The sequence below is a fragment of the Spermophilus citellus genome (genome assembly GCF_964194105.1).
Source record: "Spermophilus citellus genome assembly, chromosome: 2".
Classification (NCBI taxonomy): Eukaryota; Metazoa; Chordata; class Mammalia; order Rodentia; family Sciuridae; genus Spermophilus; species Spermophilus citellus.
The window spans coordinates 234583489-234727667 of NC_138183.1; the positions used below are offsets into that span (position 1 = coordinate 234583489).

Consider the following 144179-nt stretch of genomic DNA (forward strand, 5'->3'; position numbering starts at 1 on the left):
GTGGTAAAGTACTCCTGGATTCAATCCCCATTGGAAGGAAGGTAGGTAGGTAGGTAGGTAGGTAGTAGGTAGCTTAGTTCTGTAAAAGACTAGAAGAATGGTATTTGGCAGTCAGGACCTATGGTAGCAGAATTTAAGATAATCCCTATAATCTTTGCCCCTTAAAATCTTCTATACACTAAATATATACAATTTTTGTTTGTCAATTATACCTTAATAAAAGTAAAGTTTTAAAAATCTACCTTGAACGTGGGGAGAACACGTGATTATGTGTTATATGGCAAAAAGAATTTTTGCAGATGTTGTTAAAGTTATTAATCAGTTGACTTAGGGTTTATTCAAAAGGGAGGTTATCTAGGAGGATAATCTAGTCACATGAACCCTTTAAATCTGGGCCTAAAGATAGAGATAGTCAAAGATTCAAATAATGGAGACAGTCTACTATTTTCCTTAAAGAAGTCACTGCCTTGTTGAAAGGGCCACGTGATTAGAAATATTGGGTGGCCTTAATGTTAATGGTCATGGTCAGCAGCCAGCAAGAAAACAGAGACATCAGTCCTACAAAGGCAAAGAACTGAATTCTGCCAGGAACTTGAAGAATGATCTTGAAGATGACCCCCAAGCCTCAAATGAGAGTGCTGGCTTGATTTTAGCCATGTGAGATTCTAAGCAGAGGACGCAACAATACCAGGCCAGACTAGTGCCCCACAGAAATCTGAAATAATGTGTTAAACTGCTAAAATTTGTGGCAATTTGTTACATTGCAGTAGAAAACCAATCCAGGACAAGGATTATCATCTAGGGAAAAAAGAGGTAGGTAGTACATTAAAGTGGAACCTATAATCTTGTATCTTTAAAGGTTAGCTGGCAAGTGTCAAGAAATCAATAATAGTCAAGATGTATGATATTGCAGACACTCTCAAACTTCTCACATATTTGTTTACACTCAAGCTCTAAGGTCAGGTAGATCTGAGTCCAAATCTAGGCTCTACTACTTATGAGCAATATGGTCATGGCCAAGTTACTTAACTATCCTAAATCTGATAAGTTGTGAAGATGAATAGGAACTATGGCATGTGCAGCACCTAGGATGAGTTAAACACTCAAATGCTGAAGAGATGGACTGGGGACTGGGGTCGTATCTCAGTGCTTATAGCAATGTGCAAGGCCCTGGGTTTGATCCTCTTTTCCATGAAAAGAGGAAAGGCAAGAAAAGATAGATGACTGTCAATATTTAGTAAGAGTACTCTCTTACTTTATATCTAGGAACAAAGTGACTCCATCATTTGCCACTTCTCTATTTTAAAACTTTAGAATACTCTTTATTGTCTGTTTTAACCTAACATAACATTAAAAGAAACTCTTACAGCTTGCCACCAACTTAACCTTTACTTTATTCTGTTTGAATTATGAGGTTTGTGCCAAGCCTTTCCCCCCACTTGTGGGTTGCTCTCTCCTCTGCACATATGCCCTTTTACATTTCCATTATCCTATACTTTGTTAACTTGCCAATATTCCACTATATTGCACACTGCGCAATGATCAGATTCCAACACAGATTCTAAGTGCCAGGCAGAAAGTAGATATTTTCAGTGAAATGAATATTTATCACTTTAGTCCTTTAAGAAAAGGTGCTCTCGGAATAAAGCAAAACAATGCTGTGGTCATTGTTTGAAATATGAAATATTTCATAGTATGAAATGATGTTTAACCACTTCACAACTTTTGTTTTCCTGCAATATACCTATGTAGGGAAATGTTGAGGCAATAGTCTCATCTGCCTTTTCCCAAAGAGAAAACCAAAAGCATAACAAACCTAAATACAAAATGACACACAAATCTAGCAGGCAGCACTGAAATATCTAAAATGACCTTACCTAGCTAGAAGCTCGAATCCAATCTAGTTGCTTGCCTGCTTGTTGGTTCACAACAGAAAAGGAGGTCTCAAACTTTAATATGCAATATCAATCACCTAAGCGGGGCTTAGGTAAGAGATACTCTCATTCAGCAGGTTGGGGGAAGAGTAGGGCTTAGAATGTGCAATTTTAATTGGCTCCCAGGTGATGCTGCTTCCCCTTTCCAGCCAAGACCTGAAGACTCCATCAGTGCCGCCCACTACGGTAGCCCCTAGGCACGTGAGGCCGTTAAGCCCCTGAAATTCGGTTATCCTGAATTTACTGAGTGCAAAGAGTGTGCCGATTTCCAAGTCTTAAGAACAAATGTAAGTAAAATATCTCAACCACACGTACAGAACGGGTGAAGGAAAACGCGTTACCGGAGTTGGTTGCTGTTTCACATCCCGCACGCGGCCCACATTAGAGTGCTACTGGACAACACGGCCGGTTCTGAACCTCCCGCTACGGTGAGACCCTAAGAACCAAAGTAACGGCCCTCTGCCATTAGGGAGTTCAAAGGCATACTTTTCGTTTCCCAACCATCTTTCACTATTAAGAAAAAAAGCAATGATTTACTTTAAAACCCAAAACACTGAGTCTTCTCACTTCGGATTAAGCTCCACCCAAGTCTACTCGTTTTACCTCCCTCTGGTTCCCACGCTTGGAGATCATATCCCCTACACAAAACAATAAACAAATGCAGCGTCCAGCCCTGAGGCGCGGCTACTCATTTGCCCGAAACCCTGCTCCGTGGCCGCCCAAACAGTGGCTGTCGAAGCTAGTCGTCAGCTGTTAGCGCCCTCTCGGCTCCTCCTCCTCCAGCACCGACCTTCCCAAGATGGCGGGCGGCGGCGGCCCGCTTCCGCTTCCGGTGTGAGCGGCCGGGCCGGGGGGGGCAAGATGGCGGCGGCAGTAGGGGTCCGCGGCCGGTGCGAGCTGCCGCCTTGCTCCGGCCCAGGCTGGCTTCTCAGCCTTTCCGCCTTGCTGAGCGTGGCGGCTCGAGGGGCCTTCGCCACCACCCACTGGGTCGTCACAGAGGACGGGAAGATCCAGCAGCAGGTAGCGGCCAGAGCGACCCTCTGCGCCCGCCTTCGCCCCGGGGGGATTCCCCAGCCCGGCTCGGGCTCTCTAGCTCCGCGCGGCCCCGCCCCCAGCCCCCTAACCCGGGTCCTGGCCGCAGGGTCCCGGCGCTCTGGGCACTCGGACCTGGCGCCGCCCCCTCCCCACTTGTCTGTCGACCCTCGCTCAGCCACCTGGAAGTTCTCAGCTTTCCACCCTTGCGCGCCGCGTGGGGAGAGTCGCCAACCCTGGGAGACGGACCCTCGGGACCATTGCTTGTGCTGGGGCTTTAGAAGTCATACCTTCATTAGCCCTGACTCTGGTGCCTCTAGGGCCCACGCGTCACCAGCCCTCCGCCAGGAAGTAGAAAGCAGGTGGCGAAGCCGGGGTGTGCGCGAGTCCCAGGGCGCTGACAGCTAAGGTACCCCTAGTCAGTGGATCATTTAATGCTACTTCGCCCTAGTCACCTCTCCTCGTGGTGGAATTTGTTTCAGACTGTGGTGTTGCTAGTGCGGTTTCCGAGGTCAGCAGGGGCTCCTTAGAGACAGCACATACACATACACTCTCTCCCTCTCCTTGCAAAGGAATGCTTGAAGATGCCTCTGGTGGCGTTGCCTACATCTTTTCAGCTATAACTGCCCTCATTTCCCAGTGTACTTTGCATTGTTTCTTTACCTAGTTCCTGTGACCCAGCCCCCCTTGGTGGATATGCGATTCACAGGATTCTTGTATGCCTGAAATAATTCCTTAAAGGAGAGACCGCTTCTCCTTACATAACTTTATGATGCCTGCATTTTGTTTATGCTGCTGATGCCTGAAAGAGTATGTGTGTGTGTGTGTGTGTGTGTGTGTGTGTGTGTGTTCAATCACAGAATCTTGGTAAACTTAATGACTTCCAGCACTTGACAACAGTCTTGAAATGTCCAACAAATCTTCAGAAAGTGAAGTGCTTGCTCCCACTGATCCGAAAGATTTTAACCAGTGTCTGCAAAATTACTGGTTCTTTGAGTTGAACGTAGTAAATGGTAATAGAAACACACTGCAAGGTTTGCTTTAGTGGAAGATGATATTTAGATTTGGGTTTGCAATGTGATAACAAACTTTACAATGAGCATGGAACAAATATAATTTAAAAATCAGCCTTTGTGTTTTTATTAGACCCTTACATCATTACATCTATATCTCATTCACATTCAGAAAGTTTTCCCTTTCATGGCCATATCAACTGAAGCTTAAAATACATGTGTGGGTCTCAGAAGCCCTAGAAAAGTCCATCTTGTGATCTAAGATTGGAAATCTTCTATTAGGCCTGGTTGCTTCCACCTGTCTTTTGTTTCCTGATGGTGGTTTCCCTGGGCCTTCATGAAGGGAGACATGGAATTAAGTCACTTCTGCTGCAGTTTGGGGAGCCCTTCTCCTATTGGCTCTTTTGCAATATTGTTTTTGGCCACAGCTATTTATACTCTGTGACATTGACTCTCCTTCCCATTTTGGTGTCCTGCCACTCAGCTGACAGCCCATCCGAAAAGTGGAAACTGATAGAAATGTAGTACTTATATGCTGAACATTTCCGTGGGAAAGTGAAATCTAAGTTGGTTTTGTTCTTTAACAATTTCCTTCTTTTGCACATTGAATATATTTTAGATAGATAGATAGATAGATAGATAGATAGATAGGGTTTAGGGAAAATTAGGGTTTATTGGTAACTTGCCTGAAGGAAAGGGGGAAATCTGAAGTTTTTGTTTGGATCCTTGCCAAATTGCCCTGTAGTACATGTTTAGGCTTAAAGTTAAGAAAGCAAAGTTTCTTTCTTTCTTTTAATGATCCTTTTCCTTGAATTTTCCAAAATTTGCTCTGAATAACATTTATAGTGTTAAGTTCAGGCAGCCGTGAAATTTTATACCAGAAGAAATAAAGTGACTGTCTACAGTGTTACAAGAGGCTATGGAGGGAAGGTGGATTTAATATGAGGAAGCAGCAGCATACATAGTAAAATAAGACTTGGTCAGCTTTTCTGAGTTCCACTCTGAAAATTCAGTGAAACTTATACATCCCTTACTGACAATACTTTGAAAGCAGACAGAATCCTAACTCAGTTTAGATAGTGCTCAGTTATCACATTTGGATTTACTTAAGGAATTGGAAGATACCCTTAGTACTTGGGGTTGAGTATTCTGTAAATCTCTTTGTACTTTGAGAAACATAACTAAGTAAAAGCTTACTGCATATACTGGGTCCTAAGTGACATCAAATTCCTGCTGCTTTTTCTTGGTTATAATAGCTGATTGACAGCAGAAGTATGGTTTCAGTTTTTAAAATGGCCTAATATCTGGAAGGGGCCAAGGACAATCAGAAATAGCAAATCTTAGAAAGTGGCAAATGCAACTCTTATGGAAACTCTGTCTGATCCACAAACTTGTCCAAATTGAATAGGTCATTGTTTACCATAGTGAATGTAGAGAAGTATTTATGAATTAAAAATCATAATCTTTGAATTGCCCAGAATATACATTTTTCATCATTATAGTTTTAAGTTCAGCCAAGAGTCTTTGACAGGAAAAGTGAATAGTCATTTGAATCTTTATATCTCAGTTCTTAGCAGACACTAAAGATAGACACCCACTAGTCACTGCAGACTTGTGAACATGCTTGTATGTTAGAAACCTTACATCCTAAATTGGATTGAAATAGGGCTTCAGTAGATTTCTGTAAGAAGCCTCTTCACAGTCAGAGCATGTCCAGCACTTGATATGGCAGTTCAAGGAATTGTTTTTCTCCATAATTCCTGCCTCAGCTAGGAAACATACCTTCCCTAGTGTTTCCATTTCATGTTCCTGAGCTGCTACCCTCTTCCCAGGAGTCTGGTCTGGGGACTCTGGAGCTGGGATGTAAAGGAAAAACTCTAGTTGCTGAGTTCCTTTCCCACTGAGGACAGAGGAAAGTTAAGATGAGGCTTCTCTACAGTTCACTGTTTTTCCCTAGCTTTGGGCTTTGGCATGCCTCTGATCCCCCATTGTTATACCTGCAAACTAGTAAGAATACCTCACTTTATTTAACCCTTAACTTAGGGTCCACAGAATTGACAGATATGCTATTATAACGTAGTCCAGAGGAGTGTCTAGTGTCCTCCAGCCAGTGAATCTTTTGGTTGGTTTTTGTGAAGAATAAGTTTCAAGATAAATATTTTTATTGTTTAAATTTAATGGTCTTTTTGCTTAATCATTAATTTGGCAACATCTGTTTTCTATTTTCTTATCAAAAGTGTCCAGTATTTCACTTGCACAAACTTCTGTAAATTAGCCTAAGAACCTAACCATTATAAATCATGTCATTTCTGTGGCAAAAATGTGTGTTCCATGTTCTGAATTATCTGCTGATAGATAAACTCTTGAAATATCACCAGTTTGTTAGTTATAAGCTTATTGAATCAGGAAGTTGTACTCCTAGCCCTGGGTTCATTAGGTTATTTTTTTCTTCAGAAATGGAGGTCAGGGCTGGGGATGTGGCTCAAGCGGTAGCGCGCTCGCCTGGCATGCGTGCGGCCCGAGTTTGATCCTCAGCACCACATACAAACAAAGATGTTGTGTCCGCTGAAAACTAAAAAATAAATAAATATTAAAATTCTCTCTCTCTTTCTCTCTCTCTCTCTCTCTCTCTCTCTCTCTCTCTCTCTCTCAAAGAAAAAAAAAAGAAATGGAGGTCAAAAAATTTAAAGAATGTCATCATTATCAGCACTCTTATAAAAAATTCTTTATTGGACCCAGGTTTTCTTTCTTCCAGTGTTAGAACCATAGTTGTTTTAGATTTGGAAAAAAATTCTTAAAGAATACCGGGTACAAGTCATAGGAGAGAAAGTTGCCCAGACTGAATGGCATTTAGTGATAACAATAAGTAAAAATGTATTGATCTACAGTAGCTCACAAGTGTGTACTTTGTACTCAATAAGTTTAAGGTGTATATTTTTTCTTCTCATAACATCAACCAAGGAATAGGAAGAAACAAAAGCAAAAAAAAAAAAAAAAAAGGAAATAATGAAGTAAATGCCTTCTCTCTCAGTTTACTTTACCTCTGCCAAATATTTTGTGATAAGTTCAGATTGAGGATAAGTAGGAGGGGAAGGGTCCCAAATAAGTGTGACTTCATTTGGTGATTACTTATCATCATGTTGCCTTCATTCAGGCAAATGTCTCAGGGAGTACAGATCTTTTTAAGCACTCACAACAAATGAGGTTTCTGACAAAGCTAAAATGTCTGAAGCCTTACAGTCTTGGCAGAGATTTCTATTTGATAAGTGACTGTTTCAGGAACCATGACTCAAAGAAGAGCTATCAGATTTAGTTGGACAAAGAGGTTAAATCTCTATCAGACTTAATACATTGTAAGTGGAGAAGTGGTATATTTGGATCTGATGTTAAGTGATTTGATTAATCTGAAAGAGAGCATCCCTATGGTACTGTGAAGCTGATGGCTTTATTTCAGCACCTTTTAAAAAGGAAACCATCTGTTTGTCATAGAGCACTGCTTCTATGTTTATACACTTCAGGGATTTACTTAAACTAGAGAGGTCATCGTGATTATACACTAACTTTCTAGGTACTATTAAACCTTTGCAATTTACACTAGACCTTGGCATCAAAGTGATTCTTATTCAGCACCTTTTCTTTCAGATATTGAACACTATTGCAGATTATCTAGGTATTAACTTTGTTTATACTGTAGAGCAGTAAGAGGAGCTTGGAAATACACAGAGGTAAATTACAAATTTAAATAATTTTCCCAGTTATTTACTGAGCAAATATTTGTTGACTGCTGTCTTTTCGCCAGCCCACTGTGCTTTGATGCATGTGCTCTTTTCCACCACAGGAGATTATCATTTTTCTTTGGAGGCAAGTGAAGCTCGCTTGTTTTTAACCATCCTCCCTGACTTCTTCCTCCACTTTTCCTCTAGATCAGAGGTTCTCAAACTTCACTTTGCATAAAAATAATCCAAGGTGCTTGCTTAAAATGCAGATTCCCAGGGGACTCAGTGCCTGATTCACTAGACTCAGGGTGGAGTCAAGGAGTCTACATTTTTATCAAATTCCTCAGGAGGCCACAGGTCATTTTAAGAAATTCAGTTTTAGACATTGTTATTCCCCCAATTTCTGTTCTAACCTTCTCTTTCCTTCTCTACATATACCTGGGCAACACTATCCTGTCTTGGGAATTGAATTATCATTATATGTGCTAAAAATATATTCTTTCTACACTCCAATTTTTTTCTCCAGAGTTACAAATTTGAGACCTCTAATACCTCTAATACGAATTTAAAATTCCATGTGAACATCCCTAGGTACTTCATGCTTAATAAGACCAAATCAAAATGCATTTTGTTCCCAAACCTGTTATTCCTTCTTTTTCCTCAAAGACACCACCATGTGCCAACTACCCATTTGCGCATGGCAGAAATCTAGTCATCTTTTTTTCTTTCTTTTTTTTTTCTTTTTGCTGTACTAGGGATTGAATGCAGGGCCTTGCACATGCTATGCAAGAGTTCTACCACAGAACTACATACTCAACCCTTTTTATGTTGCATTTTGAGAGAGTATTGCTAAGTTGCCCAAGCTTTCCTCAAACTTAGGATCCTCCTTCCTCATCCTCTTGAGTAACTGAAATTACAGGTATATGCCATCATGCCTGGCTCTAGCGGTCATCTTTAATTTTTTCCTGCCCACTACCCCTTACCAAGGTCTTTCCGTCTACCTTATAATTTTATCTTTTTTCTTCCCAGAGCCGCTACCATCACTTTTCAAGCCCCTGATAATTGTCACAGCTTCCTAACTGTTGTCCCTCCTCTAGTCATGTGCTGCTTCGAGGCCATTCATAGTGCAATTAGAGTAATCCTTTTAAAATGCCTTTGCTTTAATTTATAACTTTGGATTACAAAACTAAAGCAAGACATTGGGAAAATATATTTAGCATCATGAGAGTATTTCACACAATAATAAAATAATAAAGTGAACTTCTCCCAACTCTGTCCACTCTCATTCCCCAGCCAGAACTACCTTTAGCAGTGTGGTGCATAGCCCAGAATGCAGTCCGAATCTTTACCATGTTTTATGACCTGGGCCCACCCTTCTCTCTAGCCTTGTATCTGGCCATCCTTAAGTGCCTCATCCTCACACCAGAATAAAACACACACACATACACACTCTTAGCAATACTTAGTTTTTGTAAGCATCCCCAAATATGCTGTGTTCTCCTTTGCTTCTGGGACTTTGCATGTGTTCTTTCTCCAACATCTCAATCTGGCTAACACTCACTCTTCATAATTAAATGTAACTTTCCCAGTAAAACCTCTATGATGCCCAAATTTGAATAAGCTGTTCTTTTTTGCTTTCATAGCATCCTGAACTACATTATGAAAACATTTACAGCACCAAGCTGATGTCTGTTTACTTATCTAAATGTCCACTTCATGCTCCCTGAAGGGAGTGGCTGTATCCATCTCCACAACTTCACTAATCTTTCACACTGCCAAAAACACAGGGTCTATGATACATGTCTGGCAGTTGATGATAAAGCAAGTTTAGTAAGCAGTTTTTGCCTTTTTAGGCATTTTCAATTTTCTGAATAAATACTTGCAGTATTCACTAGTGTAATAATTATTTGGAGACTTAGCCTAAAGGACAACTCAGACTTCCAGATCTTTAAAGTGCTGAGTAACCCATCAGTGAATCAGCCCTCAAATCCTCCAAAAGGTGTACAACAGGTAAAAGGAGCCACAGTTTCAGAGACCATTCTTGCCTTTCTGTGGTTGTGGTTGGTAGTGTTATACAAAGGAAATCATCCTGTTTGCCATTATTATATCTAAAAGGTCAGTTTATTACTCAGACTTTTAAAATGTGTGTAGAAGCAACAAGAGGAGAAAAATTATGAACAAGAAAAGCAGAATAAAGGGCAGAGGGGATGCAGATGAGAAATGGCAGCTGCACTGTAGAGGAGGGATTAGAGTCAGCTGTGGGGTTCGGCAGTTGTTGCCTTTTGGAAGCAGCACTGATGGAAGTGAACAGAGGGCACTCTGGCAGTGAGGAATAAAAGGGATTGCAGCCAGTCAAGTCAAAAATTAGCATAGCTTTGTACTCCCGAATGTTGGGAGCAAGGCATAAGCAGTCCCCACATCTCAACTATAGCCTGTCTTGGCAAAAACAGCAACAAGGGAAATTCCTCTCACATGTGGCTCTGATGCAGCCAGACACCTTGAAAGAGTTGTGTTCATGTTCTCTTTTAAACCCACTCCAGTCAGTCCTCCATCCATGCAGTTTTGGTCAGGATACCCAGCGCTTTCCACATTGCCCAATTCTGTACTTTGTAATTTTATTTAACCTCTCAGCAGCCCAGCATTTTCTTGGACTTTACCAACCAAATGATTTTCTTACATGGTTGCCAGGACATACACTCCTGAATTTTCTTCCAAATCTCTGCCCTGACTTCTCATGCTCTTCTGCTGAATCTTAAACATTGGTGTGCCTCTTTTCTCCCTCTGTACATGTGCTCTTCAGGTGATCTCTTGCATAAGGGGTTAAAAAAAAAAAAAAAACCCTGTATTCTGAGGACTCCCAAGTCTTATCTGTAATCTGGACCTTTCCCTTAACTCCAGATTCACAAACTGCCTGCTGGGCATCTCCATGTTGCTGTCTCATAGACACCACAGGTACAGTTGTCCTAAACTCTTCATTTTCATCCCACCAAACCTGTTCTTCTCCCATTCACCAAATTGCTCAGGCCCAACATATTGATGTCTTCCTTGAGTATTCTTTCTCCCTCCTTTTATACCCACACTAACACAAATATGTGGACTTTACTTCCTAAATGCATCCTGAATCCAGCCATGTCTGTCTACTTCTCTTCTAAACCCTAATTTGGATTAGCTCCATCTCTCTTGATCCTACACTGTAGCTTCATAACTGGCCTCCTTGCTTCTACTTTTTCCCATCTGTTTTCCCTAAAGCAGCCAAAGTGATTAAAAAAAAAAAAAAAAAAAAAAAAAAAACAGCTATACCCTGGTCATGACATTTCCTTTGAAGAAGAGGGAAGCAAAGGACATCAGAACACCTTTAGTGGTTTCCCATCACACTTGAAAATTAAAATCTAGAGTTTTCGCTATGGCCTACAGGCCCTAAAAGAACTGGCAGCTATCCCTGACCCCTGACCACCTCTCCAGCCTCAGATACCACGTTCCTTCTTGTTTTGTGTGCTGTGTTTCAGCCATCCCACCCTTCAGGAAATTCTTAAAACAACAAGCTCATTTTATCCTTTGGACCTTTGTTCTTGTTCCTCCTTCTTCTCTATAATGGAAGCAACTTTTATTTTCTTTGGGGAATAACCCTGATGCTTAAAACAGGCCTGAAACATGGTATATACTCAGGAAATATTGAATAAGTGAGAGAAAATATATGCATATTCAAGCAGTTATTTACACCTGTACTAACTCTTACATACACCAGCATACTGATGGGCCACCATCATTTTAGTAGTTTTGTGTTTGCTTTAAAGATGATAAGCTAACTCTTTATTCTCCAAGGTACAAATAAGAGGCCTGGTCAACCTAAATCTTCTCTAAGAACATGTTATCTCTTAACAAGAGTTGTAAAGCAGTTCCTAAACACAGTTACAGTGAATGTTTCTTTTTGGTTTTTCCTAAAAATCTCTATATATTTGTAAATACTTTTATAAACTCCCTTTTTTAAACACACATTGGGAACTGGGAATAGTTTGACAAATAGCCTTTAGTTGCTTCATAATAACACTATACATCTCTCCTTAATACAAATAAAAATTTGCCTCTTTAAGTCTGGTTGTATGCTGTCATATGGGGATTCTGTAATGTTTTTGACAACCCTCATAGTGACAGACATTTGGACGATTATATTCCAGATTTTGAATGTTATAAACAATGATGCCGTAAGTGAACATGTTCATGTATGTACTTTGTATGCATCTATGAATATGTAAGTAAGATGAATGCTTAGAAATGGAATTACCTTACTCAAAGAATGCATTATGTTAAATTTTCTTAGATATTTCAAAATTGTCCTCGTAAAGGACTGTATCAGTAGTATTTGAGATATGTAAGACCTTTGTTCTTAATCTGAATTTAGTTAAAAGCCAATTATTCCCTCTGTGTCCTTAGCTAGACAGTGCTGTGGCCATCAGTAGCAGTATGAACAAAAGGACCTTCATTTGGTTTTCTTTACTTCATAGAAAAATTAAACCTTAATCGTTAATGTTGACTTTATACTTCTTGGGATTGCAGTAAAAGATATTAGTCATACTGTCTCTTTTCCGCCGATAGTTGATACTATGACTGTTTTGATGAGTAATCAAGTTGAGCTGTATTCAATTGTCTGTTTTTTTACAGTAATGATTTCCAGCATGAAAGAGCAGAGTAATTCCCAGGCCATTGAGTTTGCCACCACCTGAGTAACAGGTCCAACTTCTGGCATTGGTTTTAGTACTCCTTTTCAAATATTTGACTAACCCATCTGACTAAGAATTCTCAAGCCCACACCTTGAGAATTTTTTTTTTTTTTATCACCATGATGTCTCTCATTGTGTCTAGTACTTATGGGTGCTTGTATTAGTGTATTGCTGCTGTAAGAAATTACCACAAACTTAGTGGCTTAAAACAACCCAAATTTATTATCTTACAGTTATGTAGGTTTGAAGTCCAACTCATGTCTCACTGGCTACAGTCAAGAGAACAGCCTTGCTGCACACCCTCTGGAGGCTCCAGGAGAGTCCATTCCCTTGCCTTTTCTAGTGGCTAGTGGCTGCCCATGTTCCTTGGCTCTTGGCTCTAATTTTGCATTTTGGGGGTATTCTTCCTGGGCCCAGGCTTGTGAGAGGTACCTTTTCTTTATGAATACATGATAGAATACACTTTTTCTGTATGAATACAGAATATATAACTCTTGTAGAACACGTATAGTCTTGTCCCTTGACTTCAACTTAGACTTGTCATTACAGTTCTTTTAACATGAGATTAAAAACTTAAAAAAGTTTCATGTGAACAAATGACACTTTAAAAAAAAGAAATTATAAATTATATATAATTTTTTTAAGTAATACATGTTCACTATTGAAAAGTCAGAGAACGGGCTGGGGATGTGGCTCAAGCGGTAGCGCGCTCGCCTGACATGCATGCTGCCCGGGTTCGATCCTCAGCACCACATACAAACAAAGATGTTGTGTCCACTGAAAACTAATAAAAATATATATATATATATATATATATATATATATATATATATATAAAAATTCTCTCTCTCAACTGGAAACCACATTTCTAAAATACAGCGTATAAACCCTCATTGGAGTTCAAAAGAGGAAGTGAGAAAGGTTGTTCTCATAAAGAACAGCACATGAGACCAACAAATAGATGGAAATATATTCCCCCTTATTCCTGGGTTCCTAAAGATGCAAAAAAACACGGTGACTATCATGGGAATTTAAGTTGATTCAAACAGCCTGGAGAAAAATATATAAATTTAAAGTGCAGTTACTTTTACCAGCAGTTCTCTTTCAAAGAATGAAGTAATCAGACAGATATCCAAGTATTTTATGTGAAAGAATATTTATTATAGTATTGTTTTTAAAAAGAGAATAACTGAAACACTATAATTTTTGCTAGCAGGAACCTGGCAAAAACTATAATATTAACACTAAAAATGATCACATCATTTTTGGGGAGAGAAGTATGATACAAAGTATGGAGAGGGGTGAGGGAGAGGATACAATATAATATAATACGTTCCCATTTTTGTAAAAATATCTACATAGCTCTATGTATATGTCTGTGTAGAAGTTATCCTGACATGATATTTATCTGATAGCAGATATATTTGAAGGTAATATTTCAATTAATTTTTATTTTTTCTTGATATCTATATTGTTTGTCTTCATAGTGATATATAGCTTATGTTCAGGAAAAAAAAATACTTTTTAAGTTGAATGTTGTTAGAATTGAGTGCCACAGGATAGAGCTAACTTTGCCTGTGATACAATGAACAACTTAACTGCTCAGAAATAGCCACTACTAATTGGAGCCTTGGCTTAATTTGACAAATTGACATTTTAAAAGAGGCTTTTAACTTCTGCTTTGGAAATCATCCCTGCCCAGAGCAAAGAAGAATTTATCATTTGAATTACTTCAGGGGTATAGGTCAGGCTAGTAAAGATTTGATACTTTAATGAGAATGTTAAATCTTTTATAAGATGTAAGACTTGAAAATTAAGGGAACTTTAGGAGTCATTTGATTGGGTCTCCTCAGCTTATAAATCAGGAAACAGAAATCCAGGCAAGAAAGGTGATTTGCTTCGACTAGTCATAGGCCATACAGTCAATGACATATTTTGTTTCTGACCCCTGATGGTTTAGCCACTTCACTTCCTTTCCAAGTAGTCATCAGTGAATGATAATGCATGCCTTAGGAATGGAATATCAAGCAAATGTGGCATCAGACACCGTCATCAGTCCATAATGTACTAAGTGCCTGACATTTACCCAAAGCACTTTATATATTGAGAGAAGGAAGAGGACTAGGTAAACTTTTTTTTTTTTTTTTTAGAGATAGACATAGTAATTAAACAGTATAATACATGCTGTTACACAAGTATATATAAAGTACTGTGGGAACTCAAAGAGAAGGGTGGCTTCACAAAGAAATGTCATTTGAGCCAAGTCATTTGGCCTTTTGCAGAAGCCTAAGAATAGAAGTGTGTTCCAGGTAAAGGAAGTAGCAGGCGCAAAAACAGAGATTCTTGAAAAGCCACCACGGGCCCTAGGCCTTAAAAAATTAAGCAGAGATTTAGAAACAGCATCAACCCTATGTGTTTGTGCACACATACTAGGAAGAGCCCAGTGCCTTCTGCATGCTTCTCCCACTGAGCTACCTCCAGCCCAGCATCAATGCTTTTTTAATGGTAAAGTTTTCACTGAAGTGTTTGGGCAGACTAAGTACTACAGATAACAGTTTGAACCAGGGCATTAACCATATAACAAGGATGTTTTTCAGTCCCTACTTCTTTCTTAGGCCCCTGTGAATTCAAGATGGCTGTCTCCAGCATCTCAAAAAAAAAAAAAACCTCTTGCTTGAGCATCCCTGACCAAGGGAAAGAAATCCACTGAGCAGGGCATCCTGTGTGAGGAAGCAAGCAAAATAGGTGCTTTTGCAGGGGGTTATGTATACTGGTTGACAGAAGCTGCAGCTATCTAACAAGCAGGATCATTTCAGATTTTATATAGAGCTAAAATCTTGGTGTCTTTGAAGATTTTAATTTGTTGGCCATAATACTGTTTTATATTTAAATAATCTAAAAATCCAAACATTTGATTTAAAATATTAAATGAGTAAAACATATTTCATTTGTCAGTTTCAAACTGCTATTGGGAGAAGAGTTTCCCATGTTGCTTTCATATCCTCAGATGAATACTATTTTTTAAAAAATAACATAAGAATGTTCAGTGTATATGAAGAACAAGTTGTGTAAGAGGGCTTGAATTAAAGTTACAGTAGAAATGTTCAATTTCCTTTCATAAAGGATCATTGAAAAGTGATTGACTCAAATTTGCTTTAATAGAATGTCAAAAATATTTATAGCCTTAGATTGGTTTAAGTTTAAAACATTCACCATTTATCTTACTAGGTAGGCAATGAAATAATCACCTTTATGTAGTAATATTTCCATCTATTACATGAATTTACTGAACACCAAGATAGGGCTCCAGATTGGAAGTGTACTTTTATCAGTACCTTTGTTAATAATTAAATGCATATATTTATATAATGTATTCAAAGGAAAAGAAATTTGAATTGACATGTATACTTTGTCATTTTCCTTACTAAAGTATTTCTATAGTAACAGTGAAATTTTGTTCACCTTTAAGTCTTAGAGAATCAATCTTATTTATTACCTTCTTAAGTAGAGAAGATGAAAATAATTCTACTTTTTTTTATGATCCAGGTCATTATAAGCAACATTTATTGTGCTATGCAGTAATAGGAAATTTGTAAGGTTGTTTGTCCTTTATGAACAAGCCATAAAGTGCTTTGAGATTTTGTGTTAGCCTTAAGACCCTTTGTAATTTGCCTTTTTCTAGTGCCTGTCACATTTTGCTCCTGAGCTTACAATAGCCACTACTAAAACAAAAAAATTTTAAAGGCATTGCCATTCCTTTACACATTGTATGTAATAGGAATACACAGACTCCAAATATTGACTCCCTGTGGACCTTGCGTATAGAGATTTAATAAACATTTATTGTGAATAGATGTTATTTACAAAACTGTCAAACATGCCCTTTTTTATAATCTTCAGAGAAGAGAGGTTCAAAAGGAGAGAAATTCAAGTTGACATTTGCCAAAGATAATTATGATAACATCTTAAAATTTAAGAACTTGAAGTTACCCCAATAAAAATATATGTCAGATTATAAATCTTCCTTTGCTAAGCCTTTATCTGGCAAAGGTCCATACCATTTGTTGTCACTTCAAAAAGAGAAACACAGCTGTCCCTTCCCTTCTAATAATTTTATCTTTATATCTCCTCTAGCTGCTATAAACACTATATAGCATGATGAACTAAAAACTTTAAGGGAATGAAAAGTACTTCCTCACAATTGCAAGTTGGCTAGACCCTTGCCTAGCACTGTGGTGCACACCTGTAATCCCAGCAGCCCAGGAGGTTGAGGCAGGAGAATCAAAGTTCAAAGCCAGCCTCAGCAATTTAGTGAGGCCCTGTCTCTAAATAAAATGTAAAGAAAGATCTGGGAATGTGGCTCAGTATTTGAGTACCCTGGGTTCAATCCCTGTACTAAAAAAAAAAAAAAAAAAAAAAGAATGAAAATTGGCTAGACCCATGATGTATGAACATGATAAAATGCTGATTACATAGTAACTTTTTTTTTTTTTTTTTTTTTTTTTGGTATTAGGGATTGAACCCAGGCTGAGCCACATCCCCAGCCCTTTTATTTTATCTTGAGACACTGTCTGGCTAAATTGCTTAGGGCCTTGCTAATTGGCTGAGGCTGGCCTCAAACTTGCTATCTTCCTGCCTCAGGCCCCAAAGTCTCTGGGATTACAGGCATGTGCCACCACACCTGGTAGCCTAGTAATTTTTTAACCTAAAACTGGAATTATTCTTTAAATATTTCTCTAAATCTTCATTTGTATTATTCTTTCATTCTTTTTGTCATTCTTCAAACATCAGATAAACAGAATGGTTAGGAATTTTGAAATGGAAATGACATACTTCCATATTCCTTTCTTCTCCCCTACTTACTCCCCCCATCCACCCACCCACGCCCCAAAACCTTGTTTTCAAATACCTATAGAACTGGAGATGAAGCTCCATAGTAGAGTGTTTACCTGGTATACGTGAGGCCCAGGGCACTGCCATGGAAGTGGGAGGGAATGAATACACAAGCATGCGTGCGTACACACATACAAGCAGTACCTATGGAATTATGTACTAAGTAGCTGTCTCTTGAGGTCTGGGCAATGTTGCAAAGTGAGTAGACTTTCTTTGACTTCCTTATATAAAGCTCTTTTATATTCTGGCTATGGGCTATATAATGTTTACATTTTCTCCTGAATTGCATTCCATTGGACCATGGGTCTCTTTATTCCTTTGGTGTTGGAATTAGGATTTTTTGTGTGTTGTTTTGGCAGCTAAATATGTTGTTGTGATATATTAATGGATATATCAATTAATAATAAAGATATGACCATTAATATATCTTTGTTTAAGAACATATTAGGGTAGTTTCTTAAGAGTTTGTTTTGTTAAATAAAGACTGCATTTTTATCATTTTGATATATGTTGTGAAACAATCCTCCAATCGAGAATAAATGTATAAGCCTTCTATCAGAATATGAGAATTCACTTTTTCTACATCTTCAGCAACATAATCTCTTGATCTGTTGATCCAGGAAACATGATTTGTAAGTAATAAATCTGAAGGTTATCTTAAATTTTCTTTGATTTATGACTTCTACAAATAGCCTTCAAAAATAGGTGCTTTTAATATTTTCATTTTATTGCTTCCAAACTGATTCCGTTATGGAATGTACTATCAAAACAAGATAGTCTCTTTTTTGTTATTACAGGCTTGAAACATCTTTTAAGGAAATTTTTTAATCATTCATTGCCAAATATTTCTTTTCTTGAATAATCCTTACATGACCTGTCAAGCTAGAATATTTACCTACTTTCATACTATTTCAAGTTCGAGTTCAAGGGACAACCTTTGCACGTCTTATTCCCTTTGCTAAAATTTGCATGTGATCCCTTTTTGTGGGAGGAGCTCTGATAATTGAACTCAGGGATTCGTTCATGCTAAACATGTGTTCTATCGCTAAGCTACATCCCCCACCTCTACAAATGATCACTTTCAAAATACTTTAATCGTAATGATGATTGAATAATGATTTAGGTCATATTAAAGGCAACTATTAATCTAGTCATTAGCAAAATGTGAATTTTATTTACTTATTTATTGCTTATTTACAGGTGGATTCACCAATGAACTTGAAGCATCCCCATGACTTAGTCATATTAATGAGACAAGAAACAACAGTTAACTACCTCAAAGAATTGGAGGTGAGGCAATTGCACATGTGATAAGCAGCTGAGACTTGTTGCATCTCACAGGAGCTATTACTGTATTCAAAGAAAAGCTAAAGGATATTGTTTTTTAAGCCTATTTTTCCTTCTGACTTTTGCAGGAATATACCACCTTTATATCACATTCATTTATTAATCATCTTGTAAAAGTGGCATTTGAGCAATAGTAAGAACAATAGTGTGGATATGTGCCTGATTCTTTTATCCCTTTTTTTCCTTCCAGTATTGGGGATTGAACCCAGAGGGACTTGACCCAGATGTAGGGGATATAGTTCAGTCCCCCTGGATTCAATTTTTTTTTTTTTTAAATAAGTTTGAGACAGGGTCTCTCTAAGTTGCCGTGACCATCCTTGAACTTGTGATTCTCCTGCCTCAGTCTCCTGAATCACTGAGATTATAGGCATGTGCCGGCCACTGTGCCCAGCTAACTCATTTATCCTTGAACATAATTTTTATGAAGAAGTTTTTCCATCAGATATGAAGAGGATATACTAATGATATCCTTTTTTTTTTTTTTTTTTTTTGGTACCAGGGATTATTGCCAGCTAGCTGGGCTGGTGGCCTGAGCTGGGTTCACAAGAGCTGGCTGCACCAATATTTTTTAAAAATAGAGAAATAAGCATGTAACAGAAATACGTTCTGCTTGCAAGAATCAGGGATGGTTCTCAACCTTAAGGGTCCGTTGGAAAGAGAGAGAGCTTGCACCTGGATTCTTTATTTTTCTAGGGGGAGCACACAAAGGGAGGTTTGATGAAATGTTCTTTCCAGATAAGGCAAGGGGTCAGGTTTCAGGGGGTTAAGTCTAGCTTCCTGATGTCTTGCTGTCAGCAGATTGACTGACATCTTGGAAAGCCACACCCATCTCAGGTGCTGTGTGGGATCAAAGGCAGAGCAAGTGAAAAGGACACATTTGTGCACAGCCCAAACAGAGCAGCCCAGTTCAGTCATGCACTCAAATGCTCACAGCTCACACACATAGCCCATGGCTGACTCCTGACAGGCAATTAAACTCAGGGACATTTAACCACTGAGCCACATCCCCAACCCTTTTTTATATTTTATTTAGAGACAGAGTCTCACTGAGTTGCTTAGGGCCTTGCTAATTTGCTAAGGCTGGGTTTAAACTCCCCGCCTCAGCCTCCCCAGCTGCTGGGATTACAGGTATATGCCACTGCACCTAGCTCTGATGATATTCTTACAAGAAGAGTTTGGGTAAAATATGAAAAGGGAACAAAAGATTTTAATAATCTAAAAGGTTTAATTTTTGTTAAAATTTAATTTTTGTTAAAATAAAAACTAGTCTTGCTGTGATGTGTTCTTAGGGTTAAGGTGAAAAGCCTTAATCACTGTGTACCCTGAAAGCTTAAAGCTTAATATATTCTATAAATTCTGATCTTTTTATTTAATAAACAAATCAAGCATGAGTTTTACCTTTCTCTTTGATTCCCATAAACTGATTTTGCTTCATAATACTTATTTGAAAAACTTTTTCCTATAAAAATCTCTGCTTTTTAAAAATTGCAGTATAAATTGAACCTAAATTTTAAGGAAACTATAAAGTATAGAAAAAGTAAAACAAATTTCCAAATGAGAGTTAGAAAAACTATTAGGAATAAATAGTAAGAAAAATAGAACCAGAGTACATGAGGAATCACAGGATCATCATGATTTTAGAGGGAAGGAAACTGTTAGTCCTAAAGGCAGTGAACTGCATGGGTTCACAAAGCAAGATATGACAGAAGCAGAGGCAAAGCTGTATATCTTGACAGATGCTGGCTTATCTGTTAAAAGAGGTCAATATTTTCATTCTAGTTACAGAAGTGTCCTGAGTTTCACTTACATGAATTTGGACTGGTTTATCTATCAACGTTTGTATTATTACGACTAGTTAGAAATATATTTTTTTAAATTTCTGTGAATGAAGAAGGAAGAACTTCTGGCTCATATTAACCAGCTCTATGTAGATAGTAGTATTTTAAGAACATTTGTAGAATTAGGGACTAGGGATATAGCTCACTGGTAGAGCACTTGCCTGGTGTGCATGAGGCCTTGGGTTTTATGCCCAGCACCACCAAAATATATATTTATAAAATTAGAACACTTCAACACACCTCAAAATTCTTAAAATAGTCTTTCATCTTGACCTAGTAGATTTATTACTTATAAATATGATTAAGTTGATTTTTTTTAATTCTAAGTATATTTCTAGGGCTTCATGCTTAGAAGCCTAATCTTATTTTTATTTAAACATAATGTCCAGAAAGATGTGATGGTTCAAAAAGTAGTTTTTATTTTGAAATACATAAACACTCTATAAATGTTCATTGCTCTCTTATGGTAGGCATTATGATATATTAGAAATAGAAATTTTTAATTAGGATATTTGGTGGAAGGGATACCATTCACTAAGTTAGTAAAAATGCACAGGAAAAATGCTTAAAATACAGCCAGGCTTTAAAATCAATATAAGCAATCTCCATGAAGCAAAAATGAATAAAAACACTAAATTGGAAATGTGGCTCACAGTACAGACAAGCCTGCTGGACTCCAAGGCTGGGAGTAGGCTATGGTGTCAGGTACCCGACTTCTGTGAAGTTGAAGAGGCCATATTGATGTAAGATGAAGAAACAGAACTATATTCACTGCTTGGAGATGAGTAGAGCCATTCTGCTTATAGAAATAGTCTGGAAGAAGTCACAGAAAGACAAAAGCAAACTCTGATGGCTGAAAAATCATTCACAACTGTGAGATCTGATCCTAGATTTTGGAACTGGATGGAACCTGGATGCAGTTACAAAACTTCTAGACACTGAGGGTAGTCATGGAGTAATTGGAAAGATGAGACAGATGGAAGGGCTGAAAGAATACTCAAGGGTTTTTGACCTGAGTGATTGCAAGAATGAAGTTGACCTTAACTGAGATAGAGATGTTGAGGGAGGTACAGGATTGGGGAGGAGTTTGGCTTTGATATGTTAAGTTCAAGAAATCTGTTAGTATCTAAGTATAGATACTGCTGGGAGTTGGTTCTTCAATTGTGGGCTCAAGGGGAAAGGACTAAGCTAAAGATATAAATCTGTTACTCACTGACAGATAAACCAAGAGACTACATAAAACAGATCATCCACAAAGTAATGCTGACTATGTGGACTTCTTAGATACCAAAAGACAGTGGAAGAATAGCCTTCAAGTTCTAAAAAAATCAGTCACACTAGAGAAAAAGAATGATGAGCAGAAATAATATGGTCAAGATAAATTCAAAGAGACCAGCAATTACAATATATGTAAACAGATTAAACCCACTAATTAAAACTCAGATTGTCTGATTGGATTTCTTATTCTGTCCAGCTATGTGGTATACATAATAGATATACTTAACACAAATCCAGCCTCAAAATGTCACAGCTGTTCTCATGAAGGAAAGTGGATTCTCAGGGAAGAACAACCAAACAGTGTAAGCCTTGATGATGTTCCTCCTGAGATGTCACATACAATTTCTCTACTCAAATTCCATTGGCCAAAGCAAATCAGATGGCCAAGCCTAAAGTCTGTGAGATAGGGTGTCACACCTCTAGGAAAAGGGTAGGGTGGGAGGAATAATTGGAAACAGACCATAGGTTCTGTTCTTTTTAGTAACAGCCCAAATAATTAATGACAAAAAATATTAATTAACAGTCCAAAAAATAAGGTCATGCTAAATGGTCATTCAGAGGCCTATCAGGGCCCTGTACCATGTGGCTCTGATCCATAAGCCAGGCCCCATGCTGACATTGCAGCGTCTGTTTTTTCCATTCTTAGTAGGTGGTGTGAAAACATAAAGAAACATACATTGACTTAAAAAGTTCCTCCATGAAAAGGCCACATGGAACTTCTTACATTACATTGGCCAAAGTAAGTCATAGAACCAATCCTCTGTCCAACAGAACAGTGATACATATGGAGAGGCATGATAGGCTGGGGATTTGACTCAGTGCAATGTCCTGGGTTTAATCCTTAGTACTACAAAAAGATAGGGGCAGGATATTAGTGTATAGCAATATAGTCTATCACAATACATTCTCCCACAATAATTATAACAAGATAATATTTCATGACAGAATAACATAAATTTTAAAGTATGAAAAAAACAGATTGTAGGGATATGGGCATTATCTGCTGGTAGAATTCTAATTATTATAACCATTCTGAAGAGAATATTTAACTAAATAAAACAGAAAACATATATCCCATATAACCACGTATTTCTACCCCTGCTAAAACTTACACATGTGTACGAGGAAATGTTTATAAGAATATTGGAACATTTTTAATAGCAGTTTTTTAAAATTTTAAAGAAGTAGGGCTGGTGATGTGGCTCAAGCGGTAACACGCTCACCTGGCATGCGTGGGGCGCTGGGTTCGATCCTCAGCACCACATAAAAAAGATGTTGTGTCCACCTAAAAATGACAAATAAATATTAAAAAATTCTCTCTCTCTCTCTTTAAAAAAAAATTTTAAAGAAGCAACCAAAATGTTTTCAGGAAATGAATAAATACATTTTAATACATCTATTAAAATGAAAAATTTAGAGCTATAATCACTGATGTAGACAACAAATCTACAACCTTTTTAAAAGGTTGTAGAGTAGTACATACAATATGATACCATTTATATAAAAATTTTAAAATTATTGGTTTTACATATGTATGTAATGAAAATAATGTTTTAAGGGAATAAGTGTAAAATGGTTATCTTTTATAAAATAAATATAGAAATGACACGTAAAATAAATTCAGGCTAGTGCTAACCTTGGGAAGGGAGAGAGGGATTTAAAAGAGGATTTTTAATTCTATTTTTTTCCATTTAAAAACAATCTGAAGCAAGTAAAGTAAAATGTTAATGTATGCTAGGTATGGGTGGTAAAAACGTACATGTTTATTCTGCTTTCTATGTTTGGAAAAAAATATATGTTATATGTGTCAGGGATTCACCTGGAGCACCCAGGTAGCAGCAGCAGCCTGCTCTATATCTTGAAGGACTTTAACAACATGATGGGTTTAGACAATTCAAAGAAGTTTTAGCTGAGTATTTAGGTTGAATAAGTTATGCTTTAAAGCTTCAAATTTGATGATTCTTATGTCTGCTACACTGTTAGATTGCTGAAATATATCCTCCTGTAACTTCTCAAATTGTACTTCATTGATATTTATTGAGTCTAACTCTGTTCTAACATATATCCATTTTAAATAAAATATGGTTTTAATTTTTTAAAAAAAGGTTTTTAATTTCAGAGCTACTCTATACCAGGGAAGATCAGTTGGCAGATATAGGTAGTCAGACTTTTTTCTTTATAGGTAGTCAGAAATCATATTGTAAAGGCACTTGTGTCTCAGTATATAAATGTCATGTTCTGTGACTTTCTGTATGAGGACACTTTTTTAGAGATGCTTTTGTGAACTAAGTTAACTCAGGCAGTTTTCAAATCCTCTTCCTTCTTAGAGGGTTCTCTAACTTCAAACTCATGAAATTCTCCTTTATTTTCAATGGTGTTTAGACTGGAATATCAAAAAAAATCTATTCTGTTTTACTTCCTTCCCAACAGAAACAATTAGTTGCTCAAAAAATTCACATAGAAGAGAATGAGGACAGAGACACAGGACTAGAACAGAGACATAATAAAGAAGATCCAGACTGCATCAAAGCCAAGGTGCCCTTAGGAGACCTGGATCTGTATGATGGCACATACATAACTCTGGAGAGCAAAGACATCAGGTAAAGAGATTTTCTTTCCAAAAATAAAATTGTTTATTCCTAAGAGACTTTTCTCGAATCAGTAAGAAATTGTTTTTGTAATGAGATTCAATTTCAATAACAGATGACTTTATTAAAATTAAAAAATTAAAAATACATATTATGTGTACAATTCTTATAAATCAATTAAAAAATATTTAATACTAAAGTAGAAAATTGAATATAGTTTAAAGAAGCAAATGGCCGGGCTGGGGATGTGGCTCAAGCGGTAGCGCGCTCGCCTGGCATGCGTGCAGCCTGGGTTCGATCCTCAGCACCACATACAAACAAAGATGTTATGTCCGCTGAGAACTAAAAAGTAAATATTAAAAAAAAAATTCTCTCTCTCAAAAAAAAAAAAAATTAAAAAAAGAAGCAAACGGCCAATACATTTGGGGAACAATGTTTCTTAGAAAAGATCAAACGATACAAATTAAAACATTTAGATAGATTTCATACCCCATTAAAAATTATTAAATGGTAAAAATGTAGAAAAACTGTCAATGAAATTGTAAAGTAATTTAACACTTCTAGAAAGTGTTTAGCCCTATTATTTTTTTAAATGTCAGGATCTTAACATTTCTATAACCTACATAGTTTTTTCTAATTCCTGACCCTTTAATTTGAACTACCAAAATATTCAGCTCCTCATTCTGCTATGTGAAAAACTACGAGTATTGATCAACATTGGTTTTAAGGTTGAGATGCCATGAGAACTTGGGGGAAATTTGACATTTCTTTAAAGTATTGTTTATTACAGCTTCCATTCACTTATTGCTTCTTGCTTTAGCCCTGAAGATTATATAGATACAGAATCTCCTGTCCCTCCAGACCCTGAGCAACCTGATTGCACTAAAATTCTAGAACTTCCATATAGTATACATGCTTTTCAGCACTTGCGAGTAAGTAAACAACTTTTGGATTTTTTTTTTTTTTTTTTTGCATTTTTTTCTTTCTTTTGGCCTCTTGCTTATAAAGACTATTTTTCTCCTCCCAAAAAGCTTTATAATTTTGCAAATATCTCTCATTTCTTAAAATTTCTTCAAAATAAATGCTGCTAGATATTGAATTACTTGTGAACTTTTATGTCATACACTCTTTCACTATGTTTCCCCCCTCTCCCCAATTTTTTTTTTTTTCTTTTCTGTAGGGTGTACAAGAGAGAATTAATCTTTCCGCACCTCTGTTACCTAAAGAAGATCCGGTCTTTACATATCTATCTAAACGATTAGGACGGAGTATAGATGACATTGGCCACCTCATTCATGAAGGCTTACAGAAGGTAAGTAATAGTGACTCAAGAGTCAGGAGACTCTGTGACAATAGAAAAAATTTTTCTCTCAGAAAATAGCTGTCTTCTTGGATTGTCTAGAGGATGATTTTAAATTATGATTGTATTGCTATAAACCATGTATTTCAACAATAGGATAGATTGATTAGTTTTCCTTACCAGAAAGAGATACTAAAAAGTTTTATTTAAAAAAGGACTTTTATTTTTTAAAACAGTCTTATTTATTTAATTCATGAAAAAGCAAATTTTAAGCTAATATAATTAATAGGGTTTATAGGCTAGATTATTTATATTGAGTGTAGAAAAAAAATAACATTGTTATATCTACACACAGTATATAGATTATTACTGTTCTCTGACACAGAAAATGAATCATGACCAGCAATAAAATTTTCTGTAATTTTCTTTTAAGGGAACATCTACTTTTAAAAAAATGAAATAGGGAATTATGTAACAGGACCTAGGAATTTGTAAATGTACCATTCAGGATAACATGTGAGAATTTAGATAGCAGTTTTTGCTCTTCTCTATGCCAAAGGAGTATCATAAATGCAGGTTAGTTTCTAAGCAGTATTAATTATAATGATATTAAATAAAATATATAATTGTAACATTTATATACAGCTTATTTAAATACACAGCACTGTGTATCAAGAAAAAGGGTGCATTTTTAATAGTGTGATTATGGGGAATTGAAGGGTAATCACATTTTTAAGGCTTTTTGTATACATGTCAGCTAGTCCCCCAGAAATGCTATAGTAATTTAACATTTCTATTGTTAACAGTGCTATGGAGTTAATATATAGAGTAACCAACAGTGAGTCCTGGCATTCTCTTTAATCTTTGCCAGCTTGTAAAAGGAAACTTTTACATGTCTTTCTCTTGTTGAAGTTATGTAGTTTACATACTTATTAGCAATTTCATATTTTTTCTTTTTTTTTTTTTTTTTAAAGAGAGAGGGAGAGAGAGAGAATTCTTAACATCTTTATTTTTTTTTTAGTTTTCAGTGGACACAACAGCTTTGTTGGTATGTGGTGCTGAAGATCGCACCCGGGCCGCACGCATGCCAGGCGAGCGCGCTACCGCTTGAGCCACATCCCCAGCCCCCATATTTTTTCTTTATCTGTTTATATTTTTCTTTATGTTTTATTTTAGATTTTTTGTGAGCTCTTTGTATATTAAAGGTATTAAACTTTGTTGTCATATGTATTGCAAATGTTTTTCATAGTTTATCTTAAATTTTGCTGATTTTTTTTTTCCACAGAAGAAACTTAAAACTTTCTTTACTTATAAACTTACACTGAGCTTTTGATATGATCCAGTTTATTTTTAATGTTTTTTTTTTGTTTGTAGATGGACACAATACTTTTACTTTATTCATTTTTATGTGGTGCTGAGGATCAAACCCAGTGCTTCACATGAGCAAGTCAAGCGCTGTACCACTGAGCTACAACCCAGCCCCATGATCCAGTTTTTGACATGATAATGTTTTGACCTTTTTGTGGCTAAAATTAAGAATGTGTTTGAGGATGAAAAATCCCAGCCACAAAAGGAAAAGCCTATCTGAACTTCAGTTTAACTTGACTAACTAATATATTTAATCATAGACAAAAGATTTAATTTTTAACAGCTTGAAGGTTTGAATTGGATTCTAAATACACATAAGAAAGTAAAAAAAGAGAATTCATCTTCATGAAAGCATAAGCCTATTTGCTGTAGTTTGTACTTCCACTCAGATATTACATCAATATAAAACTTTGTAACATGTTAATTTTAGACATTTCAAATTAAAGCAATTTCCAAGTTGCTTAGAAATTTCTAAACAAGTGAATTTCTAAACTCCTGAAGTAGGGCCAGACAAGTTGTGGCCACTCAGTGGATTTTCCAGTGTTATTTCTCCTCTAGGATGATGGCCTGGTGTTCGATGATCTCTGTATGAAGATCATACTTCTGTGCACTTGCAAGCTGATGATTAGAAGGCCCTTTGGACAGGAGTAGTTTTTTTTGTACCTGTCCTCTGCTTTGTTGTTACTATAACTAGTCTTGCTCTTCATCTTGAATTTCAGAAGAACCAAAGTGTCAATCGTGCTCATTCTGAACATTTGTAATTCAAGAAACTGTCTTGAGTTTTATGTGATTGTAGTTTTTATTTGTTATCTCTAGAATTCTTCCTCATGGGTACTCTATAACATGGCTTCATTTTACTGGAGAATAAAAAATGAACCATATCAGGTAGTGGAATGTGCCATGCGAGCACTTCACTTCTCTTCCAGGTAAGAGTGCTTTTTTTCTGGACTTCCTGATTCTCCACATAAATCAGGACTGTTAAAGAAATAATACATAAGATAACAAGAAGCAGCATCATATTATACTATGCCCACTTGTTCCTTGTTCAAAGAAATTAGACTCAACACAAAAAATCACAGATGTCAAAAAGTTCAAAGTGATAATTATGTAATACACTTTTCATGTCCATTAAGGAAAAAAAATATATAATGTAGAAGTCCAGTAGTTCATTTGAGACATGAATGCCAGGACTGTGACTAGAGGAATTTTAATAAATTAAACTTAACTTTTCTTAAAGCAAATATAAGCCCTAAAGATGCTTTAAAATCATAAAATGTCTGTCAACTTTTATTTTGGGGGCCTAATTTGTAGCTGTTAGATTAAATAAGCAAACCATCAAAAATTTTTAAATGAAGCATTATGATTATTTTCTCCATGTATTAGCATGCTTAAAGTGATATTTGGAGCCTAGTGACTTCAAGTGTCATTTTTCCTTGTCAAATAGTAATGCATAATCATGGAACACATGTTTCTTTCCTAACATCTAGCAACGTTTCTTCTCTTTTAGACAAAATAAAGACATTGCCCTGGTCAATTTGGCAAACGTTCTGCACAGAGCACACTTCTCTGCCGATGCTGCTGTGGTGGTCCATGCAGCTCTGGACGACAGTGACTTCTTCACCAGCTATTACACGTTGGGGAATATATATGCAGTAAATACTACTTTTGTTTCATGTGCCATACCTTTTGCTTTTTTTTCCCCCCCTCTCATAGTAGAATTTTTTCTCCCCTTCCACTTTCAGTCTAAACAATGGAAATGAAGACATTAGGGGGAAGGAAAAATCTTAATGCTGTATCAAGTACTAGCTTCTTGAAGGAAAAGAAATATAATTAAATTGATTAGAATTTTAAATTGTGCAGGTTGCACCTTTTACAGATAGCAATACCTTCCAACTACAGTATATACCTTCATACTGTGGGGATTTGATCATTGATCAAAACAGTGTTCATTGTAGAGTGAGATGTAGGTTTGATGTCATAAACAATTAGGACATTTGAACAGGTACAACCAGGCCATGGCTAACATTTCTTCCTCCTGTGTGTGTATATATGTGTATGTTTTTATTTTTGTCTCTTCAGATGCTTGGAGAATATAACCACTCGGTGCTGTGTTATGACCATGCTTTGCAGGCCAAACCTGGGTTTGAGCAAGCTATAAAGAGGAAGCATGCTGTTCTATGTCAGCAAAAACTTGAACAGAAATTGGAGGCTCAACATAGGTAATTGGGAGAAAAAATTTTACTGAAGTACTAGCACCATAGACCCTTAGGTTAGATTGTGTGGGGTAATATCACTATTAACTTGGTCATGAGAATTAAAAAATTACCTCTTCACTGAAAGTCTGCCCCTTGACTCCAAATCCAGTGATTTTACATAATTGATTCCAGAAACTAGAGAATGTTTTCAGTGAAGCTGTCATATAAATCTTTATAGTTTTGACCATGGTAGGATTACTGTTATGAATCTAGATGGGAGTGGGGAAGTTGGGGGATAGTCAGTAATGTCATTGTTATTTTTATGGAGTATACAATGTCAGTAAAATCACTTGTATGTGAAATATTTGATCTTTCTCCCCTTTGGCTCTAAGGGTTGGACTGTTGTTATGTTAGTTGAGAAACATTATTTGGCCCACATTTTAATAAGATTTGTGAGTTAAGTCATACAGCAATGGAATTGTTTTGTATTTGGTCTTTTCAGTATACTTATTAAAATATATGTTTGATTCCATAAATAACAAGACCAGTTGAGAAGCTTCATATAACCCAGAAGTAAATTGTTTATTTCTCAGATATATTAACCTTATGGCCTTTGAGTCTTACTTTGGTTATTAGAGAATTAAATGGAAACTTAGAACTTTTGTATTTGCTTATTTTCCAGTCTACTTAAAACATAATGTAGTGAAAAGGGAAGAATGATGGCTTGCTTATTTGTAACAGACTTCCATTACACCTGTTCAGAACTTGCCCTGGCTGTTTCTGCCAGTAATATGCTCTTAATTATTGTATTGACTCTCTTCCACAATCTTTAGAGCTCCTAAAATCTCCATATGTTGCAGCGTGATAGGTAATAATAAGGTTTGGATGACTAAATGTTACCAGGCAGTTGACTTAGTGAAATCAGGTAGTGAAGAATATTTCTAAGCAAAGTTTTCTTTGCCCACCCCCGATAAACTCTGTGAACCAAGGAGCTAGAGTGTGAGAGCAGGATAGTATGGCCCTGAATCTTACCTGACTTTAAGCAGAATGAAAAGAAAAAGGGAAGAGGAGAAGAGGACTCTGGAAAAGGCTTTGAATGTCAGTGGAATCAATGAAATTTTGTGGAGGGAAATATAGTTATTAAGTATGTAAAAAGATGTATGTCATATTAAATATGTGTATTTAATTTTGTATATTTTGATTTGTTTTATGGTGTTTGAATTTTATCTTTTTTGAACCATATACATTATTTAAATTATTTAGTTATTTTGTGGTGCTGGGAATCAAATCCAGGGCCTTGCACTTGCCAGGCAAGCATTATACCAATGAGCTGCATCCCCAGGCCTAAATTTTAGCCAGTATATAAAAATTATACATATTTATGGGTATGTGGTCCCCAAGTTCTAATATGAGAATAACATTATTTAGCCCTGTGAAGTTTTAATACATGTATGCATTCTGTAATGTTTTTAAATCAACATAAACATCTATATCTCTGCTGTAAAGACACAGTAAACATTTATGGAGATAATTGTTTCTTAGCTTAGACAGCTGGGTGGATGGCAGTGCTACTTTGCTACAGAAAAAGGGAACATCAGAGGAAGATGCAGGTTTTAGAGAAAGTTTGGTTTGGGAAGGATCTGCAGTGGGCTCACACCAGCTGTTCTCTAGCCTGGTCTCCCTGAGGATCTGTGTCCTTGGCCAGGCACCATGAACAAGACAGTGTGATTTTCTTTTATTGTATGGTGTTGGCGATCAAACACCGGGCCTCATGCATGCTAGACAAGCAGTCTTTCACTAATCCACATCCCCAGCCCATGTAATGTGTTCTTTATGGCATCTTCAAAGTCCAGCAAACCATTCAATGTTATGGTGGCTGTTTTTAAGGGAAAAATATTGCACTCATGTTTTTGTCCCAAAGTTCTAATAAAAGAATAGCATTTATTTCACCCTGTTATTCTTGAAATTGTGGTACAGGTTTAACATTAAATGCCAGGAAAAAACTAGCAATTATTGCTGAGAACCAGAAAATATATGCATTTAAGTAAGTTTTTGAAATTTATTTTTTAAATTTTTTAAAAATGATATTAAATGTTATTAAAAAATGTTAAGATCCCTCCAGCGAACACTTAATGAGTTAAAAGAGTATCAGAAGCAGCATGACCACTACTTGAGACAGCAGGAAATCCTAGAAAAACACAAGCTGATTCAAGAAGAGCAAATCTTAAGAAATATCATCCATGAGACTCAGATGGCAAAAGAGGCACAGTTAGGTAAGTAGAAGGCAGGTTGGGCAATTCTTTTTTTTTTTTTTTTTTTTTAATTGAACCCAGGGACACTTAACCACTGAGCCACATCCCTAGCCTTTTTTTTGAATTTTATTTGCAGACAGGATCTCTCTGAGTTGCTAAGGCTGGCTTTCACCTCAAGATCCTCCTGCTTCAGCTTCCCAAACTGCTGTGATTATAGGTGTGCAGCACTATGCCCAGCCAGGAAATTCATTTCTAGAAGACTACATTGTAGTTTCTGTGCAGCCTTAAAACAGTATAGAGCTGACTTTCCTAGATCTCCTCTGTGGCTAATACTGGCAGGAAGGCTAACTTTTTTTTTTCCTATTGCTCCCTTAAAAACAAACGTTATATTAGAAATAAGATTTTAGACTAGAATTTGTTTCAGGCAGGATTTTGTTCCCCCTCATTTTGAGACAGGGTCTCACTGAATTGCTCAGGGCTTTACTAATTGTTGAGGCTGCCCTCAAACTTGTGATTATCTGCCTCAGTCTCCCAGCTTGGATTACAGGTATGCACCACCACACCTAGCTTCAGGCAGGATTTCTTAACCTGGGTGAATGGATTAGATTGAGTGGGGTCTGAAATCATCTCCAAAATCACATGTAGAATTGTTTATGTGTATAATTGGGGGAGAAGATGGTATATAGATTTTATTAAACTCTCTTAAAGACTTTTTAATCCAAGAAAATATATAGAACCACTGATCGTCTAGGAGAACTTGGGTTGGTGGGAGAACACTGATTTCTTTATATCCAAAATGTTTTTGTCTTATTAAATCCCAAGGGAGTAGATCTGACAACTGGACACCAGAGAATAAATTAATAGAATACCTTAAATTCCATCCTCCTACCTTGATTAATGCATTGGTCTGGAAAGTTTTTAACCTTTGAACCTTAGCTGTGACCACTTTTAGAGCATTTTACAACCCACCTAACAGGTTTTTCTCTGCTATTTTGAGTGTAAAGAATATGATAGTCTTTAAGATTATTTACTGCTCAGTATATACTCAAAGGCAACTAGTGCTTTTATATATAAATTTGAAACTAAATCAGGAGGTATATAAGCTAAATTCTCTCCAGAGAGATGGCCAAAGTTTCTTGAAACTATGTAATCAATGGATTTTACAATTATATTTTCTGGAAATTATTTTTTATATCAGTTATGATATAGAGGAACCCCCTTATTTTATATGTGGAGAAACTGGGACTTCTGTAGAATGCATTAATGAACTGTTAATGAATATTTCTCTATATAAGTACTCCAAGTAAATAAGTACTCTAGTAGGTTCTGAGGAACACAGAGTTGAAACTAAATGACTTGGACCAAGACAAAGATGTTGGCATTGCTGACCATGCTCGTCATTTATGTAACTTCTCATTTATGTAACTTCTCTCTTATTCTAGGAAATCATCAGATATGCCGTCTAGTCAACCAGCAGCACAGTTTACATTGCCAGTGGGACCAACCCGTACGCTACCATCGAGGAGATATCTTTGAAAATGTGGACTATGTTCAGGTCTTTTTCTTGGTCTCTTCTAATTCTTACTAACTTTTGCATATCTGAGAATAATATTATTTTCCTCCCTTAGTTTCTTGTACATGTGATCCCTAAAATTTGTGCTTGTCATTTAAATCTTTAAGGTTTTAAGTGTCTCTCTGTTTATGAAGTCAGATTTTGTTCTTAGTACTCAGTTACTCCATGGATGACATTCTGTTTCCCAGAATACAGTCTGTATGTATATATGTGTAGGTATTTTATTCTTTTCTCCTTTACCATGGGACCTAGAATTGGGTAGTTATTACGATTTAACTTGAAGCTTTTGTCTCCCCTCTTAACCTTAAGAGTAAGACATACTCCCCTCTTAACCTTAAGAGTAAGACATAAGAGTAAGATATATGATTTAACTTGAAGCTTTTGTCTCCCCTCATAACCTTAAGAGTAAGACATACTTAAATGTAAGACCATACCCTTTGCCAAAATCAGTCCAGTTAGGTTGCCTAGACCAAAAACATCAACAGAACAGTCATTATCAACAGAAGGATTTATTCAGCACCATGGCTAAGTGTGTGCTTTCTCTCATCTTTATGTCTGTGTGTACACACAAATACACATACATGTACGTAAACACACATATCCACACCATCCTAGTCTGTCTAATTAAGAAGAAATAATACATAGATGTAATGGTACTAAATAGTATATAACTGTTGCTGTGTGACATAGGAAGTAAGTATATCCAGAATGCCAGGTACCATTAAAAAAGAATATTGGAAATAAAACAACACTTTAATCCTAGATAAAATGCATCATGTCCTAATCATAGATTAGAAATTTCTAGAGATAAGCAGTTAAAATAAGTCAGGAAAGCAAATCACAAAAAAAAAAAAAAAAAAAAGCCCTTTAATCTTAAAAAATTCAGATAACATTATAAAGAGTAAGAAACAAAAATTAATTGGGCGTTTAAGTGGGAAATAGTAACATAAACCAAAAGCTTCATAAGAGTTTTATAAACCACTTCCTAGCAATATCCCATGTTTGGTTTTCAAGAAAAGGTTAAGAAAAGCCAGATTTATACTCTCTGGGATTCTAGCTCCCTGTCGTAAATCCAGGCATTTAAAAGGAATATTTAGGATGAAATTGATTGAAACCCAGTGTAACTTTTGGATATCTTGATGTTCTTAAGAGTGCATTGCATCAGTGTAGCTTCCAACATTCTATTTTCATATAATCATATCACTACTATATAATAGAAGAATTTATTTCTAAAATAAAGACCAAGGACTTCAAATTTGTCATTTTCTTTCTTTTTTCTCACGTTTTTCCTATCCCGTTCCATCCCCAGTCCTGTTCTTTGTATCAGAGTTTCAGAAATATATAAGAACCACAGAATCTTACATCATACATTGTTTTACCTTGGTTTGGAGGAAGATTATGTATGTTTATGTTCTTTCATTTCCTAACTTCCTCTTTTACCTGTAAGGTTTGTATTTGGAATTGATTAATAATAATCTTTAATTTCTAACAGCTATATTAAACATTTAGGAATGCTTTCTAAAGCTTCCTTGCTTCTATCCATAGCACAGTAATTTTATAGAGTAGTAATCATTTTAGTCTCTGCAGGGGACAGGAATAATGAACCAGATTTCTAAATTAGTTGATCATTAATTTTAAAAGACTAAAGCATAAAAAGGAAGCAAAGGGAGGGACAGGAAAACAATCATACTATCTTTCTGATATTTCAACAGCACAGTTGATTGAAAGTTGTTAATTGTGTTATCCTTGAGAGAATACTATTGGGGTAGTTCTTAAAATTAAAAGATCTGATTGCTTTACTGCTGACCTACTTTCTGATGTCCTAGTTGTGAATATCTACTAGATTCCTCAGTATGAGTTAAACTTTGGTCATAATTCTCTTTCCACTCACAATTGGATTGACTTTCTTTTCATTTTCTAGTTTGGTGAGGATTCATCAACCTCTAGTATGATGTCTGTGAACTTTGATGTTCCGGCAAATCAGAGTGATATCAGAGATTTGGTCAAGTCTTCTCCTGTAGCCCATTCTATTCTATGGATCTGGGGTCGGGACTCGGATGCCTATAGGGTAAGTTAATAGAGGATAATAACAGGTTTTCTCCACAGACAGTAGTGGCCCTCAACCTCAGTGATTAATATGATCCATATCACTATTTGGATTAGTGCAGCAAACATTTATTAAACTTCTATGAGTTTATAGAAGTTTAATGGAAGGCAATCTGCTAGGTAGTAGGTAAAGAAGATACAGGTTCAGCCTCAAGGTCTTCCCAATAAAGTTGTTATAAACTTCATATATTTAATCAGCATTCTTTTATTGAATTCCCAGCTGTATGCCAGGCTAGTACTAGGAACATAGTAGACAAGCTCCTTGTCTTATATTCTATTGAGAAATACATGTAATAAACAATTTGATAATTGGGGTTGTGGCTCAGTGGTAGAGCACTCACCTAGCACATGTGAGGCCCTGGGTTTAATCCTCAGCACCACATAAAAATAAATAAAGGATAAAAAACATATATGTAAAAAAGAAAAAGAAAACTTGCCTATTATTTCAGGAAGTCCATAGATAGGAAACTTCAGGTTTGGTGGCCCAGTGATGTCACCAGTGGCTCATTCCTTTCCACTCTTTCATTCTTCAATGTACAGTATTGTTTTCATCCCAAAACTTATTTTTCTCATGGTCATAAGATGACAGCCAACAGCAACTGGAACCACATGCTTTTTTGTTTACATGTAACGTAAAAAACTAAGACTTGTTTTTCTTTCCCAGAGACCCCAAGCAAACTTCTCCTGTGACATGTTGGCTCAACTGGTTTAGGCCTGCCCAACCCTGAACCAGTGTGTGGTGAAGTAGGTGGAATGACTGGTTTAGACTAATAAACCACAGTAGAAGGAACATTATAGAATCTACCACTGTATAGTTGTCTTAACATATTACATTTCTGTTCAGTTATCCTATTATACCTAAATTCCTCTAATAGTTCACTTTATGTTGAAATATTGACTCCAAAGAAATTTATGAGAAGCTTTGTTTATTTCTTAGGACAAGCAGCATATCCTGTGGCCCAAAAGAACAGATTGTACAGAAAGCTACCCTAGAGTCCCTGTTGGTGGGGAATTGCCAACATATTTTCTGCCTCCAGAGAACAAAGGACTCAGGCAAGTGCTGATGGATTTGGCAAAGCACCTGATTCTGCATGATTGTCATCTGGCGGTTCTTTGAGAGCACCGGCCTTGGACTTGAAAGGTTAAGTCTTTATCTTGAACTCACCCAAACTTTGAAAATGTGAATCTTGTTCCTTTTTCTTGTGCCAGGATCCACGAACTCAACAGTGATGATTATTCTTCAGAAGAAGAGGCCCAAACCCCTGACTGTTCCATAACTGACTTCAGAAAAAGCCACACTCTGTCCTACTTAGTCAAAGAATTAGAGGTCCGCATGGATCTGAAAGCCAAAATACCAGATGACCATGCACGAAAAGTAAGGCTCACTTAGGCTGGTGTTTATTGCCGTCCATTCTGGGTAACTTCAGAAGCCTCTTAGATGGAACAAAAATTTGAGAGAAGGCAGTTGTTGAGCTTTAAGTTTATAAAACGGAAGGATAAAGTTAGAGAATTAAGGAAATGACTGAGAAGTCAGTCTTAAAGGAAAGGTTCCTTGGGGTTGTTGTTTCATAGACCACCTAAGCTCTCTTTATCCTCTAACCCAGAGGGTTCCAAAGATGAACAACACAGAACTTGCATCTTACCCAGTGGAGGCCATTCTGATCACTTCAGTTTAGCTTTGCATCCTCAAACCTACAGAAGTTTATATAAATTGAAAGCTTGAAGGTTCTGTTTCCCTGATCTTATTATCAACTCTTCTTCAGCCCTATATGAGGTTCTTAGGAATCTGTATCAACTTAATAACTATTCTGCAAAATCATGAATAAGTTCATTCTGTTTTCTTTAATTTCTAACAGTTATATATGACTAGGAATGTTTATAACCACTCTGCAAAATCATGAATAAGTTCATTCTGTTTTCTTTAATTCCTAATAGTTATATATGACATTATTACTGAATGATACCATTCCATAGATATAATTGAAATAATTACCTTTTTAATAGAAAAAACAAACTATTACCTCTACCTTTTGAAAAAGCTTAACTTCAAAACTATAAGCAGTTACTACTTAAATTCAGCAAACATTTATTGAGGCAAAAAATACCATTTGCATGGTACTATTTTGGGTGTTTGAATGCAAAGATAAGTAGACTATGATCTTTGGCTTTAGAGTTCCTCAGAGTTACACCAGTACTACAAGAACATAGATTAACTGGGGATCTGGTGCTTTCCAACCAGAGAAGATAGCAGATTTTTATCACATCAGATTTTGCCTGTTAACTTCTGAATAATTTCTCATTGGGTTCTAGATGCTCAGGTTGACTTTAATGGGATATGGTAATTGCCATGTGATTAAGGGTGTGTGTATGTAAAAAAATAATAACTTTTTTAAGTTAAAGGAAATTAGTACATGTGAGCAGGTCAGCAACTGTTCTTGTATCAATGACTTCATGTTTTATAATGAGTATAAATATCTGTTCAAAGTAGTTGCTCCCTGGGACCTCAAATTAAAACTGCCAGGCATAGATATTCTTTTCAAATGTCTTCCTGTTATTTTCAATTGAGTCAGTCTTTCTTTTGAATTTTTCAGATATTGCTTTCCCGTATTAATAACTATACTATCCCAGAAGAAGAAATTGGGTCTTTCTTATTTCATGCTATTAATAAGGTGAGTCATTTAATTTGAATGCTTAGTAATTGTAGTTAAAAGTTAAAATGTACTTATAAAAGATCCAATTTGGAACATCTACCGTATTTATGCACTAAATGAAGTATTCTGGTGTTTTCAGCCAAATGCTCCCGTCTGGCTCATACTCAATGAAGCTGGACTCTACTGGAGAGCAGTAGGAAATAGCACTTTTGCTATTGCCTGTCTCCAGAGGGCTTTGAATTTAGCTCCGATTCAGTACCAGGACATTCCTCTTGTCAACTTAGCCAACCTTTTGATTCACTATGGACTTCATCTTGATGCTACTAAGCTGCTACTTCAAGCTTTGGCCATCAATAGCTCTGAGGTAAGGTTTTTTTTACTTAATTTATTTGTAGCTCCATATGCTATGTAGGATAATTCAGTTTTAGATTACAATTTGTGTTTTTCTAGGAAAGGCATAAAAATTTCATATTTTGTTTTTCAGTGTAAAATTTTACATATTTCAAGAGATTTAAAGTATTTTTGTTTTATTAATTTTTGTTTTAAATTTTAAATGAGTGAAATTTTTAGAAACTTATATTAAATAAGAATGATATCTATAGAAATATATTGCCATTTTTTTATGTCAGTCTGAAAACACCTGTTCTTATTTTATTCTACTCATCACAGTATGCATACTGCTAAATATTATACTATTTTAAAGCTTTAATTTGTATATATACTTATACCATCCAAACCAGAGCACAGTTTAAAGGTTATTTTGACAAGAATAAATAGGAAGATTACTATTCATGTCCTGAGCCTCCCACATGAAGTCAGTTCATGGTGCTTTTTTTTGTTATTTACTCAACAGTTCCTAGTTTACAGTAGACCACTTTTCTTTTGCTTGTTTGGCTGTTATGTATACCTAATTAAAATAAATCAATTAATTTTTAAAAAGTGTATTCCAAAACTAATATTTTTTAAGTTTGAGAAAAAAATAATTCCTAATAAATGTTTTCTTGAGTTACACAAATTTACAACTGGACTTTAAACAAAAGTTACAATCTCTGTATACAAATTTATTGCTGACTTTAAGCAAAAGTTCACAATCTCCATACTATAAAGCCAGTAAAGTTGCCAATTTGTACATGTAGTATTTTATCAAATGCTTAACAGGTGCCGATACCGACGTTATAGGTATGCATATGGTGTGAGATGTGAAGAAATAGGCATTCAGATGGAAAACTCAGCACAGCCATGTGCCCATGATCCTCCTTCTGCTTCACTTTCTATTGCTGCCAGCTAAAGCAGCAAGGCAATTTTGTTTTTTTGTTTTTGTTTTTGTTTGGTTTGTTTTAAGAGAAAGGAGCTTTCTTAGAGCTTAGTTAGCTTTCTATATTTAAAATAACATTAACATTTTAGTTATTAAATGCTGTAGTACTGCAAAAAGAATAAAAAGATAAATCAGTGGATTAGTGGGCACACCAAAAATATACCTTAACCAGCACCCCTCCCCAGCTGTCGGCATTTATAAACACTGACTTGTAAGCCTGTCTGCTGTGCACATATTCCACAGTATTGCAACTCTATGGTACAGGTGAACTTTAAGGCCTATTATGTTTAAGTATTTATTGCTACATAGTTTTGACATTAAAAAATGGAAGTATATTTCTATAGATATCATTCTTATTTAAATATAAGTTTCTAGAAGTTTCTTACAAATATAAATTTCTAAAAATTTCACTCATTTAAAATTTAAAACACAAATTAATAAAACACAAATACTTATGTCTCTTGAAATATGTAAAATTTTACACTGAAAAAAAAATATGTCTTGTTAGTTTTCATGAATGGAGATGATGCAGCTTATTCCTTAGGCTGCTGACAGTACTTGGCTATTATCAGCAATGGTTTCCTACAAAAGGAGTTTTCTGTATTGCAGCAAAGATTGCTAGGAACTACTAAGTCACTAAGAATGAATATTTTTATAGTTATGGTACAAAATGCCCAATAGTGCACCAAAAAATTGGGGCAAATAAAATGTTGTCATGATTAAGAATTTTTACCTATTTATCCTCACCTGAATTGGACAGTTGAAATAGCTGCTAACTTTTCTTGACTCTTTACTAGAGCTACATACCATACTAAGCAAGAGCTCATTTAGCCATCACAACAATCAAGATAGGATTTTCCCCTTTGATAGATAAGGAAACTATAAGAGTTAAATATACAGAAAAATAATGAGATTTACCAAAAGTCAGAGAGTTTGAATTTGAACTCAGAGAGATTGGCCACAGAACTCACAGTTGTTGTTAGTGATATTACACTGCCTCTGGGTTAACATTTAGAAAGCAAGTTTACTTGTTTCAAAATGTCACTCCTCTGTTGTAACATAAAATTTTTATATATTTTTTTTTAAAGAGAGAGTGAGAGAGGAGAGAGAGAGAGAGAGAATTTTTTTTTTAATATTTATTTTTTAGTTCTCGGCGGACACAACATCTTTGTTGGTATGTGGTGCTGAGGATCGAACCCAGGCCGCACACATGGCAGGCGAGCGCGCTACCGCTTGAGCCACATCCCCAGCCCAAATTTTTATATTTTTAAAGTAAAAGATTGTGTAGACATTTTGCTCATTTTGTTAGAATTTGGTTTTTTTAAAATTTGTGTGAATTGTACAACAAAGTCTAATTCCATCTGTTACATGTTAAAATATGTTCTCTTTGCCTTTTTAATCTTAGCTCTTAAAAATTACCCTTAAACTTGTCAGTCTCCTCAATTTTTATTTCTATTGTTAGATGTAAAGTGTTCTCACAAGAAATTGGAAAAAAATAATTCTATTGTTTTTGTTTTCTATGACTTGATCCGTATTTACTAACTAAATATATGCCAACCTTATGGCTACTACTAACTCTTGTATACTCAAAAGAGAATGAGTATTAATATTGACTATTAAAAGACATTTACACAAATATTCATAGTAATTTTATTCATGTTGGCCAGAAGCTGGAAAGTGCCTAAATGCCTGTCAGCAAAATGGATGAATAACTATGATATATTCATACACTGGGACATTATACATCAATTGGAAAATATCAAAAAAGAATGAACTACTGATACACAAACATGAATCAGTTTTAGACTAAAAGAAGCTACAAAAGGATACATGTTATACATACATATAAGAGAATATGCTCTTTGTTCCATTTATGAGATTAAGAATAGCTGAAGGGCTGGGATTGCAGTTCAGTGCTAGGATGCTTGCCTACAACATGTGAGGCATTGGGTTCAATCCTCAGCACCACATTAAAAAAAAATGGATAAAGTCATAAAAAAGAACAGCTAAAGTCACCAGGAATAGTGGCACACACATTCAGCTATTTAGGAAGCTGAGACAGGAGGATCACAAGTTCAAAGCCAGCCTCAACAACGTAGCAAAGCCCTAAGCAAATTAATGAGACCCTGGGATGTGGTTCAGTGGGTTCAATCCTCAGTACTCCCCTGGCCCGAAAAAATAAAAAGAACAGATGAAGTCAATTTATGGTGATAGCAGTCACACACCAGCAGTGGTTACTTTTGGAGTAGGGTTGACTTGCCCACAGAACCCTTTGGGATCTAGAAACATTCTAAATGTTTTATATCTTAAGCTGAGTGGCTGGGATAGGGATATATTAATATATAAAAATCCATTTGAGATGTACACTGAAGATTTACCATATATTACATACTTTAGAAAAAAGTCAAAAATACATTGTATATGTTACAAAGTTTAGAATTGGCTGATGTGAATAAAATGGCCATTAGCAACAACCTTTATGGGGTAGCCTAAGGAAAGCCAAAAGACTATTATGAAGGATTTGTAACTCTTACAAAATATTAATTCATTAATGCCTTGCTGATTTTTTATTTGCAGCCCCTGACCTTCTTGAGCCTTGGAAATGCTTACCTTGCTCTGAAGAATATCAGTGGGGCACTTGAAGCCTTTAGACAGGCCTTGAAATTAACTACCAAATGTCCAGAGTGTGAAAACAGCCTGAAGTTGATCCGCTGTATGCAGTTTTATCCTTTTCTGTACAACATCTCCTCTTCTGTTTGCAGTGGTAAGCAGCTGTTAAATTCTAGCTAAATCATGAGTTTAGCTGGAGTTCCTATTCTGATCAACAAAACACAAAATGATTTTCTCACATTTTCCCAAGGATTTCAGATAACTGGCATAATTCTAGATACATAGGAAAGAAGTTAATTCATTACTTACTATAGATGTCTTAAAGTATTAAGGCTTAATTATTTCCCAGAATTCTGATTAAGAAAGGTTGAATAGCTAGGCACAGTGGCACATGTGAATGATCCCAGTGACTGGAGGCTGAGGTGGAAGGATCACAAGTTCGAAGCCAGCCTGGGCAACTTAATGAGACCGTGTCTCAAAAGAAAAATTAAAAAGGTCTGGGGGTGTAGTTCAGTGATAGAATACCCCTAAATTCAATCCCCAGTACTGCAAAATAATAATAATAATGATAGACTGAATAAAGTATTAATACATATATTTAGCTGGGAATGATAAGCTATGTGTTTTTCCTCTAAAATCTCTCTTAAAATAATGACCAGTGTTCATGGTACAGGGTAGTTTTTCTGTTCATGTAGTCCAAGTGTGTAATGAGAGTTGAAGTAGTTCTTCTACATACATAGTCATGAGTCTGAATCACCTTTTCTGAAAGGTGATTCAGACCTTTACTGAACCTTTCCGATATTCACCTGATATTAATTGATATGCCTTTCCCTTCTTCCACTCTCTCCCACAGCCAGGGGTACTTATGCACATGCCTAAGTATATTATTTTATAGAGCCAATAGCTATACCAGTTATTTATCAATTAAAACCTTTGTTCTAAAAGTTACATGATATTTGGTTATTTACTTATTTAACCTTCACTGTAAGAATAAAATTCATGAATTTGACTCTCTGCCTTGAATTATGATAGGTGCAATTTACATATATGTAGATGCATAGTACCTACCCATTGGCAGGTAGACTAATCAGTGGGTGCTTCATTAACATTCAAATTAGATTTTAGTATCTGAGCAGAGGGCTGTCATTCCAGTTCCTTCAATTTGGAAATTCAAAACAAAACAAAACAAACAAACAAACAAACAAAACCCCTGACACCTGCTTGTTTATGTGACTTGTCTAAAAGACACTGATAATTACTAGTAAATTTAGGACCAGAAACTGGTTTGTCTGATTTGCATACCAGACTGAATTAGTATCTTAATGAAATGAGAGACCATAAATAGTACTTTTATTTTTAAATATCAGACCAGTTATTTAGTAAAGAAACCAAAATTCCTTCAGCAACATAATGCCATAGCTCAGTTGTGAATCACTGATAAGCACAATCTGAATTCCAGTTCTTATATGAATACTGAAGGCCTAAGGCAGCAAGGCACTGTTGCAGAGCGGATAGCGCTGGAATCATACAGATCCTTGTCTGAGGCCTGCTTGGCTGTAACTTTCTGATCCCCATAATTTGTATCCTTATTTGTACTATGAAAAACCAAAATAAACCTATATCATATACTTGCCAGGAGGATTAAACAAGATCTTTTTCATATAATAGATATTGGAATAATGTAAGCCATTAGAAATTCATGTGAATACAAAGTATTCAGAACTTTAAAATTATGGGTCTTTATCTTCTTTCTTAATCCTAGAAAATACATTGTGGTCTTTAAAAAGTTATAGATTACCAGGGCTGGGGTTGTGGCTCAGTGGTAGAGTGTTTGCCTAGCATGTGTGAGGCATTGGGTTCGATTCTCAACACCACATATAAATAAATAAAGTAAAGGTCCATTGACAATTAAAAGATAAATATTTTTTTAAAAAGTTGTAGATTACCTAAGACAGCCTTATAAACAGGATTTCACTTTTTCTTTTTTTAATTTTTTTATTCTAATTTGTTTGCACAATACATTACAATTCATATTACACAATAGAGCACAATTTTTCATATCTCTGGTTGTACACAAAGTAGAGTCACATCATTCGTGTCTTCATACATATATTTAAGGTAATGATGTCCATCTCATTCCACCATCTTTCCTACCCCCAGACCCCCTCCCTTCTCCTCCCCTTTGCTCTATCTAGAGTTCATCTAATCCTCCCATGTTCCCCCTCCCAACCCCATTGTGAATCAATATCCTTATATCATCAAAATATCATCATTTGTTTTTTTCGGGGATTGGCTAACTTCACTTAACATTATATTCTCCAACTCCATCCATTTACCTGCAAATGCCATGATCTTATTCTCTCTTAATGCTGAATAGTATTCCATTGAGTATATATACCACATTTTCATTATCCATTCATTGACTGAAGGGCATCTAGGTTGGTTCCACAGTTTAGCCATTGTGAATTGTGCTGCTATAAACACTGATGTGGCTGTGTCCCTGTAGTATGCTGTTTTGAAGTCCTTTGGGTATATACCAAGGAGTGGGATAGCTGGGTCAAATGGTAGTTCCGTTCCCAGTTTTCCAAGGAATCTCCATACTGCTTTCCATATTGGCTGCACCAAGTTGCAGTCCCACCAGCATTGTATAAGTATGCCTTTTTCCCCACATCCTCACCAACACTTATTGTTGTTTGTATTATTAATAGCTGCCATTCTGACTGGAGTGAGATGAAATCTTAGAGTAGTTTTGATTTGCATTTCTCTAATTGCTAGAGATGTTGAACATTTTTTCATATATTTGCTGATTGATTGTATATCATCTTCTAAGAAGTGTCTGTTCAGGTCTTTGGCCCATTTATTGATTGGGTTATTTGTTTTTTGGTATTAAGATTGTTAAGTTCTTTATATATCTTAGAGATTATTGCTCTATTTGACTTGTATGTGGTAAAAATTTACTCCCAAGATGTAGGCTCTCTATTCACCTCACTGATTGTTTCTTTTGCTGAGAAGAAGCTTTTTAGTTTGAATTCATCCCATTTATTGATTGTTGATTTTAATTCTTATGCTAGAGGAGTCTTATTAAGGAAGTCAGGGCCTAATCCAACATGATGGAGATTAGGGCCTCCTTTTTCTTCTATTAGAAGCAGGGTCTCTGGTTTAATTCCTAGATCCTTGATCCAGTTTGAGTTGAGTTTTGTGCATGGTGACAAATAGGGGTTTAATTTCATTTTGTTGCATATGGATTTCCAGTTTTCCCAGCACCATTTTTTGAAGAGGCTATCTTTTCTCCAATGTACATTTTGGAGCCTTTGTCTAATATAACTGTAGTTATGTGGGTTTGTCTCTGTGTCCTCTATTCTGTACCATTGATCTACCAGTCTGTTTTAGTGCCAGTACCATGCCGTTTTTGTTCCTGTTGCCCTGTAGTATAGTTTAAGTTCTGGTATAGCGATGCCTCCTGCTTCACTTTTCTTGTTAAGGATTGCTTTGTCTATTCTGGGTCTCTTATTTTTCCAGATAAATTTCATGACTTTTTATATTTCTATAAGGAATGTCATTGGGATTTTGATTGGAATTGTATTAAATCTGTATAGTGCTTTTGGTAATATGGTCATTTTGACAATATTAATACTGCCTATCTAAGAACTAGGTAGATCTTTCCATCTTCTAATGTCTTCTTTAATTTCTTTCTTTAGTGTTCTGTAGTTTTCATTGTAGAGGTCTTTCACCTCTTTCGTTGATTCCCAAGTGGGGTTTTTTTGTTTTGTTTTGTTTTGTTTTTTGAGGCTATCATAAATGGAGTAGTTTTCCTCGTTTCCCTTTCAGAGGATTTGTCACTGATACACAGAAATGCCTTTGATTTATAGCTGTTGATTTTATATCCTGCTACTTTGCTGAATTCACATCAATAGACTTATAGATAAGAATCATATTATGATCATCTCAGTAGGTGCAGAAAAAGCATTCGACAAAGTACAGCACCTCTTCATTTTCAAAACCTTAGAAAAACTAGGAATAACAGGAACATATCTCAACATCATAAAAGCTGTATATGCTAAACCCCAGGCCAGCATCATTCTAAGTGGAGAAAAATTGAAAACATTCCCTCTAAAAACTGGAACAAGACAAGGATTCCCTCTTTTACCACTTCTATTTAACATAGGTCTTGAAACACTGGCCAGAGCAATTAGGCAAATGAAAGAAATTAAAGGGATACGGATAGGAAAAGAAGAACTCAAATTAGCACTATTTGCTGATGATATGATTCTATACCTAAAAGACCTAAAAAATTCCACCACAAAACTTCTAGGAGTTTACTTTTTCTATGAACAAGTTTCTTGTATTAATAGAAACTTTCTACTGTCATCTCTCTAACCTCTCTTGGAATTTTCTTTTTTGGAGAAAGGGTTTTATATGTATGTGATGACCTTTTTGTAGAAAATCTTTTCCTTAGCATTAGTTTCCAGTATTTTTGTTCAGTATTTCAATTTTTTGAACTTTATTCTTAGGTCACTCATGTGAGTAAAAAAACTGTTGTTGAGCCTTTCCCTGAGAGCTAAACTTTAAACTAGTCCAGGAAACTTAATAACGTGGAATGGATCTTTCTCAAATCTGTAGTGTCTGATAGTCTAGGTTATTCCAGTAATGTTATTGGATCCAATATAATAACAATAAAAGAAAATAATTTAACTTGGAAAGAGGGACTATAATTTTTAGTTCTTTCAGAGAGAGTTCATCAATTTAAAAAAAAAAATATATATATATATATATATATATATATATATATATATATATATATATATATATATATATTAGCTCCTTTTACATTGTAGTTAACCAGTTGCCTAAGCTAGCAGGTCTTTGCTAAAGTCACTAGAAGTTGTTATTATCACTATAAGCCTAAAATCATTCTGATATAAAAATATAAATTAGAAAATAATCTAAGATCTTAATAAATATTATTACCCTCAGTGGAAATGTATGCTATAATGTTCTCTAAGTTTAAAACTCATTGATAACCAGGTATGATGGCACATGCCTATAATTCCAGCAATTTGGGAGGCTGAAGCAGGAGGATCACAAGTTCTAAGCCAGCCTCAGCAATTTAGCAAGGCCCTAAGTAACTAGGCAAGACCTGTCTCAAAATAAAAATGGACTGGGAATGTAGCTTAGTGATTAAGTGCTCCAAGGTTCAGTCCCTAGTACCAAAAAAAAAAAAAAAAAAAGAACATCGGTAGTACTGAACCAATTTAAGTGTTGAATTTTTCTTTGACTGTGTTTTTATGTTACTTATTTCCAGAGCAGTCCTGCTCATTCTCAGTCAAGGTATTGAGTTGTAGCTTTGAAAAGCTGAAGCTTTTAGGGTACCGGAAGGGGTGGTTCTAGGGATAGAACCTAGGACCTTTTACATGGTAGAGTGGCAAGCACTCAGCTCTACCACTGCTCTACATCCCTAGCCCAAAAGGCTGAAACTTGAAAAAGCAAACCCCTTTGTAGAAACTATGAACTTCTTATATTACAAATCTGAACAATTTTGTGTACTCCCATTATCTGAGTTTTAAATGATTGAAAATGAAAAAAAGAAAATTTCTAAATAATGGTTAGCATTTTGATACCTTCATGAAGTCAGATGATTCAGTATGTTCTTTTCCATTTTTGCAGTATCAAAATAAGCTTCATAAGTTATCTTAAGTGTCTGGTATATTATCTATTTAAAATTTTTATTATAATGATACAAAGGTTTCAAGAGATAGACAAAGCTTGGGATTCTTTTTCCATATAATAATCAAGGAATTCATATCATAGTTGTTTTTATTAGACAGGGATTTAACTTATCCATCTTCTTCCCAACTTAAATAATTCTGTAATAAAAGTCTGTTTTGAAAGCTATCAGTTTGAAAGCTTTTCAGATTGGCCTTTCAGGATCAAAAATAATGGGACTGGGGATATAGCTCAGTTGGTAAGAGTGTTTGCAAACTTGCACGCACAAGACCTTGGGTTCAGTCCCAGCACCACCAAAACACACACACACACACACACACACACACACACACACATCAAAAGTAACTAAGTACTCTTGAAAAACTAATTAAAAATAGTCTTTCTGTTTTATTGTCTTCTGAAAATTGTTTAAAGATCTATATTTAATAACTTTATACAGCAACTATAATACAGTGTAGTACCTTACATAGTATGAACTTGGTGGTAAAATTATAGGCAGTATCTTTTTTTGGGGGGGGGATTGGCTTATTTCTTTCTTTTTTTTTATTGTTGGTCGTTCAAAACATTACATAGTTCTTAATATATCTATAGGCAGTATCTTAACAGCAGCAAGGGTTTTTTTTTCTTACATAATTATGACATTTTCATGTAGATTTTCAGTTTGTTTCTTGGAATGCCTGCACAGGTGATATATTCTATTAATATTGAATACTGTTGCATTCAGCTTAAAAATATATAAATACTAGCCAGAAATTCTTTTTCTGCTTTTAAAGACATTCTAACTAAAACAGTATCACTTAGTTTAGAATTATTTATCTGACAGCTTTGATTAACTTAGAAATCATTATATTGGTTGCTGTTAGTGAATATGTTTTATGTGATTTGTTTTGGTTGATTGGTTTATATTGGGAATTGAACTCAGGCATACTATACCAATGAGCTACATCCACAGGTATTTTTTGTTTTGTTTTGTTTTGTTTGTTTTGTTTTTGAGACAAGGTCTTGCTAAGTAACTTAGGGTCTCACTAAGTTTTTGAGGCTGTTCTTGAACTTGCAATCCTCCTGCCTCAGCCTCTGAAATCACTGGGATTACAGGCATGCACCATCACACCTAGCAGTACATATGTTCTTAAAGCAGCTGCTTATTCTGACCTTACTCTCACCCCTTTCAATAGCATTTAATCCTTTTCTTTTGTACAGTGCTGTGAAGGAAATCTTACTAGGTTGATTTTTTTTTTAATTGCCCACTCAGGTTGACTGTAAAAGAGAAATTGGTGCTTCAAAGTTTGGTTTGGTTTGATTTGGTTTTGTGGGTTTTTTTTTTTTTTTCTTTCTCTCCTGTGCTAGGAATTGAGTCCAGGGCCTTGCACATACTAGGTAAACACTCTGCTGCTGAACTATACCCTCTACCCCTCCAATTTTGATTAAACATTTTATTTTGGCAGTTTTGAAATACATACAGTTTTTCCATATTTATAGTTTTGTTATTTTACAATTTTATTTAATCTAAATAGAACTGAAGTGGACATTTTAACAAACTCATTCTTAAATAACAACTTATTTGGCCCTTTATAATATAAAATGAAATCTGTTAAATGAATGTGTGATGGTTTTGAATATAAGCAAGGTCTCTGAGGTATCTTTCTCTCTCTCTCTCTCTCTCTCTCTCTCTCTCTCTCTCACACACACACACACACACACACACACTTTAGTCAGTGGGAAAACTAAAGGGTCACAGAGAATGAAACTTCATGAAACAATAGTGGTTATATTCCCTAATTAAAAAGAAGGAAAATAATTTTATTAACAATTATGAGCAAATTGATGAATATTGAATCTGTAGAAAAATTTAAAAATACATTGATATAGCAAACAATAACATGATAGTAGATTTTCTAAGCACTTACTATTCTAAACATTTTAAAAATACTTTCAACTTTGTAATTTACTAATTTACAAATAAAATTACGTCATTTGCAAAGATATTTTCTCCCATTAAGTAGAGTGTCCTATTATATCTCATAGATTTTACTTTATTTTTAATATTCTCTAATATTATTTTGTATTATTAGGAAGCATAAGACCAATGTTAGTTTTAATATATTAGACCTAGATGCTTTATAGATATGCTACAAATGACAGCATTGATGTTTACCAAATAAATAATTAAATATTAAACCCAGGATTTCTGAACCCTGTCTTTTGTTAATTCACTGAGACACAGGCACACCTAAAAACATTGGCCCAGATATTTAGAAATTATGAACAAATATCCTATAGAAGAACTCAGACTTTAATGTCTTAAGCAAAATTTTTAGAATTTTATGCAAGTTTCTATATAATATATATTTTATAGCTTTTGCATCTACAGAAAAAAAATAGCAATTTTCAAATCATGTACATGAACTTTATTATCTTAACATTTCTGTATTTATAGAATCTATTTATGTAAATCATACCTCCCTTAATAACTTGTTTCATTGTCCTGTTTTAGTCTGTATTCTTCAACCTGAATTTCTGTAGATTTATCACTTGGATCTCAAAGCAATTTTACATGGTGTGCAGATTTTCAAGAAAAAGAAATCCTGCGTGTTTCTGCCCTCTTGTGGACTCTCCAGTATTTGCAACCTGCAATTAAAAACATTTTGCTTCATCTCATTCATCATAAGAATTAGTGAAGATACCTACTTACTTTTTTTAAGATAGTCTTATAGATCCAAATTTTGTAGCATTTTAACATGCTGTTAGATCACCTCCATTTGTTTCTGTAAAATTTTGGTTAATTTATTACGGGTTTTGAAATCCTAAGATGCAGGTACATCTTACAGCAAAGCCAGATATAATTGTCTACATGTAGTAAGTATCTAGATGTCTTTACATAGTGCTTCTTTACTTAACTGGGCAATACTTATTTCATTAGCAGATAATTCTTTGACATGTATCTATATAATAGGAGAATAAGAAAAAAAATTATGAATTTGTAGATTTAGAAACAAAGGTTATGCTTTATTCAAGTCATAGAATCAGTTAATAATAGAGCTGAAATTAAAATCTAAGTCCTCTGGTTCCCAAGCATTAATTTTTTTTTTAATGGTACTGAGGGTTGAACCCAGGGGTGCTCTACCACTGAGCCACATTGCCAGCTTTTTTTTTTTTTTCTTTAGCAGGATCTCCCTGAGTTGCCAAAGCTGACCTCAAACTTTCAGTCCTCCTGCCTCAGCTTCCCAAGTGGCTGGGATTACAGACATGTGCAGTTAATTCTTGCATTCTCAACAAGTTATAATTACCCTACTGCCGTAGTTGGAAGAATTCATGTTAGTCGATTCTTGAGACATATTATTGCAAGTGGTATAATTATTGTACTTTTATATCATCCTTCAAAAGAGGTATATGCATCCCTATAGAAAACACAGTTCCAAGCTAGCTAATGTAGGACAGCTATAAGTCTCATTTAGAAAGTAAATTGAGGATTTTTGGATTTTGTTGTAGGATATTTGCCTAGCAGTGATCCAATAAAAAGGGAGAGATTAGAGATTAAGGAAAGAGATAATTGTAGAATCAAAGTTCTTAAGTAGAAAGGAGGGAAGGAGAATAGGGGTTATCCAAGGCACAAATGTAGGGGTTGTGTTTAGATAGGAGCAGGGACAATATAAAGGCATGCTGGAAGATTGAACGGTAGAACTTCTAATTGCTTCTTAGTGAAATGAGAGGTTCGTTGTCAGATGAAAATGAAGGGGCTAAGGATGTTGGCAGTTTCATGAGAGACCAAAGACTGAAAACAGTTGTTTCAGAATGTGAATTAACAAGAGAAGTTTCTAACTTAGTAACTGGTTAGATGTTGGTATCACTAATCATGAAAAGAATACAGAAGAGAAATATCTATGCATTGGTGTGCTGGGAATCACAAGGTCAGTAATGGATGTGTTCAAGTTCAGTGAATACATACATGTTCATTTGGTGATTCCTCTGGTTCCCTCAGAAAGAATGTACAGAGTTTGAATAAAGTACCAAGAATGGAATATTAGAGAAAAATGCTAACATTTAAGGAGAACCAAGAGTGCTAGATACTGAAGACGAACAAAATTTGAGAAAGAAGAAGTTGATAGTAGTATGTCCTATATTGGTCCCCAAATATGACACAAACATCACCAGAGGGATGCAAACTTTTAGGCAGTACTTCTAATACTTATGGTTTATTTTAATAAACATTAGAAAAAAAATACATAACTTTCAACTTACCTGCATCTTTACCTACTCCTGAAGACAACCCCTACATATGTGCCTGCGTCCTTATGCTTTGGACCCCCTCTCCTCCTTTCTCTTCCCCTCCTCTCCTGTCTACTTAAGAACTTTGCTTTGACAATTTTCACTTTCCATAATCTTTAGTTTTTCCCTTTTTATTGTGTCATTTCTAGGCAAACCTACAATTTGTGAAAAATAGTACAAGTTATCCTTTATCTAAAATGCTTGGAACCAAAAGAATATTAGATTTAGGAATTTTGGAGGGGGGGTGTTGGCATATACATAGTAAGATATCTTGGTAATGGGACCCAAGTCTAAACATGAAATTTATTTTGTTTCGTAAAAACACCTTGTACACCTAGCTTGGAGGCTGTTGTATGCAGTATTTTTGGTGCGTGTGCATTTTGAATCACCCATCACTTGAATCAAGTGTGGAATTTTCTGCTATGGCATCATTTTCTCATTCAGAAATTTTGAGATTTCATATTTGCAGACTGAGATGCTTAACCTGTACTGATTTTCCCTTTCAGTATCCATAGATGTAAGATTAAACTGTGACTCCGTTAGAGAAAAACATTATGTAAATATGATATTAGAACCTATGAAACAGACCTGACAGTCATTAGTAAGGAAGTATGGTGTGGGAAGCTCTAGGTTTAATGACTTAGAAAGTCAGGATGACTTCATTTTATCAAAAACATTTTCTGTAAAATGGGAAGATATCTACATTAGAACAACACGAATAAATTTTAGGATAATGGAAGTATCAAAGTGAGCTCTATATATAGTTGAATTACTTTCAGAGCTATTAGCATAGTTTCTAAAATATAACTCATTTCATCATGTCACTGAGTGACTAAAATAACTTTAAAGCAATGGGAAATTATGCCAAGAATAATTCTTCAGATGGCATGTTAATAATAAGAGGAAACAAATAAGAAAAGCCATATTTTTTTAAAATTCACTTATTAGAAACAAAAAGTAATTGTGTGTTTAAAATAAAATGCAAGGAAGACTGCTTTAACAGCCCATTCTCACAGCAATTAATTCATTTCTAGGAGAAAAATAGTTGAAAATTTTGATAGGTGATTGAAAAAATAGGGCATTTTTCAACATGTAATGCACACAGAGCAAATTTTTTCTTCCTGTTTCACCAAGAAGTATCAAAGTGGATCTGAATCATTGCAGACTTGACTCTGATAGTCTGAGTACTGAGATCAGGGGCAGCAGCTCCGTTTTCACTGTAGACATTGCAGTAGCACTTTTTGAAGGCAGCCAGGGTCTCAGGGGTAGCACTGCCGCTTTGTCACTCAGTTATGGACTACCTAATGCTTGATAACTTAACGTCACAATTCTGTCTTCTCTGAATTACAGTGCTTGGAGTGTTCTGTGCCAGTGTTAAGGATATTCTCTTGAGTCCTAAAAGGAAGTCATCTACATTTTTGAAGTAGTAAATTAAATTTAGATCACAGTATGTATTTCATATGTATGTAGGACGTCCACTGAAAGGTATCCTTAATCATATTTTGTGATCATGTATCTGTTGATCGTGTTGAAAAATTATATTTAGAAATCTTTCCTTATATATGAGCTCCATTCTGCATCAGGAACTTACCATAATTTCTTGAATTCACATCACGAATGACAAAGTGATTGTTCACAAAACAACCAAGAAGAAATATGTAGAATGAACAAAGTGAAGTCTGTTTAGCCGAGCCCCATTAATCATTGGCCAAGATCTTGTTAGTCAGTGTCTTGCTGCAGTCTCCTGATAGGAACTGAAAGGGCCTCACTTCTAGTTATACAAGCTTATGTGTACTAAGTTAGGCACGTTCATTGGATGTCTTTTTAATTTTTTTAATTTAATATAATTAATTTGTTTATTTGCAGTGCTGGAGATTGAACCCAGGGCCTTACACATGCTAGGCAAGTGCTTTGCCACTGAGCTACACCCCTGTTTTTTCTTATAAATCTTCAGCTTTTACCCATTGTTCTAGATGTTTTGGAGATATTTTAGTTTATGTAATGTTAAGCTTTGCCATCTCAGCAGCATTGACACAAGTCTCCTCATTCATTCTAATTGGCAGAATACATGCACATACATAATACCCATTCTACATTGGTAGCAAGGGCTCTTTTTAAAAATTTGTAAGTGATGTGTGCCTCAAAAAATTCTTTATATGTGCTGTGAGAGAATTGAAATGAATTCCCAGATTCAGAATATTTTTTTTTCTTTTTTCTTGGGGGGGAAGAGTGTAAAACAGTGAGCACTAAGCATTTAGACCCCTTTATAAATCTGATCATTAGATGATCTCTACTCAGTTCCATGGCCTGATGGAAATAAAACAGAGTCTCTGATAATTACTGGGTGAAAAGCACTAGTAACATTTTAAAAATACATACAGTTGAGGAGACTTGCTATATATGTGTGTATGTGTATATACTAGTCTAGGTTTTTCTCCCCATTTTTTTTTCATTGTTAGTAGTTAGTACTAGTAGTTGAATTTATTTCATATTAAGGAGCTGTACTCTTTGGGAAAATCTCAGTAATTTTGTTATTTTTCCTTAATCACAAAAGTTTACTGGTTATGATCTCAGAAATTCAGGAGAAATTAAATCATATTTCATAGCTATTGGCTCCTCATTTAATTTTTTTTTTTTAAAGCAAATCTGTGGCTGAGGATGTAGCTCAGTTGGTACTTGCTTCGCATGCACAAGGCACTGGGTTCAATCCCCGGCACCACACACACACACACACACAAAAAAAAGCAAACATCAATTTGATGTTCAAAATGTGCTTTTCTTAAAGAACTTTTTGCCCCATTAGCTATGCTATCAGGCATCGGTTAATAATCCAATCAGATCACACATATCCAAAGTGATGATTATAGAAACTAATAATACAAATAACAATTCCCAGGAAACAAGAGCCAGAGGTCAATGGCACCTGACAGCTCTGGTGTTGAACAGGTCTGATTCCTGCTGTTCATGCAACAGTATAGCCCTGTTTTCATTAATGATATTTTTTTAAAAAAAAGAAAACCCTGGGGCTGGGGATGTGGCTCAAGTGGTAGCACGCTCGCCTGGCGTGCGTGCGACCCGGGTTCGATCCTCAGCACCACATACCAACAAAGATGTTGTGTCCGCCAAGAACTAAAAAATAAATATTAAAAATTCTCTCTCTCTCTCCCCTCTCTCACTCTCTCTTAAAAAAAATAAAAAACCCTAATATGAAAAAAAAAATAAGCAAGTCACCATGTCTCTCATAGTACACTGGCTAAAACCATAACTTAAGAGTTGGGAGAAAAGTGAATAGGATCCTGGAAACCAAATTACAATGTGCAAAGCAGCCACTGAGGTATCTTTCTCCTGGTGACTTTCATTTGGTGATACAAAGCAAAAGGAAAAAGTGATACCATAACACTTGTTTTTCTATACTTTCCACTTGATTTTGTGCCCTGGCTGTATGTAATTAGGTATAGATAGATATACTCAAATCCAAGTACCTCTAATCACACACCCCTGAAGTGGGTTTTGCAGTCAAAGAATTGGGGAACTTGTGTTATTGAAATCCACAAGTCTGTGCTAAAAATGTACTTTTGTAGAGAGGCTTGAGTAGAATTTTTAACCTTGGCTTGAACGTACCCACTACCCATACTATTGAAAAGACCCGTTCTTAGTGCTTGCTCTTTGTCCATTTATCTAGGTCCTATGAGGTATAGTACTAGACCCAGGACCTGATGTGTTATAAAATTAGGATCTTGGGTTCTCATTTGAAAATGTGTCATTAAAATTCACTTAATCTTAACTTAGAGGGTTAAAAAGACCAAGCCGCCTATGAGATTCTATTAGTCTTGGTCTGGCATTATATCCTTGGTCTAAGAAAAAAAGGTAAGCCTTTGTGCTCTATATGTATAATATGAATTATAATGCATTCTGTTGTCATATATAACAAATCAAATTTTTAAAAAAAGGTAAGCCTGATATGCCTAACAAGTACTTCTCATGGCTGGTCCCATCCCTACTATTCATATCTCTGTGCCTCCATTTGCAGTTTCAGGAATAGGAACAGAATTAAAAGTATATTAGAGTCCTTTTCTCAGCATCAGCAGGCAAACACACTTGGAACAGGAGAAAGGAGTCAAATGGAAAATCCTTAACGTTGTGGGAAGCTACGAAATCTAACCATCACCCGCCAACTATTTGTAGGTTTATTCTGTTAAAAACTGAGTGAAGCAGAATCACTGTAATAGTGTGTAGCTGAATCAAAGAGACATCCTGAATTTAAGCTTGCTGATGACTGAAGGACTTTAATGTCTGCCTTTTACAAAGTCTGTTGTAATCATGCCAAATCCTGGTGTGTAATGATGCAACCAGGGGTAGTCTGTTTTCTGTACAACATCCATCCTGCTGGTTTTATGTATTTGCACATTTATTTTTTACAAGTCTTCCCCATGACCCCCTCCTTTTCCCACCCCAAAAGTACCAATCTAACCCATCTTTCAAGGCCCCCTGTTGCCATATGATTTACCTTATCCCCTAATTATAAGTAAGGTTGTAATAACCAGTCACTTTAGCTACTGGGACTCGTCATTATATTTATTTGTGCACATCATATAACTCTTCTCCAAGACTCTCCAAACTCCCTGACAGTAGGACCAGTCCTTTTTTCTTCTTTATACTCTAGCCCACCATGTACTCCATGTCCTACCCCCATGTTTAGCACCCAGAATGCACTTTGGCAAAGTAGCCGGTGATATTTTGAGTCTGAGCCTAATTAATAGAAGTGGTTAAAAGCAAGTTGCATGCGCCTGCTGTTTTCCCAGAGGACTGTATATGAACTCTCATTCAATTGAACCCCCATCCAATATGCATATATAGATGTAGATCTCCTTTTAGAATCTGCAGCTCCCAGCATCAGAGGGAGAAAAGGAATAGTCTTGTCCACTGTAAGCTAACACATCTCATAATTATTCTCCCACCTCCATTCCCCACTGTTTGTTTTTTTGTTTTTAATGAAAGTTGCAAACAAATGTCCCTTTTGACCCTCATTCAAAATTAACATCCACAGGTAATCATTAAGCCTGAGGAAGTCTGGTAGATTTGGTTCCCTAATATGGCATGAAGAAAATTTCCCTAGGCTGAAGTGTGCCAGAGATTTAAATTAAAAATAGTAATATCTATGGCAGTTTATTTTCTTTTTCAATATAGTCTCTGCATGAAAACTGTTTCATAGTAAACTCCTAATGAATGTTTAAGTTCCCTTTTTTAGAGATGAAATTTGATCTTTTTCTTTTCTAGAGGAAGTAACAATTCCCAAGAGTTTGGATTCCACCTGTGTGTGTGTCCTGGTGTCTCTCTAAGCTGCTGCTCACTTTGCTTCCTGTATTGTAGTCATTTAGGAGAAGGCCCCATGGCAAGATCAATAATCCAGATTAATAGCCAGTTCTCCTTTTTCTGCTGTAAAATGAGGCAGGGAGTGTAGGTCTGCAGAAACCAGTTCAGCCCAAAATTTTTAACAAAGATTTCCCAATGTGTGCAAAAGAGTATTCCCCAGGAGAGAATTCTGTTCCAGAGTATGTAGTTAAAGGGAAACACAACTGTACATGTATGGGCTTCTCTTTCCTCCAGCTCTCCTCTGATGCATTCATCTCACCAGGAGAGAATGCCAGTGTAAACCTGAGATTGCCAATTTCTAGTCTCTAATATGGTCTCTTTTCTCTCTGGCACTGCACTTTTAAGGTCAGTCAGTACATAACCATTACTTTAAAGTCTCCTGCAAAGAATTTCATTCAGTAGTAATTGCTGAATAGGAGCAGATCTAAGGAGCCATTCCTTCTGTTGAAATCATTTCTTTTGTCCTCCCCAAGTAGAGGCCAGCACAGGGAAGAGGAGGTGAGGAATCTTCGTTTGCCATTCAGAGACAGTCATCAGCAATCCAGGTTTCATCCGAACTCATGGAGTTCTGTATTCTTATTTTTACACTGCTTTGATTAGTGGTGTTTTCCAGAAGTCTCCTTATCGTAGCACAGTAGTTTATCTTCTCATTTCAGATTAAGAGCCTAGACACAGTAAATTGACTTATCCAAGTTCATATGCTCAGGCTTTAGCTAAGGCAGAATTTGAATTCATACTGTGGAATATGTCTCTAGGTAAAAGGTCTGTGGACTCTGTCACCACCCTTGAAGGTATAAATCCTAAAGGTATGTGTTCTCAGTAAGATTTTTGTCTTTCTAGTATTTTACCTATTAACTGTGCAGCACCAAGGCTCCACAGGCCACCCTGGTAAATGTTTCCTGATAATATCTTGAAGTCATTTTGTGTAACAGTGGTGAGCAACTGAAAAAGATATAATTGTGTTCACTTCATGAGTTACTTTATTCTGTTTTCTAAAGACAATTATATTTTACTAGAGACATAAATATTAAATAATGTTATGGGTGGACTTAAATTTTAATAAAATGAAACATTTCCAATGTGTTTCTAAAAATACATATTTACAAAACATCATTTGTCTTTTTAACTGCATAATTTGCATGCTGTTGGTTAGAAAGGTAGGAGGAAAGGGCTGGATGTGCAGCTCAGTGAGGTCAGTGGCAGAACACCTGCCTAGCATGTGAGAGGCCCTGGGTTCAATCTCCAATTCTGGAAAAAAAAAAGAAGAAAGAAAGAAAGAAACATAAAGAGAAAGACAGATTCTACTAAAAGTGACTCAAATCTGTTAAAAGGATGAAAGTAGTCTGTATTTAATGGAATATACCAGAAATGCTTCCTATATAAGGTAAATTTTCTAAGAGGCAATACAGGAGACTGTATAGTATCAGTTTACTAGAGCTAGTAGGAGAACCTTTAGAATATTCCACTCTTCACAAAGATGATTTTTCTAACATCTACTAACTTTGCTTTCAAATTCAAATTACCATTACAAATCAATTTATTATTTAGATCTTAGAAATTCATCGTATAATTAGGTAACACAGCAGTATTCCTATGACTTGTTTTATTTAAAAAAAAAAAAAAAAAAAAGAGTGAGCAAGTGAAATTTGTGGGGAAGACCAAAGCAATATAAACAACTAGAGGGATTTGTTGAGCTGCACAGAGCCCAGTGTTGATTTAGCTTCACATATTTGTCTACAGTTAGTTTTCATATGGTAAGGCAGTGAATTCACACCATTATAGAGTCCCTCAGAGAACACAGAAGAGACAACTATAAAGCTAATTTCTTATACTAAAAATCTGAGGGCTTACATATGCCGAAAAGCTTAATCTGAATTGTTATTTTCTTCTAAAAGACTGGTAGAAATGAACTCTGTACCACCTCCAGCATCCCCTGTGCATGCGTGCACAGACACCCATTGAAATTAGGCAAATCCCATAATAACTTGTAGTAGCCAGTTGACCATACTCAAAATTCTGCAATGGCCTTGGCTAAAAGACCTTATTTACAGGATTACACTGGGATAACTTCTCCATTGCAAGTTTTCAGGGAGACAACACTAAGAATAATAGCATCTGTGTACTGGGCAGCTTTTTGTATTTAATTCTTAACAATCTAATGAAGGTACTACAATTAAACTCAGTTTGCAGTTGAAGAGACTGATCCTAAAGAGACTAAAGATGATTCATCCTGCTCTACAGAGCTGGAAAGTGGTGGAAACAGGATTTGAACTCATGTAGTCTGGTATTTGTGCTCTCCTCCATTATGTCCTAGTACTGAAAGAGCCATGCGATCTTGGCACCGTGCTAGCTTTAGTTCCTTGGCCCTTACCAAGTTTTGATGCTTCTCAACTCATTTGTAGCATTTGTTTATTGTAAATAACCCTGGAGGATTCAAAGGTAGCCCACCAGCAATTTATTTACTAACTTAAGAGATTCAGAAAGTAAGATTCTTTTATTTAACATGAATGCCTGTAATCCCAGCAGCTTGGGAGGCTGAGGCAGGAGAATCGTGAGTTCGAAGCCAGCCTTGGCAACATCAAGATGCTAAGCAACTCAGTGAGACCCTGTCTCTAAATAAAATACAAAATAGACCTGGGGATGTGGCTCAGTGGTCGAGTGCCCCTGAGTTCAATCCCTGGTATCTCCTCCACCCCCCCCCCAAAAAAATGCTAACTCTAGTTAGAGAGTAGAAAATATTCTTCTAGAGACTTTATCAACAAAATTAACATGAGAAGAAAGGAGATTTTCTTAACCGTAAAAATGATAGGATTTCCTGAGAACTTTGCTTACTCTGAAATACTGTCTACTATGGCATAAATGCTTTATCCTTCAGGAGACCTATACTTTGACAAGGCATATTAAATATTTTTGTTTTCCAGAACACCCTTGCAGGATAGGTCAGTATTAATAACCTAATTCATGCAGGAGATGGTCTGATATGCCTAAGATCTCACAGCAGTTCCTAAACCTGCAGTACCTCCTTGGAGTCTTATACTTGGTTGGTATTGCCTTATAGTCTTTTACTTCCAAGAAAAGCCAAACCCACCAGAATTCAAAATAGATGTTAAATGCTTTGCAAGCAAGTATAGGGCAGTATGCATAGAAAAATGTTTCCACTTTCACCTGGGACCTTTTTGTCTAAAACATTTCATTTAAATTATAGTTCCTGATATATCATATTTCACACTTTGATTCAATTGGGTTATGAACTCCCATTTTTACCCCGTATACAGATTGCAGCATCGCATCAGTTACACATCCACTATTTTACATATTGCTATACTAGTGTCTGTTGTATTCTGCTGCCTTTCCTATCCTCTACTATCCCCATCCCCTCCCCTCCCATCTTCTCTCTCTACCCCATCTACTGTAATTTATTTCTCCCCCTTGTTTTTTTCCCCTTTCCCCTCACTTCCTCTTGTATGTAATTTTGTATAACCATGAGGATCTCCTTCCATTTCCATACAATTTCCCTTCTCTTTCCTTTTCCCTCTCACCTCTCACCCCTGTTTAAAGTTAATCTTCTTCTCATGCTCTTCCTCCCAACTCTGTTCTTAGTTACTCTCCTTATATCAAAGAAAACATTTGGCATTTGTTTTTTAGGGATTGGCTAGCTTCACTTAGCATAATCTGTTCTAATGCCATCCATTTCCCTGCAAATTCTATGATTTTTTTTTAAAGAGAGAGGGGAGAGAGAGAGAGAGAGAGAATTTTTTAATATTTGTTTTTTAGTTCTCGGCGGACACAACATCTTTGTTGGTATGTGGTGCTGAGGATCGAACCCGGGCCGCCCGCATGCCAGGCGAGCGCGCTACCGCTTGAGCCACATCCCCAGCCCTCTATGATTTTGTCATTTTTTAATGCAGAGTAGTACTCCATTGTGTATAAATGCCACATTTTTTTTTTATCCATTTGTCTATTGAAGGGCATCTAGGTTGGTTCCACAGTCTTGCTATTGTGAATTGTGCTGCTATGAACATCGATGTAGCAGTGTCCCTGTAGCATGATCTTTTTAGGTCTTTAGGGAATAGACCGAGAAGGGGAATAGCTGGGTCAAATGGTGGTTCCATTCCCAGCTTTCCAAGAAGTCTCCATACTGCTTTCCAAATTGGCTGCACCAATTTGCAGTCCCACCAGCAATGTACAAGTGTACCCTTTTCCCCACATCCTCGCCAGCACAGTAATGTTTCGAACAACCAACAATAAAAATTAAAGGAAAAAAAATAAAATAAATTATATAGTTCCTTTAAAAGTATAAAAACATACCCCTCAAGTTTAGTCTAAGCTATAGAAATCCACTTTTGCATCAGCAAAAAATAATTTGTACGCTTGGAAGATGACTTAGTACTTTCCAGGTGACCTGTCATAGTTCCTTCTCCAATATTTTCTTATTTCTTTGATGAGAACATCATCTTCACCTCTACCAGAAAATTAAGAAATGTTTTTCAGGCAGGTAGCTTTTTGTAGTTCCCCTTTAAGCCAGAACAGACCAATACTGTGGTCCAGAGAATAGAGACTTTTAGTTCTTTCTGAAGTGCTTCGCTTCCCCCTTAGGTAATTAGAAATAATTTTAAAATTAGCCAATTTGACTTTCTATAATTAGTCTAGCTACTTAGGCAGATCATACCAGAACTCTAAACCAGTCTGTTTTTAACTGTTATCTTAAGAAAGTTAATTTTAACAGCTCTTAAAGCATTTGGTTTTTATTTGATGATGTTGATGCTATCTCCAAGAAATACCCTAACAGAAACCTCGTGTTCTTCTTTCATTCCTCCAGTTCTCCTCTCTCCTCCCTCTCCTGCTGTCCTCTGAAAGGTGTTTGCTCTAGTTTCCTGAGTTAGAGGTCAAGACACTCCTCGAATGCACACAGCTGGCTTCAGGAGAGTGTCCAGGTTTGAGGTCATGCAGGAGGACTGAGTTTAGTTTTCGGGTCTCATGCACATCATATCTGTAAATTGTTGATAAGGCTTTTTTATTGTATATATTTAAAAAGATGAAACCAACTGAGTGTTTACAGCAAGAAGAGTGTATGAGAAACAAAAAGTGGCATTGGGGGCAGGGAGATAACCTCAGAAATCACAGAACTTCACTGGGTTGGAGGGTTACAGGTTTGTCTTTGCTTTAGTAATGTTAAGTTTTACACAACCTGTGTCGAGGTGAAAATGCTTTGATCAGCATCATTGTCAGCACTGTTTACTCTCTGCTTTTAATAGTCAGGCTTATTTATATCCAGATTAAGAGTTCTCTCTGAGAAGTGTGATGTTCTTCCTAGTAAGTCGTAGTCAGCTGGGTGTGAGGAGCTGCTTGTAGCCCAGTGGTAATGCTGTCCTGCCGGCTCCTCTGTGCTTACTGCTCGTCCCAGATGGTGAAAACAAGTGGAGGCAAATCAGCAGCCTCTTTCCTCTAACAGGAGAACTGAGAGAAAGAGAGCAGCTGCAGTTGTCTTCCCTGGGCTCTGCCCAGCAGTCCAGTCGTCCTAGAGTGCCGCCTTTTTGTTAGACTCGGCACTGGCTGGTGGAAAGCCAGAAGGCCATGTAGTAAGACAGACCTGATCCAGTCCCAGGCTGCCACTCACTTCCTGCTTGAGATTAGGCAGTTATTTCCTTTCACTGAGAACCAGTTTCTTCGTGTACAAAATAAGGATCAGTGTTTTTTTACAAGGTTTATATGAGGGCTAAGAGAAGGAAAAAGCCAGAGTACTTAGTAATCACTGGCTCCCAATCTTGTCCTTCCCCCTTTTCTAGTCCTGCCTGTTCTTCACAGTTCAAGTTCCCCTTACTCAAAGCTGCTTCTCTGAAGCACACACTTGGCACAGCACACTGCCTCGGTATTGTTTGTTCTATATAGAAGCTTTTTTTAAACTGGCAAATTGAGTACAGGGGTGCTTTATCACTGAACTACCTCCCCAGTCTTTTTCATATTTTATTTTGAGATAGATTCTCAGTTGCTGAGGGCCTCACTAAGTTACTGAGGTTGACCTCAAACTTGGGATCTCCCACCTCAGCCTCCTGAGTCTGGGATTACAGGCCTGTGCCACCACTCCCAGCTTTCTACAAGCTTCTTGAGAGTTTCAGCTCTCTTTAGGTCTTCCTTGTCTGCAGTACTTCTGTTGTGTGCAGCAGTCTCAGATGTGTGAGAGTGCAGAATTGGAAAATGGAAAGTGATTCCCCAGGCATGTAGTCTCCCTACTCCAAACTCTGTGCTCAAGAAGGTGTTGAGTCCACTACATTTTCTTGGTACAATAAGGGAAATAGCCTGAGAAGTATTTTCTTAAGTCATGGCACCTAAAAGGGAGCTATCAAATCCAGAAAAAGGGTTCTTGTTCTTCCATTGGTACAGGGAGAACTAGTTTGAGTATATCTCTTTAATAAGACAACATTCTCCAAAAAATGACTTTTGACGTATTTGAAAGAAAGCAGTTACTTATACACACTTAACCAAATAATTGTTCTCTAGCAGAAAAATCTGTGGCCTTCCACTGAGGATGCATTTTTTGGTAACAATGGGACAGAGGGAGGAAGAAGACACCTGTTCAGCAAGCCAGTGAGGGACCAATGTCATAGCTACATCATTGCCACATCAGACACAACAGCCCAGTATTCTCTTTCCCAGAAAATGACCATCAGATGGAGCTAAATATTATTTTTTTAATACATATGAACACACAATTCCTAAGAGAATCAAAACCCTTTGACTCGTAGGCAAGATTCTAAGTAGAGGTCGGTCTCACAGTACAAGTCAAAAGTATCAAACAATGCTAGGATTACATTCAAGATTTGGCATTTTATGCTTAGATGAATCTTTATCTATATGACCAGAACTTTTTTCTTTTCTGTGTTGCCTGGGTGGGCTTGAACTTTGGGGTCTTCCAGCCTCAACTCAAATAGCAGGGATTATAGGTGTGTCCGCCATGCCCCACTCCAGAACTTGTTTTCTAAAAGAAAAATAGACACCTTTGTTATTTTGCAGTCTTAAATTTGGAAGCTCTATCATTACCCTCCTTGGTTTTCACTTTTTTAATAATTCTTCACCTTTTGGTGTATGTCATTTTAAGCTATGACACAAGAATAGTATATTTCTCTGCTATAATTAATCTATTATATTCAAGTACTAATCTGTCATTCTTCACCTTTAAAAGCAAACAGAAGGAAAACTTTTTGATATTTTTAACTTCAAGGGAGTATTTTCACAGCTGTTACATAGTTGTTAAGAATGGAACAAAATCTTGGGGCTTGATCTTTGTCACTTTTTCCCAAAAAATACTTGGTTCTTAGAATAGCCTAGCAACCGAAACTTGAAGTTCAGTGAAAAGCTTGGCAAAATAATGATCTGCTTTTGGTGCTTCTGCTCACCAATTCATGTGTGTGGAGAAAAACTAGCCTTGCCACCTTTTTGCTCTTTTTGATGTTTTGGAACCTTGCATTGTGGGACAACACAAGAGAGATGTTTCTAATGTGTTATATCTGTGTCTCTTGTCATTGAGGTCATTGTCATGAGAAAACCCTGGACAACAGCCATGACAAACAGAAATATTTTGACAACTCACAGTCACTGGATGCTGCTGAAGAAGAGCCCTTTGAGAGAGGAACAGAGGAGGACCCTGTATTCTCTGTTGAGAATTCAGGGAGAGACTCAGATGCCCTTAGACTTGAAAGTAAGTTGATTTGACCTGGGCTGTGCTTCTGGGGAAAAATCAACTCTCTCGATCTTTAAGCTTCGGCTTTTCCCTCATTTCAAGAGTTCACTTTCTCCTATTTAACAGCCACTTGTGTTGTAGAATCATGAGGGTGACTCTCAGCCGCAAGGCAGAAAACAAGCTCTAATGTGATAGTGGTCTTCACACTTCCTCTTTCCTCCAACTCACTGTCTTTTGCTAGAAAAAATTTGATTCATTATATACCAATCTTTCTTCTCAGTGTTGTTATTCTATTAAGTCACTGAAAATAGAAAAATCAGCTATATATACACTAACTCAATAAAATTTACAAATGTAAAATAATGGACATGCCACCATTCCACTTTCTGACATTTTGAGCTGTGCCATGCTGAATAGTTTGTCAATTTAGAATGGCCAAAATGAATGACTTCTTTTTAGTATTCATTCTTCTTGACCAGTTTTCTCAAGTTGGAACTACACCTAACTCTCCACTTCTTGAAACTCTTTTCTCTCTTCTTGGTTTCTGGAATCGCTTGCTCTTGCCTACCCTCAAGACCGACTCTTTTTAAGTTTCCTTTACTTATTCTTTATTCTGCTCTCTTTCTGTGGAGCTACCCAGTATCTAAACTTGGTCTTCTTATTCCTCTGTGTCTTACCTGGTGGTGACTCAGAGACCTTGAATATACCAGTGACTTCAAAGCTGTGCGCTCAGCTAAGAAGTTCTGTAAAACTCCAGTTTTTATATCTACGTTTTTAGTGAGCTCTTATCCTGATATGCCAGAGGTACTTGACTTTATTTTTATCCCACTATTGAACTTGACTTTATTTTCATCCTATTTTCTGAGCTGCTTCTAATTCCTGTATCCCCTTTTAATGTAGCACAACTGACTCAGCCACCACTATAACCAATCAGTTTCTAAGACCTGTTGAGTCCACCATCTTGTCTATTTCCTCGCCACTGCCTGTATTCAAACTTTGTTTTTATCTTTGCTGTTACAGTAGCCTTTTACTTTAGTCTCTACATGTGGAGAGAGACAAAGACAAAGCAAGCGAATATACCTAATTGGTACCTATTTTTAAAAATAGATGTAGGGCTAGGGTTATAGCTCAGCGGTAGAGTGCTTGCCTAGTGCAGGAGAGGCCCTAGGTTCGATCCTCAGCACCACATAAAGACAGAAGCCGCCACTATTACCACTTTCTGTGTGTCCAAAGAGTTGTTTCTGAAATATTATTCTGATCAGGTAAGTTGCGTAGATTGAAGTGTTTTCAGTGGCTATTACCTAAAGTAAGAATCCAAAAGTCTTAGTTTGGCCCCTACTTCGCTCTCTAGCTGTGTCACCTACTAGTGTGCTACATGACAGGAAGTACAGATGTTTTTACCATTCTCCTCTCATGGCATGCTGTCTTGAGCCTCTTTATCTTTTCGCACAGGCTGGGAGTGACTCCTACATACACTTTTTAAATGGATAGCTCCCCAAGATCCAGCTCAAATGCCACTTTCTCCATGAAGCATTCATGATGGTCTCCAAGCATTTAGGTTGTCCTCAATGGTCTTGTTCCTACTATTTTTCAAAGCACTTTTCATATACTATTAATTATTTGCCTATCTTGTCTCCCATCAGACAATGAGCTTCTTATATACCCTGTCTTATGCAACTTGACATTCCTTGTGAACTGAATGCATTTGTTAGTGAAATGCATTTGCCTTCCTGTATAAATTGGATTAATATATTTACAGCTACAGAATCTTTTAATATTATATATAAAAAGTGATGTCTCAGAGAAGAAAGACCTCAAAGGCAAGGAACACCACTGGTGCTGATGAAAACACAACAGTGGTGGTTTTCCACCAGTCATGACCTTCACAGGTTTAGGAAAGTAGATTAAGCCATTTTACCCAGAACTATTGGACTTTAAGGAAATAAACCGCATTTACCAACTCAAAAAGATGTATTTATTCTTAACCTGTTGGCCAGTGTGTTTGTTTATAATTGGGACTACTCCTCCCTGGTACCTAGCACTTCATGTCTCTTTTTTGGCATTAAGATACCTGTACAACTCAATGAGTATCATGAGGTTGCTTGCTAAACTAAGAATCCACAGAAATTAAACTGAGTAATAAGTGATATTTTAGTCATTTATAGAAATAGTATTTATTCCAAAACAATAGAACTCCACAGTGACTAGGATATTTACAACTACCAAAGAAGTTCTTCCCCCGCCACCCAGGACAGTTCAGAATAAAACCCAAGCAGCTTCTTGCCCTTTGTCTCCCTTTTTTTGGACACATCATTGCTGAGACAGATCATAACAGTGTGGTTTCTTTAGTTCCATGATCCCCATGTAGTTCCATCCTGTTCCCATACTAGGGATAAATATAGTTGCCCTGAGACTAGGTTTTTTTCCAGGTCCCTTTCAGCACCATGTAGACTGTCTCTTAGGGTGGATTCCTTTTCACATTTCTAATTCAGTCTATAATATGATGGTGACACTTCCTGTTTACTGTCAGGTACTAACTTTTCTTTATGATCTGTCTAAATTCTGGGCATACCCTTTTCTTATTCCCCAGGTTCTAACAGCAAGTCCACAGAACTACATTGATACCAGTAGGCTTCCTATAGTATGGTTATCAGAGTCAGAAAAACTCCCACTTTTTAATACAAATAGTGTTATAATAAAAACTAAGCATATACATTAAAGAAAACTTTTGACATTTTTGAAAAACCTATATTTGGAGGAAAATTTAAAGATACAAATAGTTGAATTCTCTCCAGTTGCCACTATCATGGTAATTACTAACTTTGTGTGACATTTTATAATTTACAAAGTATTGTGAATTATGTACTAACCTTATGAAGTAGATATTATTCAGCCCTTCTTATAGGTAAGAAATTGAGACTCGGAGAAATTGCCTGGGATCTTCAGCAGGTGGTATAACTAAAGTTCATCCTGAAACCTTCAGACCTTTGTTTCTCTTAAATAGGGTTTTGATGCATTAGAACTTGATTGATTGATTGATGATTTGATTGTGGTATTAGAGATTAAACTCAGGGGCTTTTGCATGCTAGACGAGCACTCTATCAATGAGCTACATCCCAGCCCTTTTATATTTTTCAGACAGGATCTGACTGAGTTGCCCAGACTGGCCTTGAACTTGGGATCCTCCTGCCTCAGCTTCCCCCAAGTCTCTGGGATTACAGTTTTGCAACATTACACCTGGAAGAACTTTAGGTTTTTAATTGATAAGGTCATATTTTTAAAAAGTCTAGAATCTAGTACTACCTTTAGTTCATTAAGCAGAATAGTTTAATGTCAGAAAAGTACAAAAGTGATTTCAGGGTAAAGGTCAGTTTCTGTCCTTTATTGTTTACAACCTTACACCAATAAATGTGTATCAGTGTGAGAGAGTTTTATTTGATTGTCCCTTTTTTATTTCTCATTTTGCTAAGGATTGGTGAAAATGTGTCACTGACTAACATTTGAAAATCACTGCTTCACCTCATCATCTAGTTCAGAATTCCTTCCTAGCATCCCTTACAGTGGAAGGAAGAACATAGATTTTATAGTCAGAGATATTGTTGTCATGCTCTGGCTCTACACCTACTAGTTGTTAAATCTTGAGCACATTATTTGACCTTCCTCAGCCTTCTTTTTCTTGTTTACTTGTTTTTTTAAAATGTTTCTTACAATGATTTTTTGAGTAATTTGGAAAGCATTTATTTTAGTTCCAGGTACACAGTTGGAATTCAGTAAACATTCACTTCTACAAACATAGACGTGACTGTACTCCTTCAGGACTTAAGAGGCTGCTTGTGAACCAAAATCCTCACAAACCCATAGATAAAATATATGCTCAACCTCTTTCCTCTGAGAAATATTTTGTGGTTACATTCAAATATTTTGTTCTTTTTGTCCAACTTGATTCTAAATTGGTTATATTTAATTCTTTGGGGTCAGGAACTTTCATTTTCTTTTTGCTCCCATCTGTATAGCTTCAAGTACAGAGATAGTCACATAGTAGACTCTAAATAAATAAAGATTTGGTGGTGATTGTTCTTTTTCTAACTCATAGCACTTTATGATCTATTGATTGCTCACCTTTGGGGTATAGATGAAGATGTATATATTCAGCGTTTTTCTTTAGAAATTCCTGTGACCCCCAACCCAGCAACCTTTGGAAAGGCCTAAAGGCTGCCAATAGCAGAAGCATGCAGTAAGTTCTGAAGTGTCTTTTTATTAGAACATCAATTTCCATTAATGAAAGCCTCTCTCTCTTAAGAATTTTATTATAATGATATGTATTACCATATGTTAGGGGCACAGGGAAGGAGTAACCTTTGGGAATTGGGTTTGCAGAACTTGTGCAGGTAAATGACATGAATGCTTTTCAAATAGTAGTGCCTACAGAAAGGAAGTAAGGTTTCCAAACACAGGATCCATGTGTAACTGTGACTATACACAGGTATCACTTACTGCAGTTCCTCTTGGCCAAAAGCCAGTTTTCTTTAAGTCCATATTCTTTGCTGGAGCCAAACCTATCAAAAGCCTTTTCTTATTTCAAGACTGGGTACAAAGAATCCTACGGTTGCCATAGGAAAAGGAAGAAAAAGAATCTAAGATAAGATGAGGGACTCTTAGAAACAACTCTGTGAACACAGTCAGATGCCAAGCGACTCTTCCAGTGAAGTTGCTATTTGGGGTCCCAGTAGCATCCCTGTAGAGCTGCCTTCCTAAGTGATCTGCAGAGAACTTTTAAATCACACAGTGCACCAGACACTATGCTAGTGTTCCAGTGCTCAACTTCATATTGCATGCCCATCAGCAGGGTTGACAGTGCATTAGCAATTGACAAGGCAGACCTTAAAGTTAAAAGACCTGAAATGCCAGTGGACAAGACAAAGGCAAAAGAAGCAGATCTTCAAGAACCTCACAAACCAGTTGTTCCCAGGTCCTCATTAATGCCTTCCACACCTGTGTGTCTGCTGTGTGCCAGGTGCAGTGTTGGACTTTAGGGACATCAGAGCAAACAAAAGAGAAACTGAAAATCAGGCCTCTTAGCCCTGCATATATTATACTACCAGCTACTTAATTTAGGCAAGTAACTGACTACTTTTGTCTGAATATCCTAAAGAAAAAGGTTTGACAAACCCATATGCTTGTTTCAGAACACAATTAAAAATAATAATTAGGGGCTGGAGTTGTTGCTCAGCGGTAGAGCTCTTGCCCAGCACACACGAGTCACTGGGTTCGATCCTCAGCACCACATTAAATAAATAAAGGTATTGTGTCCAACTATAACTAAAAAAATAAAAATTAAAAAAAATAATAAAAAGCAGTAGAAAGCAACAGATTGGTTCAGAAAGCCTAAAAGGAACTTACTTGAAAAGACAGCAGTACATTTTGTAGTCACTTGTATGAGTAAAGAGAAGAACCCTATGGCTTTTTCAAGGAAGAGTTGTAGAGATTTCTAACAGTGCCCCCAATTTGATATCAGACCTTCCCACTTTTCTGCAGTAGAAAATGGGATGAGAGGCGGAGATGCCACCAGAAGTATGGGTGACATTGTTGACCTGTGAATATGGCTCAAAGCTTTAAGTCATTTGCAACTGCGGTAGTCATCCATGTTTCTCACCCCCAACCCCCAGCATTTCTAAGATGCGTTGCTCACTGCAGCTATAGATCTAGTCGGTTTGAGTATGAGCATCCTGACGTTGCCTAATTAATATGATGTTCTAAATCCCTAAACAAGCGGAGTTGCCAACTGAAGGTTCTTGCACTGGAACAACAGACTGGCGTTGTCTGAACCGTCAACCAGAGCTCTCTGATTAATCAATATCAGTACTTGTTACAAAAGGAGGAATAAGCAATTTGCTTTTGTGACCCATCTACTTCCAAAAAAGATGAGAGAGAACTTTCACAGAACACACAGCGTAAGAGCCAGCCATTAATTCAAAATGAACAACCAAAGTTAAACAGTAAAGAATTTAGGAAACTCGGGATAACATGCACCAAGCCTCCTTGTTATCTAAGCACAGAGGGGAAGTTGCAGGGTTATGAACATTGAGGAAATGTCAGGTTCTTGGAGGAGAGAGTTTTTGCTTACTCATTGTACCAAAAAGCATCCATGGGAGGCTTTATGTACTTGAACAACATAAATAATAACTTGGTAACCATTTTAGGAAGAAAGTACACTATAACACACCATAATAAGCTTCTTCTTTGCCATCTGTCTTTTTCTTTCTTTTTTAATTCTTTTTATATACAACACCAGGATATAACCTGACATTATCACAAAAGCATGGAACACAACCCACTCCAGTTCAGTTCCCATCACGTACCCCTCCACCTCCCTACTCCACCCAGCTGCCTTCAATCTATTTACAGTTTACTTTGTTTCTTTTATTAGTGTCCTGTAGACACACATAATGGCAGAGCCTACCATGCCACATGTGTGCATGCACATAGAGAAAGTTCAATCAGATTCGTTTCACTATTCTTCCCTTTTCCTTTCCCTTCTTCCTCCTCACCCACCCCCCCACTGATCTTTCCTCTATTTTGATGAAATTCCCTCTCCTTTTTTTTCTTTCTTTCTTTTTTAATTTCCTTACCCTTATTTTGAATTAGCTCCCACTAATTGAAATTCAAATTTGATCTTTGACTTTTTGGAACTGGCTTATTTCACTTAGTGTAATGGTCTCCAGTTCCATCCATTTACAAATGCTATGATTTATACAAATCAAATGCTATAATTTCATTCTTCTTTATGGCTAATACTCCAATGCATGTATAACCACATTTTCTTTATCCATTCCTCTGTTGGAAGAGCACCTAGCTAGTTTCCATAGCTAGGCTATTTTGAATTGTGCTGCTGTTAATTAACGTCAATGTGGCTACATTAGTGTAATATTCTGATTTAAAATCTTTTGGATATATACCAAGAAGTGGAATAGCTGGGTCATATAGTGGGTCCATTCCTAGTTTTTTGAAGAATCTGCATACTACTTTTCAGAGTAGTTGCATTAATCTGTAGTCCACCAATAAAACATGAGTGTATCTTTTTCCCCACATCCTCACCAACATTTATTATTATTTGTATACTGGATAATTGCCATTTTGACTGGAGTGAAATGAAATCTCAATGTAGTTTTTATTTGCATGTCCCTAATTGCTAGAGATGTTGAACATTTTTTCATAATATTTCTTGAACATTTGTATTTCTTCTTTTGAGAAGTGTCTATTTAGTTCTTTTGCCTATTTGATTTTGATTGGTTTTGTTGTTGTTGTTTGTTGTTTGTTTGTTTTTTTGGTGTTAAGTTTTTTTAGTTATTTTTATATTCTGGATGGTAAGCCCTATTTGAGGAGCTGGTGGTAAAGATCATTTTCATTCTGTAGGCTCTGTCTTCATATAAATTTTTGTTTCCTTTGCTGTGAAGCTTTTTTAATATGATGCCATCCCACTTATTGATTTTCTTATTTTATTTCTTGCATTTTAGGAGTCTTGTTAATTTGGTTCCTGTGGCAACATGTTGGAGTGTTGGGCCTATATTTCCTTCTAGCAGGTGCAGAGTTTCTGGTCTAACACCAAGGTCTTTGATCCACTTTGGGTTGAATTTTGTGCAGGGTGAGAGATAGGGGTTTGATTTCATTGTTCCAAGTATGGATTTCCAGTTTTACGAGCACCATTTGTTAAAAAGCAATCTTTTCTCCCAATGTGTGTTTTTGGCACCTCTATCTAATACCAGGTAACTGTATTTTTGTAGGTTTGTCTCTGCATCTTGTATTCTATACCACTGCCTTCACGTATGTTTTGGTGCCAGTACCATGCTGTTTTGTTACTATAGCTCTGTAGTATAATTTGAGGTCTGATGTTGTAATATCTCCTGTTTTGCTCTTATCACTATTGGCTATTCTGGGCCTCTTAATTTTCCAATTGAATTTCATGACTGCCTTTTCTAGTTCTGTGAAGAATGTCATTGAAATTTTGATGAGGATTGCATTGATTCTGTATAGCATTTTGGGGAGAATAGCCATTTTAACAATATTAATTCTGCCTATCCAAGAACATAGAAGGTCTTTCCATCTTCTAAGGTCTTCTTCAATTTCTTTCTGTAGTGTTCTGTAGTTTTCACTTCATTTCTTTTGTTAGACTGATTCCCAAGTATTTTTTCGTTTTTTGTTTGTTTTGTTTTATTTGGCTTATTGTGAATGGGATAGTTTTCCTAATTTCTTTTTCAGCAGATTCATCATTGGAATATAGGAACACATTGATTTATGAGTGTTCTTGTATCTGCTACTTTGCTGAATTCATTTATGAGCTCTAGAAGTCTTTTGGTGGATTTTTTTTGGGGGGGTCTTCTAAATATAAGGATCATGTCATCAGCAAACAGATCATTTGAACTCTTCTTTTCCTGTTTATATCCCTCTAATTTCCTTCTTTTGCCTGATTGCTCTGGCTGTAGTTTCAAAGACTATGTTGAATAGGAGTGGTGAAAGTGAGATCCTCGTTTTGTTGTGTTTTTAAAGAAAATGCTTTTAGTTTTTCTCTATTCGGTATAATATTGGCCTTGAGTTTGTGATATATCATCTCAACAATGTTGAGGTAAGTTCCTTTTATCCCTACTTTTTCTAGTGTTTTAAACATGAATTGGTACTGTACTTCATAAATTCTTGACCTTAACTATTTATGTAGTGAATTCCATGTATTGACTTCTGTATGTTGAACCAAAAAATACATCCCTGGGATAAAACCAACTTGATCGTGATGCACTATTTTTTTAATGTGGTTTCGTATGCAGTTTGCCACATATTTTATTAAGAATTTTTGCATCTATGTTCATCAAGGATATTTCCCTGAAGTTTTCTTTCCTTGATATGGCTTTGTCTGGTTTTGGTATCAAGGTGATACCAACTTTGTAGAATGAGTTTAGCAGTGTTCTCCTTTTCTATTTTATAGAATAATAATCCTCCATTTTATAGAGGATTGGTATTAGTTCTCCTTTAAAGTTCTGGTAGAACTTGGCTGAAAATCTGTCCAGTCCTAGACTTTTCTTTGCTGGAAGGTTTTGATAGCTGCTTCAATTTCATTTCTTGATATTGATCTGTTTGAGTTTTCTATATCTTCATGGTTCAGTTTGGGTAGGTCATATGTCTCTGGGAATTTGTCAAAGTCTTCAAAATTTTCTAGCTTATTGGACTATAAATTTTCAAAATAATTTCTAATGATTCTCTGTATTTCAGTAGTGTCTGTGCTGATATTTCCTATTTCATCTTGAATTTTGTTAATTTGTTTTCTCTCTTTTTGTTAGTTTGGCTAAGGGTTCATCAATCTTGTTTGCTCTTTCAAAAAAACAGCTCTTTTGTTTTATTGATATTTTGTATTATTTTTTTATTCCCAGTTTCATTTCAGCTCTGATTTTAATTGTTTCCTGTCTTCTACTGATTTTGGTGTGAATTTGTTCTTCTTTTTCTGGGGCTTTGAGGTGTAATATTAGATTATTTATTTGGTATCTTTCTGTTCTTTTGATGCATGAACTCAACACTGTAAACTTTCTTCTTAGAACTGCCTTCATACTGACCCAGAGATTTTGATATGTTGTATCACTATTCTCATTTACTTCTAAGATTTTTTTTTAATTTCTCCCCTGATTTCTTCTGTTAACCATTCATTATTTAAAAGTGTATTATTAAGCTCCAGGTGTGAGAGTGTTTTTTTTTTTTCATATCTTATTGTTGATTTCTAATTTAATTTCATTATGTTCTGATAGAATGCAAAGTATTGTTTTTTTATATTTGCTAAATTTTCCTTTGTGACCTATAATATGTCTGTTTTAGAAAATGTTCCATATGCTGCTGAGAAGAAAGTGAATTCCATTGTTGATGGATGAAATAACTACAGATGTCTCTTGGGTCCATATTATTAATTGTATTTTTTAGTTCTGTAGAATGTTAGTTTATGTCTGGATGATCTATCTAGTAGTAAGAAAGATGTGTTAAAGTCTTATATAGAGAGCAAGTGGATGTTTTTCAGAAAATAACATAGCGTGGCCACACTAGTGGTGTATCTTTGACTACCTGCTATCTAGCCGCTACATTATTCTCAGCCAGGCTTTTGACAACAGCTCAGTGGCAGAGATAATATTCTGCTATGAATTTTCAAGATGCAAATGGTATTTTCATGAAGGTGGACATTAGAAGTGCTTCTAAGCAAAGCCAACACTTCTATATAAGTAGGGTTGTAGTCACTGAGTACTTGAATGAGAACTATGTAACTTAATTCCAGGTACAGTGGTTGAGGAAAGCAATGGTTCTGATGAGATGGAGAATTCAGATGAAACAAAGATGTCAGAAGAGATACTGGCTTTGGTGGATGAATTTCAACAGGCCTGGCCGCTGGAAGGCTTTGGGGGAGCACTTGAGATGAAGGGGCGACGTCTAGACTTGCAGGGGATACGTGTGCTGAAGAAAGGTCCCCAGGATGGAGTGGCCAAAAGCTCTTGTTATGGAGACTGCAGAAGTGAAGACGATGAAGCAACAGAGTGGGTAAGTTTACCAACTCAGTCCTCATGGAATTGTGCCCTGGTCCTGGGCTGCTCCTGGTGTGCAAAGTGTGAAGTTTTTGTCGAGTGTGGGAGCACTATTTTACTCCACACTCATGGTTAGCCTTCACATTGGAAATGTACCGCAGGAAGCATTTTATGTTACTTACTCATTATTACTCTTCTAGAAGATGGGAGGAAATGAAATGGGTATGAAACCACACTCAAACTTCCTGCAGACTTGGAATTGCCCAGATCAGATCTTTCTTTCAGTGTTCTCTAGACAGTCTTCAAGACTGTGATTTTCATTTCATTAACCATTTTTATTTGTCTTTTTTTCCCCCCAATACCGGAAACCGAACCCAGGGCTTCGTGCATGCTAGGCAAGTACAGCTACACTCCCAGCCCCCATTTTTCATTACTTAGCTGGATATGATGGTGCATGCCTTCTTCCCAGCAAACATGAGACTGAGGCAGAAGGATCACTTGAGCCCTGTAGTTCAACATAACAAGACCTTATTTCCAAGAGTATATAAAGTTTCAAAAGATTAACTTAGGTTAAGTTAATGTAGGTTAAGTTAACTTAACTTAGAAAAGAGAACTTAACCCTAAGACAAGACTGGATTTGCGGGGTTGTGTGGATTGTTTGTTTTTCTTTTGAAACTTTATATTTTAAAAAATATTTTTTAGTTGCTGCATAGCATAAATAATTGTACATATTAATGGGATACAGTGGATACTCCAACATACCTATACAATGTCCAATGATCAGATGGTGTAATTAGTATATCCATCTGGGTTATTCTTAAAGCCATCGAATCCACAGGAATGCACAGATTTCATAATTGGCCTAATTTGTCCCTGACATACTTCTGTCTTCCAGATCACATTCCAGGTCAAACGTGTAAAGAAACCCAAAGGAGATCATAAGAAAACTCCTGGGAAAAAGGTTGAATCAAACCAAGCAGAAAATGGGCATCGTTACCAAGCAAACCTGGAGATCACTGGTCCCAAGGTGGCATCTCCTGGGCCACAAGGTAAACTTGAATGTTTCAGATGCCAGTTTCTTCTTTTAGATTTCACTGTCTCATTTCTCACAAAGGATGTGTTTGTGACTTAGAATAGTTTAGGTGAGAAAATAAAAGAACAAATTCAGTTATTGGTACAAAAAGTTTATTTTGATTATATTATATTTACTTGTTTTTTTTTAAACTATCAACTATTTGGCTTATATTTTTATCACCTTAAGCTTAAATATCTGATTTTTAACGTGATAGTCTAGTATAATATAAAAAAGTAGGAGTTTTCACCAGACATCTAGGGTTCAAACACTAGTTCTGCCATTTACTTCCCTATTCCTCATGTTTCTTATCTATAAAATGGGATGATAATAGCATTACTGAACATGGTGGTAGTAAGGATTATATGACCTTATATGTGAATAGTACTTAAAATGCACTGGCACATAGGGCCCAATCAGTAGTAGTATGTGTTTGTGAGTCAGAAATCTCTTTAAGTATTGGATAAATGTTTTAGAACTGCTCTAAGAGAAATAACACATATATGTCACAGTTTGGCATGTACTTTCAGGGATTCATATTTGTCCTGAAGCCCATCTATGAGCTCCATGTTAAGGGCCACTGCCATGCCCCCAGTTGACTATCTTTTTCAGCAATTAAATAACGATGATAGAATTCCTTTTTAAACATGTTATATTCTTTTTTATAAGGGTATTTTTCTATCTTAGACTGAAAATTTATCTTATTAAAATGTGTCTTATTTGATTGGGTTTAAGTACTTACCAAAACTGAAAGCAAAGGCCCATAAAAAAATATAAATAATGGGGTCAGCTTAGTTGAATCCAAGAACAAACCTGTAATAAATTCTGAGGACACCAAAAGGATATTTGTTTATGACTAGAGTTAAAAGCTTGAGTTACTTCCGTTATTAAAGGAAGCTGACATTTGTTAACAAGTTACAGGAGGAAGACAACACTTGCCTCTGTTAGGTCTGTCTCAGTATCAGTGAAAATGATGTCCATACATAAAAGATGGGAATGAAGAGTCCAATGAATTTTCATTAAATGTTGTTATTAAGTGTCATAGAATTATGAAGGAAGAAAATTTAGATGAATACTTACTTGTTCTTAAGGTGAAGAACTTTCCTAAGGAAGAGAGAAAAATAATAATGTGGCACTAGAAAGCACTACAGAATAAAAAGACAAAGGGCTGAAATAAAAGGTTTTCCGAATATTTCTATATATTTATAGAATATATGATGAAGGATATCACTATCATTTAAATAACAGATGCACAACTCAACATCAAAAATACAGTATGGTATTTCAATAAAGTATGAGCAGATTTTTCACCAAATATACATACATACACACACACTTAGGCATTACTAAACACGTGAGAAATTCAGCTTACTAGCAATCAAACGAGGGCAAACATAAAAAGTCAGTCACTACTTTCACTTATCAAGTTATTTTTAAATGTGTAATAAACAGCAAAAGCTAATAAAATGAATTTGGGTATAGTTTTACAAGAGACAAAAAAATTTCAAAATATACCAATAATTCTACTTCCAGTAATTTACCCTAAATAAATCATCTAATAGGTAGTGCAAAAGATGGCAGTTGATTGTGGGGTTGCTTAATATAGTAAAAATTTGAAAACAACCTGAACGTTATAGCTGCATAAGTAAATTACAACATGTCTGTGCTGTGTACAATGCAACCAGGATAGTTTGTAATCTAGCAGATGAACAAATGCCGTGTATAAAATAGCATAGAAATACTTCAATTCTTGTGAAATAGTAAATATGCTCTTTTTATCAACTATATATTTTTTTACATTTCAGTATCTCTGAAATTCAGATACATCTTACCCATTGGTTATATCTTACAATAGTTGTAGTTATTTTCCTTTGTTAAATTGCTTAAAACAATATGCACCTTACAACTGATGACATCTTAGATTTGGTGAAATGTGGTATAATAAACAAGTGCATAGACATAAGTGTAGAAAGGAGTTACAAAAAATGCTATAAGTGGTCCTCTCTGGGTAATGCAGTGCTTTAGGTAATTTTTTAAAAATTTTCTTCTATAGCCTTTCCATGTTCTAAATATTACATAATAAACCTGTGTTACTTTTTAAACAAAAATCTAAAAGTTTCTTACAAAAGTGGAAATTACAGCCACATATGATTGAAACAGTATGAGAGCACTAAAGCAGTGTTAAGTGGACTCAATTTGGGGTGGGGCATTGAACATGCTTGCAAGTTAGATCATGGAACCACTTATTCCCATTAAAATGAGAAGTTCTGAGCATGGAAGACATGTGGAAATACAGGCTCAATATCCCAATTTTTAAATAAATACAGATTCCGTCTACTGTCAGCTCATAATCTTCCTGGGAAATCCAGACAATGTTCTAAAACAAAGTATGAAACAGATAGTTTGTGAGCTGTAGGGAAAAAGTTGAGATCATTAAGAGCCATTATAGATTTTCTAAGAACTAATCATAACACTCAACTAATTTCATTTCCTTTTTTGGTTAGGGCTACTAGACTGGAAGACCAGGGAAGTGCCATAGACATAATGTAACTGGATCTCAGCAAGGCATTTAACGAGCCTCTTATGATACCTTGTGAACAAGATGGAGAGATGTGTTCCCATTGCCTGCAGGATAAAGTGCAGACTTCCTAGTGTGGCTACAAGACCCTTTACAGCCTGGCCTCTCTCTGCCCTCCAGCACCATTCTCTGAACCAGCCATGTTCTTATTTTACATCTGTGCCTTTGCACATGCCGTTCCCTCTGCCTGGAATGCCCTTATGCCACCTCTGCGGTGCTAAAATACCACTCATCCTTAAACTTCAAACTCAAGTGCCACCTCTTCCTTGGTGCCTGCAAGCAGAATTAGTTGTTCTCTGTGCAAGTGTTCTCTTCCTTCACCCCAGCACTTACCATTATAGTATAATGATGTCTGTTTGCCTTTCTCACTAGACTGTGAGCTCAAGAGCAGGCTGTCTTATTGTTCCTGTGTGTATTGCTAGTGTTTTACACAGTTCTCAGCCCCTTATAATAGGTGCTCAATAAATATTTTTCAAGTGAATTTCTTAAATATAAAAGGAAAATAAGCTTTATTGTAAAACCTATGATATGTCTAAAGTGATTCATTTTTACAGAGTTAATTTGAAATTTTTCTAAACCATTCTTTTCTTTTTTATTAAAATCTAAATTTAAACCCCTGCCTGTTCCTCAAATGGTTTTCTGTTATTGGTAAATTCTTATAGGATAAAGGTGCTAGGCAGAACTCAAGTTCTTCTCTCATCCATTCCCTTGTAATTCCTTCATAAGTCCCCTACCCAGATGAGACTTGGTTCCACTCTTTTCTTGAGGACTTGATCTAGAAAAAGGGCCTAAACCCAAAAGGTAGTACCTGTGTAGGATATCAACAAACAGAGCTTTATCTGTCATGCTGTCAACACTTGTAATCCCAGCAACAGGGGAGAATGAAGCAGGAAATTCCCAAATTTGAGGCCAATCTGAGCAACTTAGTGATATCCTCAGCAACTTAGCAAGACCCTGTCTCCAAAAACTAGGGATATAGCTCAGTGGTGAAATGTCACTGGGTTCAATTCATGATGGCAAAAAATAAATAAATACATAATAAAACAAACAGCTTTAATAGCGTTGAATAGTGTGCTGATTGGAAGCATTCGTGTGAGAGTCAAATGACCTGGGCTGGATTCCAGCCCTGCTACCTGCTCTACCACATGTTGGGCAGGTCACTCACTCTCTCTGAGTCCCTGTTATCTCACCTGAGATGGGAGGATTAAAGCCTGCCTCCTGAGGTTGTGAATGTACAGCACCTAGCCCAGGACCCGAATACACAGTAAGTGCCCTTGCAACAAATGGCAGCCTTTCCTCATCATCATTTCCCACCCTGATGCTTTTCTTTACAGCAGTGGTTCTCCACCAAAGGGTGAGACATTTGGGGTGGGTGTAACTGGGGCTGGTGTAACTGTCCTCTAGTAGGTAGAGGACAGAGATGCTGATAAACGTTCCCCAATGAACAGGACAGGTCTTACAACCAAAATAACTAGCTCAACATGTCAACAGTGTCAGTTTGAGAAACCTTACATTTGAGATATAAGTTTCTTCTAAATTAAATTTGTCCTAATCAAAATATAGGAGGGTAAAATTAAGTAAGAATGCTAACATTTAAGAATATCTTAATTCTGGGGTCTGGGGATATGGCTCAAGTAGTAGCGTACTCACCTGGCATGAGTGAGGCACTGGGTTCGATCCTCAGCACCACATAAAAATAAAATAAAGATATTGTGTCCACCTAAAGCTAAAAAATAAATATTTTTAAAAAAGAATACCTTAATCCTTATTTATGTTGATCAACCTTAAATCCAACAAAGCATTCTATTTTTACTTCAACTAATTTCAAGAATAAGGCTTTATTCAAATATGACTTTTACTCCTGTTGCCATGAATGACAAGATTTTAATTAGATCTGTTTGTTGACTATGGAAATGATTAAACCCTAAAGAATGACTGGCATCACCAAATGCGCTCATCTGGATGAAATAATCACCTTTATAGTTATGTCCATTCATGACATACTTTCCTTCCAGGAAAAAAACGAGACTACCAGAGTCTGGGGTGGCCCAGCCCAGATGAGTGCCTCAAGCTCCGCTGGGTAGAGCTGACTGCCATCGTGAGTACCTGGCTTGCAGTTTCTTCAAAAAACATTGAGTGAGTATCTTCAACCTATCCTTTCTTCATGACATTGTGACAGCAGGCCCACTGGGCTATAGCTGACTTTAGGGATGTCCTCTTTGTCAACAGCTCTCAGAAGAGTAGCCCTCCTGGAGCTCTGGTCAGCCAAGGATGACCATTGCTGACCACAGCCACAGAATGGACGCATGTCATGACAGGGAAGCAGTGAACGTGCCCTTGCTCTTAGTGCACTCACCCACATTTTGGAGAAGCCATCAGAAATCATGTGTAACTTTGTTGAGTTGAAGGTTAGATCCCTTGTAGAAACAAACCCATAGTCTCTTGTGAACACTGTACACTTGTAGGGCAGCCAGAGCAAGTCCAGACTTACCAAAAGTGACAGATTCGGGCCAAACACAGTTGCCTCTCTGGTAACTGCTTTTTTCCATTGGACAATGTATTATGGGCTTTTTTTGTCTGTGTTGGAACTCCCCGAGGTTTACCACTAAGCCTTCTGATTTTACAGTCACTCTCAGACTCACCTACTCTCAAACTGCATTCACCACTGATAAATTGATAACTCCCAAATTTAGATCTCCAGCCCAGATCATTCTTCAAAGCCCTCAACTCATTTATGGACTCATCTACTGAACCCTCTGTCTACATCTCTCTTAGGCACCCCAAGCTCAAGAAAACAAAACCCATGAATTTCTTGCCCACAATCCATTTAAAAAAAAAATCACTGGTTCTTTTTTGTTGTTGTTTCATTTCATATTTTAATAAACATCTCTAGGAATCCAAGGCATCATACTTAACCTTAGGCCAGGAATCCAAGGCATCATCCTTAATAATCCTTCTCCCTTCTCCGTTAAACCCAGTCTGTGCCAATTCTTGCCACTTTTACTCGCTGAGTACTTTTCCAAATCATTTACTCCATTACCACTGCTTCTTTCTGAAACAGCACTATCATCTCCACTCAGCTTCCTCCTGTTGCCCTCTTGCTCTGTGCACTCTTGCACTCTTGCCCTAATTGATCCATTCACTCCTCAGTGCTCAGAATTATCTGAATACAAGTAAAAAAAAAAAAAAATTTTTTTTTTTTTTTTTTTTGGTCCTGGGAATTGAACTCAGATTGCTTAACCACTGAGCCACATCCCCAGCCCTTTTTATTTTTAATTTAGAGACAGGGTCTTTCTTGCTAAGTTGCTAGGGCCTCGCTGAATTGCTGAGGCTGGCTTTGAAGTTACGATCCTCCTGCCTCAGCTTTTGGAGCCACTGGGATTACAGGCGTGTGTTACCTCACCTGGGAAGTCAAATCATATTTAAAACACTCTGGTAACTTCTTATTGCTCTGCGCCCTGTCTTGCCACCTTCAGCTTTGCCCTCCCTCCATGTGCTGTGGCCTTTACCTGCAATGTTGTTCTCACTACTTTTCTCACCTGGTTCATTGATACTTAAGATTTTCTACGTAAATCTTACTTCTTCTGGGAAGCCTTCATGAAACAGCCCCCTCCTCATGGTGCAGAGGAAATATATACCATTCATTATGCCATCGTTTGATCTTTTCTAACTTACCACATCTGTAATAAGTGAGTCCTGCACAAGATGATGAGCACACAGAAGGAACCATGTTTTCTGTATTACTTTTAAATATAATTATTGTAGCCCTGAGGTCTGACATGTAATAAGTTCTGTATAAATAATGAATGAATGAATGAATGGCTACCTGATATGTTAAAATTTTTAAATGGCTTGTTTGAACTTAATTTTTGAAGTAAAATTCTGCAGTGCCAACTTGCCATTATCAGTGCATATGACAGTCTATAACATGTAACCCCTGTGTAGTGGGAAAATGTCCTCTTGGGGTCATAAAGGAAAGTATCTAACATCTTATACACAGTGTAGGGCACAGTTGTGTCTATAAAATTCACTTGAAGTCAAAAAGGAAAATATTTCTTACACATAGCATAATGCACAGCCATGTCTGTAGAGAATTTACTATCAAGCCTTTTGGGGGCTTCTTCTATGGGGACAAGTGTGCTTTTGTGCATAAAGGAAAAGATAGGAACCAGGTATATGTATTATCACCATCTGCACCCTGGAAGAAGTCCTACGAGAAAACCCACCCATTTGGAAACCTCCCCGGTGAGGAGTTTGTGGAAGTGAGGAGGTGGAAGTCATGGGCAGCAGATTGTTAGTGCTCGTCACTCTACCCACTTGGATTTGGCTCATGTGGTATTCTTCATTTTCCAGCATCACAGAACACATAGACTTTGCCACCCCCATACAACAGCCAGCGACAGAGCCCCTGTGCAATGGCAATCTCCCCACGAGCATGCATACCCTGGACCACTTGCATGGGGTGTCCAACCGAGCCAGTCTGCACTACACTGGTGAGAGTCAGCTGACAGAGGTGAGTGCTCAGCTTTGTTCAGCCTGTTGCATTTTTAGCCTCACTGTTGTGAAAGTACAAATGGCCAGGACTCATTTTTTGCTATTTTTCAGTTAGCTGTTATCTAGGTGGCTTGAGATCTAGTGTAATGTCTTTCAGGCCCTGGGACTGAGCCAGTGCTTTCTTTATTACTACAAAATTTTAAATTTGACTTATCCCTCTAGGTGGGTAGTATTCTGCCTTGCTATCAGATAGAGGCTCATGAGAGAAATATGTGAAGCAGTTAATTCTCCTGAAGACATTATAAAGAAGAGGGAGAGGACAGATCCAGCTTATATCTAGCAAAGAAAAGACCTCAAAGATGATCGGAAAACATACCATAGATACCTACACCAGAAGATGGGCTAAATAAATTTTGGTACAGACATACTATGTAATGATACCAGTAGGAAGATTGGATAGAAATAGATTTATCGGCATGAAGAAATTTTCAGAATATATTATGTGAAAACATAGGTTACAGTATGTGGTATAATCCCATATTTCATGAGAAAGATAATGTAAGTATACATAGAAAAGTATCTAAAACATACTCACATATAAACATATACATACATAGAGTAGCTGTGTCTGGGTGACAAGATTACAAATAGTTTTCAATTCCCTTATTTTCTAATGTTGTTAGAGTGAATATGTTTTACATGTTTGTATTTTTACTAAGTGGGAGAGGGCTGAGAGGATGGCAGATGTCCTTAAATGTGTCTTTCCCAGACTACCTCACCAACAGAACTGCAGAAGCCATGTGCCCTCATGCTCCTGTGCCCAGTTCAGCCTCAGCACTGTCATATGGAATCTGCTTTGCCTTCACTCCTCTAATCTGCCATCTCCTTCTCTTCTAGGTATTGCAAAATCTTGGTAAAGACCAATATCCACAACAGTCACTTGAACAAATTGGCACCCGAATTGCCAAAGTTTTGGAAAAGGTAAGGCACCCTGTAGAAGCTCTAGAAATAATTGTCTACCTTCTGACTTCTTTTCCAGATTATTTGTCCCTAAATGGTTCTCACCTCTTCTATTAACTAACATTCAGTGACCAAAGGGGTAGTATGACATGTCAGGACATTTTAATGACTTTTCCATTCGTTTTTCCTTTACTTGGTTACATTTTTTTCTTCCTCTTATTTTACCTCCTATGGGAGACTGAACCAAGTCGATTTCTCATCTCACTCCAGCTTAGGTTTATAGAGGTGCTGGTATTGGCAACCATGGAATCTAGGTATATGAAATAAGGCAGGTGTTCCTTTGGTGAAGGAAGTTTGGCTTTCGGATGGCAGATGGGCATTATACCTTGAAACAGCTTTTCTCTTGAAATCTTGAAGCAAAGTATTTACAAAACTGCATTTTCAAACAGCCTACAGAAAACACAATTGAAAATCTCAGACTACTCTTCTACTTCTGTGTGATATTTTTGTAAAGAGAGGTTTTTAATTTTGTTACTTTATGGCTAAGAACCTCTCCATTTTATTACTGTATCATACTCAAGAGGTTGTATAATAGTGATTAGGAAAAGCAGCTCAAGCTCCAGTATGAGCATGACAGTGCAGGAGAACCACCTCCTTCCTCAGTATCACACATGGAAAAATCCATTAGCATAGTCCATTTATAATGAAGTAAAGCACAGATGTGCTCCCCAGATTCAAAAAAAAAAACATAAAGGTTTCCAAAGCAGTTAAGATCAACACAGAAGCCATACAGGACAAATTGTAGCATAATCTGGGCTAGGCTAGCAATTTCAGAATATGTCAGAAATCCACTACCTAAAGAAACTTTATGTAGCCCAACCAGAAAAATCCCTGGTAATTAAACAGAGCAGCCACAGCATTGATACAAACATATAAGAAAGCCAGAGAGGAAAGAGCAGTAAATTAACCAGAGAACACTCAGTAAAAAACCAATAGGATTGTGGGATAGATTACAAATAAGTTTATTGGGCTGTGAACTTTAAAATTTGTTCATAAATTTATTTTCACAAATTTCATAAATTTATTCATGAATCACAGCAAAAACATAAAAACGTAGGAAGAGATTAGCAAAGACTGTGAAAACAGAAGAAAATAGAAAACAACCCCAGAAAGTGACAACACTAGAAGAAGCAACAAAAGACTATAACACAAACACAAAAAGGGACATATAGGACAGAAGTGAGAAGACCAAAATCAAAGAGTTAAAAAGAATTGAAGAGAGTATGATAGGAAAGAGTTAAATAAACACAACATAGCCAGTCTTATTTTATTTCTATGAAATATATTTACAAGCACATACTAAATGTTAGGGAAAACTAATCCAAAGCAGCAACAGTGCTTATTCAAACAAATTATTTGACTTTCAAAAGAAAGAAAAAGTCCTTGACACCTGACCTCTAACATAGCGGATTAGTCTCCAAGAGAGATTCTTTCACTTCGGCACTTTTCTTTTAAAGTTATTGTTGGTCTTATAAAAAGTATGTCTATAAAAACCTTTCTCTTCATTTAAAACAAAACAAAACAAAAAAGGCAGAAACATGAAGTGGGAACTAGCCAAAAAGCTGGGGCTAGAGCTTGGGGTGGGGGGGCTCTACTCTACCTTGAGAAGAGATGTTAATAAGCTGAGTACAGAGCCTTGAGCCAATGCCTGGTGGAGCTAGGCCTCCTTAGATACCCTCACTGAACTGATATAACTTGTGAAAGAACAACTTAGAATTAGGAAAACCAAACCACGAGGTAATTGGCTAAAGGAAGATTTGAAAAGAGTCAACAGAATATTAGAAATATAAATAAATAATTTCCAAATGAAGACAAAACAAAAAGGAATACAAGAGCAAATAAACATGATGGGTAATGCCTAAGGAAAACAGAAGACATAAATGAGGAACTGGTTGGTTTGGTTTTTTTCTTTCTGCAGTGCTGGTGATGGAACCCAGGGCCTTGTGCTTGCTAGGCAATATATCTCAACATTGTAAAAGCTATCTATGCTAAACCCAAAGGAATATGCATAGGAAAAGAGGAATTCAAACTATCCCTATTTGCCTGTGACATGATTCTATATTTAGAAGATAAAAAATAATTCCACCAGAAAACTTCTAGAACCAGTAAATGAATTGAGCAAAGTAATATGATATTAAATCAACCCCATAAATCAAATGTGTTCCGATACATCAGTGATGAATCCACTGCCAGAGAAATTAGGAAAACTGCCCCATTCGCAATACTCTCAAAAAAAAAAAAAAAAAAAAACTTGGGAATCAATGTAACAAAAGAGATGAAAGACCTCTACAATGAGAACTACTGAGCACTAAAGGAAGAAATTGAAGAAGACCTTAGAAGATGGAAAGATCTCCCAGGCTCTTGGATAGGCAGAATTAATATTGTCAATATGGCCATGCTACCAAAAGCGTTATAGAGATTTAATGCAATTTCTATTAAAATCCCAGTGACATTCTTCATAGAAATAGAAAAAGCAACCATAAAATTCATCTGGAAAAATAAGAGACCCAGAATAGCCAAAGCAATGCTTAGCAAGAAAAACAAAGCAGGAAGCATCACAAATACCAGGCCTTAAACTATACTATAGAAGTATAATAACAAAAACAGCATGGTATTGCACCAAAGCAGACATGTAGACCAATGGTACAAAATAGAAAACACAGAGATAAATCTTCCTAAATACAGTTATCTCATACTAGACAAAGGCACCATAAACATAAATTACAAAGAAGAAAATATTCTTTAATCAGAATTCAAAAAATAAAATAAGAATTAATGCCAAGAAAAGCCAGGCAAGGTGGCTCATGCCTGTAATCTTAGTAGCTCAGGGGGCTGGGGCAGGAGGATAGCAAGTTTAAAGCTAGCCTCATCAACTCAGCAAGCCTCTGTCTCAAAAAATAAAAAGGGCTGGGGGTATGGCTCGGTGATTAAGCACCCCTGTGTTTAATCTCAATGACAAAAATGTTCGTCCGCCTAGAAATTCTAAACATTATGTAAGCAGATCCTGAGTCAAGGAGGAAGTATAAGATATAAGTTGTGATTCCTTGAAAGTAATCGTGAAAACAAAATATCAGAATGGATCTTGAACAGATATCAGAGGAATTTTCATAACATTATACCCATATGAGTAAAAGTGCAAAAAAGAAGAAAACATAAACACCCAAAGAGAGGAATACAAACCAAAACAAAACAACACAAAAGAAAAGAATTAACACAAAGAAAAGAATGGATTATGCAGAAAATTGATAGAAATAATCTAAAAGTTGATTTCTTACATATATTAATAAAATAGACAAATCACTAGCTAGTACATGAAAAGGAGATTGCCTGAATAAACAAAAATAAGAACTAACCATCAAAATAGAATATTAAAAAATAAGACTACTTTGAAAAAAACAAGAAACTGTATAATTTATTCAAATAAATTTTAAAACTTAGATGAAATTTGTAAAAAAAGAACAACTTACAGCAATTGACCTTAGTAGAGACAGAGTCAAATTCAGAAAAATTGGTATAGGAAAAAAATGGAGAAAGGAGTTAACTCCATCCATAAATTCACTAGGCCCAGATGACTTCATGGGACATTTCTAACGAATCTTTAAAGACCAAAAAATGCCAATGCTGCTATATTTCAGAGAACTGAAAGAAAACTTATTTATGAAGCAAATATATCATTTGTTTTAGTCAGCTTTTTTGCTGCTGTGACTGAAAGACCCGACTAGAACAATTGCAGAAGAGGAAAGGTTATTTAGGGGCTTACGGTTTCAGAGGTCGGTAAGTGGCCAGCTTCATTCCTCGGGGCTCACGATGAGGCAGGACATTATGGCCGAAGAGCATGGCAAAGGGAAGCAGCTCACATGATGATCAGGAAGCAGAGAGAGAGAGAGACCCCACTCTCCAGATACAAAATATATACCCCATAGCCACACCCCTAATGAACCATTTTCTGTAGCCACACCCCACCTGCCTCCAGACACCACTCAATTAATCCCATCACGGATTAATTCTCTGATTAGGTTTTAAGGCTACAACCCAATCAGTTCTCCTCCAAACCTTCTTGTATTATCTCACACGTGAGCTAGATGTGGGGGACACCACATCTAAACCATAACATCATTGATACCCAAATCTGAAAAAAATATATATATCAAAAACTGTGAACCTCAATTCAAATGTATTAAACAAAATATTAACAAACAGAATCCAGCAGCATATTAAAAATACACACACACACACATACACATCAATCATGACCAGATACCCCAGGAATGCAAGATTGGTTCACTATTTAGAAACCATGAATATTCTTCATAAAGAGATAAAGGGGAAAATCATATAATTATACCCAAACTTGCACAAGCATTGGACACATCCTATACCAACTTATATTGAGAACTCTAACTTAGGAAGTGGTAGATACTTAACATGATATTGTTACATGTGTTATGTACTCATATATATATATATATATATGATCATGCTAAGTATATGTATGTATATACATGTATGTCAGACATGTATGTGTCTAACATAGGTATTATATATAGGAGACAAGCCAGGACCTTACAAGATGTTATCTATGTACTTCCCTGTTTAAGAACAAGATAAGAATGTCCACTGTATCTACTCTATTTAACAAGAGTATGGGAATATTGATGTAGAGAAAGAAAACAAAGACATTCAGACTGCCTACTTGTATCTAATAAGATTATAATCCAAAATAATTAATGGAAAAGCAAAGAATAAGAGAATTTAATCAGGTAACAGATTAAAAATTAATACACGTATAAAATTAATATTCCAGTTAGGATGTAGTAGGTCAGGAAAGGTCAGTAAATTGTAATAACTTGAAAGAGCCAGATAAACCTTTAAATTCATATTTATGAAGGCATCACAGAATTGCAGAAGCAGTGGGACATGAAAGAACTCAATTAGTAGTGACAGAAGAACCTTTCCAAGGTGAGTTGCCAGTGACCAGCTGTTCAGTTCCCCCATCCCCAACCCCCATGGGGGCTTTTGCTGATTCTGGATCTGAGCTAAGAATGAGGCCTAGTCCTTAGAAAAAGCAAACGCTGGGGAAAAGAAAGACAGCAAAACTTGTCGCAGTTGCACAAGGAGGGATTAACGGGTTGGAAATGGAACATACAGCCAGTTTCTTTCCAAGGAGCATTTAATTAGCACTAAGGCCACATAGGAGTCTGGGGAATTTGCCTAACAACTTAAAAAATAAATAAATAAAAGTAGAGTAAAATATTTTCATTTCACATTTCTTAGGAAACAAAGAGCCAACATTAAGCACATGGTTAGTCTTTCCCTCAAGATTTTCATCTGGAAGCTGCCTGTATGGGAGAGTGAAGTATGCTGGGAACCTCTAAAAGGGAAAGCCTTTTAAGACAGACACCCACCAGGGGCTTTTAATCAAAATCCCTCAGTGCCACACTAAGGAACAGGGATGATCCAGAGGTGATTGAGTCTTAAATGAAACTGCAGGCCAACCCAACCCATCTCGGTATATCTATTAATTTAAGAACAAGGTATGAATAGACCTCTCCGTCACTACACTTGCCTAGTGGAAGGAAGGAAGTCCCTGCACCGATGAAGTCTAGTGCCATCTGGACCCTCTGGTTTTAACATACAAGCACTAGAAGACAGTTTAAGAAATGCTAGAGGCACTGGAGTCATTGCACAGTGGTAGAGCACTTGGCCTAGCACGTGTGAGGCACTGGGTTCAATTCTCAGCACCACATATAAATAAATAAAAATTCATTGAAAACTTAAAAATTAAAAATTGTGTGTCCTAGCATTTAAAAAAAAGAAAGAAATGCAAAGAGACAGAAACCTGGCTGATGACAAAACAAAATGCAGACAATAGGAGCAGACACACAGATAATCCAGATACTTTAGCTAATACACAAAGCCTTTAAAATAACCACAATTAGTATGTTCACAAAAACAGAGGAAAAGATGGAGGGAATAGCTAAAAAAGACATTTTCCCCAGAGATTTAGAAGCTATAAAAAAAGAATAATATCAACTTTCTAGAACTTTAAAATACAATAACAAAAGAACTCTTTGAGTGGGTTTAATATCAGATTGAACACATTAGAGCCAGGAATTGGTAAATTAGAATAATATGCAAACTAAACCACAAAGAATGGGGAAAAGATGGTAAGAGCATAAGAACCATGATGGAAAAATAATTGAAGTCTCAGAGGTAGAGGAGAGAGAACGGGGCAGAAGAAATAAGCAATAAATGTTCCAAAATGGATGAAAGATATCAGCCTACAAATTCTAAAAGCTCAATAAACCCCAAACGCAATAAGGAGAAAAAAATCACACATAGGCACATTATGGCAAAACCATTTATGGTCCACAGGCCTGCTGTCTGGACTAGGCTCAGCCAGGCACTTCAGCTGGTGTCAGATGAAGTCACCATGCAGCCAAGGCTAAACACACAAAATAATTTCATTCACACACTTGGAGTCTCCTGGAAAGGCTGAAAGAGTGGGAAGCCAGGCTCTAGCTCCAGTCATCTATCCAGTACAGTGGCCAGCTCAGAATGGCTCAGGGTTCGTCACAATACCTGGCCTGCATGGGAGAGTGAAGTATGCTGGGAACCTCCAAAATGGAAAGTCTTTTAGAAGAAATTGCTAGTAGTGGCGAACATGTGGCCCACGTTTCTTCCAAGTAAAAAAGCAACAGTAAGAGCAGTTGCTTCTTAATAGATGTGATGAAACCAGAAGCCAGTGTAGTGACATCTTTAAAGTGCTAGACAAAGAAAACTACAAGCCTAAAATTCTGTGCCAGCAACAATATCCTTCAAAAACAACGAAAATAAAGATGAGTTCAGTAGAACAAAAACGGAAGAAAATATGGCGCCAGTAGGGCTGCACTGAAATAAAAATTAAAGGGAATGGGCTGGGGTTAGAGCTCAGTGGGTAAAGAGCTTGCCTCACATGCACAAGGCCCTGGGTTCAATCTCCAGCATCACAAAAAAAAAAAAAAAAAAAAAAGGAACTCCTCAGGAAAATGATACCAGATAGAAAAATATGGACATGCAAGAAGAAATGAAGAACACTGGAAAGAAAAATACAGACAAGCAGAACTGTACAAAATAATAATTGTTGCACCCTGAGCAGTTTCAATTTTGTTCTTATCTAGAATTTATGGTAACAGCAGCATAAGTGATAAGGGGGAAATAAATGGAGTTTAAAAGTCCTGAGTTTTAATTGGTATCAGCCAAGCAGTGAAAGTAACAATTTGCATTGGACTTTAATAATACATGTTTTATGCCCTAGGCTAACTATTAAAAATTTCTTTTAAAATATAATTAATAGAAGGAAATGGAATAATGTAAAATATTTGATTAATCCAACATAAAACAATAAAGATAAAAGCACATAAAACTATAACACAAATAGTAAATACAGATGCAAGTACATCATTAGATAAGTGCAAAACCACTATTAATTTAAGAACTAAGTGTGGACCAGGTTTTTTAAATCTAACTATATATTGCTGCTTATGAGAGAAACACTTTAAATATTAGAATACAGAAAGGTTGAAGGTTCAGATATGGAAGTAATATATATAAACAGTAATAAAAGAAATTTGGTGTGGTTACACTCTTAACAGAAAAAGTGAACTTTAAAGAAGCTTGTTAAAGTGGTGTGCTTCATAATGACCAAGGGACCTGTTGTAGGCTGAAGTGGCCCCCAAAAGATACCTATGTCTGAATCCCTGGAACCTATGCAAGTTACCTTATATGACAGAAAAGAATTTTTCAGATTAGATTAAGTATTGAGAGATGGAGAGATTATTTTGAATTACCTAAGAGGGTACTAAATCCAATCACATGTATTCTTATAAAGAGGGAGGAAGGGGGAGATTTGACATAGATAGAAGAGGAGATGGCAATATGACCGCAGAGACAGAGGTTGAAGTCATGAGGCCTCAAGATAAAGAATGCTAGCAGCCACCAGAGACCAAAAGAGGTAAGAAACAGATTCTTCTCTAGATCCTCTGGAGGGCATACACCCCTGACACATTGATTTCAACCCAGTAGTACTGATTTCAGATGTCTGGTCTACAAAAGAGTAAATTTCTGTTCTATTAAACCATCAAATTTTTGTTCATTTGTCACAGTAGACACAGAAAACTAATGCAGATTAAATAACACAAGGTAGATGAGCTCCATAAACTATGAATTTAATAACATAGCTTTAAATATATAAACACTGACATATCTCAAAGAAAAAACACATAATCCCAATCTAGGTAGATTTTAATATATTTCTCATAATAACTGCTAAAACAAGCAGAGAAAATTACTAACACAATTACATACCTGACCCAATTGCCATATACAGAACATTGAATCTGACAGTGACAGAATGCATATTTTAGTTTTTTCAAGTTTTCAAGAAAGAATATTTACCATATGTACACACTTAACATATGATTGAGCCTAAAGAGGACTTCAGTAATTATTATTGTTTAGCATGTGTCTCTGACCAAAATAGATTAAGCTAGAATGAGTAAAACTACCATAAAATGATAAATAGCCTTCAGATACATAGCAAAAACCCAAAAGAAAAGAGAATTTTTAAATTTTTTATTCATACATTATAATTATACATAATAGTGGGATTCATTATTGTCATGATACACATGCACATAATTTGTTCAATCTCCATTTTAACATTTAAAATTTCTAAAACCTAAGTGAGGAAAAATATAAAACATATCTGAAAGATGTAACATACTCTTAAATGTAAAGTCTCAGCATCAGGAGAATGTTTATTTCTCCCTAAGTTAATTTGTCATTTTACTGTAATAACAATAAAAATGCCTTGTCTTCTCTGCTCCCCCCAAAAAAAAACAATTCTAAGTCCATCTGGAAGAATGGACAAGCAAGAATCTCCAGGTAAATTGTGAAAAAGAACAGTTGGAGAAAAGGAGGATTTAATCTTCTATTAAAACATACATGAAATCTTAAATTAAAACAATTTGATAGTGTACATGAAAACACAGGTCAGTGGGAAAGGACAGGAAGCTGACTGCATGTGGCCATTTAGTATACTATAAAGACAGCATCTCAACAGTGAGGAATAATGTATGTTTTGTTGTTTTTTTGGTTTAATTTGTGTTGGACTGAGCAAGGTTTTCTTTTTGTTTTTTATTTGTTCTCTTTTGTTACACATGATAGTAGAATGTGTTATACATACATGGAGTGTAACTTCCCATTCTTGTGGTTGTACATGATGTGGAGTTACACTGGGGGTGTATTCATATATGAACACAGGAAAGCAATGTCTGATTCATTCTACTGTCTTTCCCATTCCCATCCCCCTCCCTTCCCTTCATTCCCCAAGTACGTGTTTTAAATCTGGATAAGGAGGAAGGTAAAGCTAAAGCACATTATTCCATATATACCAAGATAAATTTCAAATGATTCAGATTTAAATTAATATAAACATGATCTCATATAAGTACAAAAATAATACATGGGAATTCTCTATAACCTTAATGTAATAAAATTTTTCTAATTGGCTCAGAATTCAAACATTATAAAGAAGGTTAATAAAATAAATTATATAAAGATTTTGAACTTTCATTTAAATAAACACTAAAGAAACTAAAAAGGTAAATGAAAATCTGAGCACAATAGTGTAGTATATTAGAAATAAAGTGTTTTAAAACCTAATTTCTAAGGAGCATCTAAAAAGAAAAAGGAAAAACAACAATCCTTTAGAAAAATGGGCTAGACACTGCAGAATGGGCTAGACATGGCATAAAAGATCAGAGAGAATGACAAGAAATATTCAAATTTTTTCTTCTTAAAGAAGAAAAAAGAACAGAAAATACATTTTCTTTTTTTTTGTTTTTTTGTTGTTTTTTTTTAATTATTTTATTGTTGGTTGTTCAAAACATTACATAGTTCTTAATATACCATATTTCACAGATTGATTCAAATGGGTTATGAACTCCCATTTTTACCCCGTATACAGATTGCTGTGTCACATCAGTTACATTTCCATTGATTTACAAATTGCCTTTCTGGTGACTGATGTATTCTGCTGTCTATCCCATTCTCCACTGTCCCCCCTCCCCTCCCCTCCCCTCCCCTCCCCTCCCCTCCCCTTCTCTCTCTCCATCCCCTCTACTATAAATCGTTTCTTCCACTTATATAATTTTTCTCCTACTCCTCCTTTCCTCTTATATGTAGTTGTGTATAACCCTGAGGCTCACCTTCCAATTCCATGCAATTTCCCTTACCTCTCACTTTCCCTCCCACCTATCATCCCTGTTTAATGTTAATCTTCTTCTCCAGCTCTTCGTCTCTACCCTGTCCTTGGTTACTCCCCTTATATCAAAGAAGACATTTGACATTTGTTTTTTAAGGATTGGCTAGCTTCACTTAGCATAATCTGCTCTAATGCCATCCATTTCCCTCCAAATTCTATGATTTTGTCATTTCTTATTGCAGAGTAATACTCCATTGTGTATAAATGCCACATTTTTTTAATCCATTCATCTATTGAAGGGCTTCTAGGTTGGTTCCACAATCTTGCTATCGTGAATTGTGCTGCTATGAACATCGATATAGCAGTGTCCCTGTAGCATGCTCTTGTTAGGTCTTTAGGGAATAGACCGAGAAGGGGAATAGCTGGGTCAAATGGTGGTTCCATTCCCAGCTTTCCAAGAAATCTCCATACTGCTTTCCAAATTGGCTGCACCATTTTGCAGTCCCACCAACAATGAACAAGTGTACCCATTTCCCCGCATCCTCGCCAGCACTTGTTGTTGTTGGACTTCTTAATGGCTGCCAATCTTACTGGAGTGAGATGGTATCTTAGGGTGGTTTTGATTTGCATTTCTCTGACTGCTAGCGATGTTGAGCATTTTTTCATGTACTTGTTGATTGATTGTATGTCCTCCTCTGAGAAGTGTCTGTTCAGGTCCTTGGCCCATTTGTTGATTGGGTTATTTGTTATCTTATTATCTAATTTTTTGAGTTCTTTGTATACTCTGGATATTAGGGCTCTATCTGAAGTGTGTGGGGTAAAGATTTGTTCCCAGGATGTAGGCTCCCTGTTTATCTCTCTTATTGTTTCTTTTGTTGAGAGAAAACTTTTTAGTTTGAGTAAGTCCCATTTGTTGATTCTGGTTGTTAACTCTTGCGCTAAGGGTGTCCTATTGAGGAATTTGGAGCCTGACCCCACAGTATGTAGATCATAGCCGACTTTTTCTTCTATCAGACGCCGTGTCTCTGATTTAATATCGAGCTCCTTGATCCATTTTGAGTTAACTTTTGTGCATGGCGAGAGAAAGGGATTCAGTTTCATTTTGATACAAATGGATTTCCAGTTTTCCCAGCACCATTTGTTGAAGATGCTATCCTTCCTCCATTGCATGCTTTTAGCCCCTTTATCAAATATAAGATAGTTGTAGTTTTGCGGATTGGTTACTGTGTCTTCTATTCTGTACCATTGGTCCACTCGCCTGTTTTGGTACCAGTACCATGCTGTTTTTGTTACTATTGCTCTGTAGTATAGTTTGAAGTCTGGTATCGCTATACCGCCTGATTCACACTTCCTGCTTAGCATTGTTTTTGCTATTCTGGGTCTTTTATTATTCCATATGAATTTCCTGATTGTTTTATCTATTTCTACAAGAAATGCTGTTGGGATTTTGATTGGGATAGCATTGAACTTATAGAGAACTCTTGGTAATATCGCCATTTTGATGATGTTAGTTCTGCCTATCCATGAGCAGGGTATATTTTTCCATCTTCTGAGGTCTTCTTCTATGTCTCTTTTTAGGGTTCTGTAGTTTTCATTGTATAGGTCTTTCACCTCTTTTGTTAGGTTGATTCCCAGGTATTTTATTTTTTGGGGGGATATTGTGAATGGAGTAGTTGTCCTCATTTCCGTTTCAGAGGATTTGTCGCTGCACTCCCTTCGCCGCCATCTTCTCCTAAAACCTACATTTTCTTTTTTAGCATAATCTGTTGTAATACAGGAGGGTGAGGATTCAGACATAGTAATCAACAAAATTTGAAATTGTTGCAGGGGTAGAGGAATAAAATTGGACACTAGAAGAGCCAAAATCTTTATAAGAAGCTGGGCAGAGAACAGAGTAGTAGTCTTGACAGTCCACTGGCATATCCTGAAACTACAGAGCAATCTATGGCCATACCATCCTGAATGTGCCCAGTCTCGTCTGAAACTACAAGACACAGGGGGCCAGGGAGCCAAGCAGAAAGCTCTGAAAAAACAGTTTTGGCAATCCCACCATAACGCAGAGGCAGGGCGCACCACTGAAAACAGGGGCATCTGATAACTATCCCAGGATTTCATTTGGAAGGTCTCTCCAGACCTTTTTTTGAAGAAACAAAACAGGAAGATGAGCCTTTCCACATTGGAGTGTCAGCCAACTCAGCAGTCAGCGATTGGGTTACATTTATAACACTTTCCTTGCCATAGTGAAGAAAGGGTGAATGCTCTCCTTAATAAGATAACGTCATCTGGAACCTCTGCAGTTTTTAGACACCTTTAATAAAATTGTACTGGACATCCAAGAGTTGGGACTGAAAACCAAGAGGAAAGGAAAAACAATAGAAATATACCCACAGATGACCCAGGCATTGGAGCTAAGGCAAGGACTTTAAAATAACAATGCAGTATTTACTACAATTTTAAAAATCAAATTAGTAGAATATATAATTTGTTGCAGCAGAAGAAATGAATGATAGATTGAGGCAGGTTATTAGAAAATACCCAAACTGAAACAGTAAGACATAAAAGGAATTTAAGGGGGCTTCAGATAAGGGCATGAAGGACATGTGATATACATCCAGAAAGAAAAGTCCACATGTGGAATACCTGGAAGAGGAGAGAGAATGGGGCAGAAACAATGGCTGAAGAGGTAATGATTAAGAATTTCCAAAAAAAAAAGCCAGGCACAGTGGCACATACCTGTAATCCCAGCAGCTTGGGAGGCTGAGACAGGAAGATCGCAAGTTCAAAGCCAGCCTCAGCAAAAGCAAGGCACTAAGCAACTCAGTGAGACACTGTTTCTGAATAAATACAAAATAGGGCTGGAGATGTGGCTCAGTGGTCGAGTGCCCCTGAGTTCAATTCCTGGTACCCCCCCCCCCAAAAAAAAGATGAAAGATGTTACTCTACAGACTCAAGAAAGTCTGTGAAGAAGCCCCACTATAATATCATAGCCAACTTCTATAAACAAAAGATAGAATAAAATCTCAAGATAGAGAAAAAATATATGTTTTTTCAAGTGAACAACTATAACTGACATCCAGCTTCTCAACAGGACAGTAGGACCAGAATGCAAAGGAATGACACATCTCAATTGCTGAATAAAAACACTGCCAACTTAGAATGCTGCACCTGAAAATACCCTGCAATGTGAAGTAAATACAATATTCATTATGTGTGATATTGGCCAAAAGATAGACAGATAAAACAATGAACAGAATAGGAGGCCATACATGTATGGTCAGGTGATTGCAGGAGCACCAAAGTATTTGAATGTGGAAACTAAAAATCTCTTCAACAAGATGTTTCTGGAGCAGCTGGATATTCAGATACAAGGGGAAGAGTGCAACTCACATCCACAATCGCCAACTGGAGATGAGTCATGGACAACAGGAAAGTAAAGCTAAAACAATAAAACTACCAGAACAAAATATAAGAGGATATATTCAAGTCCCCAGTGTATGTAGGTAAAAAAATCTTAGGACATAAAAAGCATGAATTACATAAGAGAAAATTGATAAATTTGGCTTCATCAAAATTAAAACTTCAACAGATACTTAAGAAAATAGACAAACCACGGACATAAAATATTCGCAGCTCATGTATCTGACACAGGACCTGAATCCAGAACATAAAGAACTACACATGCAAACTAAAACCCAATGAGATATCATTTACATACTTTTCTAGAAGGGTTAAAATGAAAGATTGATAATAGCAAATGTTGGAGAGGGTGGGTAGCTAGCAACAGGAGCCCTCCTGTATTGCTAGCAGGAGTGTAAAATGGGATCATCATTTTGTAAACAAGTTGGCAGTTTATTAAAAAGCTAAGCATGTATAACCCAGTAATTTTATTCCTGAATATTTATCAAAGATATATGAAAACATGTCAAAAAATACTTGTTAGAAAATGTGCACAGCAGCTATTCCCAATAGCTACTGAAATTGGAAACAGATGCCCATGAGTGGAAGATGGAGAGACACTGGATCATACATTGGATGCTCTTTAGCAAGAAAGAACCAACATTCACAAACCTCAGCAATATGCTAACAAAAGAAGTTGGCCAATGTGCAGTTTCAACTGTATGGAGTTCTAGAATAGGCAAAACTCACCTGTGGGGATAGAAGTCAGGTCAGCAATCACTTTGTGGAGGAAGGTGTTGACCGGAAAGCATGAAAGAACTTTCTGGATTGTTGGATATTCCAGTTTTTAAAATAAAGATTTTAGTACACCAAAAATAGATCCATTACCAGCAGACTTGCACAAAAAAAAAAAAAACACGAAAGGGATTTTGGGGGGCAGTAGTAAACTAACCCAGATGGAAACTCAGAAATTCTGAAATAGCAAAGAACAACTGAAAGAGTAAATATAAATAAGTATGGTGCTATAAAATTAAGACAGTAAGACCTTCCAAAGTTAAAATTTATGACAGAAGTACTACAAACAGCAGAAGGGAGTTGCCTTGATCAGTTTGGGTAATCCAAGGTCCCTTTAGACATTTCACGTTCATGTCCTTCACTGGCCTCACTTGACACTCAGGTTATGGGATGGGAAGTGTGGTGAGTGTGGACCTCCAGAGGGAGCCTTCACAGTAGTTCACACGCTAGGCCAGGGGCCGTTAGTTGCCTGTCTCCCTTTCCTGTCAAATGGCAGCTCATATACAAAGCAACAAATTAAATGATTTATTGTGCTGCCATGGCTTAGGTTGTCAGAAGATGCATATAAAAATCATTTCCCAGGCATGGCTGTCTACAAGAACCATAACACTTGGAAGCACAAAGCTGTGGCTTTCCACCAGGTATCTGAAGTGTATTTACAGTTGTGCTGTCTAGATACAGCTCACCAACCAGGGTCATCTTTATCATAAGCTAAGTTGCTTATAATCGCTCACATTCTCCCTTTGCAGGTTTTCAAGGGAGTAGAGCTAGAAGGTTAAATCCAACATTGGTTTCCATTGTAGACTTACCGAGTAACCTCTATGGCCCTGTTAATAACTTAAATACAGTACTCAGACTTTAGGATGTGTGAAAATCACAATCTTATTAAAAGTGATTGTTGGGCCCTTAGGATCCCACTTCCATATTCAGTAGGTCTAGGGTCAAGATCAGGATTTACATTTCTGAAGAGTTCCCAGGTGATACTGGATGATGCTGCTCGTCTGAGGACCATGCTTTGAAACCCCTGCCTTAGGAAATGGCAAGAACAACACAAGTACTACTTTCCTGTTTGCCGTCCACAAAATAGCAAGGATCTCTGCATTGTCTTGGCTTCGACTTTTGCAGTAGTCGTTATTCTGTATTATTTATTCAGATGTTCATCAATAATTAACTCCTTAGGGAGTTTTTGAGTTTGCATTGCCATAATTTTCACAGTCAGCAGATGGCATTAGTCAGATCTATTTTAGACTTAAGTCTACACACATTATCAGAACCTTAAGTCTCATCCCTTGTTGCTGTCCACACACAGTGCTCAGAAGATTCTGCAAAGGTCTCTTCCTGCAGTGGCCCGAGTTCTTCACCAAACTGGCATTGTGGTCAGTTTGTTTGCCAGGCTGCCACATAGTTCTGGTTGACCTTGTGAGCAGATGCACAGTCATTCTTCCACTTTGGTCCCCCGCCTCCCCAGGTGCTGGCTCATAGATGCTACTAGATGCTGACTGGATGAGTAGCCAGTCCAGTTTGATCGGAGCCAATCGCAGTTCCACCTTCTTCATCCAGTCACAGACCCAGGCACAAACATGGGAGTCCCTGCAGAGTTTGGCCCAGATGCACCAGCTGCCCCAAGGCAGTGTCATTCCTTCTAGGCAGCCTCACTGTTGCAGCTGGGTTTCTGGTTAGATTGATTTCATGGACAATGGAGAGCAGTGGGCATTTTTTTTTTTTTTGGCATAAGTTTGTATCCAGCTTTTATCTCTTCCCATAAGAGGAAGTTTTATCCCCTGCCACACAGTGGCTTTTACCACCAAATTCTGGGAAATTGGGCCCCCAGTGAGGCTTCAGTCCCATCTCTCCATCCATGCCTTTTATGTCATGGTGCCTTAGGCATTTAAAAGGATATGAAAGTCTGCTGCCACCACTCTGTAGTGCCCACGCCCAGTGGTTTTGGAACTGGCTAGATAGGTCGTTCCTTCTCAAACTACTCAATAGGCTTCTCATGGCCTTGCCTTCACTGGGGACAAAAACATGTGTCCCCAGAGTCCTGCAGCTAGGTGGCAGCAGTCCCTGGGAGCTCTCTCTGCCCCTTCCCCCATGTGACAACTCCAGGGCAGGCTGAGTATGGGAGCACGGGGCTTGGCGTTTCATAGGCCTGGAATCCAGGGGTTCCATCAGAGCAGGAAGCGTCACACTTGGGAAAGCCTGAAACTGTTGCTTCCTACCAGTTAATTCACGCTTCTCCCACCTACTTGTAGTTTCAGTGCTGCCTGGTGACACAGGTGAAGTTCTACTTCCATGAGATTTCAGTTTCCTGGGAAACAGCTCAGAAGTTAACATGAGATCACTTTCTAATGAGTTTTCATGGATAAAGTGTTAGATTTTAGTATTATCAGGAAAGTGATATAAAGTAATAATACATTTTAATTCTGAATGAATTGAAGATGCATGTTATAATTTTTAGATTAATCACTAAGAACAATAAAAGAATTATGATTCAGGAAAATGAAATAATAAAAAAAATTAGGTTATGCCAAAAAGGATAAAATGTGTAAAACAGGTGGTTAAACAGAAGGCAAATAGTAAAATGACAAAATCAGTATGTCAATAATCACAATAAATACAGAAGGATGAAATACTGCAATTAGAGTACTAACATTGTCAGACTGGCTTTAAAAATTGAACCCAGTTTTGTGCTTTTTTAAAAGTAACATCTTTTTTAATATTATTTTTAGTTGTTGGTAGATCTTTATGTATTTTATGTAGTGCTAAGAATCAAAAACCCAGTACCTCACACATGCTAGGCAAGCTCTACCACTGAGCTACAGCCACAGCCCAAAAGTAACATGTTAACTTAAGATTAAATGATTAGAATGAAATAACAACAACAACAAAAAAGATATAGCATGCAGACACCTAAGAAAGGTGATATAGTCATATCAGATCAAACAATGTGGAATTTAAGGAAACATTTCTACCAATAAATGTAAATGTTTTCAAGTGATAAAGAAATCAGTCCACCAGGAGTATAGAAAATTGCAAATCTGTATGAAACTGAGAGCATTCTTCCAAATTATATAAAACAAGCATTAAACATTGACAGATTCAAAAGAAGAAATAAAGAAACCCACAGTCATAAAAGACTTAACATATCACTAAAAAACTGATGGAAATAAAACAAAAAAAAAATCAGTACACATAGGAAACATCTTACTAATAAATGACCTAACCAGTATTTACATAATTTTGCTTTCAAAGGTGACAAACAACTCGTTTTTTAAAATGCACATTTTTTAAAAATGCTCATTTTACTATATTTTTCATAAGCTGAATTATAAATTAAGCCTCATTTAAAACATTAAAATCATTTAGAACATGTTTTCTGTCCATACTAGAATTAAGCTAAAAGGATAGATATAAAATAAAATCCCCAGTTATTTTGGTAACATTAAGCAGCACACCTTTAAATAAACTGCAGATCAAGGAAAAAAAAGATGATTAGAAAATATTTTTAAATGAATTGTAAAAGTATAGCATATCAAAACTTGGTGCAGCTAAAGCAATGCTTAAGGGGAGTTTATAGCCTAAGTGGATTTATTAGTTTAAAAAGGAAAAAAGGGAAGAGAGGGTTTAAGGCAGTGATCTATACTTCTGTTTCTAAAAGTTAGGGGGTTAAAATCAAATCAAAACTACACAGAGATATTTCTCGTTAATTGCATTTGCAAAAATCCAGTTTGGTAAGATACTTCTGGTGATGCTACCAGGAAACAGGTGCTGTCGCACATTGCTGGTGGAAATGCAAAATGGAATGGTCTCTATAGAGAGCAAATTAACTATATCTTGCATAATTATTCACTAACTTACCCTTTCAGCCCTTTTTTAAGGAAATGTGTTATTTTCTAAAAATACATTGGCAATAAATAAAGCAAAGTGCCCATGAATGAGACTGTTTATTGTAGCCTGGCTTGTTGTAGCAGACTAGAAGCAACCCCAGTATCTAGCAGTAGGGGACTGACTGGATAAAAAGTTCCCTGTGGAATGCCTATATAATGGAGGCTTCTACAACTGTCCCCCAAAAAGGACTCCTTTGTAAACTTGTAGGAATAAACTCCAGAATATTTATAAAGAAGGGAAAAACCCAAAGTAGAAAAAATATCATGGCAGGTTACTAATTTTTTTTTTTTTACTGGCAAAGGGAGGAAGGACAGATAGAGGGGAAATTTTAATTTTTCACATACACACAAATGACATCTATTGATTGTACATGTGAACTCCACCAAACTTTTGGAAACCACTTTCTTTCAATCTAAAGGGATTTCCAAACAATAGAAAAAGGAATAACTTCTCCCATTACTTCCTTGAAACAAAGATAACCTTGAAAATAAAACAACACTCTGAAAATGAAAATCATGTGTATTTACATCTATATATTATGTAGAATTTTTAAATTAAAGAATTTATCTCATTGATGAATATTTCAAAATCATAAGTAAAATATTAAAAGATTGAATTCAGCAACATATTTCTTAAAAAAAAAAAAAAAGATTCACCTTGACCAAATTAAGCTTATCTAAGAAATACTGAAAACAGTCTACCTTTAGGAAAATCTAATATTTTATTCACCAAATTGAAGGAGAAAAATTATGAAAGCAGTTCAGTAGATGGCTTTTGAGAAAATTCATCCATTCATGGCATAAAACTAATGCAGATTAAGAGTAAACAGTAACTTCCTTGATCTTTTTAAAAGAATGAACAAAACTTCAAGATGATTCCTAATGGGAAAAAATAATAAAAATCATTTTTAAATCAGGGAAAGAATGCATACCACCAACACTTCTTTTCAGGTTTATAATGAAAGTCATAGCAACTAAAGTAAGAAAAAGAAACTAATGGCATAAGGGTTAGGAAGAGAAAAATGTTAATTCATAGAGGATGTCATTATCTGCATAGTAAACCCAAAGGAATCTACAGATTTTTAGGAATAATATTTTTATCAAAGTGGCTGCTTACAGTCAACAAATAAAAATGTCGTATTTTTATATAGCAATAAAAATATTAAGATAATTTTAAATGTATTTACATTGTTCCAAAATTAGCAAGACTTATGTGCAGAAAGTGATAAAATTTTTTGAAAGGCATTTTAAAAGAAATGAACACAGATATATAATGTTCATGGATAGGGAGACAACTCCATAAACTTGTCAATTTGGTTTACAGAGTCAATGCTATTATAATCAAAATTTGAACTTATATGGAAGGGTGAGGAGTAAGGAATTGACATGATACTCTTGAAAAGAACTGGCAATTGCTTAATCACTTTCAGTCCTTACATTTTATAGAAATATTCAGTTCCATGTGAATTAATGACCAAATTACAAAATCAAAACTAAAAGTTAGACTAAAACTTGGGAAATTATGTTTTCAGGGTGGAATAGAGAAAGGTTTCTTAAAGTAGACATAGAGACAATTATAATGGGAAACACTGAATTTAATTACATTAAGGTTTAATGTAAGAAAATTAGAAGTGCTTCACCTACACAAAGAACATATAAATTTATATAGAACATATAAATTGATGAGAAGGATAAATAATAAAACAGAAAATGTATTGAGACTGGAGATGTAGCGCAGTGGTGGAGCGCTTGCCTAGCAAGGCCCTGGGTTCAATCCCCACTCCACGAAAACAAAAAGAAAAGAAATATATCTCACAGAAGTGATGCATAACAAATAAACATAGGAATCAATAAATACCCAATCTCACTAAGAATTAGGAGATGCACAATAAGGTGGTTAGATGCCATTTTACTCCCACTAATAATATCAAAAGTTGGAAAGAATATATGGATCCGAGGCACTTTTTTTTAATACTTTGTTTTCATTTTTAAAATTGAACTTTTAAAATTCTTTAAAATCGGGCCATTATAGTTATACATTACAGTGGAATTCATTGTGGTGTATTCATACAGGCACATGACAGTTTGGTCGGTTTCATTCCCCTGTTCCTGCTCTTTCCCATCCCTCCACTCCCCATCCCCTTCCTCTTCTCCATTGTTCTCCTTTTCAAGAGGCACTTTTAAACAGTGCAGGTGGGATTATAAATTAGCACACCACCTCTGGGAAGCAATTTGTCATTTTCTTGTTTTTTTTTTTTTAAACATTTGCGTATCCTGTCGCCCAGCGATTCTTTTAAGTATCTGCTGTAAACTAGAGAAACTGCACATTTATTTGCAACAAGAAACGACTCAAACCTCCATCTGCAGAAAATAGAGAAATGCATTGTAGTAAATTCGCTTAGTGGACATTTATTTGTGCAGCAGTAAATGAACTAAAACTACAAAGAACAGCATGGATGAGTCTTAGAAATATAGTGATGAGTAACAACCACCCCAAGCCCCAGAAGACAGCATACAGCACGCCATCTTTAGAAAGCTCAAGAAGAGGCAAACTAAGTAATTTTGTTGAAGCAAATATACGTGTGTGAGTGATAGAACTGTGTTTAAAAGAAGCAATAGAATAATAAAGACAACTTTCATGTCTGTTGTTGTTACTGGAGATGGGACCTAGAGGCACTGAACCACATTCCCAGTCCTTTTTATTTTTTATTTTGAGAAAGGTTTCACTTAAATTGCCAAAGGTATCATTAAATTGCCCAGGCTGGCCATGAACTTGGCAATCCTCCTGCCTCAGCCTCCCAAATCACTGGGATCATAGGCATGCACCATCATACTGACAAAAGACAAGATTTAGAATAGTGTGTGCCCCTGGGAGCATAAAAATACACATAAATGCAAGTTCATTCTTCAGTAGGGTGATTCTGGGATATTCATTATTTGATGTCATAAAGCATAAAAATATGTTTCATGTAATGAGGTATATTTGTATAATTATGTTTATGTAATTACATATTTATACATGTTACACAATTATAGCTCTATATACTTATATAAATATTTTTTGTATGTCAGATATTGGCATTAAAGAAAGATAATTGCATTTTTTTAAAAATAAAATTATTTTGGGAATCCAGTCAAAAGGTTCAGGTCACTAAGAAGGAGGAGGTTAGCTTCAGATTTCTCTGTAATGTCTTCTACACTATGAGCCAGTGAAAAAAAAATACCAACAAACTGTTTGAGGAAGGAGTGTGCTATGGTTTTATACCCAAACTCTGTTTTAGTGTTAAAATAGCCATACTACCAAGACTGCAGACAGAAAGTTTTGAACATAAATGAGTGTATTAGTTCACTGGGACAACCATATCAGAATAGCATAGAGTGGGTGGCTTAAACAACAAATTTGTTTTCTCATGTCTGGAGGCTGTGAGTCCAAGATCAAGGTGTTGAGAAGCTTGGTTTCCACTGAGGCCTCTGCAGGGCTCACATATGGCCCCACCCCACCCCACCCCCATCTGCCTCTCCACATATTATCTGGCTTGTCACACAGGAACCTGGTGCACCTCTTCTTATAAATCCTTCATATAAATCCAGTCATATTGGATTAGGCCCTGCCCTAATAGCCTCATTTCAACTTACTCTCACTAAAGACCTTCAACTGCAGTTATATTCTAAGGTTCTGATGGTTGGGATTTTAAAATATGAGTCTTGGGGTAACACATTTCAGCCCCTAACAGTTATCTCCAAGAATATTGTTTCCATGGACTCTTCTTGAGGAAACTACTAGAAGATGAACTTCAGCTAACCAGGAAATGATTGGGGAAACCACACAAAAGTAATGTCACTGATCATTGAATACTTTTAACTGTAGCACCAGTACTAAAACAGAAGTGTGGCATACAGTGACAGATCATAATATAAATACTATATGCCCTGACAATGTAGAGTTATAAAATTACCAGAAATCAGAAAGAAGATAGGAATCAGGGTGTTTTCTGACTGCCTCTTCTGTAGTATCAGAACCCACTGATAGGTGAAATAGATAGAAAAATCCCAGTTTAGACCTAAATCCAGACTTAAATTAAGTGCTGAGATTTTGCATAGGTAAAGATAGCATCTCATTAAAGGAAGAGATGCATTAACTATTGGGAGAACTTAGTAGTCATCTGGAATATGTATTAAGTTGGAGATCTGTCTTTTGCACTACACTGTTAAATTTCAAATGGATCAAAGAATTAAATGTGAAAAATGAAATTATACAAGTTCTGGGGGAAAAAAACATGATAAAATTTCTTGAAAACCTTGAAATGAAGAGGGCCTTCCAATTACAGCTGAAAATCCACAAGTCACCAGAGGTAACTTAATAAACTGAACTCTATAGAAATCGAAATCTGTATCATGCAAATCCTATTATAGGGAATGGTGTGATCTCCTTAATATATAAAGTGCTTTTTCCAATATACATAATAAAGGCCTAAGAAAAATTAGCAAAATATAAATACAGATAATTCACAGAGAAGAAATACAAAAAGATGGTCACTTATACTCATAAGTAGGAAAATACAGATTTAAATCACATTTTTTCACCTATCATAGTGACAAAGGTCCAAGGTTTATAAGATCAGTCTATAAGAAATGGGGACATTCCAATTAAACTGCTCCAATCCTGTGGAGGGCAGACATCTATCAAAGTGAAAAGTATGTATTCTTGACATGGCACGTCCACATCTGGAAACGTATCCTTCAAGTGCACAAATGTAAGATTCTGCCTATGCAAGGTTACTTATGCAGCATTGCTGTAATAGTGAAAAACTGAGAAAAAGTGGAATAATCCTTAAAAGGATTCAAATAAATAAACAACAGTGTATTCTCACAAGGAAATACTATACAGCAATTAACAAAGAATGAGGAAGCTTCCCATACTAATGGAAAAAGATCTCCACCAAAAACTGCTAGAGCTAATAAAGAAATTTGGCAAAATAACAGGTTACAAATTCAACATACAAAAATCAATACCTATCCTATATACCAACAACAAGTCTGCTGAAAAGAAATCAGAAAAATACTTCCATTCACGTAATCTCAAAAAAAAAAAAAATAAGTGTGTATAACCTGGCTTTTGAAACACATGAGCTACCAGTCCACAAGGTTACATTTAAGTAAACTAGAACATGAAATATGGTTCTGCTAATCTGCTGTGTGAGGCCCTGAGCAAGACACTTTGCTTCTAAATAAGTTTTCTCCTTCACAGAAAGTCTGTGTAACGGTAGTAGGGGCTCTTAGGACTGCTCCAGGGATTCACACGAGGACAAACCTAAGTGCCTAGCACGGTGTGGGCACTTACTAAGTACTCAGGTGAATGGTGGCAACTCATGTTCCTGTTCCTTATCCTGATAATAATCAGTATGTTGCTGGAGAGGCGCCATCTTAGCTGTCCTTTCTTTGTAGAATCAGACATCCTGGGTCCTTTCCAGCATGGCAGCCCTCTACTGGAGAGTGAAAGGCCAAGGAAAGAAGGCCATTGACTGCCTACGCCAGGCCCTCCACTACGCTCCTCATCAAATGAAGGTGAGTGGGACTCAGCGGCAGGACCCTCCATCCTGTGGTCCTGTCTGTGGCCCTATGGTTTATTCTGAGCCAGTCTTCCTCCTGCTTGCCCAGTCAGGACACGGGACACAGGTGGGATGGGGCGGGAGACCCCGTAGCCTGGCCTGTAACAAGCCTGTGAACGGTCCCCACTAGCGTGCCCCCCGCCTCAGCAAGTTGGAACTTGAGAGAAGGTCTTGAGCATCACTGTGAGGTATTACATTACTCAGTACCTTTTCAACTGCACTGGGGCCGACCCATTGTGCAGCAAATACATTGGCCTAAGTAGGCTGCCACCCTGGAAGTCTCTCTGGGTTTATCTTATCCTCAGGGAGTTGGAGGCCTCTTAAGCTCTTTTGAGTTCGCTTCTAGGCATTGGACAGAAGCAAATTCCCATTCCTGTACATACATTGGTCAGTTTTCATTCCTTGACTGACTATCCTCTTTTATTGTGTGGTGCTAGGAATCAAATCCAGGGCCTTGCACGTGCTAGGCAAGTGTTCTTCCACTGATCTACACCCTCAGCCCTTAACTTCCTGTTTAGCACACTCCCCCACACCTGCCAGCTAACCCTGTAACATCAGTCTTCTCCAAAAGGTGTTAACATTTTAATGGCTGAAAATATGCAGTATTTTTGCAGCACATCTGTATCCGTGTGTGCTGAGTCCTGCATTACTCCAGTTCTCATCCAAAAGACATGGCTCCTGTCTCCCTTGTTTGTGCAGGCAGCATTTGGGATGCCGGAAAGGGCACAGGCTTCATGGTGGGGAACTGCTGTCTAATCAGCTTCACTTGTTACTGGTTTTGTGGCCTTAGGCAAGTTATTGAACTTCTAGGACCTCATCTGAGGATATGCACTCTGTGGATGTCCAGTAGGACACAGAGTGGTTCTTGTTTTCTGATTCTCTGTGTCTCCTGTGGAACCTGGCCCTGTGTGGTACAGCCAACAGCTCAGGTAACACACTTAAAAGGGGAAAAAGTTGGGATGATGACGATGTTGCTGCTTGTTCAGTCCATCATTCTGGCCTGTGCCTTAGGCAGCGGGGAAGGGCCAAGTCTGCATCGGGATCAGCAAACTTTCTGTAAAGAGCCAGATGGAAACATGTATGCTCCACTAGTTGCCTCGGTTGCAGCTAGTTGATTCTGCCGTGGTAGTATGAAGACAACCCAGAAATTCATAAAGGAATGGGAAAGACCACTGCAGTAAAAACTTCACAGAAGCAGGCAGCAGGCTGAATTTGGCCTGTGGGCTGAAGCTTGTGGTCCCTGCCCAAAATGCTTGGGCTCTATTACAGCTTGAACTCAAAGTGTGTGTCTGTGCACTTTTTATTACCAGTCTGCCCCCAGACAAGGGTTGCATAAGAATAACAACTCCATCACACAGCAGATTGTCTACTTCAACTGACACGTTGGTTTTGGAGGCAAGACTTTATCAATGAAAGATATAATTGATCTAAGCTTTGGTGCAGTCTCTTCCTGGCTTGCTCTCCTATCACAGAGCAGGAGCCAACGGCACACCAGCACTGGAGTGTACCAGGTGCACCTCTATGGAAGCTCAATAACCCCCCTCTCCACTCCCCTCCCTGCTCCCAGGATGTGCCCCTGATTAGCCTGGCCAACATCTTGCACAACGCCAAGCTCTGGAACGATGCCGTCATAGTGGCCACCATGGCAGTAGAGATCGCACCACACTTTGCTGTGAACCATTTCACACTGGGCAACGTCTACGTGGCGATGGTAAGATGGGTGTGGGCTGCGCAGACCACTGTGCTGCGGTGCAGGGGCACATCTTTGATTTTAAAGCTTCTTTGAATGTGTCATTGTCCTTCGGTTTCCTCTAAGTTTAATATCTAAAACCACCAGCTCCATCAAGGATAAATTTTACAAATAAGAGGTTAGAGAATTTGGGGTGTTTTGCTTGGTTTGTTTTTTTTTTTTTTTAGTAGTACACAGATTCATCTAAGTATTTACTGCTCTGAAGTTTCTCACCATGAATAGTAGAATCAGATTTACCTACAATTTTCCAGAAACCTCACCTAACACTCCACGTAGACACACCCTTGAGCCCTCTTGCTTCCAGGAGGGGGTAGGTCCCTGTTACTGCACTCAGGATGCCCACACACACCTCTCTTGCCATTATTTTTCCCTTGTGTTATAATTTTTGTTTAGGTGTCCATCTCTCCCTCTAGACTGTGAGCTCTTTAGAGACAAAACTCTTCCTCCCCCTGTTCCCAGCACTTCACAGTGTTTGGCACATAGTAGGTACTCATCAAATATTTAATGAAGGATGAAATTCCACTAGTGTGACAGACACCATTTACAGAGAAAATGGCAACGCCATATTCCCTCATTATGGTCAGAGTCAAGGACAGTTTGGGAACTTAAAACCCCAAGGGTCCCCAAAAGCTGTCATAACCAAATTTAACACAAGAATCATGCCATCCACTTTCATCTAAAGCATGGTGTCACACATGGGGCTATTCCCAGGATCCTCTCAATAACAGTTAATAGAATGAGCAGCCCTGAGCTATAAGCTTTATGTGTCATCCTGACTTCAGAGGCAGGAAGTATAATTTGGCCAGGTTGGTATTGCTGGATGTGCAGATTTCCCTCTCTGCTTCTTAAAATTGAAGAATCTATTTCTGTCACCAGTAAATGTGAAATTTGCTACTATGAATGAAGAATTCTGTCTGTTGGGTTAGAAAGAGCCACTTAACCAATTGGGTTGAGCTTTTCTTTGAGAGTGTTAATCTAAGTAAAAGATTTAATGCCTTCAATATGGCAGTGATCATTTCCAAATCCCGTTCAAATTTGTAAATGTTAGGGAAAATAAAGTCTTTACAAGTCTAATCGAGACACCTGACTTGACTTCCATCTTTGCAGCTCCATAGAAAACCCAGGTGGAGGTGTAATGAGCATTAGCTGGGCATGTGTGGGGAGGTTTCTGTGAGGATTAAATACGAGGGTTTCATAAAGCACCCAGCCCAGTGCCTGGCACGTTTTGGGTACTCAGTGACACTAGTTCTTGCTGCTGCCTGAATTGTTCCCTTGGAGGGCTCCAGCCTTTGTGGGGGGGTGACTGACACCTTTCCCTGGGCTTCTCTGGCTCAGCTCAGCTTTGTGATGCTGCACATTGAGATCCAGCTACTCCCTCCTTCCTGGTCTGTGCTCTCTGCTGAGCTGTGGATCACTGAGCAGTACTTTAGAATTGTCACTAATGTGGAGATGCTTTCTGAGCCTGTTGGTCTAGGGCTGCCATTCCCCTCACATTTGTCCCTTTACCCCGCAGGAAGAGTTTGAGAAAGCACTGGTGTGGTATGAGTCGACGCTGAAGCTGCAGCCCGAGTTTGTCCCAGCCAAGAACCGGATCCAGACCATTCAGTGTCACTTAATGCTGAAAAAGGGCCGCCGTTCTCCCTAGCACGCTCCTTCTCTCCTCCCTTCACTCATGCTCTCAGAAAAAGAGTCAGAAAAGAACCCAATCACTGTCGGTATCTACTTTTAATGATGTGTGTGCAAATTACTGAGTAAGACTTAAAGCAGGACTTTCACGTATGTGGGAATTGGTTTGGTTTTGGTTTTCAGTTCTTTCCCCCAGCCACCCTCGAAGAGGCATCTTCAGAAACACAAATTTCTTAGGAAAAAACACAGCTTAACGATATCGTGTAAATACTGAGCCAAGACATTTCTGGAGCTACGCACTGTCTCCAAAACCGCGAGGCCTGTAGGGCTTTCCTGAGAGGCCCAGCCAGCCTCCTCTGGAGGAGCCAAACCACACTGCACATCCTCTGCTTCCTGTCGTAGCCTCGGTTGTCAGTGGAGACGCAAGCCCAGCTGGTGCCGGCCAGTGAGAAGCAATGTCCCGCGCTCCCTCCACCACCCCGCAGTCCCCAGTCTTGTCCATTCCATTGCTGCTAGGTTACAAACTCTCAGAGGTAGTTTGCAGGGGAGGAAGGGGAAACGATTTTTAAGACAAAATATTTACAACAACCGAAACTCTTAGTATCACCTGACCTTTGTAATGTTATTTATGTTGGGGAGGGAGGGGGGGCTGAGGAGGGGGAATCCGCAGTGTACAACATCTTTATCATTTGTACTTTAATTACAAATCGCAAGGAAACCAATACGTTGAAATCCTATATAACAGGTTTATATATATAGAATATGTATATTTGAAGCCCTCTACAGACTGAGTCTATGTTTTACTAATTCTTTGTTCACTGTGTTACCCATCTTGGAACAAGGTGCACCTGGCGCTCCCTCTCCACTAGGCCTCCCATGAGCTCCTCGGGAGAGAGCAGGATCCAGGGCCAGTGTCTCCACACAATGCCTTTGGCTTTGGTCCCCGGAGAATCAGAAACTCCAACAGTTTGGAATCTTCAAGGGCACATATTGAGAACAAAAATAAAAGTTGTTTATGAGCAAAATAGACCTGTAATGTGATTCTTCTTTAGAACCAGGCTCATATGGACACTGTGGAGCCTGCCGGTACTTGCCTCTAAGCTCCCCAGGTCCTGGGATGACCTGATCTTTCTTTCACACCACCAGCTCTCTGGTGGATAACCTGATTAGCTTGAAACACTCAACCAGCCACAGTCCGCAGTCAGTGGGTGAGCGAAGTGGGTGTACAACTGACCTTGCCAGAGTCTGGCCCCCTCGCTGAGCACTGGTCCTAAGTTCACCCCAGGGACTTCTTGGAGAGCCCTGGGACAGTCGTGCCAGCATGCAGTGGAGATTCCCTTTGGGCAGGATTCCCCTGAAGAGTCTTCTGAAGACCCCAGAGTGTCAGCAGCTCACCTCAGACAGTGGCTCACTGAGCAGGGAGTGTCTGGTTCTGACACAGGCTGTGATTTGTCGGAAGCCGCTGAGCAGTCAGGCACACCTGTGACCTCTGTCTTGCATGCAGCTGAACAGTCTTATCATATAAGACTTTGAGAACAGTGAGCTCTTGTTACTGAAAAAACAGTAACATCCTTGGATCACTAGCCTCCTCATCAATTAACATGTCGAAATATAGTTCCCTCCTCCATCTCACCAGTGGGGTTTAGTTTTTTTTCCCAAAACCCTCAACAGTTGCTTCTTGTCTTTTGTTATTTAATTTGCATATAATGAAATGTACTCTGGTCTATAAACCTTGACGGGCAGTGTCAGGCAGCCACCACAACAGGGTGTCATACTCCCACCACCCCAAGAAGACCCTCTGCTACCCCTCTAATCAAAACTCTCTGACCCTTAACTGGTGGCAGCCACTGGTCTGCTCTCTGTCCCCCGGTTGCTCCTTTTCCATAGGGCCGTGTCAGTGAAATCACACAGTCCATGTCTTTTGGAGTCTAGCTTCATGCATTAACCTTAGGCACTGGGAACTCGCCCTGCAGTGGGAATCGGTAGCTCATTACTTTTTATTGCCAGATAGTATTCCATCATTTACTCACATGCTGGAGGATGCCAGAATGTTTCCAGCTTGGGAAATTATTAATAAAGCGGCAATGAGCATTCACATGTAGGTTTTTGTGTGCACATGGGTTTTCATCTCTCCTGTGTCAATAAGTCAGCAGCTTTTTTCCTGCTGAGGAGCTTTGGAAAATGAGAACCATCAGCTGGCACAGAATGGCGGCAACTTCAAGTGGGTTTTACAGGAGTATGGCGTGGGGAAGAGTGTGAGTCTGTGTATCTGAAAGGAAGGGGAAAGAGCTTGGCTTGACTATGAAATGATGGAATTATTCCCACATTGTCCCCTGCCTCATTTCAGGTGCTGCTTCCAATCCAGTGTGGTGGGAAGCTGCCCTTTGCAGCCAGTGACATGAAAGCCCAGTGATGTGGCAGAGTAGGGACAGGCACCAACAGGCCAGACAGGTCTTCCATCCCTGCCTCCCAGCTCCCCTGCCCTGTGGCTGCTGATCCAGAACTCTGTGGGCTTATCCACCAACTAGGTCAAAGATCTGACCTGCTCCAGACTAAAGATGCTGGTCCCGACTTGCTGGGAGTAGAAGGTGGAGTCCCACTTTCCACCATGAGGAACAGCCATCAGTGTCCCTTCTGGAAGCTTCCAGAGCAGACTCCCCAGAACTTTAGCCACATGATAGGAGCCACCTCATGGCAACGCCTTTGTGGTGGGGCTCTTCCCGATTCAGAGAATCCCAGAATGGGCTCAACAAACCCAGGTTCCAAACTTGATCCTGCCTTTTACAAGCCACAAGATTTTGAGTGAGTCACTGGGCTCTGAGCTGAATTTCTCATTGAAAGAAAATAATCTGAGAATATGAGGACCACTATTCTTCACTAGGAATCCCTGGGAGAATTGTAAAATAAATAATAAAAAATATGAAGCAGCTCCCCGTAAGACCAGGAAGGAGGTGGCTATCGTCAATGGCACCGTGTCGTAAGAAACTGGGTTCTTGAAAGAATTCCAGGCTTCCAGCTCCTCTCAGCACATCATGTGGTCAGGCCAGCTCAATGTCCTGATTTCCAAAGCTAGTGCTTTGTCTAAACCCCAGCAAATGTGGCTTCCTAGTCCTCTCTGATTTCTACCCTCTCTGGGCCTCTTTGTCCGGAGCTTTTCCTGACAACTCTAGCAAACACTGATCACCTTTCTGATCATTATAACACCTTCTGTTTATTAAGCCAGGCAAGAGACTCTGCAGTCTTCAACATGGAAGATTCATGGAGTTCTTACTGTGTCCCAGGATTATTCTAAGAGCTTACATGGGACGAAGCTCATTTAAGTCTCACGTCAACCCAACAGTGAGGTCCTGCTCTCGTGCTGATTTTAGCCTGCCCATGGCCACAGGGAAACCATGGAGTGGAGGTCTGAGCCCAGACAATCTATATAATGCTCAAGCCAGTGCTCCTGCCACCCTGTCATTTATCCATTACCTCATTTAGTCCTCACAACTACAAAATAGGGAGATGATATCACCTCTATTTTAAAGATGGGAAAACCAAGGCTCAGAGGTCATGTAACCCACCCGTAATTGCACAGTTCCTCTGCAGTGAACTTCAGACCCTAACCAGGCTCAGATCTGCCCACCACCAAATGAGAGCTCTTCTCTGCTCTACGGTGCTGCTTCCAAGCATGAGTTACTTCTGTAAGTGCTTTTGCTCTCTTTAAGATGGGGTCTTGCCATGTTGTCCGAGTGGCCTTGAACTTCTAGGCTCAAGGGACCCTCCCACTCCAATCTCCTGAGTAGCTGGGACTCTTAAGCATGAGTCACCACCCCCAGCTTAGTGCTTCCTCCTTCACTGTCCCCTCTTTGCTCTCAGGTGTGCGGATTGTCTCTCTCACATGTGTCCTTGTGTCACATGTCTGTCTCATGGCACTAAATGCAGATCGAAGAAACAGTAAATGCTGGTTTAATACAATGTGACTGGACAAGCAATGTGATTTATGGTCCCTCTGCTTCCTGCCACTGACATTGTAATGGACTTCCGCCCACAGATCACAGTTTTTTAGGATGCCAATCTCAGAAAGTAAAATAGCTTGCATCTCTGCAATGAAACTTTCGGGGGGGGGGTCCATCCTCTGCCTCAGGCTCTGTGCCTCAAGTCTGGCTACTAGAGGAAAGTGCCCAGGTGCTCAGGACATCTCAGGGCCCATTCAACCCTTCACTGGCCAAAGTCTTGCACCACTGGCTGGGGAGATGATGAAATAACTCTGGTGCAGCTAGTTTGAGGGGATCCTCCCCTGTCCTGGTCTCCAGTGACACCACCCTGACATCTGTACCAGCTGCCTTCCCCTGAAGCAGCGGCCAAGTCAGCAGCGAGGAGACTCACTTCTAAACTCAGCGTTTGTGGTTGGTGGGACAGGCATCCCTAGATCACATCCCCGAGAACCCATTCTGTGAAGATGAAAATGGGCAATCCCAGGTCTTCCTACAAACAGATTTAGCTTAGCACTTACTGATGTCCAACACCAGATGAGATGTCGGACATAGTCTGCCCTCCAAAAGTCATGATCTAGTTGAAGAGACAAGACTGAGAGAACTAGAGGGGAGGATGTAAATCCCATTCCAGCAAAAACCTGAATATTGTAAGGACCACAAACTGAATGCCCGGTGGATGCACCACCCTGGTCCTCCATACCTCGATGGCTCAGCCCCAGCCTGCCTCACCTTACTTCTCCTCTGCCATCCCTTTAGTCACTCACCAAACATGTGTTGAATGCCCGGGATGAGCCAGGCACTGCGATGGCTACTGCAGGTCATTCAATCTGGTGGGAGAATAGGAAATAGGGAGGTGGGTGGGGAGAGATGAGGCGGCAGCCAGATCATGAAAGGCAGCTAAGGAATTCAGACTGTGTCCCCAGTGGTATCAGAGCCACTCCTCGGCTCACACTTTTAGCTACAAGTCAGTTTCACATGTGCATCAAACTTCCACGTCTCTGTGCTGGTGATCCTGCCAGCTCCTCTCCACCAGTCCCCGTGTTATTTACTTAATTCTACTTGTTTTCCAAGACCCTGGGGCCACAGGATGCCAGGCTCCTACGGTAGGTGTGATAACCCCTCCGACCCTCCTCATGCTGTGCTGAATCGAGCTGATTCTGCATCTCGTCTCCAATCAGACGCTTTGCTCTATGGCCAATCAATATCTCCACACACCCCCCCCCCCCCCCCGCTCTTACAACATATCAGCCTGGCTCAAAACAGTGGCTTGATTTAAAAAAAGAGATAGCTACTGAACTAGGGAATCGATAGTGAGCAGCTTCCAAAAATACCCTGGAGAAGGTATAGTGACCTCAGGGAGAAGAGACTGGGACAAGGAATGGAAAGGAGAGGGAAGGGCAGAGGGTGTGGCTCAGGGGTAGAGTGGTTGCCTACCGTGTGTGAAGTCCTGGGTTCCATCCGGGCACTGCAAAATAATGATGATGATAATAAAGTGAAGAGGAGGAGGAAGAGAGGAGGGGAAAAAGAAGAAAAGAAAAACTAAGGAGAAGGAAGTCTAAATCTGGACAATGCCAGTAGGTACGTAAAGAAGCTATTTTCACCCCGCCCCACCTCTAAGGCCCCACTGCTTCTGACCCGTGTAAAGTGCTTTGAATAGGGACAGGCACACACTGAGCTGCCAAGAGATGGTAGCTCTTCTTGTAACCCTGGCCTTCATCCTGCCACTAAACCTTTACCTAGTTCTAGAAATAAGTTCCCTTTTCCTTCTGTTGAGTGTTTCCTTCCAGCCAGGCACGGTGTTGCATGCCTGCAATCCCAGCGGTTTGGGAGGCTGAGGCAGGAGGAATGCAAGTTCAAAGTCATCCTCAACAATTTAGCAAGGCCTGACAACTTAGCAAGACTTTGTCTTATAATAAAAAATTTGTTTAAAAAAAAAAAAAACAGGTTGGGATGTGGCTCAGTGGTTGAGTGCTGCTGGGTTCAATCAATCCTTGGTACCAAAAAAAGAGAGAGAGAGAGAGAGAGAGAGAGTTTTGTTCCCTGATTCAAAAACTTGACTGCTTGGGACAGTGATCCCTAGCCTAGAAAGTGGTGTTTGCTCCAAAAGATTTCTTAATAGAAACACCTGGGGAGACTTGCTGATTTCTTCCATTCTGTCTTCCAGTTCATGCACACGCTTCACCTGCGAGTCCTGCTCCAGATCATCCACGAGGTTTTTATTTCATTAGTCACCTTTTTCCACGAGTAGGATTTCTACCGAGTTCTCTGTTCATCCACCTCATTGTTTCATGATCTCTCCTGGTTTTAGGGATCCTAGTCTTCCTTTTAAGCGTGGAGACATTGTCAGCGGATTTACTTTTCAAATTGATCCATTCTTTCATGTTCTTCAGACTGAATTCCACTTCACTGGAGGAGGTGTGGACTGGTTTGTCATATAACATTATGATGCCACCAGTTCTTAGTCTTTGGATGACTACTCTTCTCTGCATTCTCTCCTGTCCTTAGTGATCTCATCCAGTCACGTGGGTTCAATCTGTGTCACCTCCAGATTTCCATGACCAGCATACATGTCCTCTATTAATTCTGAACTTATTCAACAGTCTACTCCATGTTTTCAGACGGTCTGTTCAAGGCTGGATTCTTTATCTTACCCCCAAATGCTTATCTAACTCTGGTCTTCTCATCTGAGAAGTTAATGGCAACTCCCTCCACCCAATTATTCAGGTCAAAAATAGCCACACTCCACCTGCCTCCTAGACTCCTGTTAAAATGCAAGTCAGATCCTGTGATCCCTCTATTTAAATCTAGTGACTTAAAATAATGTAGAAAACCCTAAAAAGTAAAATTTTGAAAACCCTTTTCAACCTGGCTCTCCTCTCTGGCTGGACTCCCATGACCCTCCCCATGGCTTATTAACATTGGACCACATCAGCCTCCTGCTGTGTTTCAAAACTGAAAAACAGACTCCTGCCCAGGGCACCTACCTCCGCTGTTCCCTCTGCCTGAGATACTGTTCCCCTGAGCAGCCGCTCCCCGCCCCTTCTCACCACTCTCTTTCTCTGTAAAACCTCCAGGATCTCGATATTTTATTTCATAGTTTATTTATTTATTTATTTAGAGACATGGTCTCGCTGTGTGGCACAGACTGTTCTCAAATTTATGGGCTCAATCAATCCTCCTCCTTCAGCCTCCCGAGTGGCTGGGACCGCAGGTGCGCTGCACCACAGTCAGCTGTAGATCTTGATCTTCTGAATTGGGACATCCTCCTCTGCCATTTCCTAACCCCCTTTCCTGCCTTTCTTCTCTTCATGGTGCTCATTGGTCCCGGGTCGACCCTATTTGTTCCTTTATTGTCTACCATTCTTGTTTTTATCAGCTTTTTCGCTGCTGTGACTAAGAGATCTGACAAAACAATTTTAGGGAAGAAAAGTTTATTTCAGGACTCATGGTTTCAGAGGTCTTAGTCCATCGAAGGCCGGCTCCATTCCTCGGGGCTCCAGATGAGGCAGGGCATCAGGGTGGAAAAGCAGCTCACATGACCATCAGAGAGCAGCAGAGCAGAGACGCCACTGACCAGATACAAATATATAGCCCACAGCCAAGCCCTCAACGAACCAGCTCCCCTAGCCACACTCCACCTGCCTCCAGTCACCACCCAGTTAATCCCAGCAGGGATCAATCAACTGATTAGGGCGAAACTATAATCCAGTCATTTCCTCCAAATCTTCTTGCGTTGTTTCACATATGAGCTTTTAGGGGACACCCCACCTAATCCATAACAATCCCCAAGATCAAAGAATGCAACATTTGCATCTGTTTTGTATCTCAATGTATCTCTGGGCCCTGGAATACAGTAGTTGTACAGAAAAATCTGTTGAAGGAAAGAAGAGGAATGGAACCACCTTATGACCCAGCTGTACCACTCTTTAGTATTTATGCAGAAGACTTAAAGTCAGCGTACCACAGTGATACACGCACCCCCACATTTATAGCAGCACAATTCACAATGGCCAAATTATGGAACCAGCCTAGGTGTCTGTCCACAGATGAATGGATAAAGAGAATATGGTGTATGTACACAATGGAGCTTTACTTGGCCAGAAAAAAAAAAAAAAAAAGAAGGAAATGGGTCATTTTCAGGAAAATAGATGGAACTGGAGAACATCAAGCTAAGCAAGATCAGCCAGACTCAGAAAGTCAAGGGTTGAATGTTTTCTCTTATGTGCAGAATGTAGGGAGGGAAAAAAGAAAGATAAAGGGACCTCATGAAAACAGAAGAGAGATCAGTAGAGAAAGGGAATGGGGAGAGGGAAAAGGAGGTTAAGGTCAGAGCGTGAAGCGTGATATTGACCACTTGATGCTGTGGGCACTTGGGAATATACCACAGCGGATCCCACTATTGTGCATAATTCTAACGCACCAATAAAAAGGTTTTAAAAATCTGTTGAAGGACTAAATAGATAAGTGAATGAGTGGCACTGGACTTCTTCATATAGATTTTTGTCCTTAGCTAGCACGAGTTAATGCCTAAAATAATTCCACAAGTTATGTGAGGTTGAGAACACCTTCCCAGGGGGCAGTTTTTGACATGAATTCCCTACAAGATGGACCGTGTTCTCACATTAGCATCTCTACTTAACATTTCCACACTGGGTAGAGAGTGGGATTAGGTCTGTGTCTTCCCACTGGCAGGAGGCGCCGGGTGCCATATTTACCTGGTAGACTGAGGTTCCCTGGTCTGTCTTACCCCTGGCTCCTCACATTCAGCCCAGGTCCAGTCCCACCCATCTATGAAGCCTAATTCCTGTCCCTACATGGGGCCCAAGACCACAGCTCCTCAGGCCTGAAGGTGTTCTGAGACCCTGTGACCATGCAGCTCCAGTTCCCACCCCACTGCTGGTCCCTGGGAATCTCCTTTTTCCTGATATTCTGAGTTAGCTCTGTGTTTTTGAGATATTGTGCCCTGCTTTGGGACAAGTTGGAGGTGCAGGTGCAAGATTCCCATTCGTGTTCCGTATGTCATGGCATCTGGAAGTCTGGAGAGGCCTGGTCTCCTCGACATGTGACCTTTCTCCTGGAATCTGGAACCCTCCCCTGTGGGGGCGCGGACCTGTGTGGGAAGCACTGCTACTGACAGACATGAACAAGATCCACCGCGAAGACAGAAATAGAAAGTGTTGAGATGATCTCGCTTAAGAGCAGTCTCCTAATTTGTCTAAAGTTCACCTCCTCCAGAGTCACAGCCCTCCAACCCCAAAATCTCTGCAGACACCTATCACAGAAAGCCTGACTTCCCTGAAAATGTCTAGCTCCTTTGGGGAGTGTCTCTTTTATTTTTTGAAAATGGGCCTGGAATTAGTCGGGGTTCTCCAGAGAAACAGTGGGACTCGTGCACACAAACACACCTAAAAGCCTATATATATATATAATTTATTATAAGAAATTGGCTCATGTAATTATGGAGATTTAGAAGTCCCACGACCTGCTGTCTGCAAGCTGGAGACCCAGAAAACTGGTGGTAAGTTTGGAAGCCTCTGAGCCGGGGAATCTAGGTGTAGATTTCAGCCTGGGTCAGAACACAGGAGCAGTGAGGATGGTAAACCAGTGCTCCCAGAGTGAGGTAGAGGGGATCCCACCTGTCCCTGCTTTCTGTCCTGTGTGGGCCCTCCAGGGGCTGGAGGCTCTGTGCCCACGTCCGGAAAGCCACCCACTGGCTCAGTTCACCTGTTCCAATGCTAATCTCCTCCAGAAACACTGTCACAGACACACACAGAAATAATGTTCATTAACCCAGACATCATAACATGATCCATCACAGGCTCAAATCCTTTTGAAATTAAGGCCCAGACGGACCTTTAACACAGACCAACTTCATAAAAATGGCCGATGGGAGCCTGGGGCTTCTCCACCGAGCTCTGTCCAAGAGGGGAGGATGGTGCCACAGAGAGGGGCTTCCATGCAGCCAGGCCAGTGGACCTCCAGGAGCTGATCAGGCATCAGATGCAACTCTGCCCATTGCTCTTCGTTTCCTGCAGGGGGCAGTAGACACCAGGCTGAGGAGCTGAGCACGGACCCAGGGAATGGCATCCCTGGCGAGTGTGTCTGTGGACACTGAGGCTCACAAGCAGGGGCACTCCAAGCTCCCTGCTGTGTGCAGACACCAGGATGCTCAGAACTGCTGGCTGCAGAAGATGGAGAGGTGATAGGAGAGGCCGTCAGAACCCCTAAACCCGCACTGTCCTGTGCGGCAGCCACTAACCACATCTGCCTCCTGCCATTTACACTTACACTCATTAGAATGGAATAACATTTAAAATTCAGCTCCTCGGTTGCACTGGACACATTTCAAGTGCTCAGCTGCCACAGAGGCTGCTGTACAGGACAATGCTGATGTGAGACATTCGCACCATCAGAAAGTCCCTGGGATAGTCCTGGTCTGGGCAAGTCCACCCCAGCCCAAATGCACCACCACCTCTGGGTGCACCACCAAGCAGGGCCAGAAGCACAACTCATCCCTGGCGAAGGTCAGTTCAGAAGGTCCGAAAATATGGGCCCCTTGAAGTCACCCTCTCCTTAGCACCCTCTTGAGAAATAATTATTGCTGAAGAGAACTTGGGGTTCAGATGAAACTGGGTGTGAAATGGGACAGGCCCTGGTTCCCTTGGTTCAGAGACAATTTGGAGGTGTGCTGAGCGCCTGCAGCAGGTCCCGCCGCGTGGGCTCCCTTGGTCCTCCGTGCCTTTGACTGTGCCATCACCTCTGCCCTGAGCGCCTTCCCCTTCATATCTGCTTATCCAACAGTGAGCACTGTGCCAAGGCCTCTGGGGCCTGCCCACCTTCCTGCATCCACAGGTGCATGCCCAAGGCTGCTGGCACGCAGGCAGGGACTCTGGCTATTGAAACACTTTTGGCCTTTGCATGGGCAGACAGTGCCAACGAGCCAATGTCCCCAGGAGCAGCCGCCAACAAATGAGGTGTGGGTGCACAGACACACCTTGAGCAGGATCACTCTTGAGGTGTGTTCTCCACTTCCTCCCAGAGCCCCCCGGTGGATTGGCTTTGGTGGCCCTGGTAGGGAACGAGGAAAGGAGGCCTTTAAACACCCACGAACTCAGTTTCTCCCTGGAGAGTCGGCAGCACCATGCGTGAAGCAGGAGGGAAACAGGTGATCAGCAGACCTGGGTGAACAGCCCTGGGTTGGGGCCAGGAAGGGTGCAAAGAGCCCCACGCAAGACACCGGCAGAGCCTGGGTGGGAGAGGGTGGGGATGATTCAAGGGAGGAAGGCGCTTGTTCAGGGAATGCTGACAGATGAGCGCAGGAGCGCCAACAGAAGCTCTCCTGAGACAGTGAGGAGCCACAGTCCTTCAGGCTGGGGACAGTACGACTGGACTGGCATTCACATAGACCCCTGTGGCAGGGAGGTGGAGAAGGGACTAGAGTGGAAGCCAGGTGCCCACCCAGGAGGCTGGTGCGGGAACACTGATAAGGAGAGTTGCCAGGAGACACAGGGGCCAGGAGACCAGGCTTCAGGCTGCCCCCCAGGTTTCTGGCTTAGGACACTGGGGGATGCTGCTGCCATTCCCATCAACACAAACCCAGGAGGAGGAATGGGTTTGAGGGAAGCTGATGATGGCTTTAATTTTGACCTTGATCTTGAGGTGCCTGTAGATCACTGGTTCTCAAATTGTGGTCCCCAGACCAACAGCATTACGGGGAATGTGCAGAAATGCACATTCTCAGACTCCACTGAATCAGGAGCTCTGAGCAAGCCCAGTGCCCTGGGTTTTAATAAACCCTGACTTCTCTAAGAAGTAGTGTCTCGGATATGTGCAGCAATTGGCTCTCCAAGCAGAGGGGGCAGCCCTGACTTACAGTGTTCGCCAATCCCTGGGGTGTAAAGAACCCCACCATGGCAGATTTCAAGCTGCCCATCTGACCTCACCAAACCTCCCAACACAGAATTAGGAAGACACCCAAACGTTACACCTGGGTCCCCACGACCGCTGCTATAGGCCAGCTACATGAGCTCGTCTGGCAGCAGGTAGGTGTGTGAGTCTAACACTCAAGACAGAGAACCGGGGTGCAGAAAATGTCTGGGAGACACCCTGCTGATACAGTGCCTGCGGGGAAGCACAGGAGTGCAGGATCACACGGGGAGAAAGGCCAGCCTTCACAGCAGGGGCAAGAGCCCCCATGCCCCAAAAGAACCGCAGCAGCAGAGAAGAGAGGGTCCCCACAGCCCGGGAAGGTCAGCGAAGCTCCTTGGAGGAAATGGCAGGGTCTTTAAACACAGGGAGGGAGTTGGGGAGGTAGAGAAGAGGAGCCCAGTGTCCCGGGAGGAAGGAAAGGCCAGGTGGAGGCTGGTGGGTGGTGTGCCCTCCACAGTGAGGGAAGGTGAGACCCAAGAAGCCAAGAAAGAAGGATCTTGACTCAGAGCTGAACGTCTTTTTGATTTTTTTTTATATATATTGGGGATTGAACCCACTTAACCACTGAGCCACATCCCCAGCCCCTTCTATTTTTTAATTTTGGGACAGGGTCTCACTAAGTTGTTTAGGGCCTTTCTAAATTGCGGAGGCTGACCTCAAACTTGCAGTCCTCTGGCCTCAGCCTCCTGAGCTGCTGGGATTACAGGAGTGTGCCACCACGCCTGGCTGAACTCATTCTGAAACACGAGAAGTCTTGGAGGAACGTGAAGCCGCGGAGGGTGACAAACGCATCCAGAGGTCAGGCTCTCTCCTTCCTCACCACGTCCTGTGCATGCAGGAGTCTTTTCCGATCTTCAAACATGTCCAGGGCTGGGTGTGGCTTAGTGCCTACCTCACATCCAGGAGGCCCTGGTCTGATCCCCAGCGCTACAAAAAAGAAACACGTAAAAGGCTTATGTTTGCATTTTGCTGGCTAGAGCTGTGGAGGCCCTGCAGGTCATTTCTTATCCCTCAAGGCTCAACCCTAGTGTCTCCTCCTCCCAGGGCCTTCCCAGGCCGTCACCTGATTTGGCATAGGCTTCCTGGGTCCTGTCTGTGACAGTACTCGGTCGTCTCCTTGCTTCAGCTAGTACTAAACTCCAGGGGGAACTGTTGATGGTGGGATTCCTCATTGTTTCCGAAGTGGAGGAGAAAGTCATCACTCCAACTCCGAAGCACAGAAGGAAAAGCCTGTTTCCCACAAGGACCTACCTGAATGCAGCTGTGTTCTCAGGCTCCCTCCAGTTTTCCCAGTTCAGGATGCTTGGCCCCATGGAACAGGTGTCTGTTGTTTATCTATTTAGTTATTTATCTATTTATTTATTTATTGGTACTGGGGATTGAACCCAAGGGTGCTTTACCACTGAGTCACATCCCTAGCCATTTTTATTTTGCGACAGTCTTGCTAAGTTGCTAAGGCTGACTTGGAACTTGCCACCAATCCTCCTGAGTCACCGGGATTACAGTGTGCAGCACCACACCTAGAGAATAAGTGTCTTTTCAGAGAAACCTGAATATTACCAACACCGTCAGAGAGTAGGGCCATTTAAAAAAACCATTCCATGATGTACTTGTCTTGCCTTCCACTTCTGCGTCGGTCTGGGCCCTGGGAAGGCTGCACAGCAGGGGGTGGGGAGAGATCCGAAGGGGAAGGAGCTGCAGTGGGAGTTCCCATTGCCACCTTTTGTCTTTGCTTTATTGGCAGCGAGACAGATATGGCTTTGTCCAGGAAAGACACTCCTGCTGCTGTGTCCATGGCCTTCCCCTTACCCCAACTCCTGGCCTCTTCATTCCTGAACTTCTTTCTGTTTCCTCTTCCAGTCCGTAAAGAGCCCTGGCCCCTTGCACTGTATCTCCCTTTCTTTTCAATTAACTTGGTTCTGGGTAGGATCTCCCTCTCCTTCCCTATGACAACAAGTTTCATGGCCTAGTCTTAATGGTGGAGTATGCAGATAAAGGTTGTTGGAGAAAAGGCAAATTGTTTAAAGGGAAGATGTTTTAGTCCACTTTGCATTGCTATAACAAAATACCTAAGGCTGCTAACTTACAAAGAAAGAAGAGGTTCATTTAGCTCACAGTTGAGTCCAGGATTAGGCAGGGTCGGTGGGGGTCACTGATTTGACCTCTGATGAGGACAATGGATGATGGCCCTTCGTGGCAGGAGAATGTGGAGGAGCAAATGGTCATATCTTCAACCAGAACAGAGAAAAGGGAATGGGCAGGGCCAGGATTCTCCTTTTTTAAAATAATTTTTTACCCTATTTTGCATTTTATTTAGAGACAGGGTCTCACTAAGTTGCTTAGCACCTTGCTTTTGCTGACGCTGGCTTTGAACTCGTGATCCTCCTGCCTCAGCCTCCCTGGCCACAGGAATCACAGGTATGCACCACCATGCCCAGAAGGATTGCTCCTTTTATAACAATCTGTTTGAGAGAATTCTAACAATCCTCTTGAGAGTACTCAAGAAGTCCTGTGAGAACTAGCAAGAAGTGTCAGGGAACTACCTCATGCCCCTGTGACCTAATGACCTCCCACTAGGCCCTCCCTCCTGAAGAGCACACCCAGGGACCAAGCCTTTGCATATGGACATTCAACATCCAAATTTCAGCAGAACACATATCAGAAGTATTTTAGAACCATTTTCCTGGTTACGTTTATCTGTTTGCTGGCGATCCGTATTGATAAAATGGAAACTTGTTAAGGGCAGGGCCCTCTCCTGCTCACAGCTCTGTCTGCCTCTCCTAGTGGAGTCCCTGGTTTGTGGTGGGTGCTCCATAAATGCTGGACAGGTGAAGGCGGGCACGGAATGATACAATCTGTATTTGAGTGTGTGCCTGATTAATGAAAGAAGATTGAGTTTGGAGATGTGGAAATAAAGCCCTAGACTAAGGTTGTAGGCCAAGGGAATGGCAGTGGTGGGAAAGAAGAGAGAGAGTTTCATTAAAAATAACTGAGGGGGCTGGGATTGTGGCTCAGCGGTAGAACGCTCGCCTAGCACGAGCGGGACCCGGGTTCGATTCTTAGCAGGACATAAAAATAAAGGCATTGTGTTGTGTCCATCTACAAAAAAAATAAAAAGATTCTCTCTCTCTCTCTCTCTCTCTCTCTCTCTCTCTCTCTCTCTCTCTCTCTCTCTCTCTCTCCCCTTAAAAAAAAATAACTGAGGCACAGGGGCTGGGGTTGTGGCTCAGTGGTGGAGCACTTGCCTAGCATGTATGAGGCACTGGGTTCGATCCTCAGCACCACATAAAAATAAATGAATAAAATAAAGGTCCATCAACATCTAGAAAAATATTTTAAAAATAAATAACTGAGGCACAGATAGAAAAGGAAAAATCAAGACAAATAGGATTTACAATATTAAAATTTTTTGTGCATGGAAAGATGACCTCAATCGAGTAAAACATCAACCCATAGAGCAAGAGAAAATATTTGCAAATCACTTATCTGGTAAAGGATTAACATCCAGAATACGTAAAGAACTTCTAAAACTTGACAACAAAAAACAGCTCCCCTAATTAAAAAATGGGCAAAGAACTGGAATAGGTAATTCTCTAAAGAAGACATCCAACCAGGCACAGTGGGGCACACCTATAATCACAACAGCTCGGGAGGCTGAGGCAGGAGGATCAGAAGTTCAAGGCCAGCCTCAGCAACTTAGTGAGGCCCTAAGCAACTTAGCAAGACCCTGTCTGAAAATAAGAAATAAAAAGGGTTGGGGATGAGGCTCACTGGTAAAGTACCACTGGGTTCAATCCCTGGTACCAAGAAAAGAAGAAGGAGAGGAAAAGACATACAAATGGTACATATAAACCCATGAAAAAATTGTTCAATGTCAACTTCCCACTAGAGAAATGTGAAGTGAAGCCACAATGGAACAGCACTTCACACCCACAGGATGGCTGTGACAGAAGAACAGTGACAACAAAACCTGAAAACAAGCTCTGGTGAGGATGCTGGGAACCTGGAGCCTTGTGTGTGATCCATGAGAACACAAAATGGTGGAAATCAGTATGGCAGGTCCTCAGAAAACTAAATCCACCATTTGATACAGCAATTCCCCTTCTGGAATTAAGTTTCCAAAAGAATGGAAAGCAGAGGATCTGATAGATCCTTGAACACCAGCCAAAAGGTGAAAAAAACCCAAGTGTCCCTTGACCGATGAGTGGATAAACAACATGTGATAGACCCACACTATAAAATGCCACCCGACCTTCCAGAGGAACGGAATCCTGACACATGGAACGATGTGGATGGACTTTGAAGGTGTTATGCTGAGTGACAGAGGCCAACACAAGGAACAGAAACGGCCTGATTCAACGTAGATGAGGATGATCAAAACCCTGGACAGAGAAAGTAGACCAGATGTTCTCCAGGGCAGGACGAGAGGTGGGAGGGAGTCCCTGCTCATGCCCACAGAGCTCCAGTGTGGAATGATGGAAACGTGGAAGAATGGCAGGGAAGACGGAAAGTGTGATGGGTGCACAATAGAAATCTGCTTAGTGCCACTGAGCTGATGCTTACAAATGGCCGAGACAGTGAGTTTTATGTTGCATGCATTTTCCCACAAGAGAAAATAGCAGAGACAGAGAGGAGAGGGGAGGGAAAGAGGGAGGGAGGGTCAGTCAAGAGAAGGGAGGACCAGTCAAGAGGACTTCCCACCCACTGACTGCAGTGAAGGAACAGGAAACGTCTAGAATGAGTCCCATGTTTGGGGCTCATTGGGGAAGGAGATGGAGCCATTCGGTGAGAAAAGAATTTTCCAGGGAAATTCAGGTTTGGGGTTAAAGTGGTTCTGTTTCCGACAGGCTGAGTCGGAGGTGCCCTGGGCTCCCACGTGGTGTAGTGTGGGAGCAGCTCCAAGGAGACAGGGGTTTAGAGCTGTCCATGTCTAGGGGTGGGTGAGGTCAGGGGGCTGAGGAGAGGGCTGAACAAGAGTGAATGAAGTGAGAAGCAGCCGTGGCCAAGCAGTGTCCTCCCACCCTGTGCCCCCTGGAGAATGTCTCCCTGTCCATCCAGACTCACAGCCTCTCTGTCTGTTTCTCCAGGAAGCCCTCTTCACCAAGCAGAGCGGAATGTTCTCTCCTCCAGGTTCCCATGATGCCTTGTTCTCACTTTGGCTGTCATTCCTGTCACGTGGCGTTATCATGTGCTCACAGGTCTGTCCACCCCTCTCCCCCAGCTCCCAGGACCCCTAGACTTCAGGGCAAAGTTCTAGTCATCTCGAGTCCCTGGTGCCTGGCACAATGTTCACTGAAAGTGCACTGGGTGAATGAATGATCAAAGGACGATTCTCTCCCAGGCTTGTGACATTATCTGCATTTCTTTAATAGCTCTAACTTTCTCGGCCCCTCATCTGATCTCTTCTTTGACACCTTAATCATATTCTACCTTCTCCATATTTATAGTCTTACATCATCTTCTCTGTTGGACACCAAACTTCTTATAGACATGTAACTTGCCATAGTGCCTTGAACTTGGTAGGTGGTAGGTGCTCAGTGATAGTCACTGGATAATGAGCAAAATTCCTTTATAAGAAACTCCTGGCCTTCCAGATAACTTGTAAAGGGAAATACATTGAAATCTCTAATAAAGGGCCTTTGCATCAGTTAGTTATCACTGTGTAACAAATAACCCCAAAACCCAGTAGTCATTTATTATCAGACCTTGCCCTTTTCAGGGCTGACAAGTTGTATGCTGAACAAAGCTGGGCTTGAATGGGATGAAGGAAGGAAGGGTCAGAGTTCTGTTGATCTCACCTGTGGCTTCTGCTTCTGGGGGTTGGTTGGGGGTGCTTCTCCAGGCTTGGCATCCTAGTTGGAGTAACATTACTGACATCTCTCTCATCTTCTTCTAAAGTTCAGCAAGCTAGCCCAGAATATTCTTCTCAAGGCAAAGGCAGGGGCTCTAGAGAATCATTCAAGCTGAAATCATTTGAGCCCTTTTTAAGATTCGGCTCATCTCATATGTCTGTTAATATCCTATAGCTACAGGTGTGGCTACTGAGGAGTGGAAAATTGGGGCCATTAACTCAATCTGCACCTGCAGAGGGCTGGACAAACAGGATACTGGCTTTGCACTCTCTGTCCACCCCACAGGGCCTTGTCATTTTGGGGGTGAACTTCAGAGGTGTCACTTCCTTGGTGAACTTGGTGTCCTCTGTTGTAACATGACCCACAGGCCCTGCTGCTGTGGTTTGTGGATTCATCCCTCTATTGTCCCAGGAACTCCTGCCTTATTCTTCAGGGTCCCAGAGTGGATGTCAACAGCTATCTCTTGAGTGCCCTAGGGTGGCACGTTCCGGGTCACCAAGACCTCTCCATTCTCTCCCTCCCTCTGCACCTTCCTTTGACCCTTTGATCCTCTACTGGGCCTTGCTGGGTAGGCTGATGTGTTTACAACTCACTGTTGCCACGTCATATGGCTGACTCTCCACTAACCTGTGTCAGACCCTGGAAAGGAGTCATCTCGAAAGATTAGACTTTTATGTACTCTGAGTTCTGAAGGAAGCTTCCAGAACTCTTGAAGTCGTGCCATTTGAACACTCTTGAGGGTGACAAATCTGTGCCTTGTTAAGGTGGATGGAATTTTTGGAAACAGATAACAGTCATTTGGATCCAAAGCTGGTGACTAAGGTGGGTGATCAAGCTGGGTCAGACTGGGGACAAAAATGAAACGTGGTTAGGAAGATATAAGCCCAAGATTCTTTCGTAGTTTTAAATCTGTCCCTGAAGACAGCCCGAAGGAGTCCCCGAGGGAAGCGAAGACCACGTCTTAGGAGCACATCTACCCCTCCCCTCCCGAGGTGTCTGTTGTGAAGTGGCCCAGACGCCACTGGACTAGAACATTCTGATCTCATCTGCTGTAGCTGAGAGTCTCAGACTTTTGAATCCTTTGAGCATCTGATGAAAGCACTCACTGTCCAGAAAAATGCTCATGAGCTCGTAGTTAGCTTACAGTTTGGGGAGCCCGTGGGTCCCAGGATAATGAGCAGAGTAAAGGTCCTGGAGACCCATAACTACGGTTTGCTTGTTTCTTGGTTTCTGCCCACACACACCGTGAGGAGCCCAGCACAGGCCAGGGCAGTCACCTAACAGGTCTCCAGAAACAGTACTTGTATGATCTTCTTGGCTGGGAGGTGACCTTTGCGGGTGAGCCTGCGGGGCCAGCACCTCTCCACTCAGCCCTGCCATCGGGTGGAGCCCCTCTCTCAGAACGGCTTCTTCGCCTCAGCAAGGACTCGCTTGGGAAGAAGCAGGAAAGAGCCTTGGGGTTCCCATCCAACTCAGAGGGACAGGCAAAGAACAACCTTTACTTTGGGCACACAAGGACAAGGCCAGGCCAGCTCAGAGCTTAGGTGCCTCTCCCTTCAGGCTCAGAGGCAGCCAAGGGCACCCGACAGGGAACTGCAGGCCATGAGGCCTTGCAGCCACAAGAGGGAGCCATGTGCTCTGAAAGGACCAGAAGTCTGGCTGTGATCCTGTCTGCCGCCTTCATCCCCCCAACACCCACGCAAGCACCAGGATCCCGGTGTTGGTGTTGATGGTGGAGGTGGGCAGTAGGGCGGGTGCAGGGCTCAGGTGGCCACCATTGAACCGGTTCTCGCTGCCTGGGTAGAGGTGCATTGGCAGAAGGCCCCGGACACCCTTGGGCCGGGGGTGCCCACCCCCAGTGCCTCTGAGCTTGCAGTTGTTAAAGCATGCTTCATCCCTACTTGACTTTCTGTTTCTTTGTGGCCAAAGAAGCCCAGAATCAAAGGGGAAGTGAGAAAAATCGAGATAGGCAAAGGACACCTAGAACTGTCCCTTCTCAAAGCAACCCCATCATCACAATGTGTGGGGTGTCCTTCCCAGGACCCTAACCGACTGGTCCTCAAGAGGCTGCTGAGCAACAGGAGAACCTTCAGGAAGAATGGACCTGAGTGTGTTGTCGGGGTGTCCGGAGGCACCTCCAGAGTCCTGAGCCACAGTTGCCTGAAGGGAGAAGTGGGCTGGGGTGGTCAGGGGAAGGAAGAACCTGCCACCTGACCCGCTCTGTGCCCTCAGGGGGACAGGGTGTCTCCTTTATCCAACCGAACACCCCCTGGTTGGTGTTATTCCTGCATTACAGGGGAGGAAAAGGGCTCCAAGGGATGAAACCCGGCCTTGCAGCAAAGTGATGTGGCCAAGATCTGAAGTCAGGGCCAACTTCCCCGGAAGCAGTAACTTACAACCCCCCAGGGCCTCCCGGGGCAGGTCTGCTCTCAGCCCCTGAGAGCACAGCCTTCCCCTGACCGCCCCAGCTCTGCGCCCACCGCCTGGACCGACAGTATCCACACAGCCCACAGGTCTGGGGACCAGCCCAATTTACAGCTCCTGTGCAGAGAGCACCAAGTCCTGATTTCCCAGTCACTGCCCTTAATCAGCCCTCAGGAGGCCCGGGAGTAGGGGTAGGCATGAGGGGAAGTTTCTCATCAGACCCAGTAGAGAGGTGTCCACTGCCCGGTCAGCAGGGTCTCCACACCAGGGCCTCTCTCAGTGGCTCTGGAGAATGGGCCAACAGAGACTGATGTTCTGCTCTGGAAAGAGGCCCCCCTGCTGCCCTTCCTGGGGGGACAGACAGTTCTGAGAACAGAGCACCCCCTCTGTTCCCACCTCCCTTTCTTAAGACACCTCTGCCCAGACTCAGCCTAGAGGCCCAGGGGGAGGCTTCGATTGGTTGCCAGGGCAACGGCTCCATTGTTCCTGCCGCAGTTTAGCGCCAGGCCCCCTCAGTCCCTGGACTGGCTCTCCCTACCATTCTTGAGCCACTGGAGCTACAGGACCCCATTCTTCTCCTCAGTGCCTCTTTGTCACCTCGGGATGCAGAGGAGGGGGAGACAGGCTGAGTGGTCACCATGCCAACATCACACTGCCCACATCCCTGAGGGGGAGGGGAAGGGAGGGACCAGGGAGATGTTCAGTAGTCTAGGGAGCAGTTGGTGTATCCCTTGGGTCACCTGCTGCAGGGCCAGCCACAAGCCTTAGGGTCCGCTCTGGGGGAGGATTTTTTTCCTAGGTTTTTGGCCCAATTTGCCTCATTTTTGCTTGATTAAATGAAGCCTGAATTTCTCTTGCCTGTCTTGAATTTCCAAGCAGCAGGCAGGACCCTGGGTATGGGAGAAGAGCCAGGCTATGCGCACCTGAGCTGGGCCACAGTGCCTCACCCCTCGCCCATTCGCTCACTCCGACTCTCATTCCTTCAGCAGCGTTTACCGAGAGGACTCAGGACCACCTCGCCAGCTAAACACTACTAGAACCTCATTACACCTGTGGAAACGTCTGCAAAAGCCAAATAGTCCACGATGCGTCAGGCACTGAGTGTCAGAGGTAGGATTCAGTCCAGGGTCTGCCTGGCTCCAACACCCCTGCTGCCCTTTATAAAGCGGAGAAGAGATCACGTTCTCCCCACTATCGACAGCATCTTGACTACAGCTGTAATAAGTAGATTGATTATTGACTAAAAATAAAGCCCTCGTGAGGAACATAAGGGCAGGGTGTCTTGCAGACTGCAGCTGCTTGGTAAGTATTGCAAGGAGGGAAGAGCTCTGTGTTTCGGGTAACCATACAGTGCATCAGGGCGGACACCCGGCGGAGAGCCCTTCACTCGTTCATTCATTTGTACACCCAGTTAGTGAGCACCAAGGACTTCCATGTGCCAGACACCGGGCCAGGCACTGGAGGCATAAGGAGAACGAGATACATCTGGTTCCGTGTTTGGAGTGAGAAGCCGACAGGTGAACTGCCCGTTCCAAGGCACAGGGGTGAGAGCTAGTCCGGGGGCTGCGAGCGGTCCCTTCCCCTGGTATCTGTGACTGAGTTAAAGTCAGAACCCCCTCAGGCTGGCCTCGATGGCATTTCTCAAGGTCTGAATCACTGATCCACACACTGTCGGAGCTGGATCATGAAATTCTTCCAGTTGGTTCCTACCTATTTTGGGTGGATCCCTGTCCCACCATCACCCATTGTACCATATCTACATGCCGCCTGCTGTTATTTAACTGATTTTTTTCTTTATATTGACTCACTATTGAGCTCTTTTAAACATTAACTTTACATCCATAGCATGTATTTTATGTCATAAAATGCATTCATTGTAAACAGAACTACGTTTTGAGATCTAAGGTGATACAGGCACTGCCAGGGACCCTGTGACTCCAAGACTCAATCTCCTTAGTTAAAAAGGAGATTAGTGACTTGCAGATGAGGACGGTGCGTAAAGGATCCAAGATGGCGGGTTGCAAACTTGCTCTGAAAACTAGTGACTGGGTAGACCCAGTCAATAGTTTGGGGAGATCATTCCCCCAAACTAAGAGGCTATGGCTAACTCCCCCAAAGTCCTGGAATGAGGCCCTCACCTCCAGGTGGGCTACTCTACCTGAGACACCACCAGCTACTGACTGGGCTTACCAAGGAGGCCAACGTGGGCTTGGTGGATGACTGAAAAGCAGCTTAATCCCTGAAGGTCCCTGTGCCAGAGGATAAAGGTACTGCCCCGAAGGGTGCTGCAGAAAAGGGAGTTGGACAAAGTTGTGGTCCTCTGTGTCTCTCTCAAAGGCCAGCACTGAGGAACACGAGAAAGAGCTAAAGAAAGGAGGAACGTAATTCCCTTTGTTCAGATGACCACTGAGGACTTGAAGAGGTCTTCCCAGAAACCACATGAGACAAGAAGAAGGATCCCTATTGACCTCACCAGCCCACTGAGAATTTATAAAATTGAATCAAGGAGGAAGCTCTGGCCCTTGTATTACAAACTCTGGACATTAAAAATAATTATATAGTTTTAAAAGAGGGAAATTGGCAAGTGCTAGTGAGATGTAGAACCTGACAGTCACCAAACTTTTTTTTTTTTTTCATTGACTTAGAAAGCGTGGAAGAGAGTTTTAACCGTTCTTGGTGGACCACTGAATGTTATGCAGGGGATGCCACCCAGGAGCCACCTGACATCCTCTTAGAAGCCTACACGGTTGACACCAACATGGAGAAACGCTGATGAGTCCTGATCCCTCCCTGCCCAGGTAACTGTCCCTCCAGAACACAAGTCAGGACCTCAGATGACCTTCATGCATGGTGTTTGGTATGGTCCTCTGTCCTTCCACTGAAATCATGACATTTGCCATGGGCTCCGCTAACATCCCTTCTCCCTGCCCCACCTGCCACCTCCAGATCATCACTGCTTGGACTCCTCCTGTGCCTCCACTCAGTCAGCTGGTCTCCACTCCAGAGGGGAGCCCCCAGGGCAGGGGGAGCCCCAAGGGCAGAGATTCCCAGCCTTGCCTTTGTGCCAGGCTCAGCAGGGCCTCAGTCACCACGGTGACTCACTGGCCGCCTCCTGGATTCTCCTGTTGGTCGGCTATTGACATTTTCCCTTCTAAGCACGTTATAAGAGAAAAACAAGCTGGATAGCATTCTGCACAGAGGAGGTAAGATCTACGTCTGCAAATCCTGACCCTCTCCCGGCCCTGTTTCGCGCGCGCGCTCTCTCCCTCTCTCTCTCTCTCTCTCTCTCTCTCTCTCTCTCACACACACACACACACACACACACACACACACACCTGTTACCAGTGCCTCCGAGTCCACCATTAATGCTTCATTCTTTTATGAAGTATTATTCCAGCTCAAATAAAAAGCAAATTAAGAAAGGAATTTGCTTATCATGCATTCTGATTCCATTTATGTGAAATGTCCAAAATAGGCTAACATATAGAGACAGAAAGTAGATTAGTGGTTTCCTAGAGCCAGGGGCGATGGGGATTGGGGGTGGTGGCCAAAGGATATGGGAATTTTTATTTTGTTTTGCATGAGGTGATTGAAATGTTCTAGAATTGATTGTAGTGATGGCTGCACAAATATGTGAATATTCTCCAAAACCACTGAATTGTACCATCTAAATGGGTGAATCCCATGGTATGTGAAATATCTTGATGCAGCTGTTACCAAGACAAGGTAGGACAGGAGGAGAAGGGAAAGGAAGGGACTGCCCCCTCTCTTTGCCACCCCCCGACAACCCATCTTCTCTTCTTCCACTGATCACTTCCTGTAACCATAATCAGGGCTCACAGGGCTATGTGTTTGACAAGCCTTCTTCATGTAGTTCCTTGGGAGGTCTCTTATTTACAAAGCTCACAAACAGAGGTGACCCTCCGTCTGGTGCCAAAGTTTGAGGCGTGGGGTGTTTCTGGGCTTCACAAACTATCCCCAGTCTCTTCTGCCAACATCTCCTTAGGAAACCAGGCCCTCGGTGGATATCACCACCTACCACCTGGAGCCCCATGTTATCAACCAGCCCCCAGGATCCCCTCCAACCCCAACTCCCTTTGTACTATGCTCACCTGCGTGGGTCCAGGTGGAATACAGAGATGGTGAAGGAAGTCACTACTTCAACCCTCCACGAGGATTTAAAGTAATGTAACAAGCACAGGGTTTTAGATTCATGGCTCGAGATCTGAAGAACTAGGGACTTCCTATAACTGTCTTAAAAGAGCATCTTGTGATTGCCCTAAAATAATACTTGATCCCAGAGCTAGTGAGCTGATGTTGCCAAAAATCAAGTGTAGATTTTTATCCTACAGGTTGCTGACAGCCTAAGTTGAATTCACAGCTTTACCGGATTTCTTATGTGAGAGTGATTAGAAAGGGCCAAGTCCCAAAACTCAGAACAGCAGTATTTAGGAGAACTCAGTTAAATCTGAAACCTCCAGAACTCCACCAAGCTTTTCTCACCAGTAGAAACCACCTCTCCCCACCTAACAAGGTCGATCCCGCCTTGCCTGAAGACGCCACGGCTCTTCTCTGCCCCCAGTACCTCACTCATCCTCCACATCCATGCTGAAGACAGTCTCCATGTCCAGGGGGCCACTTGTCAAGCTGTACCCAGGAGATGCTTACATGCCAAAACAGACCAATTTATATATGGATGAAAACCCGGAGAACAGGCAGGAGGAGGAGAAAGAGAGGAGAGGACACGGGTTTCCCTTGAGTACTACCACTGCAGGATAATGTACATGCTGGGGATGATGGTGGAAGATACCGGCCTGGAAATGTGTTCCTGGGATTTAATGAGGATAATGAGATCCCAGCACTGGCTATGTAGTAACACTTAGTGGCCACAAGTGGACATAGGAGGTAGCAGGGCCAGAGTGGTAGTCAGAATAGAGAGACACACAGGGATCTTTGGTAGCAGCTAATTGATCATGAGTACCAAGGATTAAAATATGTGGGGCATGGCTTTAGGGACCTTCTTTTTTTTTTTTTTTTTTTTTTTTAGAGAGAGAGAGTGAGAGAGGAGAGAGAGAGAGAGAATTTTTTTAATATTTATTTTTTAGTTCTCGGCGGACACAACATCTTTGTTGGTATGTGGTGCTGAGGATCGAACCCGGGGCCGCACGCATGCCAGGCGAGCGCGCTACCGCTTGAGCCAAATCCCCAGCCCTGGGACCTTCTTTTTTTTAATATTTATTTTTTAGTTTTAGATGGATACAATATATTTATTTTACATTTAGGTGGTGCTGAGGATCGAACCCAGTGCCTCATGCATGCTAGGCAAGCACTCTACCACTGAGACACAATCCCAGCCCCTTTAGGGACCTTCTTAATGTGTAGAATAATAATAACAATGAACCCTAGAGATCTAGAGATCTGACATAGTCTGAGGACATCAGAGAGTCTTAAGTCTTCACTAACTTCCCAGACCTGTGTCAGGGGAAGAGAAAGTCTATGTGTTCTGCAGCATCTGACATTGCAAGTTTATTTTATACATCTTCCTCCCAACTCTCCCCCAAGGGAGTTGTGGTCATTTAGTGGAGGGACTGTGCACTGAGAAAAAAAAAGAAATATCAGACTTTTCTGGGTTTATGGCTGACTGAGTTAATGCTAGTCATGGAGTGAGTGGGAAATAAGAGGAATCAGGAAATAGACTGAGTTTGGACCCAAATCATTTCATAGTGGCTCAAAGAAATTCATATCTCTGCTTCAGTTATTTCTCCAGGTCGGTAAGAACACACTCTTTGGTAGGCTGAGTCTCCACATTGACTTCCTGGCCTGTGGCTTAAGGACTGTCATGATAGGAAGCGAGAACTCCTGGTGAAGCCATTGCCTGATAAAGTAGTGACTCAATCACAAAGATTAGTGCCACCATAGAAGGCCTGGAAAACGCAATATTGGTGACTGTGTTAGTCAGCATTTTGTCTCTGTGACCAAAATACCTGACAGGAATAACTTAGAGGAGGGAAAGTTTATTTTGGCTCACAGTTTCAGAGACTTGGTCCATGGTGGGCGGACGCCATTACTCTGGGCCCAAGTGAGGTGGAGTGTCATGGCCGAAGTGCTCAGTTCAAGGCAGGGTCAGGAAGCAGAGAGAGGAAAGAAGGAAGTAGCCTCGAGAAAGATGAATCCTTCCACAGCATGTCCCCAGTGACCCACCACCTCCAGCCAAGCCCCACCTGCCTGTAGGTACCACTTGGTTCAGTTAAACTAGGACAGACAATGAGTATACGGTTCCCATAATCTAATCACTTCACCTCTGAATATTCTCACATTAACACAGGAGCTGTTGGGGGACACCTCCTAGCTAAACCATAACGGTGACCTGGGGTGCACAGGAACTAGTTCATAAAGGCTCATGAGAACTGTTATCATGAGACCTTAACATTACCTCATGTTATGGTTTGGATAGGAGGTGTCCCCGCAAAGCTCCTGTGTTAATGCAGGGATATTCGGATGTGGAACCATTGGGTTCCGGAAGCTATAACCTCATCAGTCCACCCTAGTTGGTTAGGTAGGCGCATGTTGTTGCTGTTGTTGTTTTATTAGAATTAAGGGAATAAAGGTGGGCATGAGTATATCATAAAGATTCAAAACCAAAATCTTTCCAGATTTATTTGTAGCTCGAATTTTGATGGTGGCTTAGGTTCTGCAAATGAATGTTGATACTTGACTTTGGAACAATGGCTCTTGTTTTAGTCAGCGTTTTCGTTGCTGCAACCAAAAAAGCTTGTTGACAAGAACAAATTAGAGGAGGAAAAGTTTATTTGGGGGGGCTCACGATTTCAGAGGTCTCAGTCCATAGAAGGCCAACTCCATTCCTTGGGGCACAAGGAGAGGCAGAGCATCGTGGCAGCAGTGTGTGGTAGAGGAAAGCAGCTGGGGACATGGCACCAGGAAGCAGATAGAGTGCTCCGCTCCACCAGGATAACATGTGTACCTCAAAGTCACACCCCCAGGAACCCACCTCCTCCAGCCACACCCTACCTGCCTGCAGTTACCATCCGGTTAATCCCTATCAGTGGATTGGCAAACCCATTAGGTTAAGATTCTCATAACCCGACTGACCGTTCCACCTCTAAGCTTCCTAGCATTATCTCACATAGGAGATTTTAGAGGACATAATGTTTAAACCATAACAACTCCACATACAAAAGTTGCAGGGACAGCTTCCTGATTGCCATATGACAGCTAATGAAAGTCTTCCTAGATTTGACAGTTGTGCCATTGGCTTCCAGACTCCTCAATTTCTTGATGATGGTAGAGGTGGGGATCCCTCTGGGAGGCTTGCTGATGAGTTGCCCGTGTGCACTTCCTGGCTTCTCAGACTTGGCCTTCCGGTCCTTCCAATGATTTTGTGAGCATCCAACTTCCTATATTAAATCCTTTCTGCTTGAAAAAGCCATCATGGATCTTATGATATATAATTGAACCCTGACTAATATACTGCCTTCTCTGGTTTTTTCTTCTCCCCATTATCTTCTCCCAGTTATCACCTATAGTACTGAATCACCTCTCATCTTACTCTCAGAGATAAAACTCTTTACACCCACCCTAGGGAGGAAACACAATGACAACATTATTTAGAAATTTTTCAACTTCCTGCCTATACATCTAACATCTCAGGACCCACTACCACCATGATTTCCACTGTATTCTTCCTACAAAGCTAATGTCCATCTTTGCTCTGGATCCCCTCCTTTCCCATGTCTCCTTCCCTGCTGTATCTCTGTATTCTCTCTCTCTCCCTCTCATTATTCTGTGTATTCATTATAGAAATATGCCAAGCCCTCTTCATGGAAAACAAAACTTCCAAATTCTTTGTTCTGCTCCCTGGGAGAACCATCAGTGCCTCCTCCCCTCCCATTCATTCCCTTATCCATGCAATTTGACCTTGCTGCCCTCTTTCCACGAAGCTGACCTCCCTGAGGTCAGCATGGCCAAGTCCAAAGGATCCTTTTCAACACTTCCTTCCTTGATCTCTTGGCATCTGACGGTGCTAACTCTCCCCTCCATAAGCCTCATGAAACACATTCCTGGGCCTTTCTCCAGGGTCCTCTGGCTGGTCTTTCTCTCTTTTAGGGGGGCTTCTTATTCCACGTTCCCACAAAATGTTCATTTCCTCAAAGCCTTGTCCCTGAGCCCCACTCTTTTCCATTCCAGTGGTTCATCCTAGATAACTTCATCCAAGTTCACGACTTCAACCTTCTCTCATCCAGATCTCTCCCCTGACCTCCCGACTATGTACCCAATGACTTTCTACTCTTTCAGTGCCTTTCTGCTCTGTGTCTGATAACTTGTGACATCTATTTCCACCTGGCTGTCCTACAGACACCTTGATGGCAACATGCCCAAAACAGAATTCATCTTCTCCCAATAGCTGCTCTTCCCTTTAAGTCCTTGGCCTGTGAGTGACACCATTGTCCACTCAGACCCTCAAACCAGAGATCCAGGAATCTTCCTAAGTCCCCCTGTCCCTTGTCCCTCACAAATGATCACTAAGAGATTTCAATTCTGCTGCTCTTACTCTGTACTCTGTAATGGTTCCTCTCTTCTCCATCCTTGCTTCTCTGGTCCAGCCTTGGTATCTCTCTCTCTTCCCCGGCTCTTCTTCTGACCATTCATTACTCTCCCCACTGCCTTCACAGCCCCCTCAACCCATCCTCCACACAGAAAACAAATCTCACCATACGACCCTCTTCCTCAAATTCCCCGGATGACCTCCTCCCACCTATACTCCTGACAAGGGTTTTGAGGTGACGTTCGCATTCCTTGTCCTACACACAATGTACTTGGGGATTCGGCTTCTCTCATCTCCTCTCCTTCCAACCCTGAAGTTCTTCATAAACCCATGCAAGTCATTTGCTTCATGAATTTCCTCTGCAGGAACCCTCTCCCTGTTTCTTCACCTGGACCTCTCTCTTGTCATCCTTTAGATAGCTCATGTCACCTCCTCCAAGAGGCTTTCCCTGACCCTTCATGTACAGCGGACCACCCTTTCTTTGTGGCACCACTGTGATTTATGTGCCCTAAATTTAGCTTGAATTTTACATTAAAATGTCACGTGTTAGCATGTTGTGGAGGTAAGTGTATGTCTATCATAGCTCTTGTTAACCTGTATTACAAGTTTCCAAGTGTCAGTATTCTACCACAAGACCAAGCCATCCTCCAGGGCTGCAGTCACACTTAGCCATGTGTCTGGTACAAAATAAGCACTTGAGTTTTCCTTGAATTTCATTTACTAGTTATTGTGAGTTGAACTGTGTCCCCTAAAAACAGTCCTGACCCCCAGGAACTCACTCAGAATGTGACCTTATTTGGAGATGGCATCTTTACAGAGGTGGTCAAGCTAAAAGGGAAGTCATTAGGTTGAGCCCTTAATCCAGTGTGACTGGTGTTCTCATAAATAGGGGAAAGATGGACACACACTGACATCTATAGTGGGAAGACAAATCGAAGTGACGTACAGGAGTGCAGCCATGTACAAACCAAGGATGGGATGCTCAGCAGTTCCTGCCCTCACAGCCCCCAGAAAAACCCACCCACCAGACACCTTGAGTGCAACCTCTAACCTCCAGAATTATAAACAACCATATGATTTCTGTTGTCAGAGCCAGACAGTGTGAGGTACCTTGTTATAGCACCATGAGCAAATTCATATGGCACTGTTTCCTGTACATGTTCAGTTACTCTTTTTCTTTTACTCATTAACCAGAAGCTGGTAACTCCTGTTTTCTTTCTGAAGTCTATAAGCTTTCATTCCAAGCCCATCTGTCTGTGGCCAGTCTAGGTCTCTTTCGGTCTCTTGTTTCTCTCCTTCTCTCTCACCCTCACCCACAAGATCACATGTCTCTTTCTCTCCAGAATTTCCCCTTTCTTCCACACAACTCCACTTTGCCTATAATGTCTTCCTTTGTTGGTCATAATATAACAGCTCCCCTCATTGCTTTCTTATCTTTCTGAAAAAACATAAGCAATTTATGCCAAAAATTTAATCCACTGCGGTGCTGATGACAGAATAGGGCACCCAATGGCTATACCCAGTTGGCATCTTGTCTCTAAATCCAATCCTAATTTTCTGAACAAGAAAAGCAGCAAATCACCATAAGCCAGGCCAGAGAGTCAAGACCTGCCATAGCAATGTCACTTGTTTCTCCTTTCATGCTCATAAGGGCTCCCCATGGTACTGCCAACTTTGATGACATTAAATTATGCTATTCTGCTGCCACTGCCCCATCTCTGAATGTGGCCGTCTCCATCTTGGGACATCACTGCTGCTGCCATCACCATCTCAAGATGCAGAAGCGTCTGTCTTAGGACACCAGCTAGGACCTAAGGGTCCATTATCCAGGTACCTGCAGGTCATCCCACTGGGTGTGCTGGTAGCCACCATCTTGCTGCAGAGGTGGGAGAGAGCCAGGCTGTCTTCAGCTGTGTGAGTCCTAAAGTGCGCGGGGACAGACAAGGCTGGCTACAGCAGGTTGGAAGGTACAAAGTAGGTGTGAGGGCATCTTGCTCTCCGTTCACCCAGCCAGTTGGTCCAGCACCCACAGTGTTCTGGGGGCCCACTTGGGCCAGCACTTGCTGGGCCCCCCAGCATCAGCCCAGTCCCTGGCATCAGTGCAGTCTCCAACTTCCTCCCCAGGTCTTCTGGTCCCTCCAGGTCCAGCCTTAGTCCAGCACCCAACAGGACCCTCTGACTCCCCAATACTCAGTCTCACAACCCCTCCATAGCCATCAAACCTGCCCAGCGCTCCCAGCCATGTAGCCAATCCACAGCTCTCAGCACCTGGTCCTAATCTGCTCATTAGAGAATAGCTCTCTGAGATGGACATACAGGTCCCAGTGCTCAGCCCTCAGGACCACTTGGGAGAGAAGTGCCTGATGTCTTAATAGGAGCTATTTGATTTAAGACTGTATATTGTTGCATTGGGTGCTGTTGATATTGATCTCCCCCTTAAATGTGACGTTCATAGTGTCTCTGACGTTTAAATGGGAGACCTTCAGGAACACTATAAGTCTACAGGGTAGAAACTGTGCTACCTCAGATCCACACTGCTAGATGCAAAGACACATGAACCACATGAAAAAACAAAGAGCAAAGTGCCCTGAACAAACCAAGATGCTTCAATAATAGAATCCATTGACAATACAGTAGAAGAAATATCAGAGAAGGGGTTCAGAATATATAAAGTTAAACTGATCCATGACATAAAGGATGATGTAAGGAGTGAAATCAGAGATAAATTCAGTAGGAGAAAGTTCACTTCAATAAAGAGATAGAGATTATGGAAAGAAATTAAGCAGAAATCTTTGAAATGAAGGGTAAATCAGTAAACCAAATTAGAAATTGAATGGAAAGTATCATCAACAGACTAGACCACTTGGAAGACAGAAGCCCAGGCAATGAAGATAAAATATATAATCTTGAAAATAAAGTTGACCACACAGAGAAGATGGTAAGAAACCATGAACAGAACTTCCAAGAATTATGGAATAACATGAAAAGACCAAATTTATAATATATCAGGATAGTGGAAGTAATACACAATCTTTTTAATGAAATAATATCAGAAAATTTCCTAAATCTAAAGAATGAAGTGTAAAATCAAATATAAGAGGCTTACAGGACCCCAAATGTAAAAAATTACAAAAGACCCACGCCAAAGCACATTATAATGAAAATGCCTAGCATACAGAATAAGAATAGGCTTTTAAAGGCCATGAGAAAAAAGTATCATGTTACATATAGGGAAAAACCAACTCGGATCTCAGCTGATTTCTCAACCCAGACCCTCAAAGCAAGGAGGTCCTGGAATAACCTATACCAAGCTCTGAAAGAAAAGAGATGCTAACCAAGAATTTTATATCCAGCAAAATTAAGTCTTAAATTTGAAGATGAAATAAAAATCTTCCATGATAAATGAAAAGTAAAAGTATTCACAACTAGAAAGCCTGCGCTACAGAACTTTCTCAGCAAAATGTTCCATGAGGAGGAAATTTTTTAAAAAGTGAAAACCAGCAAAGGGAAGAACTACACCAAAAGAAAAGACAATCAAAGGAGAAATTAAGTAAAATTAAAACCAGAAATAAACAAAAATGAATTGGAATATAAATTTTATCTCAATAATACTCCTGAATGTTAATGGCCTAAACTCATCAGTCAAAAG

At 39.3% G+C, this 144179-nt stretch overlaps 1 protein-coding gene across 4 annotated transcripts; it reads left to right on the forward strand.

The window, feature by feature from the left end:
• The first annotated feature begins 2760 nt into the window (after positions 1 to 2760).
• TTC17 (tetratricopeptide repeat domain 17) lies at positions 2761 to 112804 on the forward strand. Of its 4 annotated transcripts, XM_081264974.1 has the most exons (25): positions 2761 to 2954; positions 18507 to 18596; positions 24200 to 24369; positions 25178 to 25289; positions 25538 to 25669; positions 27842 to 27951; positions 28533 to 28677; positions 29105 to 29244; positions 31333 to 31493; positions 32915 to 33027; positions 34967 to 35113; positions 36089 to 36204; positions 36361 to 36526; positions 37743 to 37820; positions 37942 to 38166; positions 41695 to 41881; positions 64616 to 64786; positions 75069 to 75328; positions 76208 to 76361; positions 80978 to 81098; positions 83316 to 83475; positions 84354 to 84437; positions 108246 to 108365; positions 109977 to 110120; positions 111673 to 112804. In XM_081264974.1, the coding sequence occupies exons 1-25, from the start codon at positions 2796 to 2798 to the stop codon at positions 111802 to 111804; spliced, it is 3597 nt and encodes a 1198-aa protein (XP_081121100.1). In that variant the 5' UTR covers positions 2761 to 2795; the 3' UTR covers positions 111805 to 112804. The 4 variants fall into 4 exon arrangements, with proteins under 4 accessions (XP_081121100.1, XP_081121101.1, XP_081121102.1 ...); XM_081264975.1 differs by lacking the exon at positions 64616 to 64786; XM_081264976.1 differs by lacking the exons at positions 80978 to 81098; positions 83316 to 83475; positions 84354 to 84437; ... (1 more) ...; positions 109977 to 110120; positions 111673 to 112804 and adding an exon at positions 78889 to 79593.
• Positions 112805 to 144179: the final 31375 nt, after the last annotated feature.

Bases quoted from the DNA above. Each gene is read 5' to 3' on its own strand.
- TTC17 (XM_081264974.1), top strand. From the start codon at position 2,796: ATGGCGGCGGCAGTAGGGGTCCGCGGCCGGTGCGAGCTGCCGCCTTGC. The intron at 31,494-32,914 runs GTAAGTAGAAGG...CTCTTATTCTAG, and splicing joins GGCAAAAGAGGCACAGTTAG to GAAATCATCAGATATGCCGT. The intron at 38,167-41,694 runs GTAAGGTTTTTT...TTTTATTTGCAG, and splicing joins TGGCCATCAATAGCTCTGAG to CCCCTGACCTTCTTGAGCCT.